Here is a 144,179-nt window from a genome sequence, read left to right as displayed (position 1 = left end):
GTCCAGTCACTGGACCCATTATGTACCTTTGTAATCTTTTGACTACCGCCCACAGGATGGGTATGGGGTGCATAAAGATATTAAACTAAAGTGTGTGTGTGTGTGTGTGTGTGTGTGTGTGTGTGTGTGTGTGTGTGTGTGTGTGTGTGTGTGTGTGTGTGTGTGTGTGTGTGTGTGTGGTGTGTGTGACTCAACAATCAATATTTGCACCAATAACTCATTACAGTTGTGACCGGGTGTGGAAGTGTGAATTGCTCATTACTCTATAATTTGTTCATGATTGTAGCCGAAGTATAAACGTAAGTAACCATTCTACAGAATTCATTACCTTTGTAACTTGTGAGCGCATTACCTTTGTACCTAGTTCAGCTATCAAAACTTTGGGGGCCCAGTCCCTGGACCCATTACGTACCTCTGTAATCTGTAAATACCTTTGTAACTTGTCATGATTGTGACCAGACTTACCTGGAGTTCATTACCTTTGTAAATTGTGAGTTCATTACCTTTGTAAATTGTGAGTTCATTACCTTTGTAAATTGTGAGTTCATTACCTCTGTAACTTGCTCAGCTATCAAAACTTTGGAGTCCAGTCCCTGGACCAATTATGTACCTCTGTAATCTTTTGACTACCGCCCACAGGATGGGTATGGGGTGCATAATAAACATATTAAACTAACTAACTGCCCAGTCTTTTACTTTCGTAGGGAGTGATTTCTGTGTGCAGATTTGGGACCATTCCTTCCAAGATTTTCCAAGTGTAGATTATGATATATCTCTCCCTCCTGCGTTCCAACGAGTACAAGTCAAGTGCTTCCAAGCGTTCCCAGTAGTTAAGGTGCTTGACAGAACTTATACGTGCAGTAAAGGATCTCTGTACACTCTCTAGATCTGCGATTTCACCTGCTTTGTATGGAGATGTTAATGTACAGCAGTATTCCAGCCTAGAGAGAACAAGTGATTTGAAAAGGATCATCATGGGCTTGGCATCTCTCGTTTTGAAAGTTCTCATTATCCATCCTATCATTTTCTTTGCACGTGCGATCGTGGCACTGTTGTGATCCTTGAAAGTGAGATCCTCAGACATTACTACTCCCAGGTCCCTTACATTATTTTTCCGCTCTATTGTATGGCCGGAGTCAGTAGTATACTCTGTTCTAGTTATTATCTCCTCCAGTTTTCCATAACGGAGTAGTTGGAATTTGTCCTCATTGAACATCATATTGTTTACCGTTGCCCACTGGAAAACTTTGTTTATATCTTCTTGGAGGTTAACCGCGTCCTCAGCAGATAACAGCCTCATGCAGATCCTAGTATCATCCGCAAAGGATGATACGGTGCTGTGGTGTATATCTCTGTTTATGTCTGATATGAGGATAAGGAATAAGATGGGGGCGAGTACTGTGCCTTGTGGAACAGAGCTCTTCACTATGGCAGCCTCCGATTTAACTCTGTTGACCACTACTCTTTGTGTTCGATTTGTTAGGAAGTTGAAGATCCATCTCCCCACTTTCCCAGTTATTCCTTTAGCACGTATGTAGAGTGTAGGCAGGTTGAGTGTGGGATGTAGAGTGTAGGTAGGTTGAGTGTAGGATGTAGAGTGTAGGCAGGTAGAGTGTAGGATGTAGAGTGTAGGCAGGTAGAGTGTAGGATGTAGAGTGTAGGCAGGTAGAGTGTAGGATGAAGAGTGTAGGCAGGTAGAGTGTAGGATGTAAAGTGTAGGCAGGTAGAGTGTAGGATGTAGAGTGTAGGCAGGTAGAGTGTAGGATGTAGAGTGTGGGAAGGTAGAGTGTAGGATGAAGAGTGTAGGCAGGAAGAGTGTAGGATGTAGAGTGTAGGCAGGTAGAGTGTAGGATGTAGAGTGTAGGCAGGTAGAATGTAGGATGTAGAGTGTAGGCAGGTAGAGTGTAGGATGTAGAGTGTAGGCAGGTAGAGTGTAGAGTGTACGAAGGTAGAGTGTAGGATGTAGAGTGTAGGCAGGTAGAGTGTAGGATGTAGAGCGTAGGCAGGTAAAGTGTAGGATGTAGAGTGTAGGCAGGTAGAGTGTAGGCAGGTAGAGTGTAGGATGTAGAGTGTAGGCAGGTAGAGCGTAGGATGTAGAGTGTAGGCAGGTAGAGTGTAGGCAGGTAGAGTGTAGAAAGTAGAGTGTAGGCAGGTAGAGTGTAAGCAGGTAGAGTGTAGGATGTAGAGTGTAGGCAGGTAGAGTGTAGGATGTAGAGCGTAGGCAGGTAAAGTGTAGGCAGGTAGAGTGTAGGATGTAGAGTGTAGGCAGGTAGAGCGTAGGATGTAGAGTGTAGGCAGGTAGAGTGTAGGCAGGTAGAGTGTAGGATGTAGAGTGTAGGCAGGTAGAGTGTAGGATGTAGAGTGTAGGCAGGTAGAGTGTAGGATGTAGAGTGTGGGCAGGTAGAGTGTAGGATGAAGAGTTAGGCAGGTAGAGTGTAGGATGTAGAGTGTAGGCAGGTGGAGTGTAGGATGTAGAGTGTAGGCAGGTAGAGTGTAGGATGTAGAGTGTAGGCAGGTAGAGTGTAGGTAGGTAGAGTGTAGGCAGGTAGAGTGTAGGATGTAGAGTGTAGGCAGGTAGAGTGTAGGATGAAGAGTGTAGGCAGGCAGAGTGTAGGATGAAGAGTGTAGGCAGGTAGAGTGTAGGATGTAGAGTGTAGGCAGGTAGAGTGTAGGATGTAGAGCGTAGGCAGGTAAAGTGTAGGATGTAGAGTGTAGGCAGGTAGAGTGTAGGCAGGTAGAGTGTAGGATGTAGAGTGTAGGCAGGTAGAGCGTAGGATGTAGAGTGTAGGCAGGTAGAGTGTAGGCAGGTAGAGTGTAGGCAGGTAGAGTGTAGGATGTAGAGTGTAGGCAGGTAGAGTGTAGGATGTAGAGTGTGGGCAGGTAGAGTGTAGGATGAAGAGTTAGGCAGGTAGAGTGTAGGATGTAGAGTGTAGGCAGGTGGAGTGTAGGATGTAGAGTGTAGGCAGGTAGAGTGTAGGATGTAGAGTGTAGGCAGGTAGAGTGTAGGTAGGTAGAGTGTAGGCAGGTAGAGTGTAGGATGTAGAGTGTAGGCAGGTAGAGTGTAGGATGAAGAGTGTAGGCAGGTAGAGTGTAAGATGTAGAGTGTAGGCAGGTAGAGTGTAGGCAGGTAGAGTGTAGGATGTAGAGCGTAGGCAGGTAGAGTGTAGGATGAAGAGTGTAGGATGTAGAGTGTAGGATGTAGAGTGCAGGCAGGTAGAGTGTAGGATGTAGAGTGTAGGCAGGCAGAATGTAGGATGTAGAGTGTAGGCAGGTAGAGTGTAGGATGTAGAGTGTAGGCAGGTAGAGTGTAGGATGTAGAGTGTAGGCAGGTAGAGTGTAGGATGTAGAGTGTAGGCAGGTAGAGTGTAAGCAGGTAGAGTGAAGGATGTAGAGTGTAGGTAGGTAGAGTGTAGGATGTAGAGCGTAGGCAGGTAGAGTGTAGGATGTAGAGTGTAGGCAGGTAGAGTGTAGGCAGGTAGAGTGTAGGATGTAGAGTGGAGGCAGGTAGTAGGATGTAGAGTGGAGGCAGGTAGTAGGATGTAGAGTGTAGGCAGGTAGAGTGTAGGATGTAGAGTGTAGGCAGGTAGAACGTAGGATGTAGAGTGTAGGCAGGTAGAGTGTAGGATGTAGAGTGTGGGCAGGTAGAGTGTAGGATGAAGAGTGTAGGCAGGTAGAGTGTAGGATGTAGAGTGTAGGCAGGTGGAGTGTAGGATGTAGAGTGTAGGCAGGTAGAGTGTAGGATGTAGAGTGTAGGCAGGTAGAGTGTAGGTAGGTAGAGTGTAGGCAGGCAGAGTGTAGGATGTAGAGTGTAGGCAGGTAGAGTGTAGGATGAAGAGTGTAGGCAGGCAGAGTGTAGGATGTAGAGCGTAGGCAGGTAGAGTGTAGGATGTAGAGTGTAGGCAGGTAGAGTGTAGGATGTAGAGTGTAGGATGAAGAGTGTAGGCAGGTAGAGTGTAGGACGTAGAGTGTAGGCAGGTAGAGTGTAGGCAGGTAGAGTGTAGGTAGGTAGAGTGTAGGATGTAGAGTGTAGGAAGGTAGAGCGTAGGTAGGTAGAGTGTAGGCAGGTAGAGTGTAGGCAGGTAGAGTGTAGGATGTAGAGTGTAGGCAGGTAGAGTGTAGGTAGGTAGAGTGTAGGTTGGTAGAGTGTAGGCAGGTAGAGTGTAGGATGTAGAGTGTAGGCAGGTAGGGTGTAGGATGTAGAGTGTAGGCAGATAGAGTGTAGGATGTAGAGTGTAGGCAGGTAGAGTGTAGGATATAGAGTGTAGGCAGGTAGAGTGTAGGATGTAGAGTGTAGGCAGGTAGAGTGTAAGCAGGTAGAGTGTAGGATGTAGAGTGTAGGCAGGTAGAGTGTAGGATATAGAGTGTAGGCAGGTAGAGTGTAGGTAGGTAGAGTGTAGGATGGTAGAGTGTAGGCAGGTAGAGTGTAGGATGTAGAGTGTAGGCAGGTAGGGTGTAGGATGTAGAGTGTAGGCAGGTAGAGTGTAGGATGTAGAGTGTAGGCAGGTAGAGTGTAAGCAGGTAGAGTGTAGGATGTAAAGTGTAGGCAGGTAGAGTGTAGGATGTAGAGCGTAGGCAGGTAAAGTGTAGGATGTAGAGTGTAGGCAGGTAGAGTGTAGGATGTAGAGTGTAGGCAGGTAGAGCGTAGGATGTAGAGTGTAGGCAGGTAGAGTGTAGGATGTAGAGTGTAGGCAGGTAGAGTGTAGGTAGGTATAGTGTAGGATGTAGTGTGGGGGCAGGTAGAGTGTAGGTAGGTAGGGTTGTAGAAGGTAAGAAAGTTGAGTGGATCAACGTGTATGACAGGTTTGGTGTCTTCAGTATGAACCAGGTTGACATCAGTAGTTTGTGTAGAGAAGACAGCAGCAGCAACAACAGTAACAACAGTAGCAACGGCAGCAACAGCAACAACAGTAGCAACAGTAGCAACAACAGTAACAGTAGCAACAGCAGCAACAACAGCAACAGTAACAACAGTAGCAACAACAGCAACAACAGTAGCAACAACAGTAGCAACAACAGCAACAACAGTAGCCACAGCAGCAACAACAGTAGCCACAGCAGCAACAACAGTAACAACAGTAGCAACAGCAGCAACAACAGTAGCCACAGCAGCAACAACAGTAACAACACTAGGAACAGCAGCAACAACAGTAAGTAGAGTAGCAACAGCAGCAGCAACAGCAACAACAGTAACAACACTAGCAACAGCAGCAACAACAGTAAGAACAGTAGCAACAGCAGCAACAACGACAGCAACACCAGTAATAGTAGCAACATCAGCAACAACAGCAGCAACGCCAGTAAGAACAGTAGCAGGAACAGCAACAGTAACAAGAGTAGCAACACCAGCAGCAACATTAACAACAGTAGCAACAGCAGCAACAACAGTAACAGTAGCAACAGCAGCATCAACAGCAACACTAGTAACAACAGTAGCAACAACAACATTAACAACAGTAGAAACAGCAACATTAGCAACAGTAGCAACAGCAACAGTACAGTCCATTACAGCTCCGATCTTTACTCAAACTCCCCCTCCTTCCATCTCCAATATTGTCTCCCATACGACGTCTCTGAACTCTGAAACACTTGAAGTAATCTCTGAATATATTGCAGAGACCAAACCATCAATGGACACTGATCCACCCTCTGTTCCTTCTCTTTCCTCTTCTCCATCTGCGCAACTCCTTTCTTCACAACGCACCGTTCCTTCGCTACTTGAACGTTTTCCGCTGCCACCGCATGTAGACCTTTGTAACCCCTCTAGTCCATAGGTACCCTTACCTGCGGATTTCAGGTATCTTTATCGTTGCCAATCATGTCCTATTTACAGTGGAATATTCGCGGCCTCAGGGGTAATCGGGGTGAGCTTCAGATGTTGCTCTCCCAGTTTTACCCTGTTGGTATTTGCTTACAGGAACCAAAATTACACTCTGCCGTTATCTATCCTATCTCAGGCTATAATTTATTGTATTCTTCAGATCCTTTTCCTGACGGGACCTTTAACGAAAGTGCCCTTCTTCTACGCACTGATATTCCGTACCATCAGCTATTTGTTCGTACTTCGCTGCATTACACAGCAGCCCGTATCCACTTGCATTGGTGGTATACACTCTGTTCTTTGTATCTCTCTCCTTCTCGGGCATTATCTATCCCAGATATTGCCTTTCTTGTTTCGTCATTACCGCCACCACTTCTGTTACTTGGCGATTTTAATGCCCATCATTTCCTGTGGGGGGTCTCACTGTGATTCCCGTGGCATTCAGTTAGAGGCTTTTCTTGCTACCCACCCCCTCCATGTTTTAAATACAGGTACTCACACCCATTTTGATCCTCGGACTCACACTCTCTCTTGCATCGATCTCTCAGTCTGCTCTTCCTCTGCCACATTAGACTTCACCTGGTCTGTTCTCCCGGATTTACAAGACAGCGATCATTTCCCAATCATTCTTACTTCACCTTCATATTCACCACCTCTTCGTAACCCACACTGGCAATTTGATCAGGCAAATTGGAACCTTAACTCACAACTAACTGTTTTTAGTGAGGTTCCTTCTTCGTCCTCTATTGATGAGGTTTTGCACCTCTTCTCGTCCTCCGTTTTAACGCAGCTTCTCATTCTATACCCCAAACTTCGGGCAGGCATTCTCAGAAATGCGTGCCTTGGTGGTCTTCTGCTTGTGCTCGTGCAGTACGTTTGAAACGCGCTGCATGGGGCAGGTACCGGTACAATAGAACCACGGAGAGACTTCTTGATTTTAAGCAGAAGCGTGCGATCGCTCGCCGTGTCATCCGTGACGCTAAAAGCACTTGCTGGCGAGATTATGTCTGATTCATTACCTTTGTAACTTGCCATGATTGTCAACAGATCTACCTGGAGTTCATTACCTTTGCAACTAGTTCAGCTATCATAACTTTGGGGTCCAGTCCCTGGACCCATTATATACTTTGTAATCTTTTGACTACCGCCCACAGGATGGGTATGGGGTGCATAATAAAGATATTAAACTAACTGGCGAGATTATGTCTCCACCATCACCTCTGCTTCCTCTATGAGTGCAGTCTGGAAAAAAGTACGAAAACTGAGTGGTAAATATTCTCCTGACCCGGCTCCTGTTCTGTGGGTTGCCGGTGTTGATATAGCAAACCCACTAGATGTTGCCAATGAAATTGGCAATCATCTGGTCCGTCTTTCTCTGGGGCTCCATCTATGCCCCTCGTTTCTTTCCTCAAAGTCTGCCAGAGAGTTAGCACCATTGGACTTTTCTTCTCTCAAAGAAGAACAGTATAATGTGCCTTTTACACTTCAGGAACTGGAGGCAACACACTCAGCTTGCCGATCATCGGCAGCTGGGCCCGACGACATTCATATTCGTATGCTACAACATTTACATCAGTCAGCCCTTGTAGTCCTATTACGCCTTTTCAATCTTATTTGGTCACAGGGACTTCTTCCACAGCTGTGGAAATCTGCCATTGTTCTTCCTTTCTGCAAACCAGGTACTACGGGACATGAAGCCTCCCACTATCGTCCCATTGCTCTTACCAGTGCAGTTTGCAAAGTGATGGAATGCCTGGTAAATAGACGTTTAGTGTGGTATTTAGAGACACACAACAGTCTCTCCACTCATCAATATGGCTTTCGTAAAGGCCGTTCTACCATAAACCCCTTACTATGCTTGGATACATATGTTCGTAATGCCTTTGCGAATAACCACTCAGTTATTGCCATATTTTTTGACCTTGAGAAGGCATACGATTCAACTTGGAGGTATAATATTTTGGCCCAAGCCCACTCCTTAGGCCTTTGAGGCAATCTACCATCCTTCCTTAAGAACTTTTTAACTGACAGACATTTCCGTGTTCGGGTTAATAATGTGCTCTCCCCGGACTTTATCCAAGCTGAAGGTGTCCCCCAGGGATGTGTTCTGAGCATAACACTTTTTCTCCTTGCTATAAATGATTTGGCCTCTGTTCTTCCATCCAATATTTGGTCATCACTCTATGTTGATGACTTTGCTATTGCTTGTGCGGGTGCTGACTGTCACGTCATTACAGTTTCTCTCCAACATGCGGTCGACCGTGTTTCCAATTGGGCCACCACACATGGGTTTAAATTTTCCAGTACCAAAACTCACCAAATTACTTTCACTAGATGCTCTGTCATCTCCGATCATCCTTTGTACCTCTATGGCCCCTGTATCCCTGAACGTGATACAGTCAGGTTTCTAGGCCTCCTCTTTGACCGTAGGTTATCCTGGAAACCTCATATTACCTCTCTGAAGGCAACTTGTCACAGCCGGCTGAACCTTCTTGAAACCCTTGCTCATCTTTCATGGGGAGCTGATCGTCGAACTCTCCTTCGCCTACATTCCACCCTCATTTTGTCGAAACTTGATTATGGTGACCAGATCTATTCAGCGGCCTCTCCTGCCACTGTCTCTAGCCTTAACCCCATTCATCACCAAGGATTACGTTTATGCCTTGGTGCTTTTCGCTCTTTCCCTGTTGAGAGCCTCAATGCAGAAGCGAACGTTCCATCCTTATCCAATTGCCGTGATGCCCATTGCCTTTGCTACTATGTACGCTCTCATGATCTCCGCAATCCTTCCATTTATAGAATGGTCACCGATATTAGTAGACATTCTTTATTTGTTCGCTGCCCGTTTGCTCCGTCCCTTCTCTCTTTGCCTACATTCGCTCTTGTCTTCTCTTCAATTACCACCTCTCTATGTTCATGTAGCATCTCACTTTTCCCTACCCCCCTGAGAAGTTCCAGCTGTTCGAGTCTGTTCTTTCTCACTCCCTTGCTCGAAAGCCTAACTGTCTACGGTAGCTTCCCGCTCTCTTTTTCTTGACCACTTCCACTCTCATTCTCATGCCATTGCAGTGTACACAGATGGCTTTAAGCCTTCTGATGGCGTAGGATTCGCTGGAGTGTTTCCGGACAGTGTCATACGAGGGCATTTACTATCTTCGGCTAGTATCTTTACTGCTGAATTGTATGCCATTCTTGCAGCACTTATCCGTATTGCATCTATGCCTGTGTCATCATTTGTGGTTGTCTCAGACTCCCTTAGTGCTTTACAGTCTATACAGAAATTTGATACACCTCACCCCTTAGTCCTCCGTATCCAACTTTGGCTACACCGCATCTCTTCCTGGTCATGTTGACGTACAGGGCAATGAACAGGCAGTCACTGCTGCGTGGTCAGCAGTACATGACCTACCAGTTTCATATAGAGGTGTTTCATTTATGGACTATTTTGCTGCAATAGCTACCCACCTTCACACCCATTGGCAACAACGTTGGTCTACTCTGCTCGGTAACAAACTTCAATCTATTAAACCGAGTATAGGTTACTGGCCGTCTTCTTGTCACCAGTGTCGAGGTTGGGAGACTACTCTCTCCCGTCTTCGCATTGGCCATACTCGTCTTACTCATGGTTATCTCATGGAGAGGCGCCCTGCTCCTCTCTGAGAATTGTCAGGTTCCATTATCGGTTAGCCACATTCTATTAGACTGCCCACTTTATCAACGAGCACGCAGAATTTACCTCCGTCGTCGTCTTCACTCCACTGCTCTCTCTTTACCTTCCCTTCTCGCTGATGGACCCACTTTTCATCCAGACTCTCTCATTGACTTTTTGACAACTGACTTCACAAACTCTGATACCTTCAGCCCTTTCTACCTCAATCTCTTGCTACCCTCTACCCCCGCAATCCCCTGCCCCGCTGTTTTCTGTAACCTACTGATCATCCCTCCCACCTTCTACCGCCCAATATTCTCGCTTCCTTCCCTACCCTGCAGCGCTGTATAGCCCTTATGGCTTAGCGCTTCTTTTTAATTATAATAATAATTTCCTCCTATTGATCTTTAAGATAAAGAAAGTGATTATTAAACTTTGTTTCTCACATATACCACTTGTTATGCTTAAATTTCCATTAAAAAAAACTTTACATTTTTCCAAAATCCAACCCGGCTAAGCCGGAGGGTGACATACACCTGCTTCGCATGGGTCAGTAGGCCTGCTACAGTGCTCCTTGTGTGAAGACCTGTCTAGTTTTCAACTCCAGTTTTCTGTTTCCATTATAATGTTGACTTACACCGTTGTAGCTTCTCTCTCGGTGATAACTTATACTCTACACTGAATATCAGCATAATACAAGGTTGGTCAACCTACCTTATCAGGTTACTCACACCTGATACTGAAGAACCAGATACGTGTAGCATCCGGGTTCATTTGTAGATATTTCGCCAGACAGTGACGTTATCAGTACAGTACAAGAACATAATGTGAAGAATTATATACTAAAGTGGAGGTAATGAGTCCCTGAGTGTTGTACAGCAGCGTCGTCTTGATGGGACTGAAGCAGTCGTGTTGCTGTACAACACTCAGGGACTGAAGCAGTCGTGCTGCTGTACAACACTCAGGGACTGAAGCAGTCGTGCTGCTGTACAACACTCAGGGACTGAAGCAGTCGTGCTGCTGTACAACACTCGGGGACTGAAGCAGTCGTGCTGCTGTACAACACTCGGGGACTGAAGCAGTCGTGCTGCTGTACAACACTCAGGGACTGAAGCAGTCGTGCTGCTGTACAACACTCAGGGACTGAAGCAGTCGTGCTGCTGTACAACACTCAGGGACTGAAGCAGTCGTGCTGCTGTACAACACTCAGGGACTGAAGCAGTCGTGCTGCTGTACAACACTCAGGGACTGAAGCAGTCGTGCTGCTGTACAACACTCAGGGACTGAAGCAGTCGTGCTGCTGTACAACACTCAGGGACTGAAGCAGTCGTGCTGCTGTACAACACTCAGGGACTGAAGCAGTCGTGCTGCTGTACAACACTCGGGGACTGAAGCAGTCGTGCTGCTGTACAACACTCGGGGACTGAAGCAGTCGTGCTGCTGTACAACACTCGGGGACTGAAGCAGTCGTGCTGCTGTACAACACTCGGGGACTGAAGCAGTCGTGCTGCTGTACAACACTCAGGGACTGAAGCAGTCGTGCTGCTGTACAACACTCAGGGACTGAAGCAGTCGTGCTGCTGTACAACACTCAGGGACTGAAGCAGTCGTGCTGCTGTACAACACTCGGGGACTGAAGCAGTCGTGCTGCTGTACAACACTCAGGGACTGAAGCAGTCGTGCTGCTGTACAACACTCAGGGACTGAAGCAGTCGTGCTGCTGTACAACACTCAGGGACTGAAGCAGTCGTGCTGCTGTACAACACTCGGGGACTGAAGCAGTCGTGCTGCTGTACAACACTCAGGGACTGAAGCAGTCGTGCTGCTGTACAACACTCAGGGACTGAAGCAGTCGTGCTGCTGTACAACACTCGGGGACTGAAGCAGTCGTGCTGCTGTACAACACTCAGGGACTGAAGCAGTCGTGCTGCTGTACAACACTCGGGGACTGAAGCAGTCGTGCTGCTGTACAACACTCAGGGACTGAAGCAGTCGTGCTGCTGTACAACACTCAGGGACTGAAGCAGTCGTGCTGCTGTACAACACTCAGGGACTGAAGCAGTCGTGCTGCTGTACAACACTCAGGGACTGAAGCAGTCGTGCTGCTGTACAACACTCAGGGACTGAAGCAGTCGTGCTGCTGTACAACACTCAGGGACTGAAGCAGTCGTGCTGCTGTACAACACTCAGGGACTGAAGCAGTCGTGCTGCTGTACAACACTCAGGGACTGAAGCAGTCGTGCTGCTGTACAACACTCAGGGACTGAAGCAGTCGTGCTGCTGTACAACACTCAGGGACTGAAGCAGTCGTGCTGCTGTACAACACTCAGGGACTGAAGCAGTCGTGCTGCTGTACAACACTCAGGGACTGAAGCAGTCGTGCTGCTGTACAACACTCAGGGACTGAAGCAGTCGTGCTGCTGTACAACACTCAGGGACTGAAGCAGTCGTGCTGCTGTACAACACTCGGGGACTGAAGCAGTCGTGCTGCTGTACAACACTCGGGGACTGAAGCAGTCGTGCTGCTGTACAACACTCGGGGACTGAAGCAGTCGTGCTGCTGTACAACACTCAGGGACTGAAGCAGTCGTGCTGCTGTACAACACTCAGGGACTGAAGCAGTCGTGCTGCTGTACAACACTCAGGGACTGAAGCAGTCGTGCTGCTGTACAACACTCAGGGACTGAAGCAGTCGTGCTGCTGTACAACACTCAGGGACTGAAGCAGTCGTGCTGCTGTACAACACTCAGGGACTGAAGCAGTCGTGCTGCTGTACAACACTCAGGGACTGAAGCAGTCGTGCTGCTGTACAACACTCAGGGACTGAAGCAGTCGTGCTGCTGTACAACACTCAGGGACTGAAGCAGTCGTGCTGCTGTACAACACTCGGGGACTGAAGCAGTCGTGCTGCTGTACACTTATTTACCGCCATAACAAGGACACATTATGTCCGTGTATTAATCAAGTCACTGGTTGGCCAAACATCTGCGGATGAAGATACGCAGATGTTGCACACGTGTGTAATTCTTCAACTTGTCCTTACTATATACCATATATGACCTACACCTGATACTGTAGAAGTAAGTTTAAGCCAGGTGAAGGGCTCTTCATCCAGTGAATTGGGGCTGTTCTGGCTTTCCTTAAATTTATTAAATGCCTTCCATTCCTCAAGGCTCTGTATGACCCTACAAGTTTAGCGCTCCTCCCACGAAATAAATAGGTTAGATTAGGTAATGTTTGTCAGGAAACAGGACAAGTGTTTCCTGACGCGGGTCTTAGTCAGATGACCCGCATTATTATTATTATAATCAAAAAGAAGCGCTAAGCCACAAGGGCTATACAGCGCTGCAGGGTAGGGAAGGAAGCAAGGGAATTGGATGGCAGGAGGGAGGGGGGATGATCAGCAGGTTACAGAAAACAGCGGGGCAGGGGATAGTACGGGGGTAGAGGGTAGCAAGAGATACAAGTAGAAAGGGCTGAAAGTATCAGAATTTGTGAAGTAAGTCAGTCGTTGTCAAAAAGTCAATAAGAGAGTCCGGATGAAAGGTGGGTCCATCAGCGAGAAGGGAAGGTAAAGAGAGAGCAGCGGGGCGAAGACGACGACAGAGGTAAATTCTGCGTGCTCGTTGATAAAGTGGGCAGTCCAACAGAATGTGGCTGACTGATAATGGAGCTTGGCAATTCTCACAGAGAGGAGCAAGTCGCCTCTCCATGAGATATCCATGAGTAAGACGAGTATGGCCAATGCGAAGACGGGAGAGAGTAGTCTCCCAACCTCGACACTGGTGATAAGAAGACGGCCAGTAACCTATACTCGGTTTAATAGACTGAAGTTTGTTGCCGAGCATAGTAGACCAACGTTGTTGCCAACGGGTGTGAAGGTGGGAAGATATTACAGCAAAATAGTCCGTACATGGAATACCTCTATAAGAAACTGGTAGGTCATGTACTGCTGACCGCGCAGCAGTGTCTGCCTGTTCATTGCCCTGTACGTCAACATGACCAGGGACCCAACAAAAAACAATATCTTTATGCTTAGTAAAGATGCGGCGTAGCCAAAGTTGGATACGGAGGACTAAGGGGTGAGGTGTATCAAATTTTTGTATAGCCTGTAAAGCACTAAGGGAGTCTGAGACAACCACAAATGATGACACAGGCATAGATGCAATACGGATAAGTGCTGTAAGGATGGCATATAATTCAGCAGTAAAAATACTAGCTGAAGATAGTAAATGCCCTTGTACGACGCTGTCCGGAAACACTGCTGCGAATCCTACGCCGTCAGAAGACTTAGAGCCATCTGTGTACACAGCAATGGCATGAGAATGAGAGTGAAAGTGGTCAAGAAAAAGAGAGCGGGAAGCGACCGTAGACAGTTGGGCTTTCGAGCAAGGGAGGGAGAAAGAACAGACTCGAACAGCTGGAACTTCCCAGGGGGGTAGGGAAAAGTGAGATGCTACATGTACATAGAAAGGTGGTAGTTGAAGAGAAGACAAGAGCGAATGAAGGCGAAGAGAGAAGGGACGGAGTAAGCAGGGGCGGCGAACAAATAAAGAATGTCTACTAATATCAGTGACCATTCTATAAATGGAAGGATTGCGGAGATCATGAGAGCGTACATAGTAGCGCAGGCAATGGGCATCACGGCGATCGGATAAGGATGGAACGTTCGCTTCTGCATAGAGGCTTTCGACAGGGGAAGAGCGAAAAGCACCAAGGCATAAACGTAATCCTTGGTGATGAATGGGGTTAAGGCTAGAGAGAGTAGCAGGAGATGCCGCTGAATAGATCTGGTCACCATAATCAAGTTTCGATAAAATAAGGGTGGAATGTAGGTGAAGGAGGGTTCGACGATCAGCTCCCCATGAAAGATGAGCAAGGGTTTTAAGAAGGTTCAGCCGGCTGTGACAAGTTGCCTTCAGAGAGGTAATGTGAGGTTTCCAGGATAACCTACGATCAAAGAGGAGGCCCAGAAACTTGACTGTATCACGTTCAGGGATACGTGAGCCATAGAGGTACAAAGGATGATCAGAGATGACAGAGCGTCTAGTGAAAGTGATTTGGTGGGTTTTAGTGCTGGAAAATTTAAACCCATGTGTGGTGGCCCAATTGGAAACACGGTCGACTGCATGCTGGAGAGAAACTGTAAGGAGGTGACAGTCAGCGCCTGCACAGGCAATAGCGAAGTCATCAACATAGAGTGATGACCAAATATTTGATGGAAGACTAGAGGCCAAATCATTAATAGCAAGGAGAAAAAGTGTTGTGCTCAGAACACATCCCTGGGGGACACCTTCAGCTTGGACAAAGTCCGGGGAGAGCACATTATTAACCCGAACACGGAAATGCCTGTCAGTTAAAAAGTTCTTAAGGAAGGATGGTAGATTGCCTCGAAGGCCTAAGGAGTGGGCTTGGGCTAAAATATTATACCTCCAAGTTGTGTCATATGCCTTCTCAAGGTCAAAAAATATGGCAATAACTGAGTGGTTATTCGCAAAGGCATTACGAACATACGTATCCAAGCGCAGTAAGGGGTCTATGGTAGAACGTCCCTTACGAAAGCCATATTGACGAGTGGAGAGACTGTTGTGTGTCTCTAAATACCACACTAAACGTCTATTTACTAGACGTTCCATTACTTTGCAAACTGCACTGGTAAGAGCAATGGGACGATAGTGGGAGGTTTCATGTCCCGTAGTGCCTGGTTTGCGGAAAGGGAGAACAATGGCGGATTTCCACGGCTGTGGAAGAACTCCTTGTGACCAAATAAGATTGTAAAGGCGTAATAGGACTGCAAGGGCTGACTGATGTAAATGTTGTAGCATACGAATATGAATGTCGTCGGGCCCAGCTGCCGATGATCGACAAGCTGAGAGTGTTGCCACCAGTTCTTGAAGTGTAAAAGGCACATTATACTGTTCTTCTCTGAGAGAAGAAAAGTCCAAGGGTGCTAACTCTCTGGCAGACTTTGAGGAAAGAAATGAGGGGCATAGATGGAGTCCCTGAGAAATACGGACCAGATGATTGCCAATTTCATTGGCAACATCTAGTGGGTTTGCTATATCAACACCGGCAACCCGCAGAACAGGAGCCGGGTCAGGAGAATATTTACCACTCAGTTTTCGTACTTTTTTCCAGACTGCACTCATAGAGGAAACAGAGGTGATGGTGGAGACAATCTCGCCAGCAAGTGCGTTTAGCGTCACGGATGACACGGCGAGCGATCGCACGCTTCTGTTTAAAATCAAGGAGTCGCTCTGTGGTTCTATTGTACCGGTACCTGCCCCATGCAGCGCGTTTCAAACGTACTGCACGAGCACAAGCAGGAGACCACCAAGGCACGCATTTCTGAGAATGCCTGCCCGAAGTTTGGGGTATAGAATGAGAAGCTGCGGTGAAAACGGAGGACGAGAAGAGGTGTAAAAGCTCATCGATGGAGGACGAAGAAGGAACCTCTTTAAAAACAGTCAGGTGTGAGTAAAGGTTCCAATTTGCCCGATTAAATTGCCAGCGTGGGGTGCGAAGAGGTGGCGAATATGAAGGGGAAGTAAGAATGATTGGGAAATGATCACTGTCATGTAAGTCCGGGAGAACAGACCAAGTAAAGTCTAATGCGGCGGAGGAAGAACAAACTGAGAGATCGATGCAAGAGAGAGTATGAGTCCGAGGATCAAAATGGGTGTGAGTACCTGTATTTAAAACATGGAGGGGGTGGGTGGCAAGAAAAGCCTCTAACTGAATTCCACGGGAATCACAGTGAGACCCTCCCCAGAGGAAATGGTGGGCATTAAAATCACCAAGTAACAGAATCGGTGGCGGTAATGACGAAACAAGGAAGGCAAAATCCGGAATAGATAATGCCCGAGAAGGAGAGAGATATAAAGAACAGAGCGTATACCACCTATGTAAGTGGATACGGGCTGCTGTGTAATGCAGCGAAGTATGAACAAATAGCTGATGGTACGGAATATCAGTGCGGAGAAGAAGGGCACTTTCATTAAAGGTCCCATCAGGAAAAGGATCTGAAGAATACAATAAATTATAGCCTGAGATGTGAGAAATAACAGCAGAGTGTAATTTTGGTTCCTGTAAGCAAACACCAACAGGGGCAAACTGGGAGAGTAACATCTGAAGCTCACCCCGATTACCCCTGAGGCCGCGTATATTCCACTGTAAAAAGGCCATGATTGGCAATGATAAGGATACTTGAAATCCGCAGGTAAGGGTTCCTACGGACTAGAAGGGTTAGAAAAGTCCACATGCGGAGGCAGTGGAAAATGTTCAAGCAGCGAAGGAACGGTGCGCTGTGAAGAAAGGAGTTGCGCAGATGGAGCAGAGGAGAGAGGAAGAGCGGAAGGTGGATCAGTGTCCATTGATGGTTTGGTCTCTGCAATATATTCAGAGATTGCTTCAAGTGTTTCGGAATTCAGAGATGTCGTATGGGAGACAATATTGGGAATGGTAGGGGGAGGATGAGTAAAGATTGGAACTGTATTGGACTGTACCAAGGTAGGGGGGGGCGAAAGGGTGGAGGGAACTGGAGAAGTGTGGCAGGGGACAGAAGAGACAGGAACCTGGGAGGTGGCAGAAGAGGAAGAAACTTGGGAGGGAACAGGGGAGGAAGGTACATTACGAGGAGGAGGGTGAACCTCTGCACTTGTAACTGAGCCAGTGAGAAGGGAAGAACTAGGGACAGAGACAGGGAGGGTAAAATGAGGAGGTGGAAGATGGGTAGGAGGTGTTACCGGACCTTTTTTTGACTTTTGAGAAGTAGAGGGACGATTGGGAAGAGGTGTCGTACGAGGTCTCGTCGATACTGAGGCTTGTAAGAGAGAACTCGAAGAAGCGAGATTAGACTGAGGCGTTGAAGTAGGGACGTCTGAGCCGAGGACAGCAAAAGGATTAGATACAGGAGTGATTATGGGAGAGGTAACCACAGAGGTGGGTGTAGAAGATGGGATACCAGAAGTGGGGGGACGTTTTGAAACACGGGAATAAGAAACACGTGGGAGTCTCCCTTGGAGGCGGAGATGAGAAACTGCCATGGCATAAGGGAGACCTTCTGTCTCTTTGAGGTAACGGATTTCCCGCTCGTTTAAATAGACCTGACAACGGCGAGAGTACGAAGGGTGAGCCTCATGACAGTTAAGGCAAGAGGGAGATCGATTGCAAGACGTATTAGAATGGTCATCGGCACCACAGACTGGGCATTCGGCGATAGATCTGCAATATTTCGCTGGATGGCCAAATCGCCAGCAATTTCTACACTGTTGTGGTGTAGGGATCACCTTTCGAACTTGTAACCGATGTCCTGCTATATAAACGGAGGATGGGAGTTCTCGGCTGTCAAAAGTTAAACGAGCCACATTGCTAGGGTATCGTCTCCGCCCACGGGCAGGAAGAACGTAAGTGTCTACCTTGAGGATTGGGAGATCTTGGAGTTCCAGCTGTTCTAGAATGTCGGTGCCACATGTCTGGAAATTTTGTTGAACTATGGTATGGGGCAGAATAACGGTACCACTACAAGAATTGAGGGAATGATGTTTTTCAAGGGTGACAGGAACAGTATCTATATGGGAAAGACGAGAGAGCTCACGAGCCTGGGTAGCATTCTGTACGGTAATGATGCGCGTACCGCTCTTAAGAGCATGAAAAGAAATATCTTTACCAACATGGCGTAGGAGTGCCTTGCCAATACTATGGTCAGAAAGATAGGCAGTAGAGGAAGTTGGTCGTAAAGTGAAGAATTTAGTCCACTGTTCAGTCTGAAACTGAGCGTGGAAAGGTAGTGAAGGACGTGTCGATCGTTTCTGAGAAGAACGAGAAGGTGAAGGTGGAGAAGTATCATCAGCAGGTAATTGTCGTTGACGTTTAGGCGTGGGACCAGAGTTGGTCCGACGTGGAACGGGTCGGCGATTTGAAAATTGCCGCACCGTAGAGGGAGAGGCCGGAAGCATAGTCAGAGGAGAGCGAAGGTCTGATAAATCGAAGGAGTCAGTCGAGGCCTCAGTACCTGAAGCGGGTGAGGAAACAGCACCGGCAATAGGTACAGAGGCATGAGGAATGTCTGAAGAGTGGTCCAAAGACGAGGCGGGGTCAGAACGGGGTGCGGTATCAAGAAGGGGCCCGGGGGTACCAGGTTCATGGACTAGGGCTGCCATGGTTAGGTTACTTCTTTCTTTTTGTTTTTAAGAAAAAAAAAGAAAGAAGAAAAGAAAATAAAAATAAAAAAAAGAAAAAAAAAGGGGGGACCGGGGAGGGATAGTTCCTAGGAGGGATGAAAGGGCCAGAAATCTCCCTCCGCGCCCAAGAGGACTCGACACCGCTAGTAGCGCAGATGCAGCATGGAACCCGTGCCATACCCTACCCTTCATGCCAGTAAACCAGCAATCTGGGATAGCAACCTCACATCTGCCGAGCTACCTCGGTGGACAAAAGAGAGGGCGGCCGGATATCCGCCACAAAGCATACCTCCTTCAGCCACCACCCCCGGAATCCGAAAGGTGGCTTCCAGAGCTACACCCGTCGCCCAAAAGACACCCAAAGCTACTCCGGGATACCGGAGAGGGATCGGGACATCCCTAGGCAATCCAGATTCCACGGCAAACTACGCCACCGCCAAGAAACCTCAACGGAATGGGATGGACCCCGGTGTCCTTTCTCCTACCCAGGAACTAGCGCGCCTGTGGGAGAAATCCCAAAGGACAAAAAGAGGAAGGGCAAAAGGGAGGAGTGGGGAGGAGGAGGAGGAAAGGAAAAAGGGGAGGATGGGGAGGATGGGATAGGGGAGGGGAGATTGGGGGGTAATTAGGTTCGGTCTGAGGAAGAAGACCGATAGGTCTAATTCCTCAGACCAAGAGCCTCTTCACCACGCCAAGGAGAGATGACCCGCAGCCGGAGCATTTGATCATCTGACTGAGACTGTCCGCCGGCTTACCTGTCCACCTCTTTAAAAATTATAGATATAATTAGTATGAAAAAGAAACTCCTCTAATAGCATATATATTTTAATATTGTGACTATTACTTTATATAAATATGCAATAATCATAATTATAATAAATGGTTTACGAAAGAGAGACGTTGATAAATGACACTTTTGATATAAGGAGAGAAGTTTGAAGTAATCAGTCCCTTGAAGATTGAGACACTTATGCAACATATGGGAATCTTTATTCAGGAAGCGTTTCGCCACACAGGGACTTCATCAGTCCAATACAAAGTAGAAAGGCGTAAGGAGAAGAGGAGTTTGAGGAAATCAGTCCCTCAGCCTGGAGTCGATGTGTTCTTGTAAGATGTACAGCATATGTTACATAAGTGTCTCAATCTTTAACTTGTCGGTTTTTCAAACCATTCATCACAACTGTCAGACACTGCAGCATCATGGGATCTTGTTACAAAGAATTCTTCAACACTTGTTCAACCTCTGGACGAAGACCTACTTCGACTAGTGGATGGTACCACTATGACCCCGCCTCCACCTGCTTCACCTCACCTCACTACAGTATATAAGCCACGTCTACGGCCCTATGCTGTACATTCTACAAGATTGATGGACTGAACACATCGACTCCAGGCTGAGGGACTGATTACCTCAAACTCCTCCTTTCCTTACGCCTTTCTACTTTGCATTGGACTGATGAAGCCACTGTGTGGCGAAACGTTTCCTCAATGAAGATTCCCATATGTTGCATAAGTGTCTCAATTTCAACTTGTCGGTTTTTCATAATCAGTCCCTTAGTCTTGAGTCGAGGTGTTCAGTATATCAATCTTGACTCACGAAATCGTAATGACACGATTGCAAACAAACCATACCACGGGCGGGGATAAAATCGCGGGTTGTATCCCCGCCCGTGGTATGGTTTATCAATCTTGACTTTTGTCTAGATTACCTCAAACTCCTCCCTTTATTCCACATTTTTCTTCAATAGACTGACGAAGCCACTGTGTGGCGAAACGTTTCCAAAATAGATACCCAAATGTTGTAAAAAGTGTCGCACTTGTATCCTACCCACAAGTGCACACTGGACCTGAGGATCAGCAGCGTCCTGACCCTGCGTCATCCCTCCTCAGTAGCAGCGCCCTGACCCTGCGTCATCCCTCCTCAGTAGCAGCGCCCTGACCCTGCGTCATCCCTCCTCAGTAGCAGCGCCCTGACCCTGCGTCATCCCTCCTCAGTAGCAGCGCCCTGACCCTGCGTCATCCCTCCTCAGTAGCAGTGCCCTGACCCCGCGTCATCCCTCCTCAGTAGCAGCGCCCTGACCCTGCGTCATCCCTCCTCAGTAGCAGCGCCCTGACCCTGCGTCATCCCTCCTCAGTAGCAGCGCCCTGACCCTGCGTCATCCCTCCTCAGTAGCAGCGCCCTGACCCTGCGTCATCCCTCCTCAGTAGCAGCGCCCTGACCCTGCGTCATCCCTCCTCAGTAGCAGCGCCCTGACCCTGCGTCATCCCTCCTCAGTAGCAGCGCCCTGACCCTGCGTCATCCCTCCTCAGTAGCAGCGCCCTGACCCTGCGTCATCCCTCCTCAGTAGCAGCTCCCTGACCCTGCGTCATCCCTCCTCAGTAGCAGCGCCCTGACCCTGCGTCATCCCTCCTCAGTAGCAGCGTCCTGACCCTGCGTCATCCCTCCTCAGTAGCAGCGTCCTGACCCTGCGTCATCCCTCCTCAGTAGCAGCGCCCTGACCCTGCGTCATCCCTCCTCAGTAGCAGCGTCCTGACCCTGCGTCATCCCTCCTCAGTAGCAGCGTCCTGACCCCGCGTCATCCCTCTTAAGTAGCAGCGTCCTGACCCTGCGTCATCCCTCCTCAGTAGCAGCGCCCTGACCCCACTTCATCCCTCCTCAGTAGCAGCGCCCTGACCCCACTTCATCCCTCCTCAGTAGCAGCGCCCTGACCCCACTTCATCCCTCCTCAGTAGCAGCGCCCTGACCCTGCGTCATCCCTCCTCAGTAGCAGCGCCCTGACCCTGCGTCATCCCTCCTCAGTAGCAGCGCCCTGACCCCACTTCATCCCTCCTCAGTAGCAGCGCCCTGACCCTGCGTCATCCCTCCTCAGTAGCAGCGTCCTGACCCTGCGTCATCCCTCCTCAGTAGCAGCGTCCTGACCCCACTTCATCCCTCCTCAGTAGCAGCGTCCTGACCCTGCGTCATCCCTCCTCAGTAGCAGCGTCCTGACCCTGCGTCATCCCTCCTCAGTAGCAGCGTCCTGACCCCACTTCATCCCTCCTCAGTAGCAGCGCCCTGACCCTGCGTCATCCCTCCTCAGTAGCAGCGCCCTGACCCTGCGTCATCCCTCCTCAGTAGCAGAGCCCTGACCCCACTTCATCCCTCCTCAGTAGCAGCGCCCTGACCCCACTTCATCCCTCCTCAGTAGCAGCGCCCTGACCCCACTTCATCCCTCCTCAGTAGCAGCGCCCTGACCCCACTTCATCCCTCCACAGTAGCAGCACCCTGACCCTGCGTCATCCCTCCTCAGTAGCAGCGCCCTGACCCTGCGTCATCCCTCCTCAGTAGCAGCGCCCTGACCCCACTTCATCCCTCCTCAGTAGCAGCGCCCTGACCCTGCGTCATCCCTCCTCAGTAGCAGCGTCCTGACCCTGCGTCATCCCTCCTCAGTAGCAGCGTCCTGACCCCACTTCATCCCTCCTCAGTAGCAGCGTCCTGACCCTGCGTCATCCCTCCTCAGTAGCAGCGTCCTGACCCCACTTCATCCCTCCTCAGTAGCAGCGCCCTGACCCTGTGTCATCCCTCCTCAGTAGCAGCGTCCTGACCCTGCGTCATCCCTCCTCAGTAGCAGCGCCCTGACCCTGCGTCATCCCTCCTCAGTAGCAGCGCCCTGACCCTGCGTCATCCCTCCTCAGTAGCAGCGCCCTGACCCTGCGTCATCCCTCCTCAGTAGCAGCGCCCTGACCCTGCGTCATCCCTCCTCAGTAGCAGCGCCCTGACCCTGCGTCATCCCTCCTCAGTAGCAGCGCCCTGACCCTGCGTCATCCCTCCTCAGTAGCAGCGCCCTGACCCTGCGTCATCCCTCCTCAGTAGCAGCGCCCTGACCCTGCGTCATCCCTCCTCAGTAGCAGCGCCCTGACCCTGCGTCATCCCTCCTCAGTAGCAGCGCCCTGACCCTGCGTCATCCCTCCTCAGTAGCAGCGCCCTGACCCTGCGTCATCCCTCCTCAGTAGCAGCGCCCTGACCCTGCGTCATCCCTCCTCAGTAGCAGCGCCCTGACCCTGCGTCATCCCTCCTCAGTAGCAGCGCCCTGACCCTGCGTCATCCCTCCTCAGTAGCAGCGCCCTGACCCTGCGTCATCCCTCCTCAGTAGCAGCGTCCTGACCCTGCGTCATCCCTCCTCAGTAGCAGCGTCCTGACCCTGCGTCATCCCTCCTCAGTAGCAGCGCCCTGACCCTGCGTCATCCCTCCTCAGTAGCAGCGCCCTGACCCTGCGTCATCCCTCCTCAGTAGCAGCGCCCTGACCCTGCGTCATCCCTCCTCAGTAGCAGTGCCCTGACCCCGCGTCATCCCTCCTCAGTAGCAGCGCCCTGACCCTGCGTCATCCCTCCTCAGTAGCAGCGCCCTGACCCTGCGTCATCCCTCCTCAGTAGCAGCGCCCTGACCCTGCGTCATCCCTCCTCAGTAGCAGCGTCCTGACCCTGCGTCATCCCTCCTCAGTAGCAGCGTCCTGACCCTGCGTCATCCCTCCTCAGTAGCAGCGCCCTGACCCTGCGTCATCCCTCCTCAGTAGCAGCGCCCTGACCCTGCGTCATCCCTCCTCAGTAGCAGCGCCCTGACCCTGCGTCATCCCTCCTCAGTAGCAGCGCCCTGACCCTGCGTCATCCCTCCTCAGTAGCAGCGCCCTGACCCTGCGTCATCCCTCCTCAGTAGCAGCGCCCTGACCCTGCGTCATCCCTCCTCAGTAGCAGCGCCCTGACCCTGCGTCATCCCTCCTCAGTAGCAGCGCCCTGACCCTGCGTCATCCCTCCTCAGTAGCAGCGCCCTGACCCTGCGTCATCCCTCCTCAGTAGCAGCGCCCTGACCCTGCGTCATCCCTCCTCAGTAGCAGCGCCCTGACCCTGCGTCATCCCTCCTCAGTAGCAGCGCCCTGACCCTGCGTCATCCCTCCTCAGTAGCAGAGCCCTGACCCCACTTCATCCCTCCTCAGTAGCAGAGCCCTGACCCCACTTCATCCCTCCTCAGTAGCAGCGCCCTGACCCCACTTCATCCCTCCTCAGTAGCAGAGCCCTGACCCCACTTCACCCCTCCTCAGTAGCAGCGCCCTGACCCCACTTCACCCCTCCTCAGTAGCAGCGCCCTGACCCCACTTCATCCCTCCTCAGTAGCAGCGCCCTGACCCCACTTCATCCCTCAGTAGCAGCGCCCTGACCCCACTTCATCCCTCCTCAGTAGCAGCGCCCTGACCCCACTTCATCCCTCCTCAGTAGCAGCGCCCTGACCCCACTTCATCCCTCCTCAGTAGCAGCGCCCTGACCCCACTTCATCCCTCCTCAGTAGCAGCGCCCTGACCCCACTTCATCCCTCCTCAGTAGCAGCGCTCTGACCCCACTTCATCCCTCCTCAGTAGCAGCGCCCTGACCCCACTTCATCCCTCCTCAGTAGCAGCGCCCTGACCCCACTTCATCCCTCCTCAGTAGCAGCGCCCTGACCCCACTTCATCCCTCCTCAGTAGCAGCGCCCTGACCCCACTTCATCCCTCCTCAGTAGCAGCGCCCTGACCCCACTTCATCCCTCCTCAGTAGCAGCGCCCTGACCCCACTTCATCCGTCCTCAGTAGCAGCGCCCTGACCCCACTTCATCCGTCCTCAGTAGCAGAGCCCTGACCCCACTTCACCCCTCCTCAGTAGCAGCGCCCTGACCCCACTTCATCCCTCCTCAGTAGCAGCGCCCTGACCCCACTTCATCCCTCCTCAGTAGCAGAGCCCTGACCCCACTTCACCCCTCCTCAGTAGCAGCGCCCTGACCCCACTTCATCCCTCCTCAGTAGCAGCGCCCTGACCCCACTTCATCCCCCCTCAGTAGCAGCGCCCTGACCCCACTTCATCCCTCCTCAGTAGCAGAGCCCTGACCCCACTTCATCCCTCCTCAGTAGCAGAGCCCTGACCCCACTTCACCCCTCCTCAGTAGCAGCGCCCTGACCCCACTTCATCCCTCCTCAGTAGCAGCGCCCTGACCCCACTTCATCCCTCCTCAGTAGCAGAGCCCTGACCCCACTTCACCCCTCCTCAGTAGCAGCGCCCTGACCCCACTTCATCCCTCCTCAGTAGCAGCGCCCTGACCCCACTTCATCCCTCCTCAGTAGCAGCGCCCTGACCCCACTTCATCCCTCCTCAGTAGCAGAGCCCTGACCCCACTTCATCCCTCCTCAGTAGCAGAGCCCTGACCCCACTTCACCCCTCCTCAGTAGCAGCGCCCTGACCCCACTTCATCCCTCCTCAGTAGCAGCGCCCTGACCCCACTTCATCCGTCCTCAGTAGCAGAGCCCTGACCCCACTTCACCCCTCCTCAGTAGCAGCGCCCTGACCCCACTTCATCCCTCCTCAGTAGCAGCGCCCTGACCCCACTTCATCCCTCCTCAGTAGCAGCGCCCTGACCCCACTTCATCCCTCCTCAGTAGCAGAGCCCTGACCCCACTTCATCCCTCCTCAGTAGCAGAGCCCTGACCCCACTTCACCCCTCCTCAGTAGCAGCGCCCTGACCCCACTTCATCCCTCCTCAGTAGCAGCGCCCTGACCCCACTTCATCCCTCCTCAGTAGCAGAGCCCTGACCCCACTTCACCCCTCAGTAGCAGCGCCCTGACCCCACTTCATCCCTCCTCAGTAGCAGCGCCCTGACCCCACTTCATCCCTCCTCAGTAGCAGCGCCCTGACCCCACTTCATCCCTCCTCAGCAGCGCCCTGACCCCACTTCATCCCTCCTCAGTAGCAGAGCCCTGACCCCACTTCATCCCTCCTCAGTAGCAGCGCCCTGACCCCACTTCATCCCTCCTCAGTAGCAGCGCCCTGACCCCACTTCATCCCTCCTCAGTACCAGCGCCCTGACCCCACTTCATCCCTCCTCAGTAGCAGAGCCCTGACCCCACTTCATCCCTCCTCAGTAGCAGCGCCCTGACCCCACTTCATCCCTCCTCAGTACCAGCGCCCTGACCCCACTTCATCCCTCCTCAGTAGCAGAGCCCTGACCCCACTTCATCCCTCCTCAGTAGCAGCGCCCTGACCCCACTTCATCCCTCCTCAGTACCAGCGCCCTGACCCCACTTCATCCCTCCTCAGTAGCAGCGCCCTGACCCCACTTCATCCCTCCTCAGTAGCAGCGCCCTGACCCCACTTCATCCCTCCTCAGTAGCAGCGCCCTGACCCCACTTCATCCCTCCTCAGTAGCAGCGCCCTGACCCCACTTCATCCCTCCTCAGTAGCAGCGCCCTGACCCCACTTCATCCCTCCTCAGTAGCAGCGCCCTGACCCCACTTCATCCCTCCTCAGTAGCAGCGCCCTGACCCCACTTCATCCCTCCTCAGTAGCAGCGCCCTGACCCCACTTCATCCCTCCTCAGTACCAGCGCCCTGACCCCACTTCATCCCTCCTCAGTACCAGCGCCCTGACCCCACTTCATCCCTCCTCAGTAGCAGCGCCCTGACCCCACTTCATCCCTCCTCAGTAGCAGCGCCCTGACCCCACTTCATCCCTCCTCAGTTACACATCCCCTCACTTCTGGAAACCACTTCCCATGCATTACATCGAACACGTTTCCCTTCGTTTCTGCCAACCACGTCACAGTAATAATGTTGGTAGCATTACCAACTACGTGTTAGATAAAAAGACGTAAGTGCAGCTAATATGACATTTTACTGTGGCAACGTTTCGCTCTCAAGGAACTTTGTCAGCTCGTTACTGCTGACCAAACAACCTCCTCACATTCCCTCTTACATTAACCGCCCGTCTAATCTAAACGATATTTATTGCTTATATAAAAGTACACACTTGCATCTAATGTTAGTTGTCACAATAACATATTACATTCTGGCATGGGCCAGTAGGCCTCCTGCAGTGTTCCTTCTTATGTTCTTAGTTGCACATGATGGCTCATAACACGAGAAGGCCTAATGTGATAGCTTTCAAATTTTCCAAATTATATAATACCAGGACAAGTTTCTTGGTTCAGTGAAGCACAGGGGGAGGGGGAGGTAGGGTTATGTAATACCAGGATAACTTTCTTGGTTCAGTGAAGCACAGGGGGGGGGAGGTAGGGTTATGTAATACCACGATAACTTTCTTGGTTCAGTGAAGCACAGGGGGGGAGGTAGGGTTATGTAATACCAGGATAACTTTCTTGGTTCAGTGAAGCACAGGGGGGGGAGGTAGGGTTATGTAATACCAGGATAACTTTCTTGGTTCAGTGAAGCACAGGGGGGGAGGGTTATATAATACCAGGATAACTTTCTTGGTTCAGTGAAGCACAGGGAGGAGGAGGTAGGGTTATGTAATACCAGGATAACTTTCTTGGTTCAGTGAAGCACAGGGAGGGGGAGGTAGGGTTATGTAATACCAGGATAACTTTCATGGTTCAGTGAAGCACAGGGGGGGAGGGTTATATAATACCAGGATAACTTTCTTGGTTCAGTGAAGCACAGGGAGGGGGAGGTAGGGTTATGTAATACCAGGATAACTTTCTTGGTTCAGTGACGCACAGGGGGGGAGGTAGGGTTATGTAATACCAGGATAACTTTCATGGTTCAGTGAAGCACAGGGGGGGAAGGTAGGGTTATGTAATACCAGGATAACTTTCTTGGTTCAGTGAAGCACAGGGGGGGAGGTAGGGTTATATACCAGGATAACTTTCTTGGTTCAGTGAAGCACAGGGGGGGAGGTAGGGTTATGTAATACCGGGATAACTTTCTTGGTTCAGTGAAGCAAAGGGGGGGGGAGGGTTATATAATACCAGGACAAGTTTCTTGGTTCAGTGAAGCACAGGGGGGGGAGGGTTATATAATACCAGGATAACTTTCTTGGTTCAGTGAAGCACAGGGAGGGGGAGGTAGGGTTATGTAATACCAGGATAACTTTCTTGGTTCAGTGAAGCACAGGGGGGGAGGTAGGGTTATGTAATACCGGGATAACTTTCTTGGTTCAGTGAAGCACAGGGGGGGAGGTAGGGTTATGTAATACCGGGATAACTTTCTTGGTTCAGTGAAGCACAGGGGGGGGAGGTAGGGTTATGTAATACCAGGATAACTTTCTTGGTTCAGTGAAGCACAGGGGGGAGGTAGGGTTATGTAATACCAGGATAACTTTCTTGGTTCAGTGAAGCACAGGGGGGGGAGGTAGGGTTATGTAATACCAGGATAACTTTCTTGGTTCAGTGAAGCACGGGGGGGAGGTAGGGTTATGTAATACCAGGATAACTTCCTTGGTTCAGTGAAGCACAGGGGGGGAGGTAGGGTTATGTAATACCGGGATAACTTTCTTGGTTCAGTGAAGCACACGGGGGGGAGGTAGGGTTATGTAATAACGGGATAACTTTCTTGGTTCAGTGAAGCACAGGGGGGGGGAGGTAGGGTTATGTAATACCAGGATAACTTTCTTGGTTCAGTGAAGCACAGGGGGGAGGTAGGGTTATGTAATACCAGGATAACTTTCTTGGTTCAGTGAAGCACAGGGGGGGGAGGTAGGGTTATGTACTACCAGGATAACTTTCTTGGTTCAGTGAAGCACGGGGGGGAGGTAGGGTTATGTAATATCGGGATAACTTTCTTGGTTCAGTGAAGCACAGGGGGGGGGAGGTAGGGTTATGTAATACGAGGATAACTTTCTTGGTTCAGTGAAGCACAGGGGGGGGAGGTAGGGTTATGTAATACCAGGATAACTTTCTTGGTTCAGTGAAGCACAGGGGGGAGGTAGGGTTATGTAATATCGGGATAACTTTCTTGGTTCAATGAAGCACAGGGGGGGGAGGTAGGGTTATGTAATACCAGGATAACTTTCTTGGTTCAGTGAAGCACAGGGGGGGAGGTAGGGTTATGTAATACCAGGATAACTTCCTTGGTTCAGTGAAGCACAGGGGGGGAGGTAGGGTTATGTAATACCAAGATAACTTCCTTGGTTCAGTGAAGCACAGGGGGGGAGGTAGGGTTATGTAATACCAGGATAACTTTCTTGGTTCAGTGAAGCACAGAGGGGGGAGGTAGGGTTATGTAATACCAGGATAACTTTCTTGGTTCAGTGAAGCACAGGGAGGGGGAGGTAGGGTTATGTAATACCAGGATAACTTTCTTGGTTCAGTGAAGCACAGGGAGGGGGAGGTAGGGTTATGTAATACCAGGATAACTTTCTTGGTTCAGTGAAGCACAGAAGGGGAGGTAGGGTTATGTAATACCAGGATAACTTTCTTGGTTCAGTGAAGCACAGGGGGGGGGTTATGCAATATAGGGATACCTTTGTTAGAGGATATAGCCAAGGTAGTACATGTAGTTACTGACATGATGTGACTTATACTAGTGGGAGTGACGGAGTGTAAATGGGTATAGACTAGTGGTTCCCACCCAGTGGTTGGTAGACACCAGGAGGTCTATAAAGGTAGTGCTGAAGGTTCCTGAACCAAGTTCAATATTTCAAGAGGCTGCAGTGTAAAATGTACATGTACCATAAGGCTGGTAAACATAAACTTTAAAAATTTCTAAGCCGTTTCCAAATCGGCAGTAACAGCCTAGTTTTGTAGACGCCTTTTTAAACTGTTGGTCTTATTTTATGGGCTGGGGAATCTAACATGCCAAACCTCCATTGAACAATGGTCCACTTTCATTCAGTATAACTTATCAGACTTTTGGTTACATGTGGGAAAAAACTAGCGAGAACTGGCATGCAATCACCGAGATATTTAATGCCTCCCCGCCGCCCCCCCACTACATTTTTATACGAGCAGACTTTCTCACAGCTGTTTATATAAAATATGATAACTTATGAATGTGTTTTCTGAATGTCTTCATCATCTCTTTAATGCTAATATTTAACTCCATTAAAAATTTAAGACGTAATCTGCATTATTAATGTTGATGTGTGTGTGTGTGTACTCACCTGCTTGTGGTTGCAGGGGTCGAGACTCAGCTCCTGGCCCCGCCTCTTCACTGATCGCTACTAGGTCCTCTTTCTTTCTGCTTCCAGAGCTTTGTCATACCTCGTCTTAAAGCTATGTATGGTTCCTGCCTCCACTACATTACTTGCTAGGCTAACTTTCCTGTGTGTGTGTGTGTGTGTGTGTGTACGTTCTCACCTACATGTAACCATCATACAGATTACAACATAATTTTCAATGTTATTAAGACAACATTTAACATTGTTAGTTCATTATATAACAAGTTGGTTCAGAAAGACACGTCAGCAAACACTACGACATATCTGTTAGGAAACGTTCCGGTCCTGAGACCTGAGTCAGGTGTGAGTGACGCATGGTGACCTGAGTCAGGTGTGAGTGACGCATGGTGACCTGAGTCAGGTGTGAGTGACGCATGGTGACCTGAGTCAGGTGTGAGTGACGCATGGTGACCTGAGTCAGGTGTGAGTGACGCATGGTGACCTGAGTCAGGTGTGAGTGACGCATGGTGACCTGAAGAATGTCATATTGGGATGAGGATGGGTACGATAAGAAAAGATAAGATTTTGGTCGGATTTTTAACCCCGAAGGGTTAGCCACCCAAGATAACCCAATAAAATCAGTGCGTCATCGAGGGACTGTCTTATTTCCACTGGGATCCGCAATCTTGTTCCCCAAGATGCGACCCACACCAGTCGACTAACACCCAGGTACCTACTTGCTAAGTGAACAGGACAACAAGTGTAAGGAAACGTGTCGAATGTTTCCACCCCGTCGGGAATCGAACTCAGACCCACAATGATGATGAGATCATGTGACTCCTGTGTTGCTGGGCAGGTAGTGCCCCGCCTGCTTGACTATAATGTATACTAATGTTTTAGAAATTTTGTAGTTTCCCGTGTTACATTCTGTGGTGTCGGTGACGGCGATTAGCGAGGCTTCCAGACATGTCTTTCAACCTCTGTATGTTAGAAGTGATCAAGGTCCCAGGACCGAAACGTTTTCTAATAAACATGTCATAGTATTTGCTGACGTTTATCTAAACCAACTTGTCGGTATTTATTACTAAGGTTTATACCATATAACAAGCTTGTACACAACTGGACTCTTCAATAAGCATAAACCAGCGGCTTCACCAAGGTACGACAGCACCAGTGTAAGAGATCAGTAGCCCATTGTGTTTTTCAGTCAAGTCATCCAGAAGCTGAAACACTTGACTGATGCTTTCTTCAATAGTTAACTCTGCTGCAGTTGTTCCCATATCAGTCTTGACCCAGCCAGGATGCACTGCCACAAACAACAAGCCTTCCTTCCCGTACTCTTTCGCCAGCGCCATCGTCAACATATTGAGAGCCGCCTGGAACAGTTACTCCAATTTAGATTTTCATTTTTATAGGCTATGAAAATGGTTTTTGTGATTATCAAGAGTTGTAAAAAGGCATTGTAAGCAGGGATGGCATGATGACTATAAAAATGTATTTTGATGAATAATTGCCATTTGAAATAAGTGGAAGACTTCATAACAGGCGACTATAACAGATTTAATTGTTCTTGTGAAGTGTAGGTATGACAGTACTGATGAATTCTATAATAGATACACATACAACACTTAGCACATTTAATTAAGAGACGTTTTGCCCACTGGGTGTTTTTCAATCCAATATGTACTGCAGAAAAAAAATCTATATTAGTGAAGTACTGACACCCCAGATTACTTTCCAACACCATATTTCCACTACCTCCAGTCTTCTCCTCTCTGCAATCTTTAAAACCCATGTTTCACACCTATAAAACAGTGTTGGTACCCCTATACTCTAGTACATTTACACTTTCGCCTCCATGGGTAAAGCTCTCCGTCTCTACAGATGCCTCAATCACCCACCTTTCTCTTGTCATTCCCATGGTTCACTTCATCTTGCAATAGACCCGTCTGCTGACAAGTCCACTGGGTTAGCCACCCAGGATAACCTAAGACAGTGCGTTATCGAGGGGACTGTCATTTCCATTAGGGCCCTCAGTCTTGGCCCCCCAGGAAGCGACTAACACTAGTCGACTAACACCCATGTACCTACTTACTTGCCGAGTGAACGGGGACAGTAGGTGTAAGGACACACTCCCAATGTTTCCACCTATGCCAGGGATCGAACCACGGACAGTGTGTGTGTGTGTGTGTGTGAGAGAGAGAGAGAGAGAGAGAGAGAGAGAGAGAGAGAGAGAGAGAGAGAGAGAGAGAGAGAGAGAGAGAGAGAGAGAGAGAGAGAGAGAGAGAGAGAGAGAGAGAGAGAGGCGAGAGCGTTGCCTACCAAGCCACGGGACACTACCAACACATTCACTTCCTCCAACTCTCCTTCCAGTCTAATATCTTCTTTCATTAACTACAATCTGTTACTCTCATAATCTTCCCTATGTTCACTTTTTAATTTTATTTTTACATACGGTGCCAAGTGGCTTGATTATGGCGTCTCGTGGCTTGATTATGGTGGCTCGTGGCGTGGTTATGGTGTCTCGTGGCGTGGTTATGGTGTCTCGTGGCGTGGTTATGGTGTCTCGTGGCTTGATTATGGTGGCTCGTGGCTTGGTTATGGTGTCTCGTGGCGTGGTTATGGTGTCTCGTGGCTTGATTATGGTGGCTCGTGGCTTGGTTATGGTGTCTCGTGGCTTGATTATGGTGGCTCGTGGCTTGGTTATGGTGTCTCGTGGCTTGATTATGGTGGCTCGTGGCTTGGTTATGGTGTCTCGTGGCTTGATTATGGTGGCTCGTGGCTTGGTTATGGTGTCTCGTGGCATGGTTATGGTGTCTCGTGGCTTGGTTATGGTGTCTCGTGGCTTGATTATGGTGTTTCGTGCCTTGATTATGGTGTCTCGTGGCTTGGTTATGGTGTCTCGTGGCTTGGTTATGGTGTCTCGTGGCTTGATTATGGTGTTTCGTGGCTTGATTATGGTGTCTTGTGGCTTGGTTATGGTGTCTCGTGGCTTCGTTATGGTTATGGTGGCTTGGTTATGGTGTCTCGTGGCTTGGTTGTGGTGTCTTGTGGCTTGATTATGGTGTCTCGTGGCTTGATTATGGTGGCTCGTGGCTGGGCTATGGTGTCTCGTGGCTTGATTATGGTGGCTCGTGGCTTGATTATGGTGGCTCGTGGCTTGATTATGGTGTCTCGTGGCTTGGTTATGGTGCCTCGTGGCATGGTTATGGTGCCTCGTGGCATGGTTATGGTGTCTCGTGGCGTGGTTATGGTGTCTCGTGGCTTGATTATGGTGTCTCGTGGCTTGGTTATGGTGTCTCGTGGCTTGATTATGGTGTCTCGTGGCTTATGGTGTCTCGTGGCTTGATTATGTCTCGTGGCTTGATTATGTCTCGTGGCGTGGTTATGGTGTCTCGTGGCTTGGTTATGGTGTCTCGTGGCTTGGTTATGGTTTATCGTGGCTTGGTTATGGTGTCTCGTGGCTTGATTATGGTGTCTCGTGGCTTGGTTATGGTTTCTCGTGGCTTGGTTATGGTGTCTCGTGGCTTGGTTATGGTGTCTCGTGGCTTGGTTATGGTGTCTCGTGGCTTGGTTATGGTGTCTCGTGGCTTGAATATGGTGTCTCGTGGCTTGATTATGGTGTCTCGTGGCTTGGTTATGTTGTCTCGTGGCTTGGTTATGGTGTCTCGTGGCATGATTATGGTGTTTCGTGGCTTGGTTATGGTGTCTCGTGGCTTGATTATGTCTCGTGGCGTGGTTATTGTCTCGTGGCGTGGTTATGGTGTTTCGTGGCTTGGTTATGGTGTCTCGTGGCTTGGTCATGGTGTCTCGTGGCTTGGTAATGGTGTCTCGTGGCATGGCTATGGTGTCTCGTGGCATGGCTATGGTGTCTCGTGGCGTGGTTATGGTGTCTCGTGGCTTGATTATGGTGTCTCGTGGCTTGGTTATGGTGTCTCGTGGCTTGGTTATGGTGTCTCGTGGCTTGATTATGTCTCATGGCGTGGTTATTGTCTCGTGGAGTGGTTATGGTGTCTCGTGGCGTGGTTACGGTGTCTCGTGGCTTGGTTATGGTGTCTCGTGGCATGGCTATGGTGTCTCGTGGCGTGGTTATGGTGTCTTGCGGCTTGATTATGGTGTCTCGTGGCTTGATTATGATGTGGCGTGGTTATGGTGTCTCGTGGCTTGGTTATGGTGTCTCGTGGCTTGATTATGGTGTCTCGTGGCTTGGTTATGGTTTCTCGTGGCTTGATTATGGCGTCTCGTGGCTTGGTTATGGTGTCTCGTGGCTTGATAATGGCGTCTCGTGGCTTGGTTATGGTGTCTCGTGGCATGGTTATGGTGTCTCGTGGCGTGGTTATGGTGTCTCGTGGCTTGATTATGGTGTCTCGTGGCTTTGTTATGGTGTCTCGTGGCTTATGTCTAGTGGCGTGGTTATGGTGTCTCGTGGCTTGATTATGGTGTCTCGTGACTTGGTTATGGTGTCTCGTGGCTTGGTTATGGTGTCTCGTGGCTTGATTATGGTGTCTCGTGGCTTGGGTATGGTGTCTCGTGGCTTGATTATGGTGTCTCGTGGCTTGGTTATATTGTCTCGTGGCTTGGTTATGGTGTCTCGTGGCATGGTTATGGTGTCTCGTGGCGTGGTTATGGTGTCTCGTGGCGTAGTTATGGTGTCTCGTGGCGTGGTTATGGTGTCTCGTTGCATGATTATGGTGTCTCGTGGCTTGGTTATGGTGTCTCGTGGCTTATGGTGTCTCGTGGCTTATGTCTCGTGGCGTGGTTATTGTCTCGTGGCGTGGTTATTGTCTCGTGGCGTGGTTATGGTGTTTCGTGGCTTGGTTATGGTGTCCCGTGGCTTGGTTATGGTGTCTCGTGGCATGGCTATGGTGTCTCGTGGCATGGCTATGGTGTCTCGTGGCGTGGTAATGGTGTTTCGTGGCTGGATTATGGTGTCTCGTGGCTTGGTTATGGTGTCTCGTGGCTTGATTATGTCTCGTGGCGTGGTTATTGTCTCGTGGCGTGGTTATGGTGTCTCGTGGCGTGGTTACGGTGTCTCGTGGCATGGCTATGGTGTCTCGTGGCATGGCTATGGTGTCTCGTGGCATGGCTATGGTGTCTCGTGGCGTGGTTATGGTGTCTCGTGGCTTGTTTATGATGTCTCGTGGCTTGGTTATGATGTGGCGTGGTTATGGTGTCTCGTGGCTTGGTTATAGTGTCTCGTGGCTTGGTTATGGTGTCTCGTGGCTTGGTTATGGTTTCTCGTGGCTTGATTATGGTGTCTCGTGTCTTGGTTATGGTGTCTCGTGGCTTGGTTATGGTGTCTCGTGGCTTGGTTGTGTCTCGTGGCATGGTTATGGTGTCTCGTGGCATGGTTATGATGTCTCGTGGCGTGGTTATGGTGTCTCGTGGCGTGTTTATTGTCTCGTGGCGTGGTTATGGTGTCTCGTGGCTTGGTTATGGTGTCTCGTGGCATGGCTATGGTGTCTCGTGGCATGGCTATGGTGTCTCGTGGCTTGATTATGGTGTCTCGTGGCTTGTTTATGGTTTCTCGTGGCTTGGTTATGGTGTCTTGTGGCTTATTTATGGTGTCTCGTGGCTTGGTTATGTTGTCTCGTGGCTTGATTATGGTGTCTCGTGGCTTGGTTATGGTGTATCGTGGCTTGATTATGTCTCGTGGCGTGGTTGTCTCGTGGCGTGGTTATGGCGTCTCGTATCTTGGTTATGGTGTCTCGTGGCTTGGTTATGGTGTCTCGTGGCATGGCTATGGTGTCTCGTGGCATGGCTATGGTGTCTCGTTGCGTGGTTATGGTGTCTCGTGGCTTGATTATGGTGTCTCGTGGCTTGGTTATGGTGTCTCGTGGCTTGATTATATCTCGTGGCGTGGTTATGGTGTCTCGTGGCTTGGTTATGGTGTCTCGTGGCTTGGTTATGGTGTCTCGTGGCTTGGTTTTGGTGTCTCGTGGCTTGATTATGATGTGGCGTGGTTATGGTGTCTCGTGGCGTGGTTATGGTGTCTCGTGGCTTGGTTATGGTGTCTCGTGGCTTGGTTATGGTGTCCTGTGGCTTGGTTATGGTGTCTCGTGGCATGGTTACGGCGTCTCGTGGCTTGGTTATGGTGTCTCGTGGCTTGGTTATGGTGTCTCATGGCTTGGTTATGGTGTCTCGTGCCTTGGTTATGGTGTCTCGTGGCTTGGTTATGGTGTCTCGTGGCTTGGTTATGGTGTCTCGTGGCATGGTTACGGTGTCTTGTGGCTTGGTTACAGTGACCTGTGGGTTGGTATGCAACGTTCTCGCTTCACACACTGAGTGTCCATGGTTCAATCCCCGGCATGGATGAAAATGTTGGTCGTGTTTCCTTATACCTGCTGTCCCTGTTCACCTAGCAGTAAGTAGGTACCTGGGTGTCAGTTGACTGGTGTGGGTCGCATCCTGGGAGCCAAGGTTGAAGGGCAACAATGGAAATAAGACAGACCGTCCTAGATGATATGCTGACTTTCTTAGGTTATCCTGAAACGTTTCGCCTACACAGCAGGCTTCTTCAGTCAAATACAGAGGCAGCAGTAGCAATGACATAATGATGATGTAATCAGTCCATCAACCTCGGAGAAAGTATTTGAGGTGGTGAGTCCGTGAGCCTGGAGAAGCTCCGTGGAGCTGAACGTCCGTGAGCCTGGAGAAGCTCCGTGGAGCTGAACGTTCGTGAGCCTGGAGAAGCTCCGTGGAGCTGAACGTCCCTGAGCCTGGAGAAGCTCCGTGGAGCTGAACGTTCGTGAGCCTGGAGAAGCTCCGTGGAGCTGAACGTTCGTGAGCCTGGAGAAGCTCCGTGGAGCTGAACGTCCGTGAGCCTGGAGAAGCTCCGTGGAGCTGAACGTCCCTGAGCCTGGAGAAGCTCCGTGGAGCTGAACGTCCGTGAGCCTGGAGAAGCTCCGTGGAGCTGAACGTCCGTGAGCCTGGAGAAGCTCCGTGGAGCTGAACGTCCGTGAGCCTGGAGAAGCTCCGTGGAGCTGAACGTCCGTGAGCCTGGAGAAGCTCCGTGGAGCTGAACGTCCGTGAGCCTGGAGAAGCTCCGTGGAGCTGAACGTCCGTGAGCCTGGAGAAGCTCCGTGGAGCTGAACGTCCGTGAGCCTGGAGAAGCTCCGTGGAGCTGAACGTCCGTGAGCCTGGAGAAGCTCCGTGGAGCTGAACGTCCGTGAGCCTGGAGAAGCTCCGTGGAGCTGAACGTCCGTGAGCCTGGAGAAGCTCCGTGGAGCTGAACGTCCGTGAGCCTGGAGAAGCTCCGTGGAGCTGAACGTTCCCAAGTGTCTGAATCTTCAACTTGTACCACCACTATCTTACTCTCTCAGATACCACCACTATCTTACTCTCTCAGATACCACCACTATCTTACTCTCTCAGATACCACCACTATCTTACTCTCCCAGATACCACCACTATCTTACTCTCCCAGATACCACCACTATCTTACTCTCTCAGATACCACCACTTTATCTTACTCTCCCAGATACCACCACTATCTTACTCTCCCAGATACCACCACTATCTTACTCTCTCAGATACCACCACTATCTTACTCTCCCAGATACCACCACTATCTTACTCTCTCAGATACCACCACTATCTTACTCTCTCAGATACCACCACTATCTTACTCTCCCAGATACCACCACTATCTTACTCTCTCAGATACCACCACTATCTTACTCTCTCAGATACCACCACTTTATCTTACTCTCTCAGATACCACCACTATCTTACTCTCTCAGATACCACCACTATCTTACTCTCTCAGATACCACCACTATCTTACTCTCCCAGATACCACCACTATCTTACTCTCTCAGATACCACCACTATCTTACTCTCCCAGATACCACCACTATCTTACTCTCTCAGATACCACCACTATCTTACTCTCCCAGATACCACCACTATCTTACTCTCCCAGATACCACCACTATCTTACTCTCTCAGATACCACCACTATCTTACTCTCCCAGATACCACCACTATCTTACTCTCCCAGATACCACCACTATCTTACTCTCCCAGATACCACCACTTTATCTTACTCTCTCAGATACCACCACTATCTTACTCTCTCAGATACCACCACTTTATCTTACTCTCTCAGATACCACCACTATCTTACTCTCCCAGATACCACCACTATCTTACTCTCCCAGATACCACCACTATCTTACTCTCCCAGATACCACCACTTTATCTTACTCTCTCAGATACCACCACTATCTTACTCTCTCAGATACCACCACTTTATCTTACTCTCTCAGATACCACCACTATCTTACTCTCTCAGATACCACCACTATCTTACTCTCTCAGATACCACCACTATCTTACTCTCTCAGATACCACCACTATCTTACTCTCTCAGATACCACCACTATCTTACTCTCTCAGATACCACCACTTTATCTTACTCTCTCAGATACCACCACTATCTTACTCTCTCAGATACCACCACTATCTTACTCTCTCAGATACCACCACTATCTTACTCTCTCAGATACCACCACTATCTTACTCTCTCAGATACCACCACTATCTTACTCTCTCAGATACCACCACTTTATCTTACTCTCTCAGATACCACCACTATCTTACTCTCTCAGATACCACCACTTTATCTTACTCTCTCAGATACCACCACTATCTTACTCTCCCAGATACCACCACTATCTTACTCTCTCAGATACCACCACTATCTTACTCTCCCAGATACCACCACTATCTTACTCTCTCAGATACCACCACTATCTTACTCTCCCAGATACCACCACTATCTTACTCTCTCAGATACCACCACTATCTTACTCTCTCAGATACCACCACTATCTTACTCTCTCAGATACCACCACTATCTTACTCTCTCAGATACCACCACTATCTTACTCTCTCAGATACCACCACTATCTTACTCTCTCAGATACCACCACTATCTTACTCTCTCAGATACCACCACTATCTTACTCTCTCAGATACCACCACTATCTTACTCTCTCAGATCCCACCTGGAGTTTACCTGAAGAAAGTTCTGGGGGTCAACGCCCCCGCGGCCCGGTCTGTGACCAGGTCTCATGGTGGAACAGGGCCTGATCAACCAGGCTGTTACTGCTGGCTGCACGCAATCCAACATACGAACCACAGCCCGGCTGGTCAGGTACCGACTTAAGGTGCTTGTCAAGTGTCAGCTTGAAGACAGCCAGGGGTCTATTGGTAATCTCCCTTATGTATGCTGGGAGGCAGTTGAACAGTCTTGGGCCCCTGACACTTACTGTGTTGTCTCTTATCGTGCTAGTGACACCCCTGCTTTTCATTGGGGGGATTTTGCATCGTCTGCCAAGTCTTTTGCTTTCGTTGTGAGTGATTTTCGTGTGCAAGTTTGGTACTAGTCCCTCTATGATTTTCCAGGTGTATATAATCATGTATCTCTCCCGCCTGCATTCCAGGGAGTACAGGTTGAGGAACTTCAAGCGCTTCCAGTAATTGAGGTGTTTTATCTCCGTTATGCGCGCCGTGAAGGTTCTCTGTACATTTTCTAGGTCAGCAATTTCACCTGCCTTGAAAGGTGCTGTTAGTGTGCAGCAATATTCCAGCATAGATAGAACAAGTGACCTGAAGTGTCATCATGGGCTTGGCATCCCCAGTTTTGAAGGTTCTCATTATCCATCCTGTCATTTTTCTAGCAGATGCGATTGATACAATGTTATGGTCCTTGAAGGTGTGATCCTCCGACATGATCACTCCCAGGTCTTTGACGTTAGTTTTTCGCTCTATTTTGCGGAAGGAATTTGTTTTGTACTCTGATTAAGTTTTAATTTCCTCATGTTTACCATATCTGAGTAATTGAAATTTCTCATCGTTGAACTTCATATTGTTTTCTGCAGCCCACTGAAAGATTTGGTTGATGTCCGCCTGGAGCCTTGCAGTGTCTGCAATGGAAGACACTGTCATGCAGATTCGGGTTTCATCTGCAAAGGAAGACACGGTGCTGTGGCTGACATCCTTGTCTGTGTCGGATATGAGGATGAGGAACAAGATGGGAGCGAGTACTGTGCCTTGTGGAACAGAGCTTTTCACCGTAGCTGCCTCAGACTTTACTCTGTTGACGACTACTCTCTGTGTTCTGTTAGTGAGGAAATTATAGATCCATCGACCGACTTTTCCTGTTATTCCTTTAGCACGCATTTTGTGCGCTATTACGCCATGGTCACACTTGTCGAAGGCTTTTGCAAAGTCTGTATATATTACATCTGCATTCTTTTTGTCTTCTAGTGCATCTAGGACCTTGTCGTAGTGATCCAATAGTTGAGACAGACAGGAGCGACCTGTTCTAAACCCATGTTGCCCTGGGTTGTGTAACTGATGGGTTTCTAGATGGGTGGTGATCTTGCTTCTTAGGACCCTTTCAAAGATGTTTATGATATGGGATGTTAGTGCTATTGGTCTGTAGTTCTTTGCTGTTGCTTTACTGCCCCCTTTGTGGAGTGGGGCTATGTCTGTTGTTTTTAGTATCTGTGGGACGACTTTATCTTACTCTCCCAGATACCACCATCAACCTTCACACTTCATCTTCACAATCTCCCTAACTCACTCCTTATCAAATTCATTATCTTTTACTCACCTCCCCCAACACCTTAACATTCACTTCTATTACCACCCCATCTATAAATATGTTAAATAACCTCTCTCAAGTATGCTAGGCTACAGCCCACAGCCACTGGCTGGGTCTGCTAGGCTACCGCCCACTGGCTGGGTCTGCTAGGCTGCAGCCCACTTGCTGGGTCTGCTAGGCTGCAGCCCACTGGCTGGGTCTGCTAAGCTACCGCCCACTGGCTGGGTCTGCTAGGCTGCAGCCCACTGGCTGGGTCTGCTAGGCTACAGCCCACTGGCTGGGTCTGCTAGGCTACCGCCCACTGGCTGGGTCTGCTAGGCTACCGCCCACTGGCTGGGTCTGCTAGGCTACCGCCCACTGGCTGGGTCTGCTAGGCTACCGCCCACTGGCTGGGTCTGCTAGGCTACAGCCCACTGGCTGGGTCTGCTAGGCTACAGCCCACTGGCTGGGTCTGCTAGGCTACAGCCCACTGGCTGGGTCTGCTAGGCTACCGCCCACTGGCTGGGTCTGCTAGGCTACAGCCCACTGGCTGGGTCTGCTAGGCTACCGCCCAGTGGCTGGGTCTGCTAGGCTACAGCCCACTGGCTGGGTCTGCTAGGCTACAGCCCACTGGCTGGGTCTGCTAGGCTACAGCCCACTGGCTGGGCCTGCTAGGCTACAGCCCACTGGCTGGGTCTGCTAGGCTACCGCCCATTGGCTGGGTCTGCTAGGCTACAGCCCACTGGCTGGGTCTGCTAGGTTACAGCCCACTGGCTGGGTCTGCTAGGCTACAGCCCACTGGCTGGGTCTGCTAGGCTACAGCCCACTGGCTGGGTCTGCTAGGCTACAGCCCACTGGCTGGGTCTGCTAGGCTCCAGCCAACTGGCTGGGTCTGCTAGGCTACAGCCCACTGGCTGGGTCTGCTAGGCTACAGCACACTGGCTGGGTCTGCTAGGCTACAGCACACTGGCTGGGTCTGCTAGGCTACAGCACACTGGCTGGGTCTGCTAGGCTACAGCCCAATGGCTGGGTCTGCTAGGCTGCAGCCCACTGGCTGGGTCTGCTAGGCTACAGCCCACTGGCTGGGTCTGCTAAGCTACAGCACACTGGCTGGGTCTGCTAGGCTACAGCCCACTGGCTGGGTCTGCTAGGCTACAGCACACTGGCTGGGTCTGCTAGGCTACAGCCCACTGGCTGGGTCTGCTAGGCTACAGCACACTGGCTGGGTCTGCTAGGCTACAGCACACTGGCTGGGTCTGCTAGGCTACAGCCCACTGGCTGGGTCTGCTAGGCTACAGCCCACTGGCTGGGTCTGCTAGACTACAGCCCACTGGCTGGGTCTGCTAGGCTACAGCCCACTGGCTGGGTCTGCTAGGCTACAGCCCACTGGCTGGGTCTGCTAGGCTACAGCCCACTGGCTGGGTCTGCTAGGCTACAGCACACTGGCTGGGTCTGCTAGGCTACAGCCCACTGGCTGGGTCTGCTAGGCTACAGCCCACTGGCTGGGTCTGCTAGGCTACAGCACACTGGCTGGGTCTGCTAGGCTACAGCACACTGGCTGGGTCTGCTAGGCTACAGCCCACTGGCTGGGTCTGCTAGGCTACAGCCCACTGGCTGGGTCTGCTAGGCTACAGCCCACTGGCTGGGTCTGCTAGGCTACAGCCCACTGGCTGGGTCTGCTAGGCTACAGCCCACTGGCTGGGTCTGCTAGGCTACAGCCCAATGGCTGGGTCTGCTAGGCTACAGCCCAATGGCTGGGTCTGCTAGGCTACAGCCCACTGGCTGGGTCTGCTAGGCTACAGCCCACTGGCTGGGTCTGCTAGGCTACAGCCCACTGGCTGGGTCTGCTAGGCTACAGCCCACTGGCTGGGTCTGCTAGGCTACAGCCCACTGGCTTGGTCTGCTAGGCTACAGCCCACTGGCTGGGTCTGCTAGGCTACAGCCCACTGGCTGGGTCTGCTAGGCTACAGCACACTGGCTGGGTCTGCTAGGCTACAACACACTGGCTGGGTCTGCTAGGCTACAGCACACTGGCTGGGTCTGCTAGGCTACAGCACACTGGCTGGGTCTGCTAGGCTACAGCACACTGGCTGGGTCTGCTAGGCTACAGCACACTGGCTGGGTCTGCTAGGCTACAGCACACTGGCTGGGTCTGCTAGGCTACAGCACACTGGCTGGGTCTGCTAGGCTACAGCACACTGGCTGGGTCTGCTAGGCTACAGCACACTGGCTGGGTCTGCTAGGCTACAGCCCACTGGCTGGGTCTGCTAGGCTACAGCCCACTGGCTGGGTCTGCTAAGCTACAGCCCACTGGCTGGGTCTGCTAGGCTACAGCCCACTGGCTGGGTCTGCTAGGCTACAGCCCACTGGCTGGGTCTGCTAAACTACAGCCCACTGGCTGGGTCTGCTAAGCTACAGCCCACTGGCTGGGTCTGCTAAGCTACAGCCCACTGGCTGGGTCTGCTAAGCTACAGCCCACTGGCTGGGTCTGCTAAGCTACAGCCCACTGGCTGGGTCTGCTAAGCTACAGCCCACTGGCTGGGTCTGCTAAGCTACAGCCCACTGGCTGGGTCTGCTAAGCTACAGCCCACTGGCTGGGTCTGCTAGGCTACAGCCCACTGGCTGGGTCTGCTAAGCTACAGCCCACTGGCTGGGTCTGCTAGGCTACAGCACACTGGCTGGGTCTGCTAGGCTACAGCCCACTGGCTGGGTCTGCTAGGCTACAGCCTACTGGCTGGGTCTGCTAAGCTACAGCCCACTGGCTGGGTCTGCTAGGCTACAGCACACTGGCTGGGTCTGCTAGGCTACAGCCCACTGGCTGGGTCTGCTAGGCTACAGCCCACTGGCTGGGTCTGCTAAGCTACAGCCCACTGGCTGGGTCTGCTAGGCTACAGCCCACTGGCTGGGTCTGCTAGGCTACAGCACACTGGCTGGGTCTGCTAGGCTACAGCACACTGGCTGGGTCTGCTAGGCTACAGCACACTGGCTGGGTCTGCTAGGCTACAGCCCACTGGCTGGGTCTGCTAAGCTACAGCCCACTGGCTGGGTCTGCTAGGCTACAGCACACTGGCTGGGTCTGCTAGGCTACAGCCCACTGGCTGGGTCTGCTAGGCTACAGCCCACTGGCTGGGTCTGCTAAGCTACAGCCCACTGGCTGGGTCTGCTAAGCTACAGCCCACTGGCTGGGTCTGCTAGGCTACAGCCCACTGGCTGGGTCTGCTAGGCTACAGCCCACTGGCTGGGTCTGCTAGGCTACAGCCCACTGGCTGGGTCTGCTAGGCTACAGCACACTTGCTGGGTCTGCTAGGCTACAGCCCACTGGCTGGGTCTGCTAGGCTACAGCCCACTGGCTGGGTCTGCTAGACTACAGCCAACTGGCTGGGTCTGCTAGGCTACAGCCCACTGGCTGGGTCTGCTAGGCTACAGCACACTGGCTGGGTCTGCTAGGCTACAGCACACTGGCTGGGTCTGCTAGGCTACAGCCCACTGGCTGGGTCTGCTAGGCTACAGCCCACTGGCTGGGTCTGCTAGGCTACAGCCCACTGGCTGGGTCTGCTAGGCTACAGCCCACTGGCTGGGTCTGCTAGGCTACAGCCCACTGGCTGGGTCTGCTAGGCTACAGCACACTGGCTGGGTCTGCTAGGCTACAGCCCACTGGCTGGGTCTGCTAGGCTACAGCCCACTGGCTGGGTCTGCTAGGCTACAGCACACTGGCTGGGTCTGCTAGGCTACAGCCCACTGGCTGGGTCTGCTAGGCTACAGCACACTGGCTGGGTCTGCTAGGCTACAGCCCACTGGCTGGGTCTGCTAGGCTACAGCCCACTGGCTGGGTCTGCTAGGCTACAGCCCACTGACTGGGTCTGCTAGGCTACAGCACACTGGCTGGGTCTGCTAGGCTACAGCCCACTGGCTGGGTCTGCTAGGCTACAGCACACTGGCTGGGTCTGCTAGGCTACAGCACACTGGCTGGGTCTGCTAGGCTACAGCCCACTGGCTGGGTCTGCTAGGCTACAGCCCACTGGCTGGGTCTGCTAGGCTACAGCCCACTGGCTGGGTCTGCTAGGCTACAGCACACTGGCTGGGTCTGCTAGGCTACAGCCCACTGGCTGGGTCTGGGGTCTATAATACACACATTAAACTATGCTATAACCTGCGGACAGTGATCAGCATAAAAATTCTTCACCATTTATATTAAGTTATTCCCAGCTCCTTACATTTACAACACGACAATATCATCGTCTTAAAAACCTTAATGGTAAATTATTTTAAATTTTCAATAAAAATTCCAAGTGACATTTTTATTAGGTACAGCCCACGGGGGGGGGGTAATGTGGTACACTTCTGTGAATATATATCATTACAAGAAAATGTCTTAGAAGTTCTAACTAGTCAAAGTCTTGTTTTATAATTAGATTTAGCTGGAAGGTTTAGTAATTCATGATGTTTCAAAGCCAGTTATTGTAGCTAATTTCCCCGGAGGACCTTTTTCAGGACCTTCTCCTGGCTGCAACCCACAGCAGTGCACTAACTGCTAGGTAACAGGGGCAGTAGGTGTTAGCAGACTGGCCCACATGTCTCGCCTCGTATTGAGGTTCGACTCCTCGACCTTTCGAGTGTTCCATATAGAAAGTTGCATGATTCTGGGAATGAATGTTTTTATATTGTAATGTTGTTGTTACTAAAGACAACACCACCCACCTTGCTGGCGCGGTAACCGTATATGTCAGGATTAAAAACGAAATCACCAATGCTGGAGAGGATGGAGGACATGTTAATAACTGCTGCTCGCTGCACGCTTAAAGGTCCCTCTGATCTGGCAGCAGCTTGACGTAACAATGGCAACATTGCCTGAAAACAACGTATATATTAGATATCCCTAGGATGTGACACACAACAGTTACCTGACACTCGTATATCCATTTACTATTAGGTAAACCGCGCCCCGTGGCTGTGGTTTGGTGGCTAAAGCTCTCGCTTCAAGCGGTAAGGGTCTGTGTGGAAAATACTGTATATATTTTCCAGAAATACAGTAGTTATATGTAAATAGATGGCAATACTGTATTTAATAAAAATTATGTTATGGAAAATGGGAAACTGAGCCTGCGTGTGTGCAGAAGACACTCGCTATTTTGGTTTTGAATGAGCCAAGTAAACGTTAAGTGTAATGGGAAGAATTTTTCGTGCATTAGAGGTAAAATTGGGTTGACACCTCTCAAATAGGAGGCGAAATTGTTGGATGTGCATTCCTGCATAATTTGAGTATCAAGCGACTGGACAAGACAGCTCCAGGAACCTCAGATAAGTCTGTTTATGTTTAATTCTGGCCAGTATTTTCATAAATTTAGACAGTGAGGTTTTCTGAGTATGATACACTTTAATCTGCAGTCAAATTGGTGAGTGATATTAAGATATTCTCCTTCTGTTATGTGTATGTGTATATATATAATCCTTTTTTAATTTTAATATACAGTCCACAAATTTATATATTTACCAGCATTCCTGGTGATACATATTTCATTTGTAATTAATAGGTCCAGAGCAACTTGTGGATATGACAGTGGTAGGTATCGAAGGGGGACATTTTTTGCGACCTAGGTGTCCCAAATTCCTACTTGTCTAACTGATAAATAATAATTATCTTTGTTCATTTACTGTTATGTACATAATGAGTTACATCCAAGTAAATGCAATTTTCCACAGTCTGGGTTCGATTCCTGGCGAGGGTAGAAACATTAGGCATGCTTCTTTACACTGTTTATGTTCATCATTAGTAAAATGGGTACCTGGGTGTTAGTGGACTGGTGTGGGTCGCATCCTGGGACAAAATTTACCTAATTTGCCTGAAATGCTCAGCATAACAAGCATCTTTCTATACAGTAGTATGTCACTGATGTCAGCTAGGACTGTATACCTTGTATATGTACTTGTAGTAAATGTATTATTGTTATAAACAAGCAAATGTGAGAATACTTTCCTGCAAGTCTTGTGCTGCCCAAGAACTCAGGCGTTATCTGTTGTGAGTCCAACTGCATAAAACCATAATAATGCCTGTCTACTTTACCTGGTTTGTGGTGACACCTGTATTAAAGCCGGAAATTCTGGCGTCTTGGTGGTCGTCTTGCTAGTTGATATTGACGTCTTGATCATCTTGCTAGTTGATACTGATGTCTTGGTGGTCATCTTGCTAGTTGATACTGTCTTGGTCGTCTTGCTAGTTGATACTGTCTTGGTCATCTTGCTAGTTGATACTGTCTTGGTCGTCTTGCTAGTTGACACTGACGTCTTGGTGGTCGTCTTGCTAGTTGATACTGTCTTGGTCGTCTTGCTAGTTGATACTGACGTCTTGGTGGTGGTCGTCTTGCTAGTTGATACTGACGTCTTGGTGGTCGTCGTGCTAGTTGATACTGATGTCTTGGTGGCCGACTTGCTAGTTGATACTGATGTCTTGGTCGTTTTGCTAATTGATACTGACGTCTTGGTGATCGTCTTGCTAGTTGATACTGTCTTGGTCGTCTTGCTAGTTGATACTTTCGGCCAGGAGCTATGAATCGACCCCTACAACCACAACTAGGTGAGTACGCATAGTTGTCAGTAAGTGGAATAGTCTGGAAAGTGATGTAGTGGAGGCAGGAACCATACATAGTTTTAAGACAAGGGTTGATAAAGCTCTTGGAGCAGGGAAAGGACCTAGTAGCGATCAGTGAAGTGGCGGGGCCAGGAGCTGTGACTGTGGCTATATAGTAGTATGTCATTGATATCAGCTATGCCTGTATACCTTGTACTTTTAGAAATAAGTAATAAGTAGCTTATATGGGTGAACACACTACGGGCAGGCGTGTGTAAGTTAATGGGCGTTTGGGGGGGGGGTGGCAATTGGGAGGGGCCTACGGCAGGGGTGCCCACTCTCCCAACTTTTGTTTGTGTGCGCAAGAACCTTTTCATAGAAACCATACCACGGGCGGGGATAGAACCAGCGGTCAGAGTCTCAAAACTCCAGACCGTCGCGTTAGCCACTGGACCAGCTAGCCACAATAAGATTCGTCCAACTAGGTATATTTCTACACCATAGGTGGTATGGTTTGTTTGCAATCGTGTCATTACGAGTCACCTTTTCATAGATTGGTAGAGGCAAGAATGCGCGGGGATACTGATGGGGCTGGGAGCCGAGTCTGATGGGGTATGTGGACGACGTGACGATCTTGGTGGATAAAAGGACGATTTTGGGTGAATTGGAGGTGGTGGTGAGGATTTACGGGGGGATGGGGTGGATCAGGGATGATAGTGAATAAAGAAAAGTCGTTCATTCTCGGGTTGGGGATGTGGGAAGGCAGGGAGGAGTGGGGGTGTCAGGTGGTGAGGAACTGTGTGGAGGTATTGAAAATATGTGGTATCCTTTATAGGGGGACTTAGTACGGGCTCGGGAGGATAATTCGGGTCGTTTGGAGGAACGGGTGGAGACCACTTTGAGGACACTGAGGCCGCATCACCTCACTATTCTCCAGCGTGCAATAGTGATTAATGTGCTTTTGTATAGTAAGATTAGGTTCGTCGCACAGGTTTAACCGTTAACTGCGCTGGTCAGAGGAAGGCGTTCCTGTTTTCGTGGGGTTCTGGGTGTGAGTGGTTGAAAAGGGAGGCGGTCATGTTGCCTGTGTGGAGGGGAGGGATGGGTCTGTTGGATCTCCGGAGGAGGGTTAAATGCGTTTTTATAAGGCATGAGGTGTTGAGGGGGGGATCTCCGGGAGGGGAGGTTGGGAAAGAGTCATGAGATGTTGTGGGATTTGTACAGAGGGAAGGATCTCAAGGAGTGTGAGGCAGCATTGCGGGCGATGGCCTGAGGTGCAGGTGGGGGAGGGGCTCTACCCAATTTATGATGGGGCATCTATCTGGGAGAGGTTCAGGAGGTTGAGGTTGCGGGAGGTCATGTTCCGGTTTTTGCAGGGGATTTTACCTTCTGGTGTGGTTTTGCCAGATTGGAGGGTGGGGTTGGGGAGGGGGGTTGTGGGTTGGGCGGGGGGGGGGGAGGACACTGCTTTCCATGCTGTTTACTTTTGTGAAAGACTGGAGGGGACCAGGGCATGGGTAGGTCGGGTTGTGGAGAGATTGGGGGGGAGGGGTGTGTCGGTTTTGCGGGAGCTAAGTTTGGATGTGGGGGAGGGGTGGAAGATGGGGCGGCGCGGCGCTGGCTTACGTGATGGTAGATTCTGGCGTCTTGGTGGTCGTCTTGCTAGTTGATATTGACGTCTTGATCGTCTTGCTAGTTGATACTGACGTCTTGATCGTCTTGCTAGTTGATACTGACGTCTTGGTGGTCGTCTTGCTAGTTGATACTGATGTTTTGGTCGTCTTGCTAGTTGATACTGACGTCTTGATCGTCTTGCTAGTTGATACTGACGTCTTGGTGGTCGTCTTGCTAGTTGATACTGATGTCTTGGTCGTCTTGCTAGTTGATACTGATGTCTTGGTCGTCTTGCTAGTTGATACTGACGTCTTGGTGGTCGTCTTGCTAGTTGATACTGACGCCTTGGTCGTCTTGCTAGTTGATACTGACGTCTTGGTCGTCTTGCCAGTTGATACTGTCTTGGTGGTCGTCTTGCTAGTTGATACTGACGTCTTGGTGGTCGTCTTGCTAGTTGATACTGACGTCTTGGCGGTCGTCTTGCTAGTTGATACTGATGTCTTGGTCGTCTTGCTAGTTGATACTGATGTCTTGGTCGTCTTGCTAGTTGATACTGACGTCTTGGTGGTCGTCTTGCTAGTTGATGCTGATGTCTTGGTCGTCTTGCTACTTGATACTGACGTCTTGGTGGCCGTCTTGCTAGTTGATACTGATGTATTGGTCGTCTTGCTAGTTGATGCTGACGTCTTGGTGGTCGTCTTGCTAGTTGATACTGATGTATTGGTCGTCTTGCTAGTTGATACTGACGTCTTGGTGGTCGTCTTGCTAGTTGATACTGACGTCTTGGTGGTCGTCTTGCTAGTTGATACTGACGTCTTGGTGGTCGTCTTGCTAGTTGATACTGACGTCTTGGTGGTCGTCTTGCTAGTTGATACTGACGTCTTGGTCATCTTGCTAATTGATTCTGACGTCTTGGTGATCGTCTTGCTTGTTGATACTGTCTTGGTCGTCTTGCTAGTTGATACTGACGACTTGGTGGTCGTCTTGCTAGTTGATACAGACGTCTTGGTGGTCGTCTTGCTAGTTGATACTGACGCCTTGGTCGTCTTGCTAGTTGATACTGACGTCTTGGTCGTCTTGCCAGTTGATACTGTCTTGGTGGTCGTCTTGCTAGTTGATACTGACGTCTTGGTGGTCGTCTTGCTAGTTGATACTGACGTCTTGGTGGTCGTCTTGCTAGTTGATACTGACGTCTTGGTGGTCGTCTTGCTAGTTGATACTGACGTCTTGGTGGTCGTCTTGTTAGTTGATACTGACGTCTTGGTGGTCGTCTTGCTAGTTGATACTGACGTCTTGGTGGTCGTCTTGCTAGTTGATACTGACGTCTTGCTAATTGATAATGATGTCTTGGTGATCTTGCTAGTTCATAATGATGTCTTGCTAGTTGATACTATCAACTGTTAGTAATGTTTTATCTTCACCTAATAGTTGACAGTACCAGCAGTAAAGTTACCAGACCTAGTTGTATTATTGTATTATTATTGTGTTATTACTGCAATACTTACTTAACTGAGAGTAGCTGCAGATTTTAAATATGATTTTCTTCACGTAATAATAATAATAATAATAATAATAATAATAATCTTTATTTCTATTGTTACATGATACGTATTATACAGACCATAGCTGGCATCAGTGACATACTACTATATAGAAATCCGCTTGTTATGCAGAACATTTCCAGCAAATTAGGTTGATTTTGTTCCCAGGATGCGACCCACACCAGTCGACTAATATCCAGGTACCTATTTTACTGACAGGTGAACATGGACAGCAGGTGTCTTAAGGAAACACGTCTTCAATGTTTCCACCCGTACCGGGATCGAACCACAGACCTCAATGTGTGAGCTAAGTGCGCTACCATACTGCTAGTGAAGTAACTGTTGAGCCTAATAAGTACAAGAATCAGAAACAGAATAAGCTACAATGTATGGATCACCTCCCATACCTTGGTAAGCATGAGTGGTGCTGTGGTGTTGGTATTCATGACACTGTTAAACACCTGCGGCTCCAGCTGCTCCAGGGGCATACCGAACATCTGTGTGGGGCACTTTTCTAAAACTCCAGCGTTGTTGATGAGTAAATTTAGTCCTGATGCGCCAACAGCCTCGTCAACCTGCTGTACCAGTCCTGGCAGACTCTGGTAGTCAACCACATCTGAGGAACCACAGAGTAACATCTAACATTAAAACCTTGATTAAGTTATTAGTCGTAAAGTCTACTGAATGCAAGTTGATTTATCTATCACAGTGAATAACAGTGAAATTCCTAGCACTTTCGTGATCTCACATTATCAAGGAATAGCACAAAATAAAAGGACAACAGAAGACTTATAAGGGTGAGATATGACCTGACATATGACCCAGCACGCTGTGTGTGCTGAAGATTTCCTCACCTGGAGTTTACCTGGAGAGAGTTCCGGGGGTCAATGCCCCCGCGGCCCGGTCTGTGACCAGGCCTCCTGGTGGATCACAGCCTGATCAATCAGGCTGTTACTGCTGGCTGCACGCAATCCAACTTATGAGCCACAGCCCGGCTGGTCAGGTACCGACTTTAGGTGCTTCTCCAGTGTCAGCTTGAAGACTGCCAGGGGTCTATTGGTAATCCCCCTTATGTATGCTGGGAGGCAGTTGAACAGTCTCGGGCCCCTGACACTTACTGTATTGTCTCTTAACGTGCTAGTGACACCCCTGCTTTTCATTGGGGAGATGTTGCATCGTCTGCCAAGTCCTTTGCTTTAGTTGAGTGATTTTCGTGTGCAAGTTCGGTACTAGTCCCTCTAGGATTTTCCAGGTGTATATAATCATGTATCTCTCCCGCCTGCGTTCCAGGGAATACAGGTTCAGGAACTTCAAGCGCTTCCAGTAATTGAGGTGTTTTATCTCCGTTATGCGCGCCGTGAAGGTTCTCTATACATTTTCTAGGTCAGCAATTTCACCAGGTCACATGTCAAGTACAATTTAAGAGTGACATGTCAGGCATAGATTTAAATTTCTCACACATTCTATTCATTATAAATTAACCAAATTTATATAACCCCGACCTTATATTCATATTGAAATCAGTGCTATTTTTGTTTTTAAACTTGATTCAATTATATATTAACCATGGATCTGCTCGGTGTAACTTTCTCGGCCTTTTGAAAATCAACTGCGTGGTTTAAATCAACTGCGTGGTTTAAATCAACTGCATGGTTTAAATCAACTGCGTGGTTTAGATCAACTGCGTGGTTTAAATCAACTGCCTGGTTTAAATCAACTGCGTGGTTTAAATCAACTGCGTGGTTTAAATCAACTGCGTGGTTTAAATCAACTGCGTGGTTTAAATCAACTGCGTGGTTTAAATCAACTGCGTGGTTTAAATCAACTGCGTGGTTTAAATCAACTGCGTGGTTTAAATCAACTGCGTGGTTTAAATCAACTGCGTGGTTTAAATCAACTGCGTGGTTTAAATCAACTGCGTGGTTTAAATCAACTGCGTGGTTTAAATCAACTGCGTGGTTTAAATCAACTGCGTGGTTTAAATCAACTGCGTGGTTTAAATCAACTGCGTGGTTTAAATCAACTGCGTGGTTTAAATCAACTGCGTGGTTTAAATCAACTGCGTGGTTTAAATCAACTGCGTGGTTTAAATCAACTGCGTGGTTTAAATCAACTGCGTGGTTTAAATCAACTGCGTGGTTTAAATCAACTGCGTGGTTTAAATCAACTGCGTGGTTTAAATCAACTGCGTGGTTTAAATCAACTGCGTGGTTTAAATCAACTGCGTGGTTTAAATCAACTGCGTGGTTTAAATCAACTGCGTGGTTTAAATCAACTGCGTGGTTTAAATCAACTGCGTGGTTTAAATCAACTGCGTGGTTTAAATCAACTGCGTGGTTTAAATCAACTGCGTGGTTTAAATGTCTCACATAAATAAACAGAACATTAGACTCTCTTCCAGTTTTAATGCCACATTTTTGTTGTAATTGGTCAAAACTTTTTCCAGTATGACCATAATAAACTTTATATATTTTTTTACAGGAATCTTGTAGACGTAAACATCAACATTTTGTCAGGAATTATTAATAAATATTTTTTTTTACTATACTAGGATTTTGTACATTATAACACCTGTTTACTCTACTGTTTATTTCACCTGTTTACTCTACTGTTTATTTCACCTGTTTACTCTACTGTTTATTTCACCTGTTTACTCTACTGTTTATTTCACCTGTTTACTCTACTGTTTATTTCACCTGTTTACTCTACTGTTTATTTCACCTGTTTACTCTACTGTTTATTTCACCTGTTTACTCTACTGTTTATTTCACACACACACACACACACACACACATACACATACACATACACACACACACACACATACACATACACATACACACACACACACACACACACACACACACACACACACACACCAACCAGATAACTGCTGCAGCATATGGGCGCCTGGCAAACCTGAGAACAGCATTCCGATACCTTAGTAAGGAATCATTCAAGACACTGTACACCGTGTATGTCAGGCCCATACTGGAGTATGCAGCACCTGTTTGGATCCCGCACTTGATAAAGCACGTCAAGAAACTAGAGAAAGTACAAAGGTTTGCCACAAGGTTAGTTCCAGAGCTAAGGGGAATGTCCTATGAAGAAAGATTAAGGGAAATCGGCCTGACGACACTGGAGGACAGGAGGGTCAGGGGAGACATGATAACGACATATAAAATACTGTGTGGAATAGACAAGGTGGACAAAGACAGGATGTTCCAGGGAGGGGACACAGAAACAAGAGGCCACAATTGGAAGTTGAAGACACAAATGAGTCAGAGATATTAGGAAGTATTTCTTCAGTCATAGAGTTGTAAGGCAGTGGAATAGCCTAGAAAATGATGTAGTGGACGCAGGAACCATACACAGTTCTAAGGGTGAGCACTCTGCTCAGTGTGTAGGAGCGAGACATTGCTCAAGGGATGGAAGTATTCGGGCTTGCCTGCCGGTGAGGGTGGGCGTTGTGGGAGGAGAGTGTTGGGGATACCTCTTGTTGTATAGGATGTGTGCTGGGACCTTTTTGGGAACAAATATAATTGTATATACGCGGCTTCACGGTGGCGTGTGTAACAATCACACGTACAATGGCAAGAAACGAGAACAGCGTGAGTGGATATGTCATTGGCGTGAAAGGTCGCGGCAGAAAGAATGTGTGGCAACCACAGGCGCCTGTGTGCGCTAAGGTGAGCCGGTATGATGGGTGAAGGTACTAGCTTTCTTGAGGGCCTGCGAGCCCTTCCTGGTGTTTGCAGCATCAACCTGTGATAGGTGGGCCTTTGGTGTGCACATACACGGCCACTATTGTTTAGGTGGTTTGTGTAAGAAACTTCTTTTCTTATATTCGCCAGTATTCATTATGTTACACAAGTGCACCGTGTGCTGTGTTTCATTTTGTGTTTCTACACGGATACGAAGTTTCTGCATTATAATGGCAGCCAACTGTATGGCCAGGTGTGGGCTGTTTCTGGCAGACATAATCTTGCAGACAGGAAGGCAGGCAGACAATCATGCAGAGGGGAAGGTAGGCAGACATCATAACGCAGGCAGGCAGAAATAATCATGCAGACAGGAAGGCAGGCAGACAATCATGCAGAGGGGAAGGTAGGCAGACATCATAACGCAGGCAGGCAGACATAATCATGCAGACAGGAAGGCAGGCAGACAATCATGCAAACATAATCACCAGGGAAGGCAGACACAGCAGCAGGGAAGGCAGACACAGCAGCATGGAATGCAGACACAGCAGCAGGGAAGGCAGACACAGCAGCAGGGAAGGCAGACACAGCAGCAGGGAAGGCAGACACAGCAGCAGGGAAGGCAGACACAGCAGCAGGGAAGGCATACACAGCAGCAGGGAATGCAGACACAGCAGCGGGGACGGCAGTCACAACAGCGGGGAAGGCAGACACAGCAGCGGGGAAGGCAGACACAGCAGCAGGGAAGGCAGACACAGCAGCAGGGACGGCAGACACAGCAGCAGGGAAGGCAGACACAGCAGCAGGGAAGGCAGACACAGCAGCAGGGACGGCAGACACAGCAGCAGGGAAGGCAGACACAGCAGCGGGGAAGGCAGCCACAGCAGCAGGGAAGGCAGACACAGCAGCAGGGAAGGCAGACACAGCAGCGGAGAAGGCAGACACAGCAGCGGGGAAGGCAGACACAGCAGCAGGGACGGCAGACACAGCAGCGGGGAAGGCAGACACAGCAGCGGGGAAGGCAGACACAGCAGCGGGGAAGGCAGACACAGCAGCGGGGAAGGCAGCCACAGCAGCGGGGAAGGCAGACACAGCAGCAGGGAAGGCAGACACAGCAGCAGGGAAGGCAGACACAACAGCAGGGAAGGCACACACAGCAGCAGGGACGGCAGACACAGCAGCGGGGAAGGCAGACACAGCAGCGGGTAAGGCAGACACAGCAGCAGGGAAGGCAGACACAGCAGCGGGGAAGGCAGCCACAGCAGCGGGGAAGGCAGCCACAGCAGCGGGGAAGGCAGACACAGCAGCGGGGAAGGCAGACACAGCAGCGGGGAAGGCAGACACAGCAGCAGGGAAGGCAGACACAGCAGCAGGGACGGCAGACACAGCAGCAGGGACGGCAGACACAGCAGCGGGGAAGGCAGACACAGCAGCAGGGACGGCAGACACAGCAGCGGGGAAGGCAGACACAGCAGCGGGGAAGGCAGCCACAGCAGCAGGGAAGGCAGACACAGCAGCAGGGAAGGCAGACACAGCAGCAGGGAAGGCAGACACAACAGCAGGGAAGGCACACACAGCAGCAGGGACGGCAGACACAGCAGCGGGGAAGGCAGACACAGCAGCGGGTAAGGCAGACACAGCAGCGGGGAAGGCAGACACAGCAGCGGGGAAGGCAGACACAGCAGCGGGGAAGGCAGACACAGCAGCGGGGAAGGCAGCCACAGCAGCGGGGAAGGCAGCCACAGCAGCGGGGAAGGCAGACACAGCAGCGGGGAAGGCAGACACAGCAGCGGGGAAGGCAGACACAGCAGCAGGGAAGGCAGACACAGCAGCAGGGAAGGCAGACACAGTAGCAGGGTAGGCAGACACAGCAGCAGGGAAGGCAGACACAGCAGCAGGGAAGGCAGACACAGCAGCGGGGAAGGCAGACACAGCAGCAGGGAAGGCAGACACAGCAGCGGGGAAGGCAGCCACAGCAGCAGGGAAGGCAGACACAGCAGCAGGGAAGGCAGACACAGCAGCGGGGAAGGCAGACACAGCAGCGGGGAAGGCAGACACAGCAGCAGGGAAGGCAGACACAGCAGCGGGGAAGGCAGACACAGCAGCGGGGACGGCAGACACAGCAGCAGGGAAGGCAGACACAGCAGCAGGGAAGGCAGACACAGCAGCGGGGAAGGCAGACACAGCAGCGGGGAAGGCAGACACAGCAGCGGGGAAGGCAGACACAGCAGCGGGGAAGGCAGACACAGCAGCGGGGAAGGCAGACACAGCAGCGGGGAAGGCAGACACAGCAGCGGGGAAGACAGACACAGCAACGGGGAAGACAGACACAGCAGCAGGGACGGCAGACACAGCAGCGGGGAAGGCAGACACAGCAGCGGGGAAGGCAGACACAGCAGCATGGAAGGCAGACACAGCAGCATGGAAGGCAGACACAGGAGCAGGGAAGGCAGACAGAGCAGCGGGGAAGGCAGACACAGCAGCATGGAAGGCAGACACAGGAGCAGGGAAGGCAGACACAGCAGCGGGGAAGGCAGACACAGCAGCGGGGAAGGCAGACACAGCAGCATGGAAGGCAGACACAGCAGCAGGGAAGGCAGACACAGCAGCGGGGAAGGCAGACACAGCAGCAGGGAAGGCAGACACAGCAGCAGGGAAGGCAGACACAGCAGCAGGGAAGGCAGACACAGCAGCAGGGAAGGCAGACACAGCAGCAGGGAAGGCAGACACAGCAGCAGGGAAGGCAGACACAGCAGCGGGGAAGGCAGACACAGCAGCGGGGAAGGCAGACACAGCAGCGGGGAAGGCAGACACAGCAGCGGGGAAGGCAGACACAGCAGCGGGGAAGGCAGACACAGCAGCGGGGAAGACAGACACAGCAGCGGGGAAGGCAGACACAGCAGCAGGGAAGGCAGACACAGCAGCGGGGAAGGCAGACACAGCAGCGGGGAAGGCAGACACAGCAGCGGGGAAGGCAGACACAGCAGCGGGGAAGGCAGACACAGCAGCGGGGAAGGCAGACACAGCAGCGGGGAAGGCAGACACAGCAGCAGGGAAGGCAGACACAGCAGCAGGGAAGGCATACACAGCAGCAGGGAATGCAGACACAGCAGCGGGGACGGCAGTCACAGCAGCAGGGAAGGCAGACACAGCAGCGGGGAAGGCAGACACAGCAGCAGGGAAGGCAGACACAGCAGCAGGGACGGCAGACACAGCAGCAGGGAAGGCAGACACAGCAGCAGGGAAGGCAGACACAGCAGCAGGGACGGCAGACACAGCAGCAGGGAAGGCAGACACAGCAGCGGGGAAGGCAGCCACAGCAGCGGGGAAGACAGCCACAGCAGCAGGGAAGGCAGACACAGCAGCGGGGAAGGCAGCCACAGCAGCGGGGAAGGCAGACGCAGCAGCAGGGAAGGCAGACACAGCAGCAGGGAAGGCAGACACAGCAGCAGGGAAGGCAGACACAGCAGCAGGGACGGCAGACACAGCAGCAGGGAAGGCAGACACAGCAGCAGGGAAGGCAGACACAGCAGCAGGGAAGGCAGACACAGCAGCGGGAAAGGCAGACACAGCAGCAGGGAAGGCAGACACAGCAGCAGGGAAGGCAGACACAGCAGCAGGGAAGGCAGACACAGCAGCAGGGAAGGCAGACACAGCAGCAGGGACGGCAGACACAGCAGCAGGGAAGGCAGACACAGCAGCGGAGAAGGCAGACACAGCAGCGGGGAAGGCAGACACAGCAGCAGGGACGGCAGACACAGCAGCGGGGAAGGCAGACACAGCAGCAGGGAAGGCAGACACAGCAGCGGGGAAGGCAGACACAGCAGCAGGGAAGGCAGACACAGCAGCAGGGAAGGCAGACACAGCAGCAGGGAAGGCAGACACAACAGCAGGGAAGGCACACACAGCAGCAGGGACGGCAGACACAGCAGCGGGGAAGGCAGCCACAGCAGCGGGTAAGGCAGACACAGCAGCGGGGAAGGCAGACACAGCAGCGGGGAAGGCAGACACAGCAGCAGGGAAGGCAGACACAGCAGCAGGGAAGGCAGCCACAGCAGCGGGGAAGGCAGACACAGCAGCGGGGAAGGCAGACACAGCAGCGGGGAAGGCAGACACAGCAGCAGGGAAGGCAGACACAGCAGCAGGGAAGGCAGACACAGCAGCAGGGAAGGCAGACACAGTAGCAGGGTAGGCAGACACAGCAGCAGGGAAGGCAGACACAGCAGCAGGGAAGGCAGACACAGCAGCGGGGAAGGCAGACACAGCAGCAGGGAAGGCAGACACAGCAGCGGGGAAGGCAGCCACAGCAGCAGGGAAGGCAGACACAGCAGCAGGGAAGGCAGACACAGCAGCAGGGAAGGCAGACACAGCAGCGGGGAAGGCAGACACAGCAGCAGGGAAGGCAGACACAGCAGCGGGGAAGGCAGACACAGCAGCGGGGACGGCAGACACAGCAGCAGGGAAGGCAGACACAGCAGCAGGGAAGGCAGACACAGCAGCAGGGAAGGCAGACACAGCAGCTGGGAAGGCAGACACAGCAGCGGGGAAGGCAGACACAGCAGCGGGGAAGGCAGACACAGCAGCGGGGAAGGCAGACACAGCAGCGGGGAAGACAGACACAGCAGCAGGGAAGACAGACACAGCAGCAGGGACGGCAGACACAGCAGCGGGGAAGGCAGACACAGCAGCAGGGAAGGCAGACACAGCAGCATGGAAGGCAGACACAGGAGCAGGGAAGGCAGACACAGCAGCGGGGAAGGCAGACACAGCAGCATGGAAGGCAGACACAGGAGCAGGGAAGGCAGACACAGCAGCGGGGAAGGCAGACACAGCAGCTGGGAAGGCAGACACAGCAGCATGGAAGGCAGACACAGCAGCAGGGAAGGCAGACACAGCAGCGGGGAAGGCAGACACAGCAGCATGGAAGGCAGACACAGCAGCAGGGAAGGCAGACACAGCAGCAGGGAAGGCAGACACAGCAGCAGGGAAGGCAGACACAGCAGCAGGGAAGGCAGACACAGCAGCAGGGAAGGCAGACACAGCAGCAGGGAAGGCAGACACAGCAGCAGGGAAGGCAGACACAGCAGCAGGGAAGGCAGACACAGCAGCAGGGAAGGCAGACACAGCAGCGGGGAAGGCAGACACAGCAGCGGGGAAGGCAGACACAGCAGCGGGGAAGACACACACAGCAGCAGGGAAGGCAGACACAGCAGCAGGGAAGGCAGACACAGCAGCGGGGAAGGCAGACACAGCAGCGGGGAAGGCAGACACAGTAGCGGGGAAGGCAGACACAGCAGCGGGGAAGGCAGACACAGCAGCGGGGAAGGCAGACACAGCAGCGGGGAAGGCAGACACAGCAGCAGGGAAGGCAGACACAGCAGCGGGGAAGGCAGACACAGCAGCGGGGAAGGCAGACACAGCAGCGGGGAAGGCAGACACAGCAGCAGGGAAGGCAGACACAGCAGCGGGGAAGGCAGACACAGCAGCGGGGAAGGCAGACACAGCAGCGGGGAAGGCAGACACAGCATCAAGGAAGGCAGACACAGCATCAAGGAAGGCAGACACAGCATCAAGGAAGGCAGACACAGCATCAAGGAAGGCAGACACAGCATCAAGGAAGGCAGACACAGCATCAAGGCAGACACAGCATCAAGGAAGGCAGACACAGCATCAAGGAAGGCAGACACAGCATCAAGGAAGGCAGACAGCATCAAGGAAGGCAGACAGCATCAAGGAAGGCAGACATAGCATCAAGGAAGGCAGACACAGCATCAAGGAAGGCAGACACAGCATCAAGGAAGGCAGACACAGCATCAAGGAAGGCAGACACAGCATCAAGGAAGGCAGACACAGCATCAAGGAAGGCAGACACAGCATCAAGGAAGGCAGACACAGCATCAAGGCAGACACAGCATCAAGGAAGGCAGACACAGCATCAAGGAAGGCAGCCACAGCATCAAGGAAGGCAGACACAGCATCAAGGAAGGCAGACACAGCATCAAGGAAGGCAGACACAGCATCAAGGAAGGCAGACACAGCATCAAGTCAGACACAGCATCAAGGAAGGCAGACACAGCATCAAGGAAGGCAGACACAGCATCAAGGAAGGCAGCCACAGCATCAAGGAAGGCAGACACAGCATCAAGGAAGGCAGACACAGCATCAAGGAAGGCAGACACAGCATCAAGGAAGGCAGACACAGCATCAAGGAAGGCAGACACAGCATCAAGGAAGGCAGACACAGCATCAAGGAAGGCAGACACAGCATCAAGGAAGGCAGACACAGCATCAAGGAAGGCAGACACAGCATCAAGGAAGGCAGACACAGCATCAAGGAAGGCAGACACAGCATCAAGGAAGGCAGACACAGCATCAAGGAAGGCAGACACAGCATCAAGGAAGGCAGCCACAGCATCAAGGAAGGCAGCCACAGCATCAAGGAAGGCAGACACAGCATCAAGGAAGGCAGACACAGCATCAAGGAAGGCAGACACAGCATCAAGGAAGGCAGACACAGCATCAAGGAAGGCAGCCACAGCATCAAGGAAGGCAGACACAGCATCAAGGAAGGCAGCCACAGCATCAAGGAAGGCAGACACAGCACCAAGGAAGGCAGACACAGCATCAAGGAAGGCAGACACAGCATCAAGGAAGGCAGACACAGCATCAAGGAAGGCAGACACAGCATCAAGGAAGGCAGACACAGCATCAAGGAAGGCAGACACAGCATCAAGGACAGAAATAGAGAACAAAACCAAACTATCATCTTACCAAACTTGATGATGTTGATGCAGCTGTGATCCCGGGCCAGTTGTTGCAGCTCCTGTAACCAGTAGTACCACTGTTACACTGTAACCACTGTGTACTGTGTGTTGTGTTACACTGTAACCACTGTGTACTGTGTGTTGTGTTACACTGTAACCACTGTGTACTGTGTGGTGTGACACTATAACCACTGTGTACTGTGTGGTGTGACACTATAACCACTGTGTACTGTGTGGTGTGACACTATAACCACTGTGTACTGTGTGGTGTGACACTATAACCACTGTGTACTGTGTGGTGTGACACTATAACCACTGTGTACTGTGTGGTGTGACACTATAACCACTGTGTACTGTGTGGTGTGACACTATAACCACTGTGTACTGTGTGTTGTGACACTATAACCACTGTGTACTGTGTGGTGTGACACTATAACCACTGTGTACTGTGTGTTGTGACACTATAACCACTGTGTACTGTGGTGTGACACTATGACCAGTGTGTACTGTGTGGTGTGACACTATAACCACTGTGTACTGTGTGGTGTGACACTATAACCACAGTGTACTGTGGTGTGACACTATGACCAGTGTGTACTGTGTGGTGTGTTACACTATAACCACTGTGTACTGTGTGTTGTGACACTATAACCAGTGTGTACTGTGTGTTGACACTATAACCACTGTGTACTGTGTGTTGTGACACTATAACCACTGTGTACTGTGTGTTGTGACACTATAACCACTGTGTACTGTGTGTTGTGACACTATAACCAGTGTGTACTGTGTGGTGTGACACTATAACCACTGTGTACTGTGTGGTGTGACACTATAACCACTGTGTACTGTGTGGTGTTACACTATAACCACTGTGTACTGTGTGTTGTGTGTTACACTATAACCACTGTGTACTGTGTGTTGTGTTACACTATAACCACTGTGTACTGTGAGTTGTGACACTATAACCACTGTGTACTGTGAGTTGTGACACTATAACCACTGTGTACTGTGTGTTGTGACACTATAACCACTGTGTACTGTGTGTTGTGACACTATAACCACTGTGTACTGTGTGGTGTTACACTATAACCACTGTGTACTGTGTGTAGTGTGTTACACTATAACCACTGTGTACTGTGAGTTGTGTGTTACACTATAACCACTGTGTACTGTGAGTTGTGACACTATAACCACTGTGTACTGTGTGGTGTGTTACACTATAACCACTGTGTACTGTGTGGTGTGTTACACTATAACCACTGTGTACTGTGTGGTGTGACACTATAACCACTGTGTACTGTGTTGCGTGTTACACTATAACCACTGTGTACTGTGAGTTGTGACATTATAACCACTGTGTACTGTGTGGTGTGTTATACTATAACCACTGTGTACTGTGTGGTGTGACACTATAACCACTGTGTACTGTGTTGCGTGTTACACTATAACCACTGTGTACTGTGAGTTGTGACATTATAACCACTGTGTACTGTGTGGTGTGTTACACTATAACCACTGTGTACTGTGTGGTGTGTTACACTATAACCACTGTGTACTGTGTGGTGTGACACTATAACTACTGTGTACTATGTGATGTGTTACACTATAACCACTGTGTACTGTGACACTATAACCACTGTGTACTGTGTCGTGTGTTACACTATAACCACTGTGTACTGTGTGGTGTGTTACACTATAACCACTGTGTACTGTGAGTTGTGACACTATAACCACTGTGTACTGTGTGGTGTGTTACACTATAACCACTGTGTACTGTGTGGTGTTACACTATAACCACTGTGTACTGTGTGGTGTTACACTATAACCACTGTGTACTGTGAGTTGTGTTACACTATAACCACTGTGTACTGTGTGGTGTGTTACACCATAACCACTGTGTACTGTGTGGTGTGTTACACCATAACCACTGTGTACTGTGTGGTGTGTTACACTATAACCACTGTGTACTGTGTGGTGTGTTACACTATAACCACTGTGTACTGTGTGGTGTGTTACACTATAACCACTGTGTACTGTGTGGTGTGTTACACTATAACCACTGTGTACTGTGTGGTGTGTTACACTATAACCACTGTGTACTGTGTGGTGTGTTACACTATAACCACTGTGTACTGTGTGGTGTGTTACACCATAACCACTGTGTACTGTGAGTTGTGTTACACTATAACCACTGTGTACTGTGAGTTGTGTTACACTATAACCACTGTGTACTGTGAGTTGTGTTACACCATAACCACTGTGTACTGTGAGTTGTGACACTATAACCACTGTGTACTGTGTGGTGTGTTATACTATAACCACTGTGTACTGTGTGTTGTGACACTATAACCACTGTGTACTGTGTGGTGTTACACTATAACCACTGTGTACTGTGAGTTGTGACACTATAACCACTGTGTACTGTGTGGTGTGTTACACTAACCACTGTGTACTGTGAGTTGTGACACTATAACCACTGTGTACTGTGTGGTGTGTTACACTATAACCACTGTGTATTGTGAGTTGTGACACTATAACCACTGTGTACTGTGTGGTGTGTAACACTATAACCAGCGTGTACTGTGTTGTGTGTTACACTATAACCACTGTGTACTGTGAGTTGTGACACTATAACCACTGTGTACTGTGTGGTGTGTTACACTATAACCACTGTGTACTGTGTGGTGTGACACTATAACCACTGTGTACTGTGTGGTGTGTTACACTAACCACTGTGTACTCTGAGTTGTGACACTATAACCACTGTGTACTGTGTGGTGTGTTACACTATAACCACTGTGTACTGTGAGTTGTTACACTATAACCACTGTGTACTGTGTTGTGTTACACTATAACCAGCATGTACTGTGAGTTGTTACACTGTAACCAGTGTGTACTGTGAATTGTGACATTAACACCGGTGTGTACTGTGTGTGTTACACTATAACCAGCGTGTACTGTGAGTTGTTACACTATAACCAGTGTGTTCTGTGTTATGTGTTACACTATAACCAGTGTGTACTGTGTTGAGTAACACTATAACCAGTGTGTACTGTGTTGTGTGTTACACTATAACCAGTGTGTACTGTGTTGTGTTACACTATAACCAGTGTGTACTGTGTTGTGTTACACTATAACCAGTGTGTACTGTGTTGTGTTACACTATAACCAGTGTGTACTGTGTTGTGTTACACTATAACCAGTGTGTACTGTGTTGTGTTACACTATAACCAGTGTGTACTGTGAGGCGTGATACTATCACCAGTGTGTACTGTGTTCTGTGATACTATCACCAGTGTGTACTGTGTTCTGTGATACTATCACCAGTGTGTACTGTGTTCTGTGATACTATCACCTGTGTGTACTGTGAGGTGTGATACTCTTACCAGTGTGTACTGTGTTGTGTGATACTCTCACCAGTGTGTACTGTGTTCTGTGATACTATCACCTGTGTGTACTGTGAGGCGTGATACTATCACCAGTGTGTACTGTGTTGTGTGATACTCTCACCAGTGTGTACTGTGTTCTGTGATACTATCACCTGTGTGTACTGTGAGGCGTGATACTATCACCAGTGTGTACTGTGAGGCGTGATACTATCACCAGTGTGTACTGTGTTGTGTGATACTCTCACCAGTGTGTACTGTGTTCTGTGATACTATCACCTGTGTGTACTGTGAGGCGTGATACTATCACCAGTGTGTACTGTGTTGTGTGATACTCTCACCAGTGTGTACTGTGTTCTGTGATACTATCACCTGTGTGTACTGTGAGGCGTGATACTATCACCAGTGTGTACTGTGAGGCGTGATACTATCACCAGTGTGTACTGTGTTGTGTGATACTCTCACCAGTGTGTACTGTGTTCTGTGATACTATCACCTGTGTGTACTGTGAGGTGTGATACTGTCACCAGTGTGTAATGTGTTGTGTGATACTATCACCAGTGTGTACTGTGTTGTGTGATACTATCACCAGTGTGTAATGTGTTGTGTGATACTCTCACCAGTGTGTACTGTGTTCTGTGATACTATCACCTGTGTGTCCTGTGAGGCGTGATACTATCACCAATGTGTACTGTGTTGTGTGATACTATCACCAGTGTGTACTGTGTTGTGTGATACTATCACCAGTGTGTACTGTGTTGTGTGATACTATCACCAGTGTGTACTGTGAGGTGTGATACTATCACCAGTGTGTACTGTGAGGTGTGATACTATCACCAGTGTGTACTGTGTTCTGTGATACTATCACCGGTGTGTACTGTGTTCTGTGATACTATCACCAGTGTGTACTGTGTTCTGTGATACTATCACTAGTGTGTACTGTGTTGTGTGATGCCATCACCAGTGTGTACTGTGTTGTGTGATACTATAACCAGTGTGTACTTTGAGGTGTGATACTATCACCAGTGTGTACTTTGAGGTGTGATACTATCACCAGTGTGTACTGTGTGGTGTTCCACTATAACCAGTGTGTACTGTGTTGTGTGTGACACTATAACCAGTGTGTACTGTGTTGTGTGTGACACTATCACCAGTATGTACTGTGTTGTGACACTATAACCAGTGTGTACTGTGCTGTGACACTATAACCAGTGTGTACTGTGTTGTGTGTGACACTATCACAAGTGTGTACTGTGTTGTAACACTATAACCAGTGTGTACTGTGTTGTGTGTTACACTATCACCAGTGTGTACTGTGTTGTGTGATACTATAACCAGTGTGTACTTTGAGGTGTGATACTATCACCAGTGTGTACTTTGAGGTGTGATACTATCACCAGTGTGTACTGTGTGGTGTTCCACTATAAACAGTGTGTACTGTGTTGTGTGTGACACTATAACCAGTGTGTACTGTGTTGTGTGTGACACTATCACCAGTGTGTACTGTGTTGTGACACTATAACCAGTGTGTACTGTGCTGTGACACTATAACCAGTGTGTACTGTGTTGTGTGTGACACTATCACAAGTGTGTACTGTGTTGTAACACTATAACCAGTGTGTACTGTGTTGTGTGTTACACTATCACCAGTGTGTACTGTGTTGTGTGTGATACTATCACCAGTGTGTACTGTGTTGTGTGTGATACTATCACCAGTGTGTACTGTGTTGTGTGTGATACTATCACCAGTGTGTACTGTGTTGTGTGATACTATCACCAGTGTGTACTGTGTTGTGTGTGATACTATCACCAGTGTGTACTGTGTTGTGTGTTACACTATCACCAGTGTGTACTGTGTTGTGTGAGATACTATCACCAGTGTGTACTGTGTTGTGTGATACTATCACCAGTGTGTACTGTGTTGTGTGATACTATCACCAGTGTGTACTGTGAGGTGTGATACTATCACCAGTGTGTACTGTGAGGTGTGATACTCTCACCAGTGTGTACTATGAGGTGTGATACTATCACCAGTGTGTACTGTGTTATGTGACAATATAACAAGTGTGTACTGTGTTGTCACACTATAACCAGTGTGTACTGTGTTGTCACACTATAACCAGTGTGTACTGTGTTGTGTGTTACACTATCACCAGTGTGTACTGTGTTGTGTGTGATACTATCACCAGTGTGTACTGTGTTGTGTGTGATACTATCACCAGTGTGTACTGTGTTGTGTGATACTATCACCAGTGTGTACTGTGTTGTGTGATACTATCACCAGTGTGTACTGTGAGGTGTGATACTCTCACCAGTGTGTACTGTGAGGTGTGATACTATCACCAGTGTGTACTGTGTTGTGTGATACTCTCACCAGTGTGTACTGTGTTCTGTGATACTAACACCAGTGTGTATTGTGAGGCGTGATACTCTCACCAGTGTGTACTGTGAGGCATGATACTATCACCAGTGTGTACTGTGTTGTGTGATACTATCACCAGTGTGTACTGTGTTGTGTGATACTATCACCAGTGTGTACTGTGTTGTGTGATACTCTCACCAGTGTGTACTGTGAGGTGCGATACTATCACCAGTGTGTACTGTGTTGTGTGATACTATCACCAATGTGTACTATGTTGTGTGATACTATCACCAGTGTGTACTGTGTTGTGTGACACTATAACAAGTGTGTACTGTGTTGTATGACACTATAACCAGTGTGTACTGTGTTGAATGACACTAACCAGTGTGTACTGTGTTGTATGACACTAACTGTGTACTGTGTTGTGTGTGACACTAACCAGTGTGTACTGTCTTATGTGTTACACTATAACCAGTGTGTACTGTGTTGTGTGATGCTATCACCATTGTGTACTGTGTTGTGTGTTACACTATCACCAGTGTGTACTATGTTGTGTGTGACACTATAACCGGTGTGTACTGTGTTGTGTGTTACACTATCACCAGTGTGTACTATGTTGTGTGTGACACTATAACCGGTGTGTACTGTGTTGTGTGTTACACTATAACCAGTGTGTATGTCAGTATAGCTACTGAATTCCCCTATACTTTTACTTGTGTAATATATTGTAGATCATATCATCCATGTATATATTTAGGCTCCCTTTCAGTAGGCTAAGTGACTAGCTTGTGTGACCTCACGTGATGCCGCATGAGAGCGCTGCACTCCCGGCCTCCCTCTCAGTTCTCCACGCTTAGGTCTACAGGCAACACATGCAGACTGGGCCTCTCCCTCTCACACTCTGCTAATATAAGTGTTACCATCCAACAAGTGTGTTTAACTCCAACCATCACATCTCCACAAACCCTCCCAACATGTCCTGTATTGTGTGATGCTATCACCAGTGTGTACTGTGTTGTATGGCACTATAACCAGTGTGTACCGTCTTGTATGACACTATAACCAGTGTGTACTGTGTTGTATTGCACTATAACCAGTGGGTACTGTGTTGTTTGTCACCATCATATAGCAAAGACATATGTAACTTAAAAGTAATGGATGGTATCATAATTGATGTTAATGTAATGGATGTTAATGTAATGGGTGTTAATGTAATGGATGTTAATGTAATGGGTGTTAATGTAATGGGTGTTAATGTAATGGGGGTTAATGTAATGGGTGTTAACGTAATGCATTACGAATTATAAGAACAAATCATATAATAAAGGATGGAATTGATCGATCGATCTGTATTTCTGCACTATGTATCCTGAGGAAGAATATGTATATTTACAAAGGTGAAAGTAATTAACAGCAAAGAAAGATCTGGTGCACACAGATTGTTACTGCTAAATTCTCAGAATTCAGAGGGAAGGTGAGCACAAAAAAGTTTCTGAAAACTGATCAGCTAATAATAAACACACAGTGGACAACTTCATTCATGTTGAACATCTAATTATACAGGCTATGTACAATTAAACCCAACTCTGCGAGGGTAAGATTTACATATGCAGAATGGTTATCGTCTTTGGGAGGATCGAATTCCTTTGCAATGGCTAACACATGCCTTGACTGAGGGAGATCTGAACAAGTACGTATCTACAAAAGACACAGCTACATTCACTAGTGACTGTGGAATTACTAACTGGTATACTCTTCTGCTTGGAGTACCTAACTCGGCTGTTCGATACAATAATTCTTGGCTCATTACAAAGTCACTAATGAGTGCTGGTGGCTTCACAGTCAGAATAAGATCTCCCTGGAGCAGAAATCGAATCACACCAGACCACAAGGGATCAGTTCTTTCTTACTGGAGGAATGAACAAACTCAGTGGAGTGGATGACTCTCCCCTGTTGAAAAAATAATGCTATAACCCGCAATATAAGCAAGGGAGAATGGATCTACTATCTCTCACGGCAAGCACAGAGGAAAAGAAATGAACATGGTCAACAATACTGGTATTCATTCTGAGCCGCACACAGTGACACGAGGTATCAACTTTAAAGAGACTGCTCTATAAACATTAATGACACATGGAGATTACTCGAGAAAACTTTTTACAATGCACGGATTACTGTCAACGAGGATAGTATCACCATCTGGAACACAAGGGACAACAACACTCAAGTGAGTACACTAGCCACAGAAATGTCTTTCTGCAACGGCTTGTGACATGAGCAAGAGATGGCGTAACTCATTGCAAGTAAAGTTCTTCTCAAAGCGTCCCCTGGGAAGGAACGAATACTTGAACAAGTCGCCATCGCAAGGATAGTAGTCTCAGCACCCAGGGTTGTCTGAGGTTACTTTGAAACCCAAGGTAACTGTACACTATCCTGCGTGCACGATATTGTGGCTGGATTCCAGACAGGAGTGACAGTATTACTAGTGCCTGACCGCTCGGCTACGTTAATAAGTAATTCACGGATCTATAGGAACTTAATCTGAACTTCACATTTCGCAGCACTTTAACAAATCTCAGATACAAGCTGTGAGAACAAACACATTGTCTAAGAGCTAAGTATTGTCTTTCAGTCAGTAAGGGGATATTAGGACTGTGGACTGATTCACATTTACTTTGACTGGCATGATACACTAAGTGAGCATTCAAAAGTGACTGGGACATCTTCTCAGTGAACTTACTCAAGGACATGAAAGCAAGAATAATAAAGAATATATGACACAGTAAGCTTAAATAGAAAAAAAATGAATAACTATTCTGCATAAGTAAAGAAAACTGTCAAGTCACACTGTAAAGCAAGGAAAACTCACATAAATTACTCAACTGGATAAGCAACACTTTGAAAATCAGGAGAAATTGTACTTTACTCAGATCAAATTTACTTTAATTTGGATTAATGGCACAGTGAGTTGTCTTTACTCTCAATTCAATAAAGAAATTCAACAATAAATGATAAATCAATCAAAAATGTTAAAGTGGAATCAATAAATCTTGTGCAAAATAAAATGGACTGGGAAAGCAATTCTCTAAAAAAAAAATAAGTGACACAAAATATAAAATATTATGCACAGAACAAGAAATGTAAAACTGAAATCACAGAATATTGCGCTGAGACAACTGTAGCAATATTGCAAATAACAGTTACTAAATCAAAAGTACTGCACAGCACTACACTACATAAAAAAAAATAATTCTGAAAGAAAAAAAAATAATGGCAGCATAATACTTGCACAAGAATCATTCCAGAATGAGTCAATACTGCAGTAAAAAAATTACACAAAAAAAAATTCAGTTTACAAGAGCAACAAAAAAAATGATCAAGGAATGAACTGATTGAACACTTTAACTCTTAATTGCAGCTTAAGGAAACACTGAACAAGCAAAAGAATGCTTTACTTAAAAAAAAAGAAGTTAAAATTGTTGATAAATTAGACACATATGCAACTCTTGGGTATCTTTATTGAGGAAACGTTTCGCCACACAGTGGCTTCGTTAGTCCATACAATGGATAAACTTGAAGAACAGGAGGTAAACAGGAGGAGAATGAGGTAATCAGTCCCTCAACCTTGAGTCAATGTGGTCAGTCCATCAATCTTGAATAGAATATGGCATATGAGCGGAGAAGCAGCTTATAAACTGTATGGCAGGAGAGGTGCAGCAGTCGTAGGTGGTGTCACATTTGTTCAATGTGGAAGTAGGTCGTGCCCAAGGGTTAGGCAAGCGAAGAAACCCCAAGTATTAAGATCCCAAGAAGTTGCAGTGTCTGACAGGATTGTAGATGAATGGTTCAAAGAACCGACATGTTGATAAATTCATCTACAATCCTGTCAGACACTGCAACTTCTTGGGATCTTAATACTTGGGAATTCTTCGCTTGCCTAACCCTTGGGCAATACCTACTTCCACATTGAACAAATGTGACACCTCCTATGACTGCTGCACCTCTCCTGTCATACAGTTTATAAGCTCCTTCTCCGCTCATATGCCATATTCTATTCAAGATTGATGGACTGACCACATCGACTCAAGGTTGAGGGACTGATTACCTCATTCTCCTCCTGTTCTTCAAGTTTATCCATTGTATGGACTAATGAAGCCACTGTGTGGCGAAACGTTTCCTCAATAAAGATACCCAAGAGTTGCACATGTGTCTAATTTAACAACGTGTCGGTAATTTGAACCATTCATCTACAAGTTAAAATTGCACTAAGAGTGAATTTGTTCAATGAAACATGAAAAATAAAGGCAAAAAATGCAAAACAGAGAAAGGTTAACACTTACAATAACGCAGGAACAAAACACATCAGTATATGCACAATACTATGAGAACTTTCTTGCAATAAGGTCTTGTGTAGACAAAAAATGGAAAATAATTCTCTTGCTTCAACAAAATAATGGCACTATTGTCTGTGGAGATAGAACAAATTAGACACTGGCTAAATAAAGAATTAACACAAAAGAATGTTCAACACACAGTAAAATGAGAAAAGAATTAATACAAAAACAGGCAAGAATACACAAATGCTGAGAGAAAAAAAAATAAATGAGACAACACTGAGTTGTGATGCAGAATATAAGAGAACAAGTTACTGAGTTACTGGGTTTAGAACAGGTCGCTCCTGTCTGTCTCAACTACTGGATCACTACGACAAGGTCCTAAATGCACTAGAAGACAAAAAGAATGCAGATGTAATATATACAGACTTTGCAAAAGCCTTCGACAAGTGTGACCATGGCGTAATAGCGCACAAAATGCGCGCTAAAGGAATAACAGGAAAAGTCGGTCGATGGATCTATAATTTCCTCACTAACAGAACACAGAGAGTAGTCGTCAACAGAGTAAAGTCCGAGGCAGCTACGGTGAAAAGCTCTGTTCCACAAGGCACAGTACTAGCTCCCATCTTGTTCCTCATCCTCATATCCGACATAGACAAGGATGTCAGCCACAGCACCGTGTCTTCCTTTGCAGATGACACCCGAATCTGCATGACAGTGTCTTCCATTGCAGACACTGCAAGGCTCCAGGCGGACATCAACCAAATCTTTCAGTGGGCTGCAGAAAACAATATGAAGTTCAACGATGAGAAATTTCAATTACTCAGATATGGTAAACATGAGGAAATTAAATCTTCATCAGAGTACAAAACAAATTCTGGCCACAAAATAGAGCGAAACACCAACGTCAAAGACCTGGGAGTGATTATGTCGGAGGATCTCACCTTCAAGGACCATAACATTGTATCAATCGCATCTGCTAGAAAAATGACAGGATGGATAATGAGAACCTTCAAAACTAGGGAGGCCAAGCCCATGATGACACTCTTCAGGTCACTTGTTCTATCTAGGCTGGAATATTGCTGCACTCTAACAGCACCTTTCAAGGCAGGTGAAATTGCCGACCTAGAAAATGTACAGAGAACTTTCACGGCGCGCATAACGGAGATAAAACACCTCAATTACTGGGAGCGCTTGAGGTTTCTAAACCTGTATTCCCTGGAATGCAGGAGGGAGAGATACATGATTATATACACCTGGAAAATCCTAGAGGGACTAGTACCGAACTTGCACACGAAAATCACTCACTACGAAAGCAAAAGACTTGGCAGACGATGCACCATCCCCCCAATGAAAAGCAGGGGTGTCACTAGCACGTTAAGAGACCATACAATAAGTGTCAGGGGCCCGAGACTGTTCAACTGCCTCCCAGCACACATAAGGGGGATTACCAACAGACCCCTGGCAGTCTTCAAACTGGCACTGGACAAGCACCTAAAGTCAGTTCCTGATCAGCCGGGCTGTGGCTCGTACGTTGGTTTGCGTGCAGCCAGCAGCAACAGCCTGGTTGATCAGGCGCTGATCCACCAGGAGGCCTGGTCACAGACCGGGCCGCGGGGGCGTTGACCCCCGAAACTCTCTCCAGGTAAACTCCAGGTAAACTGTATAAATTACTAGGCAAGAAACACAGTACTGTGAACACAAGATAATTGTGAAGTGTAAACACAAGTTTATACTGCTTATATATTGCACACAACAGGGAAAAACATTAAAGTACTTACTTCAAGTATATAAAAAAAGGAATACAATACAACAGACATAAAATAAAGCACGAAAATTAAACACTGAAGAAAAAACAGAATAATGCAAAAGAATGTAATGAACACTGAGTCTAATCAAAAGTCACTGAAAAGAAATGTCACTAAGGAATCACTGAAAAATTGTCTCAACACTCGCAAATGTCTCTATAAAAAAATATTATTTATTATCACTGGAGCGACGTCAGAGAAAGGAATTGAGGGTGAAGGGATGTAGTGGTGGAGTCTCGTGGCTGGTGCAGCACTCCACTACTCACCCACACAGCAAGGCTTTACTCGTTGACGCACAGGTACGATGAAATAATCTTGTGTCTTGACCCACTATGTGAGCCGTAAAACAAGTTGCTAGGACCCGTTATAAGGGTAAAAAAAAAAAACAGCAGTGGTAGTGGGAAGGTGTGGGTGGTTGAGGCAGCGCGCTGGGACACTGCATGGTGGTTGGGCCTACTGGATGAGCGGTGTAACCCACGTGCTCTGGGTACACCTGCACCAGGCACAAAAATATTCTAAGCCAGGCTGGCTTAAAAACCCACAAAACACCACAACACCACAGGGATGGTACAAGCACTCAGGATGGCTTGGAACTTGGAGCACAAGCGATGGTGAAGGCTGGAACTCATGTGGCTTGCATGAGTACTGGGTTAAGTCACCTGGGTTAGTTGCTGGTTTGCTTGGCTTAACCCTTCACACAGGCTGGCTTGAGAACTTGTAACGATGAGCACAGCAGGGATGGAAAGCTGGCTTAGCAGGCAAGGCTGGTACTTAAGACAGGCTGGATAGTGTAGGGCTTACTCCCCCCCCAGACTGGCTTGGTGGCTTGGCTTAATTTGCAAACCTGGGTCAACCCCTCGGAAGTAATGCAAATAAGCAGATAAACACTAAGACACAAAGACTGACCAGTAAGCAGGAAGCAAACAGGCTGGTGGACGCTTGCTCGGGTAGCTGGCTGCTAGGCTAAGCCTGCTGGCGACACATCCGTCGGCTGGTAGAAGATAATCTCCATACATCAGCATAAATATCAAATTTACGGCAGCACTGCTGGCACCATTTGTTGGGAGGGTACGTGGAGATGTGATGGTTGGAGTTAAACGCAGTCGTTGGATGGTAACACTTATATTAGCAGTGTGAGAGGGAGAGGCCCAGCCTGCCTGTGTTGCCTGTAGACCTAAGCATGGAGAACTGAAAGGGAGGCCAGGAGTGCAGTGCTCACATCCAGCATCACGTGACATCACACAAGCTAGTCACTGAGCCTACTGAAAGGGAGCCTAAATATATACATGGATGATATGATCTACAATATACTACACAAGTATAAGTATAGGGGAATTCAGTAGCTATACTGACACCATGTGGGCTGTCCAAGGGGAGCAGCTAAAGAGTGTGTAGCTTATGTTTTGAATAGGAGAGTGTTAAAATTGTATATTCTGTATATATCTATCTAGAATATATCCCTATTTTTGTAATAGTAGTTTAAATAACCTATTGAAAGGGCTGGTGAAACGATTTCAGAGACACTTAGGATAACCAATCATGAATGTAAGTATTACCCTAGACTTCAAGGCCTTTATGTAAAATGCTACCCCACAAGCAGTTCCACAAGGCTGTTCCGCAAGGCACAGTACCTGCTCCCATTCTATTCCTCATCCTCATTTCTGACATAGACAGAGATGTAAGCCATAGCTCTGTGTCTTCCTTTGTGGATGACACCTGGATTACCATGGCAGTGACCTCCATCGAAGGCACTGCGAAACTCCAAGCGGACATCAGCCAAATCTTCGAATGGGCCACTCGAAACAATATGAAGTTCAATGAGGAGAAATTTCAACTACTCATATATGGAAAACTTGAAGAAATTAAAAATGTGTCAGGGTATACAATAAATTCTAACCATACAATAGAACAGAAAAGTAATGTGAAGGACCTGGGAGTGATAATGTCAGAGGATCTCGCCTATGAAGACCATAACAATGTATCTACCTCATCCACTTGGAAAATGTTAAGATGTTACTGGGAGCACTTGAGGTTCCTGAACCTGTATTCCCTGGAACGCAGGCGGGAGAGATACATGATTATATACACCTGGAAAATCCTAGAGGGACTAGTACCGAACTTGCACACGAAAATCACTCACTACGAAAGCAAAAGACTTGGCAAACTCTTGTACTACTACTACTACTACCACCACCTCTTCCTGCCTATATATAGCCGTCCTGCTCCACTTCTGGTTAGTGTGACTTTGTCAATGGTCCAAGTCGGACCGAAACGTCGTCGTAAGCTTCTCTCTTTTATGTGCGGGTTATTTGTGTATCGTTCCAGTCACGGTATTGTGCCTTTTTTGTTATTTATGGACCCCGCAGTTAAGCGTCATATTCTCTCCAACTTTTTTAATGTTCTTCCCTCTTTTAAACCCCTCTTTCGATCTTATGAGGCTGCTCTTATTGCTACCCGGCGTCGTAAGAATCAGCTTCGCTTCCTACGTGACTGTCTTGCTGAACAAGTTCTGCCCCCTTCCTTCTCCCACTTCCTGAAAACCAACCCACTGGGCACTCCCTTTCCTGATCATGCCTGTCTCCTACTTCAACAGCTCATTCTTTCTACTAAATCACAGGTTGAAGATGCCTTCTTTACTTTCCATCAACGTCAACGTGCTCTCTTTGCGGCTCTACCACAGGATCTCTGTAACCTTCTCTCTACCATTGCCTTTGACACTGCTCGCCTGAATGCACAAATTCATTCTTCCAAACTACAAAATAAACTTCAACATCTCATCTCAGCTAGCCCTTGGTCTAAATTCTCCCTCACTGACTGTGTTACTAATCTGTCTTCTGTCTCACTCTCTCAGTATGAGCTTGAACTTCTTGGTTTTGGCCTTTCCTTTGCCACTTCGCCTACTCCTCGCGCTGGTATTTCCCTGATTAGCTCTTTTGATTCCTTTCATCAATCTTGCTTCCGTAATCTTCCTGACTTGTCCACTTTTCGTGGTGCTCTCCTTCCTGCTCTTGTTAGTCTGTTTTCTAAGAATCACCACCTTCCACACCGTTACCAACTTGCCCTTTCTTCTCTTAAATCCAACACTAACATTGTCATACTATCTCCTGACAAAGGTAATTCAGTAGTTATCCTTGATCGCGAGGATTACCTCTGTAAAGCTGATGTCTTGCTCTCTGACTCACGCACCTACACTCCTCTCGTTTCCAACCCTCTTGATCGCATCAAGAGAACTTTCAACAAAAAACTAAGGACTCTCTCCGACCTCTGTCCTCCTGACTTTGACCTTGTTCAACGGTTTCGTGTCATCTGTCCCTCTCTTCCCTATTTCTATGGCCTTCCCAAAACTCCTAAACCTGATATTCCTCTTCGTCCTATCATATCCTCTAGAGGTTCTGTCTCTTATTCTCTTGCTTCTTGGCTGGCCAAAACCCTCACTCCCTTTCTTGGTACTTTTTCTCCTGCCCACCTCCGTCACTCTCAAGACTTCATTGAACGGGTTCGCTCTCTCCCAACCTGTAAGATGCTTAGTCTTGACGTTGAGTCCCTCTTCACCAATGTCCCTCTTGATGATGTCCTTGATTTCCTTAGAGAGAAGGCCCATGAAGGGTTTCTTCATCTCCCTATCCCCACTGATGTCTTTCTTGATCTGATCCGCCTCTGTGTGGACTCTAACTCCTTTTCCTTCCAAGGGAAATATTATTCTCAAACCTTCGGTGTCAATATGGGCTCTCCTCTCTCTCCTGTCCTTGCTAATCTTTACATGGAATACTTTGAGACTGTTCTTCTTCCTACCCTCGATGTGCAACCTTCACTCTGGCTCCGCTATGTGGATGACATCTTTGCTCTGTGGCCTCATGACTCCAGTCTCTTCCAACCTTTTCTTGAAGCTCTTAATAATCTTGCCCCTTCCATTAAGTTTAAAGCTGAATGGGAATCTAATTCCTTGCTTCCTTTCCTTGATGTCCATGTCCACCGCTCAGATACAGGTTTTTCCTTTTCCATTTACCGTATGCACAGTGGCATGTACATTCACTACTTTTCCTATCATGCTTCCCCTGTCAAGAAAAGTGTTCTTATCTCTCTCTTTCTCCGTGCCCTCCACATCTGTGATCCTCAGTTCCTTCCAGCAGAAATTTCCACTCTTCATAATTCGTTCTCCCGTCTTGGCTACCCTTCCCATTTCATAGACTCTGCCCTCTAACGTGCTAAACGCAATTTCTTCTCTCCCAAACTCTCTACTCATGAGAACTCTTCTATCCTCTGCCTTCCCTACATTTCCGGTCTTTCTAATCTCAACAATTCTCTCCGTACCTTAGACATCAAGCTTACCTTCCGCCAGACTAACACTCTTCGCACTAATCTCGTTCATACCTCTCCTCCCTCTACAGATGTTCCTGGTGTCTACTCTATTTCTTGCTCCTCCTGTCCTCTTCAATACTTCGGAGAAACTGGTCGATCTCTTTCTGACAGACTTAGGGAGCACAAAAATAGTGTTAGGCTTGCCGACACTAACAATGCTCTTTTCTGTCATGTCAGAGATCATAGCCATCCTATTGACTGGTCTTCTGCTAAAACTGTCTTCCTTACTTCCAACTCGAACAGTCGCCGTCTAGTTGAATCCTCTCTAATACACAACTTTCCTTGTATGAACCTTAGCCCTGGCTTCGTCTCTGTAGATGCCTTCCTCTCCCACTACATTGTAAAATGCTCCAAACTTCAGAACACCTGTGACTTAACCTGAATCCTCATTTTTTCTTTTTCTTTTTCTTCTTCTTCCTCTTCCCCTTTCCTCTTTCCTTTTCTCCTCTGGGTTGTCTTTCTCTCTCCTGTCTCGTGTTTCTGTTCCTTCTTCATTTATTTCACCACTTCCCTTTCACGCACCTCTGTGCTCTTGCTCTCCCTCTGTGGGCATCTAGCTCTCTTGCAGTGTTCCCCTTCTTTTGTATTTGACTGGCTCGTCCTCCTTATTTCCCACTTCTACTACTACCACTACTACTACCTCTTCTTCTTCTACTACTACAACTACTGATGAAATTAAGACACATGTGCGGCGTCTGGTTGTCTTTGTTGTGGACGTTTCGCCATCCAGTGGCTGGCTGGATGGCGAAACGTCTATGATGGGGATGCCCGGGTGTTGCACATGTGTCTTAATTTCATCTTGTCGGTATTATATACAACTCTTGTACTACTACTACTACTACTACTACCACCACCACCTCTTCCTGCCTATATATAGCCGTCCTGCTCCACCTCTGGTTAGTGTGACTTTGTCAATGGTCCAAGTCGGACCGAAACGTCGTCGTAAGCTTCTCTCTTTTATGTGCGGGTTATTTGTGTATATACTAGGTGGATGTATGTACTTGACTGAGTCTCTTGATCCAAGGAGATGGAAATACTGTTTATGAGTTCTAACTCTAAGACAACCAACACTAAAATTCCTATTCCACTATTTGCAGATGACACTACATACATCTTCTCTCACCCGAGCCCAGTCACGCTAGCCAATACTGTAAATACCGAATTACAGAAAATATCTACCTGGATGAGGACTAACAAACTTACACTAAACATTGACAAAACCTACTTCATTCCGTTTGGTAACAGAGCTACAGATGTCCCTCTTAACATAATGATAAACGGATCACCTATCACAAAGCTAACAGAGGGAAAATTCTTAGGAATCCACCTTGATAATAGACTCAAATTTCATACACATATACAACAAATTTCTAAGAAAATTTCCAAGACTGTAGGCATACTGTCGAAGATACGGTACTATGTTCCACAGTCAGCCCTCCTGGCCCTATGTCACTCTCTTATTTACCCCTATCTCACCTATGGAATTTGTGCATGGGGCTCAACAACAATTAACCATCTCAGACCACTAATTACCCAACAAAAGGCTGCAGTTAGAATGATAACAAATTCTCACTACAGGCAGCACACTCCACCAATATTCAATACACTAAACCTACTCACCATACAAAACATCCATACTTATTACTGCACCTATTACATACATAGAACACTTAACTCTGATATTAACCCTCCCCTCAAACATCTCCTTGCCAACCTCAACAGAACACATGACCATAACACAAGGCACAGATCACTCTTTGATGTTCCTCGTGTCCATCTCACACTATGCAAAAACTCAATGCACATAAAAGGCCCTAAAATCTGGAATTCATTACCTGTAAATATAAAAGAAACACTACCTGTTTATAAATTCAAGTCTCTTCTCAAAGATCACTTACTCACCCAAAACCAAATAAATACTGAATAACTGAACCTTATAAATTGTATATCTTAAATGTTTCTCACAATTATATCACATAAATGTTAAACCTAAAACCCAATCTAACTTTATTATTTTTTAAATACACTACCTAACAGAATACTCCATACGACTGAATGTACAACAATGCAAGCAACCATATGACCTGTCTTTGTAATACTCATTTGTGCTTTATAGTTATCTGTTTACAATAATGTATTATCACTGATTTCATTATTGCTTAGTTAATTTTAAGCCAGCCCGAAATGCTATGCATAGTATAAGTGGCTTTGGCATGCTGCTCTTATCTGTATTTTTTTGTACCTCGTATGTATGCTCAAATTGTAAATAAATAAATAAATAGTTTCCCATAATCACTCTCTCGTAGTACATTTATTTTTGTGATGTATGCCAAAGTGAAACAATTAATTGATACTCTGACTTTGTCTGAGTTGAGTACATTAAAACTTCAGATGTGCTGGCGAGTAGCCAAATATCTCAGTGTGACGTATAACAGGAATTATACCGCAGAAACTGTCAGAGTGTTAATTAAAGATATATTGTTTCCTGCTCTTACAGAGATGTCTGATTATGATTCAGATACAGAAAGCCTAGTGTCACAATTAGGAAGGATGACTCTATTTGATGACGTAGAAGAGCAACTACGGAAGAAGTGTCTGAGCCTAATGAAATTTTGTTCTCGCTCACATCTTCCCGCCTCACTGACACAATAGTACAGAGTATAGCTGGTAGTATGACTCAGCCTCATACTAGTACCGTGTATACTACACCTGTATCTACTTATCCTAGACCAGATCTAGACTCTCTAGTGACGGCTGGACGAGGTGTCCGACCTAAGGACCGTCCAAACTCATTCGTTAGATTTCTTACTCCTCCGTTACCCACTGGTCCTATCTCTCAGGAACAGTTTGAGAGGTTTGAATGCCTCATAATGTTGCAGACTGCACAAATAGAGGCACAGAGGAAATTGAACGAAGAAGATTTGCAGAGAGAAAATGTTTGTCTGGGAAGACAACAGACTGATAGATCACAGGACACATTTAATGTGCAGAAAGCTGCCTCAATGGTTCCTAAGTTTTTTGAGAGTGACTTAGACACCTATTTTGATGTGTTTGAGAACCAGGCACGTGCTATGAACTGGCCACGTAAGCACTGGGCTACCTTGTTGCACACAGCTTTGACAGGAAGAGCTCAAACTTGTACTGCTGCTTTACCATTTGCCAATTACATTAGTTATGATGCTGTCAAGCAAACTATTCTAGAGACATATAACTTGTTACCTGTAAGTTATCAATGCGCATTTCATATGTTACAACGACGAGAAGATCAAACTTGTGTAGAGTTTGCTCGTGAGAAAAAAGTTGTATTTGAGAGATGGTGTAGATCTGCGAAATGTAACAATTATGACAGCCTTGTTCAGTTGTTACTTCACGAAGAGTTTTACAACTGCATGTCTGCAGACATACAAGAATATCTGATCAATCATACTACCTTGGATATTCTGGAAACTGCAGCATTAGCAGCCAATTACGAGATTTCTCACAAACTTGTATGTACTAAAACACAGAGAAACAAGGTAACTAAAAATCATCCTAGAAGTTGGCAACCTAAATCAGCTGCTCATTGCCAGCCTGATGTACATGCTACTGTAACTTCTCGTACCTTTACCAGGAAAACTCACAATCCTGAATCTGTCTCTGTGGCTAGACAGAAGTCTGATATCGAGAAGAAGAAAGTAAAATGTACCTATTGTAACAGAAAAGGACATGCTAGAGAATATTGCTATAAGTTAGAAAGAGATACGAGAAGCAGTCGTGCGGCTGGCGCCCCCACTCAAGTCGTATCCTCTTCTGAGCAACAAAGGCACCAAAATCCTAGTAATACCTCTGATCCTACTGTTTTAGATAATATTGCTCAGGATAGATGACTATCGTCAGAAAGAGTATCTGACGAAAACATTCGTTCAGTGATGAGTCCTTACTTATCGAGAGGTAAAGTAGGATTTGATGAATCACATCTGAGATAATTACTTTCAGAGACACTGGCAGTTATCTCATGTTATTAAGAGAAGATGTACTGCCCATAACTGATACCTATTGCAAGACAGATGTATTGTTAGAAGCCTATGGAGCGGCTGTTATAAAAGTACCTCTGCACAAAGTTGACATTGATACAAGCTATTATACTGGTTATATTTCAGTGGGTATATCCAGTGGTGTATTTCCCATCAGGTCAGTAGACTTGTTGATAGGGAACGATATCTTTAATGCTGGTATATGTAAAGAACCACTTGTGATTGATAATACCACTGATGATAATTATGCCATTGAAGCTTGTAGAGATAAGCCTATTTTATTTCCTCTCAGCACAATTACTAGAGCTATGTCAAAGATTCAACAACCATCCTTGTCTCCTGTTGAATTAGTGGATGACAATGATTTGGGATTGAATATGTTGTTTAGTGACGCTCTATGCCCAGGATCATTAACACCAACTCCCCCGTCATCAACCTAGTCAGGACACTACTGACGTTAAATTTCTAACTCATGATGATTTAATCAAGGATCAGTTTGTTGATCAGTCACTGGAAAGACAGAGCTATAGCAGTTACTGAGAGTGAAGCAAAGGATCTCGATAATTGTTACTATTATAGTAACGGTGTACTGATGGAGAAAAATACATGTAAGTTGTCAGCTGATAGTGTTTCCACCACAGTCAAGCATCTCGTAGTGTTACCAGTTACATTTCGTGAACAAGCCATTGATTTTGCTCACAAATAGAGCGCTTGAGGTTCCTAAACCTGTATTCCCTGGAACGCAGGCGGGAGAGATACATGATTATATACACCTGGAAAATCCTAGAGGGACTAGTACCGAACTTGCACACGAAAATCACTCACTACGAAAGCAAAAGACTTGGCAGACGATGCAACATCCCCCCAATGAAAAGCAGGGGTGTCACTAGCACGTTAAGAGACCATACAATAAGTGTCAGGAGCCCGAGACTGTTCAACTGCCTCCCAGCATACATAAAGGGGATTACCAACAGACCCCTGGCAGTCTTCAAGCTGGCATTGGACAAGCACCTAAAGTTGGTTCCTGACCAGCCGGGCTGTGGCTCATACGTTGGTTTGTGTGCAGCCAGCAGTAACAGCCTGGTTGATCAGGCTCTGATCCACCAGGCGGCCTGGTCACAGACCGGGCCGCGGGGGCGTTGACCCCCGGAACTCTCTCCAGGTAAACTCCAGGTAAATAGTCCCATAGGAGGACATTTGGGTGTCAAGAAGACACTTGGTAAACTGGCAAAATATTTTACTTGGCATAAAATGAAGAAAACAGTAGCTGATCATGTGCAACATTGCCACGTGTGTCAAGTGACAGGCAAGCCAGCACACACACCTCCACCTACACCTTTCACTGTGCTCACTAGTAGCAAAGTTCAGTTCATCTGGACTAGTGATTGTTCAGATTTGTTCAAAAGGTTGAAGCATTTGCTCTCCTCTGCTCCTGTGTTGAAGAGTCCTAATTTCAATCTTCCTTTCTTTTTACATATAGATGCGAGTGGTTATGCAGTGGGCGCTGTGTTGCTCCAACAGTCAACATCCACTGACATTCTCCATCCTATATGTTACTATTCATCTAAGCTTAAATGACACCTGAAAAATTATGCCACTATTGAAATGACACCTGAAAAATTATGCCACTATTGAGAAAGAGGCTCTAGCTCTTGTGGTGTCCTTGGAATATTTTGACGTGTATTTGGGCACTTCCCCATTTAAAATTAACGTTTTTTCAGACCACAATCCACTCACCTACATAAATACTATGAAGAGTAAAAATGCTAGGATCATGAGGTGGGCTCTCAGAATCCAACCTTACTCTATAAGTATAAAACATATAAGTGGTCATCGTAATGTAATTGCTGACGCTCTGTCATGTTCTTAGTAATTATCAGTTACATTAAATTAATGTAATTTTATGCCCAAATACCTTTTGTTACTTGCTATGTCAAATTCAGTAAAGTAACGTAATCTCTCCAGCCCATGTTAATTATATATACTCATGTCTAATTAATCTATTTATATATTCACAGTAGTGATGATATATGTGGGAGGAGACAGAAGCTGAGTGATAAGTTTGTAGTGTTGTGTGGGTGATGTTACTGCATGGCGGAACACTCCTGCCGCAGACCCCCCCCCCCTCACTACACACCTTAAGCTGTTTCATACTCAGATGTCCATACTGCATCGCATTCCACTACGACTACTTAGGAGTGGAATGTCATCTCCTGTCTATAGCACAAGACTATTTTACATATGCAGTCTCCTCTACTATGATCGAGCCTCAACGTGTCATGCTTGTCTAGGCTATCCTGTCTCTATACTGATGTACATAACCAAGAGTATGCAGAGATGTGATACGCTGTGTATTGCCCTAGTACCAGGGGCATTACTTATAGTGAAATACACACTGTGAAATTATAGAAGTGCTTGGCACAAATGACTGATTTATTTTTTTATATTATATTGTTATTAAAGTGACATGAGTAATCAGTAATAATGTGAAAGACATTAATGCAACTCCTAGTGCGACCGTTTGTCATGTTGGGTGGGTGTTGCAACCCCTGAATGAGTCACACTGTATATGATGTATATTATGTATATGTATATAATGTATATTACCTTTTCATATAAATTTATATTGCTTATATTTGCGATAATAGCTAAATCGTAAATATATTGGTTTATATTAATATTTGACTTAGTTATGTTGTTAGGTAGGACGTAACATTCATATATTATGTGCTCCTATATAGTTCAAGTCTTGATTGTCTAACTACTGTAATTATTGCTTGTGGCTCGTTACTCTGCCGGCTTCTCTGTTGCTGAGCAGCAACTGTCCACGGAGCTATCACGTGATCGAGGGGGGGTGTACTCACCTCGCCTGAAGTATTCAGTCTGGTCTAGACTCACTTGGTGGTTAGACGTATTCCTGACAAGTGCCTAACTCTCCTTTATTGGTCCTTGTTGGAAGATCGTCTCTGTAGCTTTCTCGTTGGTTCTGTAGAACTCTGTTCACAGAACACTGTCTAGACTTTGTGATTTTCGATGTTGTACTGAGGTTGTGTGTCGCATAGACACTCTGAGCAACTCAGGTCCTGAGCTGTAGCTTCTGACCTAACTTGTACTGGTTTCTGTGTACTGTCACAGTCGGGGATTTTCTTATGCTGAACTTAGATTCAGTAGTATGGGAGTTTTGTGACTTTTGTGGAGGATCTGCTGATGGTCCCTACTTAGTGTCGTTATATTATCTCCTTGTTCCTGATTCTGTGTCGCAGTTGCTTGTTATATTGCTATTATGCTTAGCATTTTTTTTATTGTTCAAGCAGACTGTTCTGATTGCCAGTTGGTCAAGAAGTTAATGTGAGGACTTTGTCAGTCACTTGTTTAAGTCTAGTAGAGTCGTGAGACATAGCAAACTACTTAGAGCACTTACACACATACACACAAACTTATTTGTATATTGTATTATTAAATGCTAATGTACCAGACAGTACTTAAGACATAAATATGAGATATGTGCTTTCTGCACAATAATACTGTACATGAGAGAAGTGATTATTCTTTTGTTGTGATTAAATTAATTTAATTTGATATACGCCTAGACAACTTAATTATTAATAAATTTATTAAATTTTAATTTCTCTAGTTAGTAGCCTACCAGTTGTAATCCTGAAGCACTAATAATTCTTATTGAATTCTAATGGATAATTGGACAAGGATACTGACTAATTGTTACGAAAACCCAGTAACAGGCTGGATGCTAGAAGGGCAGTCCTTTCTAGTATTCACTGGAGATCTCTAAGCTTTTTAGAAATCGCATTTTTTGTAACAGAGAGTAATTGTGGTAGGGGACCTAGATGCTAAAGAAGGAGAAACATTTAGAGAGGGTGTGGTAGGTAAGTTTGGGGTGCCAGGTGTAAATGATAATGGGAGCCCTTTGATTAAACTTTGTATAGAAAGGGGTTTAGTTATAGGTAATACATATTTTAAGAAAAAGAGGATAAATAAGCATACAAGATATGATGTAGGGTGTAATGACAGTAGTTTGTTGGACTATGTATTGGTAAATAAAACACTGTTGAGTAGACTTCAGGATGTACATGTTTATAGAGGGGCCACAGATATATCAGATCACATTTTAGTTGTAACTACAGTGAGAGTACAAGGTAGATGGGATACAAGGAAAATAGAAGCATCAGGTAAGAGAGAGGTGAAGGTTTATAAGCTAAAAGAGGAGGCAGTTAGGGTAAGATATAAACAACTATTGGAGAATAGATGGGCTAGCGAGAGTATAGGCAATGGAGTCGAAGATGTATAGGGTAGGTTTAAAAATGCAGTGTTAGAGTGTTCAGCAGAAGTTTGTGGTTACAGGAAACTGGGTGCAGGAGTGAAGAAGAGCAATTGGGGGAATGATGTAAAGAGTAAAGAGAGTAGTAAGGGAGAAAAAGTTAGCATATGAAAGGTTTTTACAAAGAAGTGATGCAAGGAGGGAAGACTACATGGAGAATAAAAAGAGAGGTTAAGAGAGTGGTGAAGCAACATAAAAAGAGAGCAAATGAGAGAGTGGGTAAGATGTTATCAACAAATTTTGTTGAAAATAAGAAAAAGTTTTGGAGTGAGATTAGCAAGCTGAGGAAGCCTAGGGAACAAATGGATTTGACAGTTAAAATTAGGAGAGAAGAGTTATTAAATGGAGAATCAGAGGTATCAGGAAGATGGAGGGAATATTTTGAGGAATTGTTAAATGTTGATGAAGGTAGGGAAGCTGTGATTTCATATATAGGACAAGGAGGAATAACATCTTGTAGGAGTGAAGAAGAGCCAGTTGTGAGTGTGGGGGAAGTTCGTGAGGTAGTAGGTAAAATGAAAGGGGGGTAAGGCAGCTGGGATTGATGGGATAAAGATAGAAATGTTAAAAGCAGGTGTGGATATAGTTTTGAAGTGGTTGGTGTTATTATTTAATAAATGCATGGAAGTGGGTAAGGTACCTAGGGACTGGCAGAGAGCATGCATAGTTCCTTTGTATAAAGGCAAAGGGGACAAAAGAGAGTGCAAAAATTATAGGGGAATAAGTCTGTTGAGTATACCTGGTAAAGTGTATGGTAGAGTTATTATTGAAATAATTAAGAGTAAGACAGAGGGTAGGATAGTAAATGAACAAGGAGGCATTAGGAAAGGTAGGGGGTGTGTAGACCAAGTGTTTACAGTGAAACATATAGGTGAACAGTATTTAGATAAGGCTAAAGAGGTTTTCGTGGCATTTATGGATTTGAAAAAGGCATATGACAGGTTGGATAGGGGGACAATGTGGCAGATGTTGCAGGTGTATGGTGTAGGAGATAGGTTACTGAAAGCAGTGAAGAGTTTTTACGAGGATAGTGAGGCTCAGGTTATAGTATGTAGGAAAGAGATTATTTCCCAGTAAAAGTAGGCCTTAGACAAGGATGTGTGATGCCACCGTGGTTGTTCAATATATTTATAGATGGGGTTGTAAGAGAAGTGAATGCGAGGGTCTTGGCAAGAGGTGAGGAGTTAAAAGATCAAGAATCAAACAAAGTGGGAGTTGTCACAGTTGCTTTTTGCTGATGACACTGTGCTCTTGGGAGATTCTGAAGAGAAGTTGCAGAGGTTGGTGCATGAATTTGGTAGGGTAGGTAAAAGAAGAAAATTAAAAGTAAATATAGGAATGAGTAAGGTTATGAGGATAACAAAAAGATTAGGTGATGAAAGGTTGGATATCAGATTGGATGGAGAGAGTATGGAGGAGGTGAATGTATTCAGATATTTGGAAGTGGACGTGTCAGCAGATGGGTCTATGAAAGATGAGGTGAATCACAGAATTGATGAAGGGAAAAGGGTAAGCAGTGCACTTAGGAGTCTGTGGAGACAAAGAACTTTGTCCTTGGAAGCAAAGAGGGGAATGTATGAGAGTATAGTTTTACCAGTGCTCTTATATGGATGTGATGCATGGGTAATGAATGTTGCAGCGAGAAGGCTGGAAGCAGTGGAGATGTTATGTCTGAGGGGAATGTATGGTGTGAATATAATGCAGAGAATTCGTAGTTTGGAAGTTAGGAGGAGGTGCGGGATTGCCAAAACTGTTGTCCAGAGGGCTGAGGAAGGGTTGTTGAGGTGATTCGAACATGTAGAGAGAATGGAACGAAATAAAATGACTTCGAGTGTATAAATCGGTAGTGGAGGGAAGGCGGGGTAGGGGTCGGCCTAGGAAAGGTTGGAGGGAGGTTGTAAAGGAGGTTTTGTGTGCGAGGGGCTTGGACTTCCAGCGGGCATGCGTGAGTGTGTTTGATAGGAGTGAATGGAGACAAATGGTTTTTAATACTTGACGTGCTGTTGGAGTGTGAGCAAAGTAACATTTATGAAGGGATTCAGGGAAACCGGCAGGCCGGACTTGAGTCCTGGAGATGGGAAGTACAGTGCCTGCACTCTGAAGGAGGGGTGTTAATGTTGCAGTTTAAAAACTGTAGTGTAAAGCACCCTTCTGGCAAGACAGTGATGGAGTGAATGCCTTGGTGAGACTGACCAATGTGTTGATAATAATAATAATAATAATAATAATAATAATAATAATAATAATAACAATAATAATAATAGTAATATATATATAAATATAAATATATATATATATATATAATATATATATATATATATATATAATATATATATTTTTTTTTTATTATCACACTGGCCGATTCCCACCAAGGCAGGGTGGCCCGAAAAAGAAAAACTTTCACCATCATTCACTCCATCACTGTCTTGCCAGAAGGGTGCTTTACACTACAGTTTTTAAACTGCAACATTAACACCCCTCCTTCAGAGTGCAGGCACTGTACTTCCCATCTCCAGGACTCAAGTCCGGCCAGCCGGTTTCCCTGAACCCCTTCATAAATGTTACTTTGCTCACACTCCAACAGCACGTCAAGTATTAAAAACCATTTGTCTCCATTCACTCCTATCAAACATGCTCACGCATGCCTGCTGGAAGTCCAAGCCCCTCGCACACAAAACCTCCTTTACCCCCTCCCTCCAACCTTTCCTAGGCCGACCCCTACCCCGCCTTCCTTCCACTACAGACTGATACACTCTTGAAGTTATTCTGTTTCGCTCCATTCTCTCCACATGTCCGAACCACCTCAACAACCCTTCCTCAGCCCTCTGGACAACAGTTTTGGTAATCCCGCACCTCCTCCTAACTTCCAAACTACGAATTCTCTGCATTATATTCACACCACACATTGCTCTCAGACATGACATCTCCACTGCCTCCAGCCTTCTCCTCGCTGCAACATTCATCACCCATGCTTCACACCCATATAAGAGCACTGGTAAAACTATACTCTCATACATTCCCCTCTTTGCCTCCAAGGACAAAGTTCTTTGTCTCCACAGACTCCTAAATGCACCACTCACCCTTTTCCCCTCATCAATTCTATGATTCACCTCATCTTTCATAGACCCATCCGCTGACACGTCCACTCCCAAATATCTGAATACATTCACCTCCTCCATACTCTCTCCCTCCAATCTGATATTCAATCTTTCATCACCTAATCTTTTTGTTATCCTCATAACCTTACTCTTTCCTGTATTCACTTTCAATTTTCTTCTTTTGCACACCCTACCAAATTCATCCACCAATCTCTGCAACTTCTCTTCAGAATCTCCCAAGAGCACAGTGTCATCAGCAAAGAGCAGCTGTGACAACTCGCACTTTATGTGTGATTCTTTATCTTTTAACTCCACGCCTCTTGCCAAGACCCTCGCATTTACTTCTCTTACAACCCCATCTATAAATATATTAAACAACCACGGTGACATCACACATCCTTGTCTAAGGCCTACTTTTACTGGGAAATAATTTCCCTCTTTCCTACATACTCTAACTTGAGCCTCACTATCCTCGTAAAAACTCTTCACTGCTTTCAGTAACCTACCTCCTACACCATACACCTGCAACATCTGCCACATTGCCCCCCTATCCACCCTGTCATACGCCTTTTCCAAATTCATAAATGCCACAAAGACCTCTTTAGCCTTATCTAAATACTGTTCACTTATATGTTTCACTGTAAACACCTGGTCCACACACCCCCTACCTTTCCTAAAGCCTCCTTGTTCATCTGCTATCCTATTCTCCGTCTTACTCTTAATTCTTTCAATAATAACTCTACCATACACTTTGCCAGGTATACTCAACAGACTTATCCCCCTATAATTTTTGCACTCTCTTTTATCCCCTTTGCCTTTATACAAAGGAACTAAGCATGCTCTCTGCCAATCCCTAGGTACCTTACCCTCTTCTATACATTTATTAAATAATTGCACCAATCACTCCAAAACTATATCCCCACGTGCTTTTAACATTTCTATCTTTATCCCATCAATCCCGGCTGCCTTACCCCCTTTCATTTTACCTACTGCCTCACGAACTTCCCCCGCACTCAAAACTGGCTCTTCCTCCCTCCTACAAGATGTTGTTCCTCCTTGCCCTATACACGAAATCACAGCTTCCCTATCTTCATCAACATTTAACAATTCCTCAAAATATTCCCTCCATCTTCCCAATACCTCTAACTCTCCATTTAATAACTCTCCTCTCCTATTTTTAACTGACAAATCCATTTGTTCTCTAGGCTTTCTTAACTTGTTAATCTCACTCCAAAACTTTTTCTTATTTTCAACAAAATTTGTTGATAACATCTCACCCACTCTCTCATTTGCTCTCTTTTTACATTGCTTCACCACTCTCTTAACCTCTCTCTTTTTCTCCATATACTCTTCCCTCCTTGCATCACTTCTACTTTGTAAAAACTTCTCATATGCTAACTTTTTCTCCCTTACTACTCTCTTCACATCATCATTCCACCAATCGCTCCTCTTCCCTCCCACACCCACTTTCCTGTAACCACAAACTTCTGCTGAACACTAACACTACATTTGTAAACCTATCCCATACCTCTTCGACCCCATTGCCTATGCTCTCATTAGCCCATCTATCCTCCAATAGCTGTTTATATCTTACCCTAACTGCCTCCTCTTTTAGTTTATAAACCTTCACCTCTCTCTTCCCTGATGCTTCTATTCTCCTTGTATCCCATCTACCTTTTACTCTCAGTGTAGCTACAACTAGAAAGTGATCTGATATATCTGTGGCCCCTCTATAAACATGTACATCCTGAAGTCTACTCAACAGTGTTTTATCTACCAATACATAATCCAACAAACTACTGTCATTTCGCCCTACATCATATCTTGTATACTTATTTATCCTCTTTTTCTTAAAATATGTATTACCTATAACTAAACCCCTTTCTATACAAAGTTCAATCAAAGGGCCCCCATTATCATTTACACCTGGCACCCCAAACTTACCTACCACATTTATATATATATATATATATATATATATATATATATATATATATATATATATATATATATATATATATATATATATATATAAATTAAACAGTTACTTATGTTAAATACAAAAGACTATATTATTATTATAATCAAAAAGAAGAGCTAAACCACAAGAAAAGGCTATAGAGATATATTACAAACAAATACTGCAGGTTTGTTGATCATTATATTTAAAAAATAATGTAGCTGCCGAGAACAGAGGCTGTGCCCAAGATACAAGAAGCACTACCCATCTCAACTACAACACTGAGACTTTGAAACAGAGAAGTTATTGCTCTGGGTTCCTCAGTTGCCCTGATAAATCTTCAGCCTAACTGCTTCAGGAACTTGTGTACGAAGTGTGTCCCCAGGAGCCGAGAATCTGCGGACTTATGGTAGCAAACATATCCTGATGGATTCCTTGAAGCTGTCAGCAGCAGACTGTCAGCTGCACTTCCTCAGACCCTACAAAATGTAAACTTTGCCAGATGGACCACTGTCACACCCTGCGTCATTATGTACTGGAATGCGATAAAATTACCGAATTCAGAGACAACTCAACAGAAATGTTCAAGATATGTCGAAGTATTTTATCCATAATGGTATATTACAAACAATTCTGGAAAAATATTCTGACTTTACTCATTGCAATTGTGTGATCAGGTGTGGACGTGTAGATTAGATTTAGATTTTGCCACCGAAGTGGCTAGTTTATTGTGCACCCCATATCCATCCTGTGGACGGTAGCGCAAGAGCATATGGATACACAACAGGCCTAGGAACTAGGCCCCAAAAGGGTTAACAGGTGTACATATGGGTTTATATCTACATATCTACAGCCATGCGTGTCGTATGAGGCGACTAAAATGCCGGGAGCAATGGGCTAGTAACCCCTTCTCCTGTAGACATTTACTAAAAAAGAGAAGAAGAAAAACTTTATAAAACTGGGATGCTTAAATGTGCGTGGATGTAGTGCGGATGACAAGAAACAGATGATTGCTGATGTTATGAATGAAAAGAAGTTGGATGTCCTGGCCCTAAGCGAAACAAAGCTGAAGGGGGTAGGGGAGTTTCGGTGGGGGGAAATAAATGGGATTAAATCTGGAGTATCTGAGAGAGTTAGAGCAAAGGAAGGGGTAGCAGTAATGTTGAATGATCAGTTATGGAAGGAGAAAAGAGAATATGAATGTGTAAATGCAAGAATTATGTGGATTAAAGTAAAGGTTGGATGCGAGAAGTGGGTCATAATAAGTGTGTATGCACCTGGAGAAGAGAGGAATGCAGAAAAGAGAGAGAGATTTTGGGAGATGTTAAGTGAATGTATAGGAGCCTTTGAACCAAGTGAGAGAGTAACTGTGGTAGGGGACCTGAATGCTAAAGTAGGAGAAACTTTTAGAGAGGGTGTGGTAGGTAAGTTTGGGGCACCAGGTGTAAATGATAATGGGAGCCCTTTGATTGAACTTTGTATAGAAAGGGGGTTTAGTTACAGGTAATACATATTTTAAGAAAAAGAGGATAAATAAGTATACAAGATATGATGTAGGGCGAAATGACAGTAGTTTGTTGGATTATGTATTGGTAGATAAAACACTGTTGAGTAGACTTCAGGATGTACATGTTTATAGAGGGGCCACAGATATATCAGATCACTTTCTTGTTGCAGCTACACTGAGAGTAAAAGGTAGATGGGATACAAGGAGAATAGAAGCATCAGGGAAGAGAGAGGTGAAGGTTTATAAACTAAAAGAGGAGGCAGTTAGGGCAAGATATAAACAGCTATTGGAGGATAGATAGGCTAATGAGAGCATATGCAATGGGGTCGAAGAGGTATGGGGTAGGTTTAAAAATGTAGTGTTAGACTGTTCAGCAGAAGTTTGTGGTTACAATACCAATGCAATAACCAACAAAAAGAACGTAACAATGACCAACAGGATGAACGTAGCAATAACCAACAGAAAGAACGTAACAATGACCAACAGGATGAACGTAGCAATAACCAACAGAAAGAACGTAGCAATAACCAACAGAAAGAAAGTAGCAATGACCAACAGAAAGAACGTAACAATGACCAACAGAAAAAACGTAACAATGACCAACAGAAAGAACGTAGCAATAACCAACAGAAAGAACGTAACAATGACCAACAGAAAGAACGTAACAATGACCAACAGAGAGAACGTAACAATGACCAACAGAAAGAACGTAACAATGACCAACAGAAAGAACGTAGCAATGACCAACAGAAAGAACGTAGCAATGACCAACAGAACGAACGTAGCAATGACCAACAGAAAGAACGTAACAATGACCAACAGAAAGAACGTAACAATGACCAACAGAAAGAACGTAACAATGACCAACAGAAAGAACGTAACAATGACCAACAGAAAGAACGTAACAATGACAAACAGAGAGAACGTAACAATGACCAACAGAAAGAACGTAACAATGACCAACAGAAAGAACGTAACAATGACCAACAGAAAGAACGTAACAATGACCAACAGAAAGAACGTAGCAATGACCAACAGAAAGAACGTAGCAATGACCAACAGAAAGAACGTAGCAATGACCAACAGAAAGAACGTAACAATGACCAACAGAAAGAACGTAACAATGACCAACAGAAAGAACGTAACAATGACCAACAGAAAGAACGTAACAATGACCAACAGAAAGAACGTAACAATGACCAACAGGAAGAACGTAACAATGACGAACAGGAAGAACGTAACAATGACCAACAGAAAGAACGTAACAATGACCAACAGAAAGAACGTAACAATGACCAACAGAAAGAACGTAACAATGACCAACAGGAAGAACGTAGCAATGACCAACAAAGAACGTAGCAATGACCAACAGAAAGAACGTAGATATGACGAACAGGAAGAACGTAACAATGACCAACAGAAAGAACGTAGCAATGACCAACAGAAAGAACGTAGCAATGACCAACAGGAAGAACGTTACAATGACCAACAGAAAGAACGTAGCAATGACCAACAGAAAGAACGTAGCAATGACCAACAGAAAGAACGTAGCAATGACCAACAGAAAGAACGTAGCAATGACCAACACAAAGAACGTAGCAATGACCAACACAAAGAACGTAGCAATGACCAACAGGAAGAACGTAACAATGACCAACAGAAAGAAAGTAGCAATGACCAACATAAAGAACGTAGCAATGACCAACAGGAAGAACGTAACAATGACCAACAGGAAGAACGTAGCAATGACCAAGAGAAAGAACGTAATAATGACCAACAGAAAGAACGTAGCAATGACCAACAGAAAGAACGTAGCAATGACCAACAGAAAGAACGTAGAAATGACCAACAGGAAGAACGTAACAATGACCAACAGAAAGAACGTAGCAATGACCAACAGGAAGAACGTAGCAATGACCAACAGAAAGAATGTAGCAATGACCAACAGGAAGAACGTAACAATGACCAACACAAAGAACGTAGCAATGACCAACAAAAAGAACGTATCAATGACCAACAGGAAGAACGTAACAATGACCAACAGAAAGAACGTAGCAATGACCAACAGAAAGAACGTAGCAATGACCAAGAGAAAGAACGTAGCAATGACCAACAGAAAGAACGTAGCAATGACCAACAGAAAGAACGTAGCAATGACCAACAGGAAGAGCGTAACAATGACCAACAGAAAGAACGTAGGAATGACCAACAGAAAGAACGTAGCAATGACCAACAGGAAAAACGTAACAATGACCAACAGAAAGGACGTAGCAATGACCAACAGAAAAAACGTAACAATGACCAACAGAAAAAACGTAACAATGACCAACAGAAAGAATGTAACAATGACCAACAGAAAGAACGTAGCAATGACCAACAGAAAGAACGTAATGACCAACAGAAAGAACGCAACAATGACCAACAGAAAGAACGTAACAATGACCAACAGAAAGAACGTAGCAATGACCAACAGAAAGAACGTAGCAATGACCAACAGAAAGAACTTAGCAATGACCAACAAAGAACGTAGCAATGACCAACAGAAAGAACGTAGCAATGACCAACAGAAAGAACGTAGTAATGACCAACAGAAAGAACGTAACAATGACCAACAGAAAGAACGTAACAATGACCAACAGAAAAAACGTAGCAATGACCAACAGAAAGAACGTAGCATTGACCAACAGAAAGAACGTAGCAATGACCAACAGAAAGAACGTAGCAATGACCAACAGAAAGAACGTAGCAATGACCAACAGAAAGAACGTAACAATGACCAGCAGAAAGAACCTAACAATGACCAGCAGAAAGAACGTAGCAATGACCAATAGGAAGAACGTAGGAATAACCAACAGAAAGAACGTAGCAATGACCAACAGGAAGAACGTAGCAATAACCAACAGAAAGAACGTAGCAATGACCAACAGGAAGAACGTAGTAATGACCAACAGGAACGTAGCAATGACCAACAGGAAGAACGTAACAATAACCAACAGGAAGATCGTAGCAATGACCAACAGGAAGAACGTAGCAATGACCAACAGGAAGAACGTAGCAATGACCAACAGAAAGAATGTAGCAATAACCAACAGGAAGAACGTAGCAATGACCAACAGAAAGAACGTAGTAATGACCAACAGGAAGAACGTAGCAATAACCAACAGGAAGAACGTAGCAATGACCATCAGGAGGAACGTAGCAATGACCATCAGGAAGAACGTAGCAATAACCAACAGGAAGAACGTAGCAATGACCAACAGGAAGAACGTAGCAATGACCAACAGGAAGAACGTAGCAATGACCAACAGGAAGAACGTAGCAATGACCAACAGAAAGAACGTAGCAATGACCAACAGAAAGAACGTAGCAATAACCAACAGAAAGAACGTAGCAATAACCAACAGGAAGAACGTAGCAATGACCAACAGAAAGAACGTAGCAATGACCAATAGGAAGAACGTAGCAATAACCAACAGGAAGAACGTAGCAATGACCAACAGAAAGAACGTAGCAATGACCAACAGGAAGAACGTAGCAATAACCAACAGGAAGAACGTAGCAATAACCAACAGGAAGAACGTAGCAATGACCATCAGGAAGAACGTAGCAATGACCAACAGGAAGAACGTAGCAATGACCAACAGGAAGAACGTAGCAATGACCAACAGGAAGAACGTAGCAATGACCAACAGAAAGAACGTAGCAATGACCAACAGGAAGAACGTAGCAATGACCAACAGAAAGAACGTAGCAATAACCAACAGGAAGAACGTAGCAATGACCTACAAGAACGTAGCAACAACCAACAGGAAGAACGTAGCAATGACGAACAGGAAGAACGTACCAATGACCAACAGGAAGAACGTAGCAATAACCAACAGAAAGAACGTAGCAATAACGAACAGGAAGAACATAGCAATGACCAACAGGAAGAACGTAGGAATAACCAACAGGAAGAACGTAGCAATGACCAACAGGAAGAACGTAGCAATGACCAACAGGAAGAACGTAGCAATAACCAACAGGAAGAACGTAACAATGACCAACAGAAAGAACGTAGCAATGCCAAACAGAAAGAACGTAACAATGACCAACATAAAGAACGTAGCAATGACCAACAGAAAGAACGTAACAATGACCAACAGAAAGAACGTAACAATGACCAACAGAAAGAACGTAACAATGACCAACAGAAAGAACGTAACAATGACCAACAGAAAGAACGTAACAATGACCAACAGAAAGAACGTAACAATGACCAACAGAAAGAACGTAGCAATGACCAACAGAAAGAACGTAGCAATGACCAACAGAAAGAACGTAACAATGACCAACAGAAAGAACGTAGCAATGACCAACAGAAAGAACGTAGCAATGACAAACAGAAAGAACGTAGCAATGACCAGAAAGAACGTAGCAATGACCAACAGAAAGAACGTAGCAATGACCAACAGAAAGAACGTAGCAATGACCAACAGAAAGAACGTAGCAATGACCAACAGAAAGAACGTAGCAATGACCAACAGAAAGAACGTAGCAATGACCAACAGAAAGAACGTAGCAATGACCAACAGAAAGAACGTAGCAATGACCAACAGAAAGAACGTAGCAATGACCAACAAAGAACGTAGCAATGACCAACAGAAAGAACGTAACAATGACCAACAGGAAGAACGTAACAATGACCAGCAGAAAGAACGTAGCAATGACCAACAGGAAGAACATAGGAATAACCAACAGAAAGAACGTAGCAATGACCAACAGGAAGAACGTAGCAATAACCAACAGAAAGAACGTAGCAATGACCAACAGGAAGAACGTAGCAATAACCAACAGGAAGAACGTAGCAATGACCAACAGGAAGAACGTAGCAATGACCAACAGGAAGAACGTAGCAATGACCAACAGAAAGAACGTAGCAATAACCAACAGGAAGAACGTAGCAATGACCAACAGGAAGAACGTAGCAATAACCAACAGGAAGAACGTAGCAATAACTAACAGGAAGAACGTAGCAATGACCATCAGGAAGAACGTAGCAATGACCAACAGAAACAACGTAGCAATGACCAACAGGAAGAACGTAGCAATAACCAACAGAAAGAACGTAGCAATAACCAACAGGAAGAACATAGCAATGACCAACAGGAAGAACGTAGGAATAACCAACAGGAAGAACGTAGCAATGACCAACAGAAAGAACGTAACAATGACCAAGAGAAAGAACGTAGCAATAACCAACAGGAAGAACATAGCAATGACCAACAGGAAGAACGTAGCAATAACCAACAGGAAGAACGTAACAATGACCAACAGGAAGAACGCAGCAATAACCAACAGGAAGAACGTAACAATGACCAACAGAAAGAACGTAGCAATGACCAACAAAGAACGTAACAATGACCAACAGAAAGAACGTAACAATGACCAACAGAAAGAACGTAACAATGACCAACAGAAAGAACGTAGCAATGACCAACAGGAAGAACGTAACAATGACCAACAGAAAGAACGTAACAATGACCAACAGAAAGAACGTAACAATGACCAACAGAAAGAACGTAACAATGACCAACAGAAAGAACGTAACAATGACCAACAGAAAGAACGTAACAATGACCAACAGAAAGAACGTAGCAATGACCAACAGGAAGAACGTAACAATGACCAACAGAAAGAACGTAACAATGACCAACAAAGAACGTAACAATGACCAACAGAAAGAACGTAATGACCAACAGAAAGAACGTAACAATGACCAACAGAAAGAACGTAACAATGACCAACAGAAAGAACGTAACAATGATCAACAGAAAGAACGTAACAATGACCAACAGAAAGAACGAAGCAATGACCAACAGAAAGAACGTAACAATGACCAACAGAAACGTAACAATGACCAAGAGAAAGAACGTAACAATGACCAGAAAGAACGTAACAATGACCAACAGAAAGAACGTAGCAATGACCAACAGGAAGAACGTAACAATGACCAACAGAAAGAACGTAGCAATGACCAACAGAAAGAACGTAACAATGACCAACAGGAAGAACGTAACAATGACCAACAGGAAGAACGTAATGACCAACAGAAAGAACGTAACAATGACCAACAGGAAGAACGTAACAATGACCAACAGAAAGAACGCAGCAATGACCAACAGAAAGAACGTAACAATGACCAACAGAAAGAACGTAGCAATGACCAACAGAAAGAACGTAGCAATGACCAACAGAAAGAACGTAACAATGACCAACAGAAAGAACGTAACAATGACCAACAGAAAGAACGTAACAATGACCAACAGAAAGAACGAAGCAATGACCAACAGAAAGAACGTAACAATGACCAACAGAAACGTAACAATGACCAACAGAAAGAACGTAGCAATGACCAACAGAAAGAACGTAACAATGACCAACAGAAAGAACGTAACAATGACCAACAGAAAGAACGTAGCAATGACCAACAGAAAGAACGTAACAATGACCAACAGAAAGAACGTAACAATGACCAACAGAAAGAACGTAGCAATGACCAACAGAAAGAACGTAACAATGACCAACAGAAAGAACGTAGCAATGACCAACAGAAAGAACGCAGCAATGACCAACAGAAAGAACGTAACAATGACCAACAGAAAGAACGTAGCAATGACCAACAGAAAGAACGTAGCAATGACCAACAGAAAGAACGTAACAATGACCAACAGAAAGAACGTAACAATGACCAACAGAAAGAACGAAGCAATGACCAACAGAAAGAACGTAACAATGACCAACAGAAAGAACGTAGCAATGACCAACAGGAAGAACGTAACAATGACCAACAGAAAGAACGTAGCAATGACCAACAGAAAGAACGTAACAATGACCAACAGGAAGAACGTAACAATGACCAACAGGAAGAACGTAATGACCAACAGAAAGAACGTAACAATGACCAACAGGAAGAACGTAACAATGACCAACAGAAAGAACGTAACAATGACCAACAGAAAGAACGTAACAATGACCAACAGAAAGAACGTAGCAATGACCAACAGAAAGAACGTAGCAATGACCAACAGAAAGAACGTAGCAATGACCAACAGAAAGAACGTAGCAATGACCAACAGGAAGAGCGTAACAATGACCAACAGAAAGAACGTAGCAATGACCAACAGAAAGAACGTAGCAATGACCAACAGGAAGAACGTAACAATGACCAACAGAAAGAATGTAGCAATGACCAACAGGAAGAACGTAACAATGACCAACAGAAAGAACGCAGCAATGACCAACAGAAAGAACGTAACAATGATCAACAGAAAGAATGTAGCAATGACCAACAGAAAGAACGTAGCAATGACCAACAGAAAGAACGGAACAATGACCAACAGAAAGAACGTAGCAATGACCAACAGAAAGGACGTAGCAATGACCAACAGAAAGAACGTAGCAATGACCAACAGAAAGAACGTAGCAATGACCAACAGGAAGAACGTAACAATGACCAACAGAAAGAACGTAGCAATGACCAACAGAAAGAACGTAGCAATGACCAACAAAGAACGTAGCAATGACCAACAGGAAGAACGTAACAATGACCAACATAAAGAACGTAGCAATGACCAACAGAAAGAACGTAGCAATGACCAACAGGAAGAACGTAACAATGACCAACAGGAAGAACGTAACAATGACCAACAGAAATAACGTAACAATGACCAACAGAAAACGTAACAATGACCAACAGAAAGAACGTAGCAATGACCAACAAAGAACGTAACAATGACCAACAGAAAGAACGTAACAATGACCAACAGAAAGAACGTAATGACCAACAGAAAGAACGTAACAATGACCAACAGAAAGAACGTAGCAATGACCAACAGAAAGAACGTAGCAATGACCAACAGAAAGAACGTAACAATGACCAACAGAAAGAACGTAGCAATGACCAACAGGAAGAACGTAGCAATGACCAACAGGAAGAACGTAGCAATGACCAACAGAAAGAACGTAGCAATGACCAACAGGAAGAACGTAGCAATAACCAACAGAAAGAACGTAGCAATAACCAACAGGAAGAACATAGCAATGACCAACAGGAAGAACGTAGGAATAACCAACAGGAAGAATGTAGCAATGACCAACAGGAAGAATGTAGCAATAACCAACAGGAAGAACGTAACAATGACCAACAGGAAGAACGTAGCAATAACCAACAGGAAGAACGTAACAATGACCAACAGAAAGAACGTAGCAATGACCAACAAAGAACGTAACAATGACCAACAGAAAGAACGTAACAATGACCAACAGAAAGAACGTAACAATGACCAACAGAAAGAACGTAACAATGACCAACAGAAAGAACGTAACAATGACCAACAGAAAGAACGTAACAATGACCAACAGAAAGAACGTAACAATGACCAACAGAAAGAACGTAACAATGACCAACAGAAAGAACGTAGCAATGACCAACAGGAAGAACGTAACAATGACCAACAGAAAGAACGTAACAATGACCAACAGAAGAACGTAATGACCAACAGAAAGAACGTAACAATGACCAACAGAAAGAACGTAATGACCAACAGAAAGAACGTAACAATGACCAACAGAAAGAACGTAGCAATGACCAACAGAAAGAACGTAACAATGACCAACAGAAAGAACGTAACAATGACCAACAGAAAGAACGAAGCAATGACCAACAGAAAGAACGTAACAATGACCAACAGAAACGTAACAATGACCAACAGAAAGAACGTAACAATGACCAACAGAAAGAACGTAACAATGACCAACAGAAAGAACGTAGCAATGACCAACAGGAAGAACGTAACAATGACCAACAGAAAGAACGTAGCAATGACCAACAGAAAGAACGTAACAATGACCAACAGAAAGAACGTAACAATGACCAACAGGAAGAACGTAACAATGACCAACAGAAAGAACGTAGCAATGAACAGAAAGAACGTAACAATGACCAACAGAAAGAACGTAACAATGACCAACAGAAAGAACGTAGCAATGACCAACAGAAAGAACGTAGCAATGACCAACAGAAAGAACGTAGCAATGACCAACAGAAAGAACGTAGCAATGACCAACAGGAAGAGCGTAACAATGACCAACAGGAAGAACGTAGCAATGACCAACAGAAAGAACGTAGCAATGACCAACAGGAAGAACGTAACAATGACCAACAGAAAGAACGTAGCAATGACCAACAGGAAGAACGTAACAATGACCAACAGAAAGAACGCAGCAATGACCAACAGAAAGAACGTAACAATGATCAACAGAAAGAACGTAGCAATGACCAACAGAAAGAACGGAACAATGACCAACAGAAAGAACGTAGCAATGACCAACAGAAAGGACGTAGCAATGACCAACAGAAAGAACGTAGCAATGACCAACAGAAAGAACGTAGCAATGACCAACAGGAAGAACGTAACAATGACCAACAGAAAGAACCTAGCAATGACCAACAGAAAGAACGTAAAAATGACCAACAGAAAGAACGTAGCAATGACCAACAGAAAGAATGTAGCAATGACCAACAGAAAGAATGTAGCAATGACCAACGGAAAGAACGTAACAATTACCAACAGAAGGAACGTAGCAATGACTAACAGAAAGAACGTAAAAATGACCAACAGAAAGAACGTAGCAATGACCAACAGAAAGAATGTAGCAATGACCAACAGAAAGAATGTAGCAATGACCAACATAAAGAACGTAGCAATGACCAACAGAAAGAACGTAGCAATGACCAACAGAAAGAATGCAGCAATGACCAACAGAAAGAATGCAGCAATGACCAACAGAAAGAACGTAAAAATGACCAACAGAAAGAAAGTAGCAATGACCAACAGAAAGAACGTAGCAATGACCAACAGAAAGAATGTAGCAATGACCAACAGAAAGAACGTAACAATTACCAACAGAAAGAACGTAGCAATGACCAACAAAGAACGTAAAAATGACCAACAAAGAACGTAGCAATGACCAACAGAAAGAACGTAGCAATGACCAACAGAAAGAATGTAGCAATGACCAACAGAAAGAACGTAACAATTACCAACAGAAAGAACGTAGCAATGACCAACAAAGAACGTAAAAATGACCAACAAAGAACGTAGCAATGACCAACAGAAAGAACGTAGCAATGACCAACAGAAAGAACGTAGCAATGACCAACAGAAAGAATGTAGCAATGACCAACAGAAAGAACGTAGCAATGACCAACAGAAAGAACGTAGCAATGACCAACAGAAAGAATGTAGCAATGACCAACAGAAAGAATGTAGCAATGACCAACAGAAAGAACGTAAAAATGACCAACAGAAAGAACGTAGCAATGACCAACAGAAAGAATGTAGCAATGACCAACAGAAAGAACGTAACAATTACCAACAGAAAGAACGTAGGAATGACCAACAAAGAACGTAAAAATGACCAACAAAGAACGTAGGAATGACCAACAGAAAGAACGTAGCAATGACCAACAGGAAGAACGTAGCAATAACCAACAGAAATAACGTAGCAATGTTAGGTGCGAGTGAGACCTATTTAACATAAACCAATAGGCCTACTGCAATGTTAGGTGCGAGTGAGACCTATTTAACAAACCAGTAGGCCTACTGCAATGTTAGGTGCGAGTGAGACCTATTTAACAAACCAGTAGGCCTACTGCAATGTTAGGTGCGAGTGAGACCTATTTAACATAAACCAGTAGGCCTACTGCAATGTTAGGTGCGAGTGAGACCTATTTAACATAAACCAGTAGGCCTACTGCAAGGTTAGGTGCGAGTGAACCTATTTAACAAACCAGTAGGCCTACTGCAATGTTAGGTGCGGGTAGAACCTTCCTAAAGCGCCCAGTATACCTACATGAGCGTATTATAATGGTATAATTAGCGAGAATGTGTTAGGTCTACTGCAGTGACATTGTTTACATAGAGTAGTACTCACCATGGCCTTGTTAGGCTCACGACAGGTGGCTATCACCACACGCGGGGCAGATGGTGACTTAACCAGCTGCTTGACCATCTCCAGTCCCAGCCCTCTGCTACAACCAGTGATCATTACACTGCCTGACAACATCTTTATCTTTGAGTGTCCCTCTCTTACGTTTCTAGCGTTGTCTGCCTTTCTTCCGCCTTTACCGTTGTAATGTGTTTGCTGTCAGTGTCTGCCAGGTACTTATCTGAGAGTACCGTGTATCTCAGGAGGCGTTTACGTGAAGCTGGTGAGCAGGAACAACACATACGTCCTCCCCTTCTGCTAGTCAGTGAGCTACTGACGTCAGTCAAACTTCCTTCCCTGGGACTGGACTGGAAGCGATTCATCGCTACCATCCCGGCCAGTTAATGTACCCATTCTCTGCTCGTCTGTTGGTGTGAGCAGACGTGCGCCTGCTGCCCTCTCTCGGCAATTGAAAGACTTCCTGTTTTTTTCAATATGGCGCAGAGTGTAAGGAAGAGGGTAAATACTGTGGGCATCCAGCTGGTTCGCGGGGCGATTTTGCCGCAAGCTGCTCCTGTGCTGTTGCCATTAATCATCCGGGATACGTATGGTATACAGGATGAAGAATTGTATGGTGTAGAGCTTAATGGCGCATACAGGGTGTTTGTTAAGTTGTTGAGGACCAGGGTGTATGAGAGGCTGGTAGAGAAATACCAGGATGTGCGAGTGGATGTCAATTCTATGGTGAGTGTCCGCCTTCATGACGTCTCCAGGCATTATACATGGGTTAGAGTGCGAAATGTACCGTTTGAGGCTGATGAAACGGAAATACGCAATGATGACACTCTTCAGGTCACTTGTTCTAACTAGGCTGGAATATTGCTGCACACTAACAGCACCTTTCAAGGCAGGTGAAATTGCCGACCTAGAAAATGTACAGAGAACTTTCACGGCGCGCATAACGGAGATAAAACACCTCAATTATTGGGAGCGCTTGAGGTTCCTAAACCTGTATTCCCTGGAACGCAGGAGGGAGAGATACATGATTATATACACCTGGAAAATCCTAGAGGGACTAGTACCGAACTTGCACACGAAAATCACTCACTACGATAGCAAAAGACTTGGCAGACGATGCACCATCCCCCCAATGAAAAGCAGGGGTGTCACTAGCACGTTAAGAGACCATACAATAAGTGTCAGGGGCCCGAGACTGTTCAACTGCCTCCCAGCACACATAAGGGGGATTACCAACAGACCCCTGGCAGTCTTCAAGCTGGCACTGGACAAGCACCTAAAGTCAGTTCCGGATCAGCCGGGGTGTGGCTCGTACGTTGGTTTGCGTGCAGCCAGCAGCAACAGCCTGGTTGATCAGGCTCTGATCCACCAGGAGGCCTGGTCACAGACCGGGCCGCGGGGGCGTTGACCCCCGGAACTCTCTCCAGGTAAACTCCAGGTAATGTTTTCGAGTATTACGGGACCGTACACCTGGCACAGTCCGGCAAGTGGGTAGAAGACCAAACAAAACGTTACTCGTCAATCCTAACCAGCCTGATAAGAAGGGCAAAAAAATTGTATTATGAGAACAGATTATCCAACTTACGAGGTGATATAAAAAAGACTTGGAAGACCCTATCAGAAATTCTGGGAACAAAAAAGATATCACGACATAGCGAAATAAAATTAGCAAAATCAGATGAACCCCAACTCCCACCAACAGAAACAGCAAACAGACTCAATGATTTCTTCTCCACTATAGGTCAAAACCTTTGCCAATAATATCCCAAGCTTATATACCCCACCAAATGACTACCTCACTGGCAACTACCCGAACACACTGTTCCTAGCTCCGACTAACCCATACGAAGTCTCCCTTATTATCAACGCAGTGAAAAACAAGGCAGGAGATTTAAATACCTTACCACCCTTTATATACAAAAAAGCGTCACAAGTACTATCACCAATCATTGCAACACTCTTTAACAAATCCATTGAATCCTCCACCTTCCCTACAGTTCTCAAAATAGCAAGGGTCACCCCGATCCATAAAGGAGGAGACCAAACAGAGTTGAATAACTATAGGCCAATATCCAATTTACACCCTCTCTCAAAAATCTTCGAAAAATTAATTCATAAACGAATCTACTCCTACCTCATCTCTCATAACATTCTCAACCCCTGCCAATTTGGATTCAGGCCTAATAAAAATACTAATGATGCTATTATACACATGCTAGAACATATATACACTACGATAGAGAAAAAAGAAGTCCCACTGGGGATCTTCATTGACTTACGTAAAGCTTTTGATACAGTTGACCATGACTTGCTCCACGTAAAATTGTCACACTATGGTATTAGAGGGCACTCCCTCAACTACCTCAAGTCTTACCTCAGCAACAGAAGCCAATATGTGTACGCAAATGGGGCAAGCTCTTCCGCACAACCAATTACAGTTGGTGTCCCACAGGGAAGTGTCCTTGGCCCTCTTCTCTTTCTCCTATACATAAATGACCTACCAAATGCTTCGCAATTAATCTAGTGATACCAGTGAATAGCAGAATACAGTGTTGTAGTAGCAACTAACCAGTATTATAATGGTACTTAGTGGAGTGGAGTGACTTTCATTAGTTTCTTTTTTTTCTTGAAATATCAGACATATACTGTGAATTTCATATAACCTGTAGTTACCAGCGGTCGCAATATACACAACGAGAAGCAATTATTACTACAGAAAAAGCGTCCTTCCTCCAAAATTTGCACCAGTCAACTATAGTGATAATATAGCATTTATTGTGGTGGAGACGGAAAAAAAATAGAAAAGCTAGATACAGCGATTGATAAACAAGGGTTGAGGCTCGACCGTTCGTCATTGTAGGAGTTGCCAGCAGTCACCAGCTCTTCAACACGCAAGTTATACTTTTGTATCAATCAAATCACAGATTACTCGGGTAGATAATTTCCAGTAGATCCTTCATGTGTTAGCTCAAATCACCGACCAGTATGGTTTAAATAAGTGACCCACTGATCAGATCAGATCGACTGGTCCGAACCCTTGACTGGTCCGAACCCTGGACTAGTCCGAACCCTTGACTGGTCTGAACCCTTGACTGGTCCGAACCCTTGACTGGTTTCAAACGGTTTCGTTGGACAATAAAGCAGACTGTAAACGGATGGGGTTGTAGGCGCCCTTATAAACACAAACATTAAATATAAATCAGGAACGTGCACGGTAAGCTGTCCAATATACAAAAACAGTTAGAAACAGAAATACAAATAGCTAGAGCTTCATTTAAGGAGGTTATTAATAGAATATTCAAGAGGTTGCTAGTAGAATTGCAGTAAATCAACCATTCAAATCATTATGAAGCTGTGTGTAGTCTGTGGTCAGTCAAACAAACAGGCTTCCACATGCATAAATTGTCATTTTTGTGGAAATTGGTGTCATGCCCCTTGTGCAGATATCCAAGAACTAGCTACAAGCAGTATTAAAACAGGGAAGTGTTTTTGGGTATGCCCAAATGAGATAAATCTGTGGACTAAAATCACAAGGGTATTAAAAGAGGTCAACATCAAAGCTGCTTTCATAGAAAACCTGGAAGCTTTCTACAACAGATGGGAACATAAAAAGTCTGGGCTGAATGGTACTGCCCTTGATACTGGCCATGTAGTCAGAAACTGTAAGGCTGGAGATGATGTCCTGGTAGTCAGTAAATGTGGGGCTGATAGTGCTGTCCTGGGAGACAGTAATGGTGAAGCTGGAGGTGCTGTCCTGGGAGACAGTAATGGTGAAGCTGGAGGTGCTGTCCTGGGAGACAGTAATGGTGAAGCTGGAGATGCTGTCCTGGGAGACAGTAATGGTGAAGCTGGAGATGCTGTCCTGGGAGACAGTAATGGTGAAGCTGGAGATTTTGTCCAGGTAGTCGGGAATTATACGCAGGAAGGAATACATATAAATGACCTCATAGGGGACAGGAGCCATAGTAGGGAAACAAGTGTAGTCAAAGATAAGATAAAACCAATATTGCAAACTAGAAATACCGCAGGAAATAGCAAACAAGAGGACTCCACTAGCAATAGTGAGGATATATTACCAAAAACAACTGGTGGGAGCTCCATTGTTGGTGCTAGAGAGGATAGAAGTAAGACAGGGAAACATGCACCAACAGGGAATACAGTCACAGAAACCCAAGGCAAACGGAAACCAAGCCTGTGCACATACTATGCACTTGGTATCTACTGGCATGGGAAATCTGGAAAAACAGATGGGACGTGCAACTATGACCACCCTAGAAAATGCCATGCCCATATGACAACAGGAAAATGCAAACTCCCTTCCTGTAAGCTTTTTCACCCTGAACTGTGTACCTCTTCAGTACAGGAAAGACTGTGCTATAACTTAAATTGCCAGGCATACCATCTAAAGGGGACAAAAAGATACAAAACATCCAGGCCATGGGAAAACCTGGGTAGCCACAGCCACTCAAGAGGGAGAGGTTTTTTAGTGCCAGGAAGGAAAAAAAACTGGCAGGAAATGGCAGAAATCGTACACCAAATCCAGTCATTCCTGGAGTGGAACCACAGTCGATGGCCTCCACTCCAAACCAACAGATACAGATACTAATGCCGGAAAAAAAATCCCCCCCCCCAGTACCAACAATACCACCAGTCCGATAACATTCTTCTTGGCAAATATACAGGGTCTAAAGCCAGCAACAAACAACAAAATACCTTTCATACGTGGACTGCTTACAGAGGCAAAGGCAATGTTCGCGGCTTTCACTGAGACCCACATAAAGGATCACTTGGACAACGAAATATGGATCCCAGGTTACAACCAATACAGATGTGACAGAGTGAACAGGCAAAAGGGGGGGGGTTGGCCTGTACATTGCAGAGTCACTTGTTTGCACAGAACTGCTAAATGCCTCAAATGATGTAGTGGAAGTTTTAGCAGTAAAGGTCGAGAACCAAAACCTAGTCATTGTGGTAGTCTACAAGCCTCCGGATGCAACATCCCAGCAATTCCAGGAACAGCTGTTAAAAATTGACCACTGTCTGGAAAATCTTCCAGCTCCTGCACCCAACATCTTGCTCCTGGGGGATTTCAACTTAAGGCACCTAAAATGGAGGAATATAGCAAATAATATTGTTGCAGTAATAACACCAGGAGGCAGCTCTGATGAAAACTCACACTCACGCGAGCTTTTAAATCTCTGCACAAAATTCAATTTAAACCAGCAAATAATAGAGCCTACTAGACTGGAGAATACACTAGACCTCATCTTCACTAACAATGATGATCTGATAAGAAATGTCACCATATCAAAAACAATATACTCAGATCACAACATAATTGAGGTTCAGTCATGTATGCGCAGAGCCCCAGACCGACATAATGAGATTAGTCACGAGGGAGCATTCACCAAATTCAACTTCAATAATAAAAACATAAAGTGGGACCAAGTAAACCAAGTCCTAACCGATATAAGCTGGGAAGATATACTAAGCAACACAGACCCCAACTTATGCCTAGAACAGATTAACTCGGTGGCACTCGATGTATGCACAAGGCTTATTCCTCTAAGAAAAAGGAGGAGTAGATGTAAAATAGAAAGAGACAGGCGCTCCCTTTACAGGCGACGGAAAAGAATAACAGAGCGGCTAAAAGAGGTCAATATATCTGAAATGCGTAGGGAGACACTGGTCAAAGAAATAGCAAGCATCGAACTTAAGCTAAAAGAATCCTTTAGGAGTCAGAAATCGTGGGAAGAACTAAAAGCCATAAATGAAATCGAAAGAAACCCAAAGTATTTCTTCTCCTATGCCAAATCAAAATCGAGAACAACGTCCAGTATTGGGCCCCTACTTAAACAAGATGGGTCCTACACAGATGACAGCAAGGAAATGAGTGAGCTACTCAAGTCCCAATATGACTCAGTTTTTAGCAAGCCGCTAACCAGACTGAGAGTCGAAGATCAAAATGAATTTTTTATGAGAGAGCCACAAAATTTGATTAACACAAGCCTATCCGATGTTATCCTGATGCCAAATGACTTCGAACAGGCGATAAATGACATGCCCATGCACTCTGCCCCAGGGCCAGACTCATGGAACTCTGTGTTCATCAAGAACGTGATAGGGGCTATCACGAGCCTTTTCCATCCTATGGAGAGGGAGCATGGACACGGGGGTCGTCCCACAGTTACTAAAAACAACAGACATAGCCCCACTCCACAAAGGGGGCAGTAAAGCAACAGCAAAGAACTACAGACCAATAGCACTAACATCCCATATCATAAAAATCTTTGAAAGGGTCCTAAGAAGCAAGATCACCACCCATCTAGAAACCCATCAGTTACACAACCCAGGGCAACATGGGTTTAGAACAGGTCGCTCCTGTCTGTCTCAACTATTGGATCACTACGACAAGGTCCTAAATGCACTAGAAGACAAAAAGAATGCAGATGTAATATATACAGACTTTGCAAAAGCCTTCGACAAGTGTGACCATGGCGTAATAGCGCACAAAATGCGTGCTAAAGGAATAACAGGAAAAGTAGGTCGATGGATCTATAATTTCCTCACTAACAGAACACAGAGAGTAGTCGTCAACAGAGTAAAGTCCGAGGCAGCTACGGTGAAAAGCTCTGTTCCACAAGGCACAGTACTCGCTCCCATCTTGTTCCTCATCCTCATATCCGACACAGACAAGGATGTCAGCCACAGCACCGTGTCTTCCTTTGCAGATGACACCCGAATCTGCATGACAGTGTCTTCCATTGCAGACACTGCAAGGCTCCAGGTGGACATCAACCAAATCTTTCAGTGGGCTGCAGAAAACAATATGAAGTTCAACGATGAGAAATTTCAATTACTCAGATATGGTAAACACGAGGAAATTAAATCTTCATCAGAGTACAAAACAAATTCTGGCCACAAAATAGAGCGAAACACCAACGTCAAAGACCTGGGAGTGATCATGTCGGAGTATCTCACCTTCAAGGATCATAACATTGTATCAATCGCATCTGCTAGAAAAATGACAGGATGGATAATGAGAACCTTCAAAACTAGGGAGGCCAAGCCCATGATGACACTCTTCAGGTCACTTGTTCTATCTAGGCTGGAATATTGCTGCACACTAACAGCACCTTTCAAGGCAGGTGAAATTGCTGACCTAGAAAATGTACAGAGAACCTTCACGGCGCGCATAACGGAGATAAAACACCTCAATTACTGGGAGTGCTTGAGGTTCCTAAACCTGTATTCCCTGGAATGCAGGCGGGAGAGATACATGATTATATACACCTGGAAAATCCTAGAGGGGCTAGTACCGAACTTGCACACGAAAATCACTCACTACGAAAGCAAAAGACTTGGCAGACGATGCAACATCCCCCCAATGAAAAGCAGGGGTGTCACTAGCACGTTAAGAGACCATACAATAAGTGTCAGGGGCCCGAGACTGTTCAACTGCCTCCCAGCATACATAAGGGGGATTATCAACAGACCCCTGGCAGTCTTCAAGCTGGCACTGGACAAGCACCTAAAGTCGGTTCCTGACGAGCCGGGCTGTGGCTCGTACGTTGGTTTGCGTGCAGCCAGCAGTAACAGCCTGGTTGATCAGGCTCTGATCCACCAGGAGGCCTGGCCACAGACCGGGCCGCGGGGGCGTTGACCCCCGGAACTCTCTCCAGGTAAACTCCAGGCATGTGGGGGAGGGATGGAAGGCATTCAGGATCAATTCAGGGAGCTGGAGCACGGATCCGATTCCCTAGATCAAGAGCCCCTCACCAGCGTCAAGGAACCTCTCTTGAGGGGGGGGGGCTCTACTAAAAACCTGCCTTCTTAATGACTCCAATAACACCTACCAGTGAGCTGCTCTCTGATGGTCTTACCTGCCTGCCCTTCCCTGCGACCTAGCCTGCTGCCACCTTCTCCGGACTCAAGACCTCCCACAAGACCCCCCAATCAGAACCTGCTCCTTTCTCCAGTTCGCCCCACGAGCGCCTAGCTGCTGGGTTAAGCCCCGGCGCTTTACTACTGTGGGCACTCCTCTAATTTAGTTCAATATCTTTATTATGTACCCCTATACCCACTCCCCTCTAATGCTATGCTTGGCCTGTCCTGTCTTCGCCGCTCACCCCACAGGGGTCTTTCCTAAACTCTATTGTCTTGATACCAAGTCCGATATGTCAAGGAATGGCTGGACCAAGTGAGGTATAGTGAGAGGGTGGAAGCAGCAGGGCAGCAGCAGCAACAGCAACAGTGGCAGCAGCAACAGTGGCAGCAACAGCAACAGTGGCAGCAACTGCAACAGTGGCAGCAGCAACAGTGGCAGCAACAACTGCAACAGTGGCAGCAGCAACTGCAACAGTGGCAGCAGCAACTGCAACAGTGGCAGCGGCAACAGCAACAGTGGCAGCAGCAACTGCAACAGTGGCAGCAGCAACAGCAACAGTGGCAGCAGCAACAGTGGCAGTAGCAACTGCAACAGTGGCAGCAGCAACTGCAACAGTAACAGCAGCAACTGCAACAGTGGCAGCAGCAACTGCAACAGTGGCAGCAGCAACTGCAACAGTGGCAGCAGCAACAGTGGCAGCAACAACTGCAACAGTGGCAGCAGCAACTGCAACAGTGGCAGCAGCAACAGTGGCAGCAACAATTGCAACAGTGGCAGCAGCAACTGCAACAGTGGCAGCAGCAACTGCAACAGTGGCAGCAGCAACAGCAACTGCAGCAGAAGAAGTGGCAGCAACGGAAGTGGCAGCAGCAACTGCAACAGTGGCAGCAGCAACTGCAACAGTGGCAGCAGCAACAATGGCAGCAGCAACTGCAACAGTGGCAGCAGCAACAGTGGCAGCAACAATTGCAACAGTGGCAGCAGCAACTGCAACAGTGGCAGCAGCAACTGCAACAGTGGCAGCAGCAACAGCAACTGCAGCAGAAGAAGTGGCAGAAACGGAAGTGGCAGCAGCAACTGCAAGAGTGGCAGCAGCAACTGCAACAGTGGCAGCAGCAACAGCAACAGTGGCAGCAGCAACTGCAACAGTGGCAGTAGCAACAGCAACTGCAGCAGCAGAAGTGGCAGCAACGGAAGTGGCAGCAGCAGTGGCAGAAATGGCAGCAGCAAAAGTGGCAGCAGTAGCAGCAGCACAGCAGCGGCACACCAGCAGTCAGAATGATAACAAATTTCCACTACAGGCAGCACACTCCACCAATATTCAAAACTCTAAACCTACTCACCATACAAAACATCCATACTTATTACTGTACCTACTACATACATAGAACACTTAACTCTGACATAAACCCTCCCCTCAAACATCTTACCAACCTCAACAGAACACATGACCACAACACAAGGCACAGATCACTCTTTGATGTTCCTCGTGTCCATCTCACGCTATGCAAAAACTCAATGCCCATTGTGGAAATTTATTTGGTCCAAATAGTTCCACAGCTCAGATCCAGCATGAGCGTCTGGTCGTCTGAGCCGAGCGACCCTTAAACCCTCCCAAACAAGCAAGGCATTCTCTGGTTGGCGGTTGGTAAGCTTATTTAATTTATAGATTTACTCTTCGGGGAAGGAGTAGGTAGGTTTACTGGTAATACACTAATATTAGGTTTACTAAGGCATCTGTAGATAATGATAGAGTAGACCTAAGACCTTAACATAGGTAGTAATAGGCCGATAATGTAGGCAAACATTAGGATAAGTTAGCTAGGGAGAACTGGCAGCCCTAGCTTGAATGGCGGGGCGCAGGTCACAAAGACAGAATAGCGTCCTTCTTACGATAGACTTCGACTGGACAAGACGTGCCGTGAACATCAGGCGGCGCCCCCACGTGTCTTCACATCTGAGACCTGGGGAAATCTGGTAGAGACACCTCGATGTACCGTAGATGATCTCCTCCATCAGCCCATACAGTAAGACGAGATATTCACCCTTTCCCGTAGGATCTGGCCAGTGACTTAGGAGATCGTGAGTTGAGTTAACTGAGGGCTCGGCGTGCTACAGAGAGAGTATGCCCAGTAAGTACCAGCGTCTCAGAGTCGTCTGAAGCTAGCGTCTGAGTCTGCATAGTTATACTAGGGGATACATACCCTCTTGGATATAGGAATTTCTGAGGTGCAGGCAGGACACTAATAACGATTGAATATTGCAGGAATTAATGCTCCCGGTTGCACGTGGTTCCCAAGGGGAAGTCCAAGGGGGCTAAAGCTAGGCTTAGGAAGTTGAAGATCAGGATATATGCTGCAACACCAAGTAAGTTAGTCCTTTATACGTGCATGCAGGCGAGGTTTCTTGCAATACCAATCATTTGTGAAAAAATCTGTCCTATAAGCCACTTGTGAGGCTGAGGTACCCATCTCAGAGCTCGGTGTCAACAGAGTTTGCCAGGGTAGGCGACTCACTTGGAGGCAGCCCAGACAAATTTTCACAAAAGTGGTCCTTCGAAAACCGGATGTGGAATAGCTAGGTTAAGCTATCATAGCTAGGCCACAGTTAGGAACCAGTTTAACAAAGTTAGGTTAAGCTATCATAGCTAGGCCACAGGTTAAGCTATCATAGCTAGGCCACAGTTAGGAACCAGTTTAAAAAAGTTAGGTTTAAGTTAGCACACCTAGGTCAAAGTTACTCAGAGGCTAGGCCAAGCTGACTATACACAGAAGTTGTTATTTGCAGTAATTTACAGGCAGGCCAGGTAGGCTAGAGAAGCTTGTGAATTTAATTATTTACAGTGATTACAAGTAATCCAGAGTAGGAGACTTGTGTGTTAATTACTTACAGTGGATTTGCAAGGTAGCCACAGTTAGGCTAGGCTTGTGCAATATTTACAAAAGGTTATAGTAGCTAGGACAGATTTAACCTAGTTATTATTTACAGGGAGTTATAAAGCCAGGTTTAAGTTATAGCACACTAGCTAGGTTAGGATTTACCTTATCCAACCATCCACGCTAAACAGAGTAAGCTGGGCACAGTTAGGCCAAGCTGTTTACATACATTATTTATTTACTGTTTCACAAGTTGAATTGTTGAATTTGCTTGTGTTAACCAAGTGATTTAATTTGTACACTGCACTTTTATTGTGATTTTCATCATCTTTGATTCATGTTAATGTGGGATTTGTGAATTATACCTGAGACTAGGTTAAGTCCTGTAATTATTTGCTGGCATTGTACAGTTGAGTGCTAGATTAAGCTTTCACATCGATACACATTTTGATTGGGATTTGAGAGCTAACAGTGTACATTTTTGATTCATAGTAGAGTCAATATAACAAAGGGAATTGTTAAGCTTGTTGAGAAGCCTTAAGACTCGTTCATTCTCACCTAACACCGTGACGTGCTGTGGGGTGGACTGGGTAAAGTACAATTAGTGTCACACTCCTCATTAAACTTCGACAATGGCAGATGGGGGTTCAGGAGAGTCTGGTTCAGTGCTAACAAAATTAAAACGATCAGTAGCAGCATACAAAGGGCATCTGAACAGAACGCATAACAGGTGCAAGGCTACTTGCCAACGCAGTAATGTAGACTGCGATGATTTGCAGAACTGCTTGAAGAGTTTGGGGGAAAAGTGGGAAGCCTATGAACAAGCATTCTCAGCATATGAGCTACAGGCTATTGAGGATGAGGAATCCCAGGGAAGTCTTCAGCAGGCTATGGACGAATTCACTAAGGATGATGTAGATTGTCACCAGGAGATGAATATGTACAAAGATAAGTTAAGTACATTAAAGGCTAGTATTCCAAGGATGGTGTTGAACACCGCAGGTACCCCAAACAACCACACACCTGTCAATATGTTGCCCAAGTTGCCCCAGCTGAATTTACCAACGTTTGACGGAACCTTAACAGAGTACATTGGTTTCTGGGATCAGTTTAGAGCCCAGATAGATGACAGAAATGATTTGTCAGATGCCGTCAAGTTGCAGTATTTGCGGTCGCAACTCAAGGGTAAAGCCTTAGATCTGGTCCGGCACTACCCGATTACTGACGCTAATTACCAACATGCCAAAGACCAATTAGAAGACATGTTTGGCAACACTGAGGAGATAAAGGTAGCTATACTTTATCGGTTGTTGGATCTAGAGGCTTGCCGACATGACCGTCAAAGTCTAGAGAAGTTCCGTATTGAGATTATGAGCTTGACCAATAGTTTCAGAGATCTGCATGGTGAGAATGATTCAAAATGGGTCCTTAGCCAGGTGATTCAGAGGAAACTGGCTAGCACGACAGTGCATGAGTTACACTTAAAATATCGGACGAATAGGTTCACGATAAGCCAAATTATTGAAGGGTTAGGGGATCTCATATCTCACCTGAGCATAGGTCAGGGGGAGAAATTACCTACCAAGGAGAAGTCGGTCGACTTCCCCAGACATTCGAGAGATAGACCTAAACCACCTCCCACTAAAGTAGGCACGTATTATGCCCAGGGCGAGTCCTCCACCCACAGGGCCAAGGGAGAAGCCACTAAAGCGGCCAGTATGAGACGGTGCGTGTTTTGTGATGAAGAACACGCTAGTTCAGGGTGTTCAAGCTTCACCACCTATAACCAAAGGGTTCAACGGCTAAGAGAGTTGAGACTTTGTTTCAAGTGTTGTGGAGAACATTTTGCCAGGGACTGTAACACCATGCTCAGGGAGTGTCGGGGCTGCCGGAAGGGAAAGCACCACAGTGCACTGTGTCCTAATGATGCCGGATTAGCACAAGTTAAGGAGAGCAAACCGCAAGAAAGGGCGGAGAGCAAGAACAAGTCAGAAGTAACGATGAGTGTGGTGAGTACGGCACCGAGAATTTGTTCTGGTGAGCAATTTCAAGGCTCGGTGGCCTTGCCCACCATAATGGCGGTGGTCGCGAACGGGAAGAAGTCTGAAACAACCCATTTGTTCTTCGACAGTGGGGCACAGAGATCCTTCATAGCGGAGAGTCTAGCCACTAGGTTGAAGCTGGAGACAGTTGGTAAAGTTGACATGAAGGTGGAAGGGTTTGGTGGGGAAGTCCCACGCAGGTCTTATCCAGTAGTCAATGTGACGGTCAGGTTAGCCGGGCATCGACGGGAAATTTCAGCCTTGATGGTGAAGAGGCTGCCCAATATCATTACCACTAGGGGACTGGCTGAAGCAGTCAAACGTTTGAGGGAGTTGGGTGTGAAGCTAGCAGAACCAGACATTGCTACAGACAATGTTAGTAATGTAGGCATATTGGTAGGAGGGGATTACCTAGACGAGTTCGTGTCTACGAGAAGGGTTATCAAGGAAGGTGTGGGCCTGTACAGGACTCCAGCGGGGTACATCGTAGGAGGCAGAATACCAGCTCACTTCCCTGCGACCCCGGGAAAGGAGGGCTCTGGTATTACAGCGACTGAGGCTGTACTGGTGATGCAGATTGGTGTGCACGAAGGCCTGTCAGAGGCGCAAGTTGGCATATCCGACAGTGAGCCGGTCCATAAACTATGGGACCTGGATGTAGTAGGGATTAAAGGTGACCAGCCGCCCCCCGAACACGAAGAGACGTATCGAGATTACTTGAACCATGTGCAGTTCAGGGACGGGCAGTATTGGGTGCGACTCCCATGGAAACCGGGCCACCCAACGCTGCCCACTAATTTCAAGAGGGCACGTGGTCAGTTGAATTCATTGGTGAACAGCCTGACCAGGAAGGGTCTGGTGGGGAAATATGATGATATTATTAAGGAACAGCTGGCCCTTGGGTTCATCGAGAAAGTGCCCAATGCCAGCCCTGGGGAAAACACCTATTATCTTCCACACATGGCAGTCACCAAGGAGTCGGTAACCACTCCCATCAGAGTAGTCTTCAACTGCAGCTCGCAGGCGAGTCCCCGAGAGCCATCGTTGAACGACTGTCTGCTCACAGGGCCCTCCCTGACGCAGAAATTAGCAGATGTGTTGTTGAGATTCAGGACGGAACAGTACGCCTATGCGGCAGACATTAGCAAAGCCTTCCTACGTATTGGGTTGCAGCCACAGGATAGGGACTACACAAGGTTCTTGTGGCTGGCTAACAGGGAGATGCCCAAGCAAGGGTATGATACCTATAGATTCAGGGCAGTGTTGTTTGGTGCCACTAGTTCACCATTCCTATTACAGGCTACCATAGACTACCACCTTGTGAACTGTAACAGCCCGCTTAAAGAATTACTGAAGACCCTATTTTATGTAGACAACATGCAGGGTACCACCTCAGATGAAAGGCTGTTGATGGATATTTACCGAGAGTCTAATCAGGAGATGCTCTCAGCTAACATGCCATTGAGAGAATGGGTGACAAACAATCCAACGTTGCGGGGCATGGTGGAACATGACTATACTGGCTACTCAGTGCCTGAGGTAACATCGGTGTTGGGACTAGAGTGGGAAGTCAAGGAAGACAGACTTAGGCTAAAGAGGAAGCCTGATGGGGAAGGGAAGCTGACCAGGAGGTCTTTGCTGAGCAAAGTGCAGACTGCCTTCGATCCTTTGGGTTTGTTGACACCCATCACCATTCGAGGGAGGATGCTAGTACAACAGACCTGGGAGCTGAACCTAGGTTGGGACGACCCACTGCCAGAAACAGTCTGCCAGGAGTGGGATCTGGTTAACAAAGACCTAGCGGAATTGCACGAGTTCACATTCCCCAGGTCCATCGGGTGCACCGGGCGGGATTATGACTTGCACGTCTTTTGTGATGCCTCCTCCAGGGCCTATGGGGCAGTAGCGTATTTGGTGGCCGGGGACCAAGTCAATCTGGTCACCAGTCGTGCGCGGGTGACACCCCTGAAGGATTGCTCGATCCCAAAGCTAGAGCTCACAGCGATGTTGCTGGGAGCAAGACTGGGTAAGTACGTAGAGGAGGTGTTAAGTAATCTGAGGGTGACACACACCTATGTATGGACAGACTCGGAGGTGGCCTTACACTGGGTCCAGAATGACAGGTCTAAGCTCCCCTATGTCAGGAATCGGGTAAAGGAGATACGGGAACTACAGTCAACGTCAACAATTCTGTATGTGCCTACAGATCAAAACCCAGCCGACCTGATAAGCCGAGGGGTGACACACAGAAAGTTGAGTAAAAGCGAGCTTTGGTTCAAAGGCCCAGACTGGTTACCGGCAAGGGATTGCTGGCCGGAGCAGAAATTCGTGGAGACAATCAGCAGCATAGTACATTTCGCGGGGGAACACGACACTGAATTATTTGACCCCAGGCGCTACTCCTCGTGGAGAAAACTTATAGGAGTCACGGAAATGGTATTTCGATTCGTGAGGAAGCTGCATGACAAGGTAAGCCAGGGTCGACAGTTGTCTCTAGTGGGTCCCAGAGAATATTGGATAAGGCAGTACCAAAGGGGGAGGTTTCCAGGAGTGCTGGAAGTACTTGCGACCCGGCAGCAGGTTATGGCGTCAGGACGCGTGTCCAACGATGACGACTCAGGGAACAGCAAATTGGTTCACTCATTGGGATTGTTCCTAGATCATGCGGGGCTAATAAGATGCAGGGGAAGAATACAAAACTCTGAGCTCAGCTATGGGGCCAAACATCCCGTGCTGCTGGGAAAGGAGGGATGGGCGACAGAGCTATTGATACAAGATGCCCATCAGAGGACCTTACATGGGGGGTTTGGAGATACCCTCACCTGCCTACGTCAGAATTACTGGGTACTGAAGGGTCGAGCTGCCGTCAAAAGGGTGCTAAAGAGTTGCACGGTCTGCCGGCGGTACGATGGGAGGACCCTACCCTACCCAGGTCCACCACCGCTGCCTCAGGAGCGGGTACATAGTGACAGGCCCTTTGAGACTGTAGGAATAGACTATACGGGGGCTATCACATTGAAGAACCCAGGAGACGTTAAGGAGGGCCCTCAGAAAGTATATGTCTGCCTGTTTACCTGTGCCACTACTCGAGCGGTGCATTTGGAGTTGGCAGAAGATATGACGACAGAGACTTCCGTGAAGTTGTTCAGGAGGTTTACTGCCAGATTCTCGTGCCCGCGATTGATTATCTCGGACAATGGCACAAGCTTTAGGGCGGCCGATAAAGTTTTCAGGAATCTTAGGGACAACGGAGAAGTACGAGAACACCTGAAGAGAATAGAGTGTGAGTGGAGGTTCATAGCTCCCAGGGCACCCTGGCAAGGGGGATTCTATGAACGCATGGTGGGCACAGTCAAAAGGTGCATTCGGAAGGTCTTGCACGGCAGGAGGGTGAGCTGTGATGAACTGAGGACAGTGTTAGTTGAGATAGAGGCAAGAGTTAATAACAGGCCTCTGACCTACGTACAAAATGGGATTGACGAGCAAGAAGCTCTCACCCCCAATCACATGCTGTTTGGAAGAAGGATTGAGCCCTTCCCCGCAATTTTGAGTCAGTCTTCCAAGGAGCTGGATTATTATGGGCCAGATGGTCCCCCCATCAATGAAGAACTGCACAGGAGTCACAACAGACTGGTGAACATCCTGGACAAATGGAACCAGGTGTGGCGCAGGGATTACTTGACAACCTTGCGGGAACATTTCTATGGTGCCGACCCCGAGGCGAATAAGATGATGCTAAGTGAAGGGGACCTGGTGCTGGTAGAATCCGAGGCGCCGAGGGCATACTGGCCTCTTGGCCTGGTAGTGTCAACCCACCCAGACAAGGCTGGGCGGTTGAGAATGGTGAAAGTGAGAATGAACGGTGTCGAGACTATAAGACCCATCAACAGGCTTTTGCCTCTCGAGGTCCACACGGTGGGACCGGGACATGAGAAATCAGACCAGAGGTTGAGCGAGCTGAGCGGCCGGACGACCCGTCGAACGGCGCTCGAGTCCAGGGCCCACTGGGGGGGCCTGCGGGAGGCAGACTTGATCTAGACTTAGCGCCTACCTTCGCCGGCGGGAGGATGTGGAAATTTATTTGGTCCAAATAGTTCCACAGCTCAGATCCAGCATGAGCGTCTGGTCGTCTGAGCCGAGCGACCCTTAAACCCTCCCAAACAAGCAAGGCATTCTCTGGTTGGCGGTTGGTAAGCTTATTTAATTTATAGATTTACTCTTCGGGGAAGGAGTAGGTAGGTTTACTGGTAATACACTAATATTAGGTTTACTAAGGCATCTGTAGATAATGATAGAGTAGACCTAAGACCTTAACATAGGTAGTAATAGGCCGATAATGTAGGCAAACATTAGGATAAGTTAGCTAGGGAGAACTGGCAGCCCTAGCTTGAATGGCGGGGCGCAGGTCACAAAGACAGAATAGCGTCCTTCTTACGATAGACTTCGACTGGACAAGACGTGCCGTGAACATCAGGCGGCGCCCCCACGTGTCTTCACATCTGAGACCTGGGGAAATCTGGTAGAGACACCTCGATGTACCGTAGATGATCTCCTCCATCAGCCCATACAGTAAGACGAGATATTCACCCTTTCCCGTAGGATCTGGCCAGTGACTTAGGAGATCGTGAGTTGAGTTAACTGAGGGCTCGGCGTGCTACAGAGAGAGTATGCCCAGTAAGTACCAGCGTCTCAGAGTCGTCTGAAGCTAGCGTCTGAGTCTGCATAGTTATACTAGGGGATACATACCCTCTTGGATATAGGAATTTCTGAGGTGCAGGCAGGACACTAATAACGATTGAATATTGCAGGAATTAATGCTCCCGGTTGCACGTGGTTCCCAAGGGGAAGTCCAAGGGGGCTAAAGCTAGGCTTAGGAAGTTGAAGATCAGGATATATGCTGCAACACCAAGTAAGTTAGTCCTTTATACGTGCATGCAGGCGAGGTTTCTTGCAATACCGATCATTTGTGAAAAAATCTGTCCTATAAGCCACTTGTGAGGCTGAGGTACCCATCTCAGAGCTCGGTGTCAACAGAGTTTGCCAGGGTAGGCGACTCACTTGGAGGCAGCCCAGACAAATTTTCACACCCATGAAAGGCCCTAAAACCTGGAATTCATTACCTGTGAATATAAAAGAAACACTGTTTATAAATTCAAGTCTCTTCTCAAAAATCACTTACTCACCCACAACTAAATAAATACTGAATAATTGTATCTCATAAATTGTATCTCATATATGCATCTCATTATTGTATCTCATAAATGTCAACCTGTGACCCAATCAAACTTTGTTACTATTTAACTTCATTACCTAATATAATACTCCATTCTACTGATTACACAGCAACACAGTAAATGACCATATGACCTGTCTTTGTAATACTCATTTGTACTAAATTTATGGAAAATTTTATAGGGGTGATTACTTGTACAGACCTCAACATTACATGCATACGAATAATCTCCTTGGGAGACAACAACGATATTGTTTACCGTAGTCACCCCGTGTAGACATGTGAGAAAACATAACCACCTCTGGTCACTGCAGGTGGCCCCTCGACCCTCACAATCTTTTCCATATCTATCCGGGTATTGAGGAATACAGAGACAGACAGTATTATAACCTATGTGACATGTCAAGATATCTTATTAATGAAAATAAGATACCAGATATACTAAGCAAATTTCCTAAATTTGCTTGTAACAGATAAGTAAACTATAGATATGTAGATATAAATCCATATGTATTCCTGTTAACCCTTTGGGGCCTAGTTCCTAGGCCTTTTGTGTATCCATATGCTCTCGCGCTACCGTCCACAGGATGGATATGGGGTGCACAATAAACTAGCCACTTCGGTGGCAAAATCTAAAATCTAAACCAGCATAAATTGGGTAGCACCCTCAAGTACGGCACTACTAATTAATTGTGGACTGTATAGATTATATTAGTTTAACTGAATGAAGGGGGGGGGGGTAGGTTACACATGGATATACCCATCAAGGAAAAACACTTGTACATAATCCCACCACTTACCAGATATTCTCTGGTGGTCACTTGATGTGGCTGGATCACCCATAACCTATCCAATTAAAACATACCTAATTGGCCAGTATCAGTCTGCTATAACTAGAAAGGTTACTTAACTGTGGGTAATTGATGCTCCTTATTTCCTCCATTCACCATCTCATTTCAATATCCTGCTACATCGACACGGTTCTTATTCCAGCAGGACGAGGTATCCGTTGGTTTGTCCCGGTTTAGAAGTCGTGATTCCATAAACTTCTCTATCCTCGGGACGAGAACCACGAGTTCACTCGGAGCAGGGCGATTTATCTCACTTCCCGCATTCTCTTAACTTAACCTTTCCTTGCAGAGTCGAGTTAACATGCAGTATCATGGTGTCAAAGTATATGCAGGCGATTTTTCCATAAACCTTTTTAATCTCTATGCCCCAGCGAACCAGCTTCGACCTGATGCTTTACCAGATCGCATCAATAGTGAACCTACCATCATTCTTGGAGATTTTAATGCCAGACATAAGAATATTGGTGGGTCTATAACAAACACCAATGGAACTAAACTAGTGAGATTGCTAAATGAGCATGATAATGTTCGAATTGTGGGCACTACTGAGCCTACTCACATATATGGTGGCATACTAGATCTGTGTCTTGGATTTAATACATCATATACGATGCATGACTCTGTCATAGTTGATGATCTTCTATCTGATCACTTCCCAAGACTAACAACTGTCAATCTTGATCACATCTCCAGCAATCAAGGAGCTAAATACAGAAGGAGGAAACTTATTCTCAAACCAGAACACAGAGACAACTTTATTAACCACTTGGATCAATGGTATAAGAATTACGAGCCCATTGGCACACAAAAATTTAATGATGATTTAATTACCACTATTGAGAGTGTTCTCACAGATCAAGTGGGCAGGAATAGGAAACAAAAACCCTCCACTATAAATAACAATAAAAACCAATGTAAATACTATAATGATCCACAGCTGCGCAATCTAACACATGCAGCTAGGAGGATTGGTAAAGCATACCGTGAATGTAGAACCCCAGACCTGCTCAGAACGTTCCAAGCTGCACTAACAAATGCAAGGAATAGAAAGGAAGAACTTAGGCAACAGGAATGGGAACAGTTTGTTAGTGGATTAAATAGGTCCACCCCTTTGAGTTTGGCTTGGAAAGGTATAAATAAAATAACCAGGAAAAAGACTGGCAATGTTGCTCATCCCTTTCCTCTTGAAAAAGCAAATGACCTCATAAATGACTGGTCCAAAACATCCAGGCATGAAAGCCTTCCATCTCATATTAGAAAAAATTTAGAGAGTACTTCTGAAGAAATGTTGAAACTGATTAATTTTATGAGCCAAAATATTGATGAGAGTGATTGCCTCTTTACCGAGTATGAATTAGATAATGCATTAACCAAAGGTCGATCAACTGCTCCTGGAAAGGATGGTATAACCTATGATATTCTCAGAACTCTAAGGCACGTGCCTGATAACCCTTTGTTGGCACTGTATAATCTCAGTTACATTGAGGGCGTTCTTCCTACTTCCTGGACCAATAGTCTCATTGTGCCTATCCCTAAGCCCCAACAGCCTGATACATTTAGGCCGATCTCCTTAACTAGTTGTCTTTGTAAAACTTTTGAAAGAATGATGCTTAACAGACTGTACTACAGAACCAGACACCAACTTTCCCCCTACCTCTATGGGTTCATGAAAGGTAAAAGTGTGCAGAACTGTATTTCCACCTTTCTCACTACACACACCTCTACTAGTTTTACCACTTTTCTTGATCTAAAATCTGCATTTGATATTGCGAACAGAACCGTTATACTACATGAACTAGCCAAAATGAATATTGGTGGTAGCTTACTCTGCTGGATAATAGGATACCTGTCAAATAGAGTATCCTCTGTCCTTTACCAAGGCTTCAGAAGTGATTCTAAAGAAATGTCTTTAGGTACACCGCAGGGAGGAGTTCTTAGTCCCATGCTATTTAATATTCTGATTAATGCTCTCCTAAATGCTCTACCTGCCTCACCTAAACATATAGCTATAAGCTATGCTGATGATATCATGATCCATACAACAGGGCATAAGAAGATGAATACCATTCTTAATGAAGTTCAAGCAATTTGTAATCGACTAGGCCTCATAATATCTTCCTCTAAAACTAAGATATTAACAAGCAAACGACTTCCCCCACCCATCTATTTGCAGGGTGAAATCATTAGCTACGTTAAAACTTACAGATATCTTGGTGTAGATGTACCCTTTAACAAATCCACTATACCACAACTAAACAAGAAATGTAAAGCTAGGCTAAATGCTCTCAAAGCTGTTGCTGGCTACAACCCCAACTATGGTGCAAATGTGAGAATCGTGAGAATGATGTACATAGCCTATGTTAGGTCCTTAATTGATTATGCTGCTCCCATGTTGATATTAGCTAGAGAAAGTTCTCTCCGACCCTTGGAGTTAATGCAAAATGAAGCTCTCAGGATTATTCTTGGCTGTCCCAGATCTACAAAAGTTCTTAACATGAGGAAGGAGCTTGGTATTTCTAGTATCAGTGATAGGATTGTTGAAATTAATACTGTACTCGGTATTAGAATGTTGAGAAACGAACCAGACACTGTCACAGTGAATTTTACCAAGTGTCTAGAGGTAAATACACACAGATCTAAATGGATTGTGAAAACGTGCAATTGCATTAAGTTTTATAACCTGCATGAACTGTATCACTGTAGGCAACAAGAGCATTTCACCCCTCCATGGAAGATGTGTTCATTTAATATCACATACCTACAAGTCCCTCCCAAGAAGCTCATTGCTAGTAATCCCTTCCTTAAATCTCTTGTTAGAGCAACTGCTCAAGAAGAAATTTCTCACCTAGCTGGTAGTAACAAGTTATCACAAGTTATATACACTGATGGATCTAAACAGGAGTCTTCTGGCAGGGCTGCATCTGCTCTTGTTGCCACCTCCCTAGTTAAGAACGATAATAAATTTGTTGAGTTAGGCATAAGAATTAACAACTGGGCGTCTACACTGCAAACTGAATTGTTTGCAATCCTAATGGCGCTAAAGCTAACCTATGACACTGAGCTTGACTCTATCATCATTACTGATTCTATGTCATCATTGAAGGCTCTTGACTCATATAATGACTCCAACAACATGCTCATTGGGGAAGCCAGGTATAGATACTCAAAAATTAGGGACAAAGGAATTAATGTACAATTGCTATGGATCCCATCACACATTGGATTACTCCTTCATGATAAAGTTGATATGTTAGCCAAGAAGAGTATCGAGAAGGAGAATGTAGAATATAACTTTGGTATAACTGTGTCTAGCATTAGGAATAATATTAGGAGAGAAGTAAATAATGAAAATGATTGTTATAGGAATGCAGTTAGAAGCCTGAGTAGATCTATAACCCACTATGATAACATGAACGTAGATAAGTATGTTTATGGAGCAACTTGCAATGTGAACAGACTGACTGATGTTGTAGTGGCCAGGCTTAGGCTTGGTTACAAGTACTTCTGGCAGTTTGGGAGACACACAGATGATGATCAAACTAAATGTAAATTATGTGATCAGGCATATGGTCACTCTCTTGAACACTATGTGCTTAATTGTCCACTTATTGAGGAATACAGAGACAGACAGTATAATAACCTATGTGACATGTCAAGGTATCTTATTAATGAAAATAAGATACCAGATATACTAAGCAAATTTCCTAAATTTGCTTGTAACAGATAAGTGAACTATAGATATGTAGATATAAATCCATATGTATTCCTGTTAACCCTTTGGGGCCTAGTTCCTAGGCCTTTAGTGTATCCATATGCTCTCGCGCTACCGTCCACAGGATGGATATGGGGTGCACAATAAACTAGCCACTTCGGTGGCAAAATCTAATCTCTTAACTTAATGTTATTATCACTAATTACATTACCATTCACAAGACGATTTAACGTCTCATAATTATTATACACATTAGAGGTCACTCCATTAAGATCTGAGACCGATGAGTGAGGATTAACTCACGGGTAATTTCCCCTGGACACATTCCATGGCAGCGCACCCGTCACCCCCGGTCCTACTATTATCCACTTATTTTACCACTTTATCACGGTGGTCACTTAAATCTCGTTCCCTCACTCTTCCCCTAAATTACCATCGTTTGTTGCATATAACCTCAAATCTACTAACTCTTGTGTTCTGTATATTAAAAAATCGCTTCCCCATCAACTTCTTGCACACAAGAAAACAGAGGGTGTCATGTAGGGGGGGGGGGTAATGATTAGGGGAATATGGGAGGGAGTCAGTAGGTAGGTGACAAGGCGAGGCAGTAGGAGGGATGAGTGTGGAGGCAGTTAATGTGCTAGGAGGGATGAGTGTGGAGGTCGGTAAGGTAATGTGAGGTCACTGGTGACTACACCTTCACCTCTCATTACTCTACCCGCCACACTACTCACCCTCTCACTACTTTAACTAAACATAAATAATGGAAATAATAAATAACGGGGACAGTGAATATTACTATTCTACTCAAACACAGTTTATTATTAAGTCTTTGTACAATAATATATTTGGGAACAGAACATTATTGTGGTTTAGATAAATGGGGTGGTACACATAAGCAGTGAGACAGGGAACACAATCAACTTGACCAAAATGAATGTAACTTACAATATCGTTCAAAGGGCAGTTCATCACAGGAACTAAGCCACAGGTCCCAAGACCTACACAGCACGAGTACTGCGCCAAGCCAGTACTCTGCCCAATGCCTCCAACAGTCTCCTCCAGAGACTTCAGCAGCCTTCTCCCGAGCCCTGCACCCCAGCAGCAGCTCCGCTCAAAGTCTCTGCTCAGAAGCTCTGCACCCCAGCAGCAGCTCCGCTCGAATCTCTGCTCAGGAGCTCTGCACCCCAGCAGCAGCTCCGCTCGAATTTCTGCTCAGGAGCTCTGCACCCCAGCAGCAGCTCCGCTCGAATCTCTGCTCAGGCTCTTCCTTGGGCTTTTATGGTGGTCCAAGCACCCTCCACAACCACGTGTACGACCTGACGCCTAGGTCTGACGCCGTCAAGAACAAAAGACCTCAGACGTGGGCGTGGCTACAGACGTTTGCCAAGGCAAGGTGTGACCATATAATTGGTTAAATTAGGTCTCCCCAGAGACCTCACAAGCCCAGCTGAACTACATCACATCCACCTTTCTCCCCCAATTTAAAATATCTGAGAACTAGAACAATTTGTCCTAAGTTATTAGACTATTTTAATCCTAACCCCTTAAATCTATTACAATACAAAGACAAAATTATACATAATACTAAATTATTCCACTACATATATTTCCCTCAACCTCCTCATCTACCACAAGGCAGCATAATCAGTACACCTGGCAGTTGACTAGCATAATAGTTGGTCTCTGGTGCAAAGCCTCCTTACCCGTCATTTCTCCTTAAACCTAAATATCGGGCTCCAGTGCCTTCCCTACTTCTACTAGAAATGCACTAGCCAATGCTAGTCACCCTCGCACGTTAACCATTGGGCCAAACCTCTCTAGGCTTCTATGGCGTGGAAAACTGCTCCAACGGGTTGCATTCTTTCAAGTAACTGCAACTGGACCACTTCACGACCACCAAGGTCGCATTTTCAGCACACTTCACATGCACACTACATTTGAAAATTGAGACAGGGCAGGCATCGCAGCTAAGACCCTCCATTATCCTATGCCACTACTAGGATTCACTGGCCTCATAAAACAAGGCGGCCATAATCACTGGACCGTTTTCAAGGTCACCTTATTTCACACAGGTAACACTAACACTTCTGGCAAGTCAAAGTAGGCTGGGGACATCTCACACTCTTAATTGTCTCTCATGGCTGGCAGGGCATCCCCGCATACCTGTCTCACAGGTCGACCAGCAAGGCAGGACACACCTCCATACCGCCCTTGAAAGCAGGCTGGTCCCAGCAGCTGGAGTCCATCTCCGCGGCTCACGTCCTTCCACATCTCCGAGGATGGCAACTCCTTCATAGTAGATTCTCCTGTCCTGGCACACCAGCCAGAATCCCTCACACACCACTGCAGCATCACCGCCATCTCCTCTTAAGCTAGGTAACATCGCAGCATCACAGCACGGCCACAGCATATCCATCATCACAACATGGCCGTATCACAGCAGCACACAGCACGGCCGTATCACAGCAGCACCCAGCACGGCCACAGCATCGCAGCACGGCTACAGCATCGCAGCACGGTCCCAGCATCACAGCACGGCCGCAGCATCTCAACATCACAGCATGGCTGCAGCATCTCAACATCACAGCAACACACAGCACGGCCACAGCATCGCAGCACGGCTACAGCATCTCAGCACGGCCACAGCATAGCAGCACGGCTACAGCATCTCAGCAGCATCACAGCAGCCGACATCAGCAGTAGCAGGCAATGGTCAGTTGCTCGGGGTGAGATGAGGTGGTGAAGTCACTTCAGGTGATTAACAGAGGTGCAGTCACCCATCCCTGGCAACTGCAGGTAACTGGCGGTCCTTGGGTGATGGTCACAGGCTGGGTGACGCAGACAGACACCCACTACAATGGATGACAGATCAAGGCAGCAATACATCTACTGGGGCACATCAGCTGGGTGACTTGGCACATCAGGTGGATAATAATCATAGGCATCTCTTCAGTGGGTGACAGTTGTGGGCTAGTCTTCCAAGGCGGGCTGGGTGACTTCTCATTCCTCTGTAAATATTCAATTTCGGCCAGTAATTGCTTCCCCCAAAAGTCTCACCCAAATACTGATATTCTCCACCATTTATCTCAAACCAACAACCAACTCCACCAAATATAATAATACAACCAAACAATTATTCAGACCCACTGTCAAGAAAAGGTCAGTTAAGGTCACTAGGATTATAATATCATTATAATAACACACAAAATCAAATGGTAGCAAATGGTAGCATAAGTATAACCGAGCAGTCAAAAATAAGGCACATGGGACTGGTTCCTACTATAAAAATAATAAGAACCACTACCGCTTAGACACCATGTCATGTAGGAGGGGTAATGGAACATAAGGGATATAAGTGGAGAATATGGGAGAAGGGGGTTATGTAGGCAGGGGAGAGGCAGGCGGGGTGGTAGGAGTGAGATGATTAGCGGAGTTAGGTAGGTAATGACAGGTCAGTGGTGACCACCACGACACTCTCATTAACTCTACACTACTCACTAACATATGCCTCGCCCATTCTTCACTCATATAAACATAATAAAATATAAGAAAAAAGAATAAATAACGGTGGGCAGTGAATATTACTATTCTACTCAAACACAGTTTATTATTAAGTCTTTGTACAATAATATATTTGGGAACAGAACATTATTGTGGTTTAGATGAATGGGGTGGTACACATAAGCAGTGAGACAGGGAACACAATCAACTTGACCAAAATGACTGTAACTTACAATATAGTTCAGATGGCAGTTCATCACAGGAACTAAGCCACAGGTCCCAAGACCTACACAGCACGAGTACTGCGCCAAGCCCAATGCCTCCAACAGTCTCCTCCAGAGACTTCAGCAGCCTTCTCCCGAGCCCTGCACCCCAGCAGCAGCTCCGCTCGAAGTCTCTGCTCAGAAGCTCTGCACCCCAGCAGCAGCTCCGCTCGAATCTCTGCTCAGGAGCTCTGCACCCCAGCAGCAGCTCCGCTCAAATCTCTGCTCAGGAGCTCTGCACCCCAGCAGCAGCTCTGCTCGAATCTCTGCTCAGGCTCTTCCTTGGGCTTTTATGGTGGTCCAAGCACCCTCCACAACCATGTGTACGACCTGATGCCTAGGTCTGATGCCATCAAGAACAAAAGACCTCAGACGTGGGCGTGGCTACAGACGTTTGCCAAGGCAAGGTGTGGCCATATAATTGGTTAAATTAGGTCTCCCCAGAGACCTCACAAGCCCAGCTGAACTACATCACAAGATTTAGATTTTGCCACCGAAGTGGCTAGTTTATTGTGCACCCCATATCCATCCTGTGGACGGTAGCACGAGAGCATATGGATACACAAAAGGCCTAGGAACTAGGCCCCAAAGGGTTAACAGGAATACATATGGATTTATATCTACATATCTATAGTTCACTTATCTGTTACAAGCAAATTTAGGAAATTTGCTTAGTATATCTGGTATCTTATTTTCATTAATAAGATATCTTGACATGTCACATAGGTTATTATACTGTCTGTCTCTGTATTCCTCAGTAAGTGGACAATTAAGCACATAGTGTTCAAGAGAGTGACCATATGCCTGATCACATAATTTACATTTAGTTTGATCATCATCTGTGTGTCTCCCAAACTGCCAGAAGTACTTGTAACCAAGCCTAAGCCTGGTCACTACAACATCAGTCAGTCTGTTCACATTGCAAGTTGCTCCATAAACATACTTATCTACGTTCATGTTATCATAGTGGGTTATAGATCTACTCAGGCTTCTAACTGCATTCCTATAACAATCATTTTCATTATTTACTTCTCTCCTAATATTATTCCTAATGCTAGACACAGTTATACCAAAGTTATATTCTACATTCTCCTTCTCGATACTCTTCTTGGCTAACATATCAACTTTATCATGAAGGAGTAATCCAATGTGTGATGGGATCCATAGCAATTGTACATTAATTCCTTTGTCCCTAATTTTTGAGTATCTATACCTGGCTTCCCCAATGAACATGTTGTTGGAGTCATTATATGAGCCAAGAGCCTTCAATGATGACATAGAATCAGTAATGATGATAGAGTCAAGCTCAGTGTCATAGGTTAGCTTTAGCGCCATTAGGATTGCAAACAATTCAGTTTGCAGTGTAGACGCCCAGTTGTTAATTCTTATGCCTAACTCAACAAATTTATTATCGTTCTTAACTAGGGAGGTGGCAACAAGAGCAGATGCAGCCCTGCCAGAAGACTCCTGTTTAGATCCATCAGTGTATATAACTTGTGATAACTTGTTACTACCAGCTAGGTGAGGAATTTCTTCTTGAGCAGTTGCTCTAACAAGAGATTTAAGGAAGGGATTACTAGCAATGAGCTTCTTGGGAGGGACTTGTAGGTATGTGATATTAAATGAACACATCTTCCATGGAGGGGTGAAATGCTCTTGTTGCCTACAGTGATACAGTTCATGCAGGTTATAAAACTTAATGCAATTGCACGTTTTCACAATCCATTTAGATCTGTGTGTATTTACCTCTAGACACTTGGTAAGATTCATTGTGACAGTGTCTGGTTCATTTCTCAACATTCTAATACCGAGTACAGTGTTAATTCCAACAATCCTATCACTGATACTAGAAATACCAAGCTCCTTCCTCATGTTAAGAACTTTTGTAGATCTGGGACAGCCAAGAATAATCCTGAGAGCTTCATTTTGCATTAACTCCAAGGGTCGGAGAGAACTTTCTCTAGCTAATATCAACATGGGAGCAGCATAATCAATTAAGGACCTAACATAGGCTATGTACATCATTCTCACGATTCTCACATTTGCACCATAGTTGGGATTGTAGCCAGCAACAGCTTTGAGAGCATTTAGCCTAGCTTTACATTTCTTGTTTAGTTGTGGTATAGTGGATTTGTTAAAGGGTACATCTACACCAAGATATCTGTAAGTTTTAACGTAGCTAATGATTTCACCCTGCAAATAGATGGGTGGGGGATTGGTTACAATATCACGGTGTTAGGATTTATATAGGGAACTCTGCTCTCAACATATTTAACTTGTATGCTCCTGCTGATAAATTTAATTACTTGGAGCTCCCAACTTGTGCTCATTCTGAGCCTACTCTTATTATTGGCGATTACAATGCGAGACACAAAAGCATTGGAAACTCACAGTTTGGTAATCGTAATGGTAATCAACTGTTGTCACTCTTAAACAGTCATGATGATGTCCAAATTGTAGGTGATCTTGAACCCACACATATCTATGGAGGCGTCCTTGATCTGTGCCTGGGCTTCAACATTACTTCTGCCAGCTGTGAGTCTTCCATTGTAACAGATATAGCGTCTGATCATTTCCCTAGGCTAACCTCACTAGATATTTGTAATACTATCCTTCCTGGTGGGATATTCAAACGGAAACGTTTTAATGTTCCCTCTGATCAGCATGATGACTTTGTTGCACATGTGACTGACTGGTATAATTCCTATGAGTGTTCCTCTGTAAAGACCTTTAACAATGATCTTGTGAGCAGTATTCAGAACTACTTAGAGCCGCCACTGAAACCTCTTGGTACTCTAAACCCAACAAACTTCCATAATAATCATACCTCCTTCAAAAACCATACTTATTACAATGATTCTAAACTTCGTACACTGAAACGTACTGCTCGCAGACTAGGCCTAGCCTATAGAAAACATCGTACCCCTGGAATGCTGAGGCTCTTCCAAACTGCCCTTGCTGCTGCCAGAGAGCGTATGACAGAGCTGCGGCAAACAGACTGGGAAAAATTTGTCAACGGTCTTAATGCTCACACCCCACTTAGCTGGGCTTGGAGGGACATAAATAGAATTAAGGGTAACAGAACTGGGCAGATCGCGCACCCTCATCCCTTACACAGCGAATGAGTTAGTCAGTGCTTGGGCTGCTACATCTGGAGTTTACCTGGAGAGAGTTCCGGGGGTCAACGCCCCCGCGGCCCGGTCTGTGACCAGGCCTCCTGGTGGATCAGAGCCTGATCAACCAGGCTGTTGCTGCTGGCTGCACGCAAACCAACGTACGAGCCACAGCCCGGCTGATCCGGAACTGACTTTAGGTGCTTGTCCAGTGCCAGCTTGAAGACTGCCAGGGGTCTGTTGGTAATCCCCCTTATGTGTGCTGGGAGGCAGTTGAACAGTCTTGGGCCCCTGACACTTATTGTATGGTCTCTTAACGTGCTAGTGACACCCCTGCTTTTCATTGGGGGGATGGTGCATCGTCTTCCAAGTCTTTTGCTTTCGTAGTGAGTGATTTTCGTGTGCAAGTTCGGTACTAGTCCCTCTAGGATTTTCCAGGTGTATATAATCATGTATCTCTCCCTCCTGCGTTCCAGGGAATACAGGTTTAGGAACCTCAAGCGCTCCCAATAATTGAGGTGTTTTATCTCCGTTATGCGCGCCGTGAAAGTTCTCTGTACATTTTCTAGGTCGGCAATTTCACCTGCCTTGAAAGGTGCTGTTAGTGTGCAGCAATATTCCAGCCTAGATAGAACAAGTGACCTGAAGAGTGTCATCATGGGCTTGGCCTCCCTAGTTTTGAAGGTTCTCATTATCCATCCTGTCATTTTTCTAGCAGATGCGATTGATACAATGTTATGGTCCTTGAAGGTGAGATCCTCCGACATGATCACTCCCAGGTCTTTGACGTTGGTGTTTCGCTCTATTTTGTGGCCAGAATTTGTTTTGTACTCTGATGAAGATTTAATTTCCTCATGTTTACCATATCTGAGTAATTGAAATTTCTCATCGTTGAACTTCATATTGTTTTCTGCAGCCCACTGAAAGATTTGGTTGATGTCCGCCTGGAGCTTTGCAGTGTCTGCAATGGAAGACACTGTCATGCAGATTCGGGTGTCATCTGCAAAGGAAGACACGGTGCTGTGGCTGACATCATTGTCTATGTCGGATATGAGGATGAGGAACAAGATGGGAGCGAGTACTGTGCCTTGTGGAACAGAGCTTTTCACCGTAGTTGCCTCGGACTTTACTCTGTTGACGACTACTCTCTGTGTTCTGTTAGTGAGGAAATTATAGATCCATCGACCGACTTTTCCTGTTATTCCTTTAGCACGCATTTTGTGCGCTATTACGCCATGGTCACACTCGTCGAAGGCTTTTGCAAAGTCTGTATATATTACATCTGCATTCTTTTTGTCTTCTAGTGCATTTAGGACCTTGTCGTAGTGATCCAATAGTTGAGACAGACAGGAGCGACCTGTTGTAAACCCATGTTGCCCTGGGTTGTGTAACTGATGGGTTTCTAGATGGGTGGTGATCTTGCTTCTTAGGACCCTTTCAAAGATTTTTATGATATGGGATGTTAGTGCTATTGGTCTGTAGTTCTTTGCTGTTGCTTTACTGCCCCCTTTGTGGAGTGGGGCTATGTCTGTTGTTTTTAGTAACTGTGGGACGACCCCCGTGTCCATGCTCCCTCTCCATAGGATGGAAAAGGATCGTGATAGGGGCTTCTTGCAGTTCTTGATGAACACAGAGTTCCATGAGTCTGGCCCTGGGGCAGAGTGCATGGGCATTTCATTTATCGCCTGTTCGAAGTCATTTGGCGTCAGGATAACATCGGATAGGCTTGTGTTAATCAAATTTTGTGGCTCTCTCATAAAAAATTCATTTTGATCTTCGACTCTCAGTCTGGTTAGCGGCTTGCTAAAAGCTGAGTCATATTGGGACTTGAGTAGCTCACTCATTTCCTTGCTGTCATCTGTGTAGGACCCATCTTGTTTAAGTAGGGGCCCAATACTGGACGTTGTTCTCGATTTTGATTTGGCATAGGAGAAGAAATACTTTGGGTTTCTTTCGATTTAATTTATGGCTTTTAGTTCTTCCCGCGATTCCTGACTCCTAAAGGATTCTTTTAGCTTAAGTTCGATGCTTGCCATTTCTCTGACCAGTGTCTCCCTACGCATTTCAGATATATTGACCTCTTTTAGCCGCTCTGTTATTCTTTTCCATCGCCTGTAAAGGGAGCGCCTGTCTCTTTCTATTTTACATCTACTCCTCCTTTTTCTTAGAGGAATAAGCCTTGTGCATACATCGAGTGCCACCGAGTTAATCTGTTCTAGGCATAAGTTGGGGTCTGTGTTGCTTAGTATATCTTCCCAGCTTATATCGGTTAGGACTTGGTTTACTTGGTCCCACTTTATGTTTTTGTTATTGAAGTTGAATTTGGTGAATGCTCCCTCGTGACTAATCTCATTATGTCGGTCTAGGGCTCCGCGCATACATGACTGAACCTCAATTATGTTGTGATATGAGTATATTGTTTTTGATATGGTGACATTTCTTATCAGATCATCATTGTTAGTGAAGATGAGGTCTAGTGTATTCTCCAGTCTAGTAGGCTCTATTATTTGCTGGTTTAAATTGAATTTTGTGCAGAGATTTAAAAGCTCGCGTGAGTGTGAGTTTTCATCAGAGCTGCCTCCTGGTGTTATTACTGCAACAATATTATTTGTTATATTCCTCCATTTTAGGTGCCTTAAGTTGAAATCCCCCAGGAGCAAGATGTTGGGTGCAGGAGCTGGAAGGTTTTCCAGACAGTGGTCAATTTTTAACAGCTGTTCCTGGAATTGCTGGGATGTTGCATCCGGAGGCTTGTAAACTACCACAATGACTAGGTTTTGGTTCTCGACCTTTACTGCTAAAACTTCCACTACATCATTTGAGGCATTTAGCAGTTCTGTGCAAACAAGTGACTCTGCAATGTACAGGCCAACCCCCCCCCCTTTTGCCTGTTCACTCTGTCACATCTGTATAGGTTGTAACCTGGGATCCATATTTCGTTGTCCAAGTGATCCTTTATGTGGGTCTCAGTGAAAGCCGCGACCATTGCCTTTGCCTCTGCAAGCAGTCCACGGATGAAAGGTATTTTGTTGTTTGTTGCTGGCTTTAGACCCTATATATTTGCAAAGAAGAATGTTATCGGACTGGTGGTATTGTTGGTACTGGGGGGGGATTTTTTTTTTTGGCATTAGTATCTGTATCTGTTGGTTTGGAGTGGAGGCCATCGACTGTGGTTCCACTCCAGGAATGACTGGATTTGGTGTACGATTTCTGCCATTTCCTGCCAGTTTTTTTTCCTTCCTGGCACTAAAAAACCTCTCCCTCTTGAGTGGCTGTGGCTACCCAGGTTTTCCCATGGCCTGGATGTTTTGTATCTTTTTGTCCCCTTTAGATGGTATGCCTGGCAAATTAAGTTATAGCACAGTCTTTCCTGTACTGAAGAGGTACACAGTTCAGGGTGAAAAAGCTTACAGGAAGGGAGTTTGCATTTTCCTGTTGTCATATGGGCATGGCATTTTCTAGGGTGGTCATAGTTGCACGTCCCATCTGTTTTTCCAGATTTCCCATGCCAGCAGATACCAAGTGCATAGTATGTGCACAGGGTTGGTTTCCGTTTGCCTTGGGTTTCTGTGACTGTATTCCCTGTTGGTGCATGTTTCCCTGTCTTACTTCTATCCTCCCTAGCACCAACAATGGAGCTCCCACCAGTTGTTTTTGGTAATATATCCTCACTATTGCTAGTGGAGTCCTCTTGTTTGCTATTTCCTGCGGTATTTCTAGTTTGCAATATTGGATTTATCTTATCTTTGACTACACTTGTTTCCCTACTATGGCTCCTGTCCCCTATGAGGTCATTTATATGTATTCCTTCCTGCGTATAATTCCCGACTACCTGGACAAAATCTCCAGCTTCACCATTACTGTCTCCCAGGACAGTATCTCCAGCTTCACCATTTCTGTCTCCCAGGACAGCACCTCCAGCTTCACCATTACTGTCTCCCAGGACAGCATCTCCAGCTTCATTACTGTCTCCCAGGACAGCACCTCCAGCTTCACCATTACTGTCTCTCAGGACAGCACCTCCAGCTTCACCATTACTGTCTCCCAGGACAGCACTATCAGCCCCACATTTACTGACTACCAGGACATCATCTCCAGCCTTACAGTTTCTGACTACATGGCCAGTATCAAGGGCAGTACCATTCAGCCCAGACTTTTTATGTTCCCATCTGTTGTAGAAAGCTTCCAGGTTTTCTATGAAAGCAGCTTTGATGTTGACCTCTTTTAATACCCTTGTGATTTTAGTCCACAGATTTATCTCATTTGGGCATACCCAAAAACACTTCCCTGTTTTAATACTGCTTGTAGCTAGTTCTTGGATATCTGCACAAGGGGCGTGACACCAATTTCCACAAAAATGACAATTTATGCATGTGGAAGCCCGTTTGTTTGACTGACCACAGACTACACACAGCTTCATAATGATTTGAATGGTTGATTTACTGCAATTCTACTAGCAACCTCTTGAATATTCTATTAATAACCTGCTAGGTAGTGCACAACGAAACCGTTTGAAACCAGTCCAGGGTTCGGACCAGTCAAGGGTTCGGACCAGTCAAGGGTTCGGACCAGTCAAGGGTTCGGACCAGTCAAGGGTTCGGACCAGTCAAGGGTTCGGACCAGTCAAGGGTTCGGACCAGTCAAGGGTTCGGACCAGTGGGTCACTTATTTAAACCATACTGGTCGGTGATTTGAGCTAACACATGAAGGATCTACTAGAAATTATCTACCCGGGTAATATGTGATTTGATTGATACAAAAGTATAACTTGCATGTTGAAGAAACCGGTGACTGCTGGCAACTCCTACAATGACGAACGGTCGACCTCAACCCTTGTTTATCAATCGCTGTATCTAGCTTTTCTATTTTTTTTCCATCTCCACCACAATAAATGCTATATTATCACTATAGTTGACTGGTGGAAATTTTGGAGGAAGGACGCTTTTTCTGTAGTAATAATTGCTTCTTGTTGAGTATATTGCGACCGCTGGTAACTACAGGTTATATGAAATTAACAGTATATGTCTGGTATTTCAAGAAAAAAGAAACTAATGAAAGTCACTCCACTCCACTAAGTACCATTATAATACTGGTTAGTTGCTACTACAACACTGTATTCTGCTATTCACTGGTATCACTAGATTATATGCGAGTACACTAGCAGGCCAGGAAGATTATTAAAAACAGCTGACCTGTGGTAAGTTTCTGGCGACTTCTGGCACCTGCCTCTATAGGCTTATCACTTCATTTACAAATTCACCTGTTTTCAAATGACACTTTAGCCTTTATCATCAATATACTAGGGAGCCACTGTAGTATACACTATACACTATGTATACTCAATGTTTTCAGGGAGACTTTCTTTCCTCTGACACAAAGTTCAATTATTATTATTTTTTTCACACGGGACACAGGCCTATGATTCCCCTCTGGCAGTAAAATCTGCTAGGTAGTGCACACTAATTCTCCTTTTTTGACTCAGTATATAATGTTTTCCGCCCAAGATTGGTTCCAGGCGCTAGAGGGATGTATCGTATAGGATTGATGACACAAATTAAAGTTCTAGCACGTAAGAGCGACCGTGAAAACACGAGAAAACCCGGAGCACGACGAGGCACGCTGACTACCCCCCACACTGGGGGCATGCTATGACAATCTTCCCAGTACCACACAGGCAAAATTAAATGACAAATATGATGCAAGGGAGAGACTTGTTTGCTTTATGCTCAGCAAGGCAACATTCCTTTCACTAACTATGAACTTGATGCAGCACTAACTAAGGGCAACTCCACGTCGCCTGGTGAGGATGGTATTACTTACAACATACTCAGATTGCTGTGTCGAGTACCAGGTAATCCATTACTTGAATTATATAACATGAGCTATGTAACTGGGGAGCTCCCTCAATCTTGGACCAACAGCCTCATCATTCCAATTCCTAAGCCCAATCAACAAAATGCATTTCGCCCAATATCTCTTACTAGCTGCTTGTGTAAAACATTTGAGAGAATGATTCTTAATCGTCTCATGTACAGAATCAAACAATTTTTGTCTCCCCGGTTACATGGTTTCATGCATGGAAGGAGCGTGCATCATTGCATAGCCACCTTTCTCACCCTGCACACTGACAGCTCATACACTACCTTCCTTGACCTTAAATCCGCTTTCGATGTAGCCAACCGACATGTAATCATTAGTGAACTTGCCAGAATGGATGTTGGAGGATGGCTTCTCCGCTGGATTAAAGGCTACCTGTCCAACAGAAAATCGTCTGTGTTGTTCCAGGGACATAGAAGTGTAACTAAAGACTTTGAATTAGGAACCCCACAGGGAGGTGTGCTCAGTCCCACACTGTTCAATATTCTAATTAATGCATTACTTAATGCTATGCCTAGTCAGCCCCATCATTATGTGATTAGTTTTGCTGATGATATAATGATTCACACCACCGGATTCTCCAACACCCAAAACATTCTTAATCATGTACTAGCCTCGTGTCAGGACCTGGGGTTGATAATCTCTACTGATAAAACAAAGATACTCAATAGGCGTCCTCCTCGACAGAGAGGCACAGTTCGTCAGATCCAATTGCATGATGGGTCTCTTCTAGAATATGTAAGCAGATACAGGTATCTAGGTTTTGAGGTTCCACTACTTGGACCTGTTGTAACAAGACTTTGTCGCCAATACAAAGAACGACTAAGAGCACTTAGAGTTGTGGCAGGGCTTCACCCCAGGTATGGTGCTAATGTTAAAATTGTGAAAATGATGTATCTTGGTTATATTAGATCATTGGTTGATTATGCTGCGTCACTACTTGCTCTTGTGTCTGACTGGAAGCTTGGAGGGCTGGAAAAACTGCAGAACGAAGCAATGAGAATCATTTTAGGATGCCCTCGTACTGCCAAAATTTTAAATATGCAAAAAGAACTTGATATTCCAAGCATCAGAGATCGTGTTACTGAAAGAAATATCCTAATTGGGGTTAATATGCTCAGGCAAGCTCATTTAAACCCCTGCACAGAAGCCCTCCAAACTTTCCTCAGCACTGGTGAACACTCCTCCAGATGGATCGAAAAAACTGGAACCGACCTCCGCATGAATCAGATACATGATCTATGTCAAGTAAGGCAACAGCGGCACTTCTCCGCTCCATGGAATATTACCCCATTCCAAACTACCATTCCTCCATTTCCCCCCAAACTACTTCTTAAATCACAACCAAAACTTCGCCTTGAAGCCAAACATGAGGCCTTAAGCTGTACTGATAACTTAGTCACACAGCACACACTCTCGCAAATTATTTACGCTGATGGTTCTGTTCACCAATCCACTGGTGCAGCTGGTAGTGCTGCTGTTGTCGTACAGAGTGATGGCTCTCTTAAAGAAATTGGAGCACGCACCAATAATTGGGCCTCTACCCTTCAGACAGAACTGTTTGCCATACTCCTTGCACTGAAATGCATCTATGTATCAAAGATTGACAGTTTAATTGTAACTGATTCTCTGTCATCCATAAATGCTCTCAACTCATTAAGCATAAATTGTGGCATGCTTGTGTCAGAAGCCAGACACAGGTATGGTAGGATTGTGGACAGTGGAGTCAGAGTGCACATGCTGTGGATTCCATCTCACATTGGTCTTCAGATGCATGATAGAACTGATAAATTGGCTAAGCTGTATGCTTTCAAAGAGGGAGTAGATTACAATCTTGGCTTGTCAGGTAGTAGTTTGAGAACAATAATACAAAAAGAACTTCAACTGAATTTTATGGACTTAAGGCTCAGGGAGATTGACACCAGTGAGTCCATCTATCATCATTCTATCATGCAGGAGGAGCCACATGTCTATGGTGCATCCAAAAAACATAAGCAGACTCTTGGATGTCACTACTGCCCGGCTCCGGCTGGGTTACAAGTATCTTTGGCAGGTTAAATCACCACCAACAGATGTAGACCAAACGAAATGTAAATTTTGCCAGATGGACTATTGTCACACATTGCGTCATTATGTACTGGAGTGTGATAAAATTAATGAATTTAGAAACAACTCGCTCAGAAATGTTCAAGAAATGGCAAAGTATTTTATCCACAGTGGTATATTGCAGACCATTCTGGAGAAATACCCTGACTTTGCTAGCTGTAAATAAAGCATTACCACATGTGTGCATGTGTGTGTGTGTGTGTGTGTGTGTGTGTGTGTGTGTGTGTACTCACCTAGTCGTACTCACCTAGTTGAGGTTGCGGGGGTCGAGTCCGAGCTCCTGGCCCCGCCTCTTCACTGATCGCTACTAGGTCACTCTCCCTGAGCCGTAAGCTTTATCATACCTCTGCTTAAAGCTATGTATGGATCCTGCCTCCACTACATCGCTTCCCAAACTATTCCACTTACTGACTACTCTGTGGCTGAAGAAATACTTCCTAACATCCCTGTGATTCATCTGTATCTTCAGCTTCCAACTGTGTCCCCTTGTTACTGTGTCCAATCTCTGGAACATCCTGTCTTTGTCCACCTTGTCAATTCCTCTCAGTATTTTGTATGTCGTTATCATGTCCCCCCTATCTCTCCTGTCCTCCAGTGTCGTCAGGTTGATTTCCCTTAACCTCTCCTCGTAGGACATACCTCTTAGCTCTGGGACTAGTCTTGTTGCAAACCTTTGCACTTTCTCTAGTTTCTTCACGTGCTTGGCTAGGTGTGGGTTCCAAACTGGTGCCGCATACTCCAATATGGGCCTAACGTACACGGTGTACAGGGTCCTGAATGATTCCTTATTAAGATGTCGGAATGCTGTTCTGAGGTTTGCTAGGCGCCCATATGCTGCAGCTGTTTTTTGTGTGTGTGTGTGTGTGTGTGTGTGTGTGTGTGTGTGTGTGTGTGTGTGTGTGTGTGTGTGTGTGTGTGTGTGTGTGTGTGTGTGTGTGTGTTTGTGTGTGCGTGTGTGTGTATGTATGAGTGTATATGAGTGTGTGTGTGTGTGTATGAGTGTGTATGCGTATGAGTGTGTGTGTGTGTGTGTATGAGTGTGCGTGCGTGTGTGTGTATGAGTTTGTGTATGTGTGTGTGTGTGTGTGTGTGTGTGTGTGTGTGTGTGTGTGTGTGTGTGTGTGTGTGTGTGTGTGTGTGTGTGTGTGTGTGTGTGTGTGTGTTTATGTGTGTGTGTGTGTGTGTGTGTGTGTGTGTGTGTGTATGAATTTGTATATGTGTGTGTGTGTGTGTGTGTGTGTGTGTGTGTGTGTCTCAACAATCAATATTTGCACCAATAACTCACTACAGTTGTGACCGGGTGTGGAAGTGTGAATTGCTCATTACACTATAATTTGTTCATGATTGTAGCCATGTATACACGTAAGTAACCATTCTTACAGGATTCATTACCTTTGTAACTTGTGAGTTCATTACCTTGAACCTAGTTCAGCCATCACAACTTTGGGAGCCCAGTCCCTGGACCCATTACGTACCTCTGAAATCTGTAAATACCTTTGTAACTTGTCATGATTGTGACTAGACCTACCTGGAGTTCATTATCTTTGTAAATTGTGAGTTCATTACCTTTGTAAATTGTGAATTCATTACCTCTGTAACTTGCTCAGCTATCAAAACTTTGGAGTCCAGTCCCTGGACCAATTATGTACCTCTGTAATCTTTTGACTACCGCCCACAGGATGGGTATGGGGTGCATAATAAACATATTAAACTAAACTAACAGCATAATCTAAATGAGGCCTCACTAGTGATGTGTAGAGCTGTAAAATAACTTTTGGACTTCTGTTACTTATACTTCTTGAGATAAATCCAAGTAATCTGTTGGCCTTGTTGCGCACACTAAGGCACTGCTGTCTTGGCTTTAGATTTCTGCTCATCATGACTCCCAAGTCCTTTTCACATTCTGTATAAGCAAGCTGTACTTCACCTAGATTATAGCTTCGAGGGTTATTTTCATTACCAAGGGCAAGTACCTTACCAAGAGCTAGTACCTTATGTTCTTACTTCACTATATTTAACTACTAATATACTTTTACTCTTACATTAAAGAGTCCATAACAACATATAGAGCGTTTCTGGTCTCTGATGTTTTCTTAATTCTGAGATAGACATCCGACTTGTTATCGCTCAACAAGTCTTTTTAGTTTGAAAAAAAAAAAACATAAGAATGGAATTTAGGAAAATACTCACTGAAGAAACTCGGCCACTGTGTGTCCAGGACGTGCAGAAAATACTGAAGGAAACTCCCCGTCTTCTCGGCAGAAGGTGTTCCATTGCACATGCAAGTGACTATAAGGTTAAACTGGAGAGAGGGTATGGATATTACCTACGACTTCGCACTGCAAGGTCTAATATTAATCATGCTGTTAGTTTTTATCGTCATTGGGACGGTATTTATATATACTTTGACTCCAATGGCCATAAAGCTCATAAATTCGTTCACCATTATCAAAAATGCCATGGTATTGGAAATACCATTATTGATATGTAATATAAAGTTCAGGGATATAGAAACTGTGCCTACTTTGCCCTCACTTTTTTGGATTTTGTTACGAGTTCAAAAGTTTATGATTCTGCTGAACTTGTACGCAAATTCAAAATATATATGTCATAATATGCAGATGAGACGGTAATCCTCAATGTTAAATCTATGCTAAAGGAATTTCCTAACGATATAAATCTACAAGGCCGTGGTCGTCGAAATAACTTAGTAGTTTATCCAGTCCATCGCCCAGCAAAGAACACCAAAGAACACAAAGATCGTTTTTATGTAAAACGTCTGATAAACAAATTTGTCGGACGGAGGAGAAAACCAAGAATTTTGTCTCGTGAACTGATTGATAAAGCCATGAAATATATTTTCTTACCTCATGTTGCCCAGACGGAAAATCCCACTGAGTCTCCAGCTGCATCAATAAGTCAGTTTAATAGCTTTATTATGAACATCATACCCGTGGTGTGGGCGGTAGTCAAAAAGATTAACCAGCTACGTAAAGGTTGCATGGACTGGGCCGCAAAGTTCTGAATAATTTACAAAGGCAATAAATGCATAGGAAATATTAAAAAAAAAAAAAAAAAAAAAAAAAAAGAGCTCGTAGAGCAGCCACCTCCACGTGGTGAGTTCTGGGTATTTTGTGTGACTGTTGTTACAGTCATGTGACTGTTGTTACAGTCATGTGACTGTTGTTACAGTCATGTGACTGTTATTACAGTCATGTGACTGTTGTTACAGTCATGTGACTGTTGTTACAGTCATGTGACTGTTGTTACAGTCATGTGACTGTTGTTACAGTCATGTGACTGTTGTTACAGTCATGTGACTGTTGTTACAGTCATGTGACTGTTGTTACAGTCATGTGACTGTTACAGTCATACAAAGTAGCTGAGAGCTGCTCACACTGTAGTCGTCTATGTCACCACCCTATATATACTCTACTTCAAATTCAAATTTTTATTTCTTTACATAGTTGACAATGTTTGACTAACATGTTATAAGGAGTCTATTTCCATGCATAGTTTACAATGTGTAATTACAATACTGATTTGTTAAGTACAAAGAAAGTGACTATCGTGCCCAGGCATCTCACCCAGACTAACGCTAATGTTTTATACACTACAGAATACTATAAGATAAGAGAGAGATAAGATTTCGTTCGGATTTTTAACCCCGGAGGGTTAGCCACCCAGGATAACCCAAGAAAGTCAGTTCGTCATCGAGGACTGTCTAACTTATTTCCATTGTGGTCCTTAATCTTGTCCCCCAGGATGCGACCCACACCAGTCGACTAACACCCAGGTACCTATTTGCTGCTAGGTGAACAGGACAACAGGTGTAAGGAAACGTGTCGAAATGTTTCCACCCGCCGGGAATCGAACCCGGGCCCTCCGTGTGTGAAGCGGGAGCTTTAGCCACCAGGCCACCGGGCCACTCTACATGTATAACATAGTTGGTTCGAACTGAACATTGATTTTAATATATCAACAGACATATTAGCGATTTTATAGTAATTAAATTAACAAGAACTTGAATAACAAGTTACAGAATTATATTTTAGCACATTATACATAATGACATTGAGACAATTTTAGTTTTGAAATAATCTTCTAAAATTTGGCAATTTTTGAGTTGATGGTGGGGAAAGTATATAATGTTTGTGTTGTTAGTTTTGGGAGATGAGGTGATTTCTAAGTAGAGTCTTGAACTGGTGTGCAGCCAGCAGAGGCCCTTTTGTTTTTTTAAGGC

General features: G+C 46.1%; 2 protein-coding genes across 2 annotated transcripts; one reads left to right on the top strand and one right to left on the bottom strand.

The window, feature by feature from the left end:
* Positions 1 to 28,129: 28,129 nt before the first annotated feature.
* Positions 28,130 to 102,883, bottom strand: LOC138853740 (C-signal-like). The gene is made up of 5 exons (XM_070092154.1): positions 102,460 to 102,883; positions 60,327 to 60,378; positions 50,262 to 50,470; positions 44,833 to 44,982; positions 28,130 to 30,916 (listed from the first exon to the last, which is right to left on the bottom strand). The coding sequence occupies exons 1-5, from the start codon at positions 102,589 to 102,591 to the stop codon at positions 30,692 to 30,694; spliced, it is 768 nt and encodes a 255-aa protein (XP_069948255.1). The 5' UTR covers positions 102,592 to 102,883; the 3' UTR covers positions 28,130 to 30,691.
* A 9,019-nt stretch (positions 102,884 to 111,902) lies between these two features.
* LOC138853879 (uncharacterized) lies at positions 111,903 to 116,871 on the top strand. Its single transcript, XM_070093413.1, has 3 exons — positions 111,903 to 112,940; positions 113,018 to 115,589; positions 116,839 to 116,871. Exons 2-3 carry the CDS (start codon positions 113,868 to 113,870, stop codon positions 116,869 to 116,871), a joined length of 1,755 nt encoding a protein of 584 aa, XP_069949514.1. The 5' UTR covers positions 111,903 to 112,940; positions 113,018 to 113,867.
* The last annotated feature ends 27,308 nt before the right edge of the window (positions 116,872 to 144,179 follow it).

This window comes from Cherax quadricarinatus, chromosome 3 (assembly GCF_038502225.1).
Source record: "Cherax quadricarinatus isolate ZL_2023a chromosome 3, ASM3850222v1, whole genome shotgun sequence".
In the NCBI taxonomy this organism is placed as follows: domain Eukaryota; kingdom Metazoa; phylum Arthropoda; class Malacostraca; order Decapoda; family Parastacidae; genus Cherax; species Cherax quadricarinatus.
The sequence above is the reverse complement of the archived record's forward strand: the minus strand, read 5'-3'. Positions and strand labels throughout refer to the sequence as shown.

Coding starts and splice junctions, on each gene's coding strand:
- LOC138853740 (XM_070092154.1), bottom strand. CDS start 102,591: ATGTTGTCAGGCAGTGTAATGATCACTGGTTGTAGCAGAGGGCTGGGA. Junction 60,379..102,459: donor GTGAGCCTAACAAGGCCATG/GTGAGTACTACT, acceptor TACTGGTTACAG/GAGCTGCAACAACTGGCCCG. Junction 44,983..50,261: donor CACCACTCATGCTTACCAAG/GTATGGGAGGTG, acceptor CGTTGTTTTCAG/GCAATGTTGCCATTGTTACG.
- LOC138853879 (XM_070093413.1), top strand. CDS start 113,868: ATGGCAGATGGGGGTTCAGGAGAGTCTGGTTCAGTGCTAACAAAATTA. Junction 115,590..116,838: donor CCACTAGGGGACTGGCTGAA/GCAGTCAAACGT, acceptor TGTTGGGACTAG/AGTGGGAAGTCAAGGAAGAC.